This window comes from Chiloscyllium punctatum, chromosome 12 (assembly GCF_047496795.1).
Source record: "Chiloscyllium punctatum isolate Juve2018m chromosome 12, sChiPun1.3, whole genome shotgun sequence".
In the NCBI taxonomy this organism is placed as follows: Eukaryota; Metazoa; Chordata; class Chondrichthyes; order Orectolobiformes; family Hemiscylliidae; genus Chiloscyllium; species Chiloscyllium punctatum.
In genome coordinates, this window is record NC_092750.1 from 88,026,462 (window position 1) to 88,170,640 (window position 144,179).

Consider the following 144,179-nt stretch of genomic DNA (forward strand, 5'->3'; position numbering starts at 1 on the left):
GGAGCTTACGATCTATATGTTCCTGTGAGTGTGAATGGAAAGTTTACAGGAATGAGGTACCCTGAATTACAAGAGATGTTTAGGCTTTTACCAAATGATATGTGGAGGCGTGGCTCAGGTAGAGGCAGCTGGGATCAAGCGAATCCCTGAAGGTGTACAGGGGATACAGGAGTTTACTGAAGAAGGAAATCAGAAGGGAGACAAGGGGGTATGAGATAACTTTGCCTGAGAAGATCAGGGTGAATCCAAAGAGATGCTTTAAGTATATTAAAGGAAAAGCAGTAGCTAGAGAGAGAATAGGACCCCTCAATGGATATGTATGTTGGGAACCATAAGAGATGAGCGATGTCCTCAACAAATATTTCTCAGAGCAGGGGCTAGAGAAGAACTTACGGGGGCCCTGGCTGATAATTTTGATCATCAGTTACCACAAGTGAGATCCCAGAAGACTGGAGGAAAGAAAGAAGGACTGAAAAATAATGTCTGGGAAATATAGACCAGTAAGCTTAATACCTGTGTTAGGTAAATTAATTGAGAAGATTCTGAGGGATAAAATGTATATGCATTGGGAAAACAGGGTTTCATTAGTAATAGTAAGAATGGCTTTGTCAGTGGAAGTTCATGCCTGTTCTTTGATGATGTGACCAGGAAGGTTGAGTAGGGCGGGCCGGTTGACATCTAAACGTGTGGTGGTGGAAAAGCACTGCAGGTCAGGTAGCATTCGAGGGGCCAGAGAATCGACGTTTTGGGCACAACTCTATCATCAGGAATGTTCAAGACATCGATATTCCTGCTTCTCGGATGCTGGCTGACCAGCTGAGCTTTTCCAGCGCCACACTTCTCAATTCTGATCACCGGCATCTGCAGTGATGACTTTCTCCAAGGGTGGTCGATCTGGTGTATATGGATTTCAGTTCCACCAGAACAGGATGTGGCTTCTCAGCCCCTGGACCATGATATACATTTACAGGAAGAGACCAATCAGCCCCTCCAATCTATAGAACTAGACCCAGTTTAGATCATGCAGCAACAATGTCAACCTGTTCAGCTACTTGAAGTACCACAGGATATGGAAGAGGCAATAAAGTGACTGGGCTATAGGGTTTATTGTAATAATACCAGGCTATATAGCCCGTCAAGCCTGTCCTTCCTTCAGTAAGGTCAGGGCTGATCTCTCTTGGCCGCAATTTCTCTTTCATGCCCAATTCTTTGTAGCCTTAACTCCCTGATGTGTCAACGTTCATTAACACCACCCTGCTCCCTCAAACATTCAGAGCTGTAGTTGTCTGGGATAGAGAGGTCCCAACAGTCACTACCCTCTGAGAGAAGGAAACAGTCCCCACACATTTACCTTGGCCGTTGACATGAACAAAAGCTATGAAGTTAAAAATCTCACAACACCAGGTTATAGTCCAACAGGGTTAATTGGAAGCACACTAGCTTTCGGAGCATCGCTCCTTCATTAGTTGATGGTGGAGGGCTCAATCGTAACACACAGAATGTAGAGCAAAACTTTAGTGTGATGTAAATGAAATTATAACATTGAAAAATTGATAGTCTGTTGAGTCTTTCATCTGTTTGAATACCATGATATTTAATTTTGTACACCCCAGTCCAACACCCATCTCCAAATCAAAAGATATGAACACAGCGTCAGAATGACTGGCCCTGAAAGGACATGACTGAACAAGATGTCAAGGAGGCTGAATAAAATTGCACCTAATTGGAATCAGTTGTAAATATCCCAATCTGTTGGGCCATTTGGAGCACCATGTGGCTGATGGAGATCAATCCTCTCAGTCCCTGGATATCTCTGTTGGCGGTCCTCAGGGTAGCTTCCTCGGCACAAACATCTTCAGCTGCTTAAGCAACGTCTTACTCTCCGTCATTCGATCAAAAGTGAGGATGCTCAGAAAAGATCGCATAAAACAGCAAAACCTGGACAACATTCAAGCTCATGCTGTTACTGTGTAGGCAACATTCATGTAACAGCACTGCTGGACCCTGAACATTTCCACAGGACTCAAAATGAGGAGCTCATTCAGCATCTCAAGCTGGTTTCACAGAAATATGAGAATGCCATTCAGCCCATAGAAGCTATTGGATAAGTAGAGGCACAGCGCATTCACTCTCTCTTACCTATTACACAAGAAGAGATTTTTTAAAAAAAAACTACAAATGTTGGAATTCAGGTAACTGGAAGACCACAACAAGCCAGGCAGCATCAGGAGAAAAAGTAAACATCTTGGGTATAACCTTCCTTCATGTCTGGGGGTGGGGGCAAGGGTGTGTACTGATAATGAGGCGAGGTGGGGAAATAGGAGGAGACGGCGTGTTGTGGTGGCGAACACAGGTAAAGGGTACCACCAGGTTGGCCAATGGGAAGAATGAATCCAGTTGACAGTTGGAAGATGGGTTGATCAGAGGAATGGAAAGGGGAGGGGCTAAGCAGGAGATCTTGGGATTGGAAGGGAGGTTACTAGAAATTGGAGAACTCAGTGTTGAGACCCCCGGCTGTAGGCTACACAGGTGGAATATGAAGCGTTGTTCCTCCAATTTATGCTTTGGTTCTTTGTGGCAATGGATGAGGTCAATGATGTCATGTCGGAATGGGATTGGTAGGTGTAATTGAAATAGGCAATGACTGGGAGGTCAGGTCAGCCCTTACAGGACCAGCTGAGATGCTCAGCAAACCATTCCCCTTAGTTTGCATTTGGTCTCCCCGATATAGAGAAGACCACATCAGGAATGGCAGACACAGTAAACTAGTTTGGATCCCATTACCTGGCACATCTTCCACAAGGACTGATCCCTTCACTAAATTTGTTTCGTGCCATACTCCCCACCAAACCTGTCAATCCCCATGGGCAACTGACACTTGCAGATGAAAAATAAAATACATCACCTGCTGGCACACACCTCCCTCACCTCTATCCAGCGCCCCAAACAGTCCTTCCAGGGGAAACAGAGGTTCACCTGCCTCTCCTTCAATGTAGTTTACTGCAGTAAGTTCTCCTGATGTGGTCTTGTCTACATCGGGGAGAGCAACGTAAACTAAGTGCACATTTCACCGAGCATCACAGCCCGGTCCAAAGGGGCTGGCCTGAGCTCCCAGTCACCACCCATTTCAATTCCCCTTCCCAATTCCTTTCCAACATGACCTCCTTGGCTTCCTCTGTTGCCACAGTGAGTCAGACCTCAAATTGGACGAACAACATCTTACCTTCTGCATGGTTAGCCTACAGCCTGGAGGACTCCACATTGAGTTCTCCAATTTTAAATAACCATTCCAGCCCCGCCTCCTCCCTTCCATTCCACCAAATGACCCCACCTTCTAGTTCCCAACTATATTCATCCCTCCCATCGACCAACCACGTTGCACCCACCACTTGTGTCCACCTATCCCCTACCTCACCATCCTGCTGCTGCTCTCCACACCCCAACCACTCCTTTCCCTCTTTATCTGCAGTTCCCCCTACCCCCACCTGCAATCCTGAAGAATGGGTATACTTGAAATGTTGACTTCTTCACCTCCTGATGCTACCTGACTTGCTGTTTCTTCCAATCTCCTGTTTGTCTAATGTTACACAGGAATATAAGGAATCTAGTCAGCACAGCACGCAGGTAAGCAGCTACCACGGGTCACCCAATAATAAGCCTCTTCCCTGGAACGAGGAAGAGGACATTCAGCCACCCGAGACACTGACACACGAACAGAAGAGGCCATTCAGCCCCTCCAAACTGTTACACTTAAATAGGAGGTTGTCATCGATGCTGTAACCTTACAAACCAATGAAGCAGAGAATGCACAAACAGACTGTTCCATGCTGTGCCTTCTGGCTCCATTGCTAATGTTTCATGCGTGTTGCATTAACGTGGTTTGCTGATGGTAAGGAGGCACAGCGGATGATTTGTGCCATGTCTCAAGGAGGCATCTTCCATCTCTGAGAAGACAGGGCTAGTCTTCTGCATGGAGGTCAGAAGCTTTTGAGATAGGGGATTAAAAAGAGAGGAGAAGGTTCTCAGCTGAGCAAAGGGAGAGTGAATTTAAACTTGATAAGTTGTGATTTAGTAAGCAAAGTCAAGTGAACAGGCTGGAGAGTAAAAGGGACATTAGTGATGTATACAACTATGTCAAAATTCTGCCACATTTTGATGAGAAAGATGTTGAAGCCTTCTTTATTTCTTTTTTAAAAATGGCTAGGCAGGTAGAGTGGTGAGAGGATGTATGGGTAATGGTAGTTCAGGCTAAGCTGGTCGGCACAGTTAGTGAGGTATTTGCTGCCCTGCCAGTTGAGGGGTCAAGAGATTATGAAGACGTGAAACAAGGTATTTTATGTGCTTACGAATTGGTACTGGAAGCATACAGATAGCAATTCAGAAACATAAATAAGGAACAAGATCAGCCTTATGTTGAGATCCGGGTTCAATTCCCGCCTCAGGCGACTAACTGTGTGGAGTTTGCACGTTCTCCCCGTGTCTGCGTGGGTTTTCTCTGGGTGCTCCGGTTTCCTCCCACAGTCCAAAAATGTGCAGGTCAGGTGAATTGGCCATGCTAAATTGCCCGTAGTGTTAGATAAGGGGTAAATGTAGGGGTATGGGTGGGTTGCGCTTCGGCGGGGCGGTGTGGACTTGTTGGGCCGAAGGGCCTGTTTCCACACTGTAAGTAATCTAATCTAATCTAAAAATAAGACCTATGAAGCTCTAAGGGAGATTATTCTGCTGGAGGAGTTTAAAACCTCACTTCCAGAGATGATAATAATTCATGTGGAGGAAAAGAAAGTTCAGAAATTGAGAAGGGCAGGAGAATTAATAGATGAATACATGCTGCTGCATAAGACAAGCTTCCAGCCAGAATTGTGTCCTGTGAGGGATAGAGTTTGGGAGAAGGGGAGATGCTACACTATAAAAGAAAGAGTAGAACATATGAGTTTACCACAGGTTAAAGAAGCTGCCCAAGAGAGTGAAAAGGAGGTGAAAGGCCTCAGGTGTTTTCACTGTAATGGAGGGGAACACAGAAAATTACAGTGCCGGTGGTTTCCGAAGGGCATTGGGAAAAGGTGTTTTCACCAACATAAGGAGGTTAATGTATGGTCACAGTGCTGATTGTTAAGAAAAGGACTGTGGGAAAAGATGTGGTAAAAGAAGCTAAGCCAGTGGCATTAGTGAAAGATTTAAAGGAAACCCCAACAAGACCGAAGAGCTGCAGGAAAGTGCACAGCCAAGGCAGGGGCTGGGTATGGAGTTGGTACCTGATCTCTATAAAGAATTTGCGTCTGTGAGTAAAGTTTACTCAGAACTAACGGGGGTAGAAGAGCAAGAAGTTACCATTTTGAGAGATACATGATATGACCAGACGATAATAGGAAGAGATGAATGAATTTGCAGTCTTTCTGATCTGTTACCCGGGAATACATTAATTTATGGGAAGGATGGACAGAAATTTAGCATTTCCCAATGTAAGATCAGGTTGGAGTGCCTAATCAAGACTGGGGAAGTTATAGCGGGAAAGTTTGACAGACTGTCACATCCAGGAATGCAGTTTGTTCTTGGGAACGGTTTAGCAGGGTCCAAGTTGGGAGTGACATCGCTTGTTGTGGAGAAGCCCAAGGAAGACAAAGAAACGGAAGTGTTAAATCGGAAATATCCTGGTATTTTCCCAGGCTGTGCAGTAACCATATTCCACTATTATAAGTCACAGCACGAAGGTCAAACTATAGACAAAGATGAAGGAGTTGAGATTCAGTTAATGGACACCCTGTTTGCCGTAATGGTGCAGGGAAAACCTGAACAGGCAGTGGGTCAGACAGAGGTGTTTTGTCCTGAAAGGCTAAAGGACTTGAAACAGACAGACAAGACGATAAAAGATATATATGTGGATGTGTACTCTGAAAAGGAGGCAGAGGATATTCATGAGGGTTATTATCTGAAAGATAGACCTTAAGACAGAAATAGAGACCACATCAGGTTAGTGCAGAGGAGAAATGTGCTGAGGTGCACCAGATTGTGTTGCTGATAGCATAGAGACAGGAGGTTTTACAGGTAGGATATGAACTACTTGAAGGAGGTCACTGAGGGGTACGAAAGACTCGGGCTAAGGGACAAAAATATTTTATTGACCTGAAATGCACAAAGATGTGGTTAACGTTTGGCATACATGTCATTCATGCCAGATGGTAGGTAGGACACGGACAGTAATGAAACTAGCACCTCTGTTGCCAATTCCCACATTTGAAGACCACTTCATGTGACTTATAAATGAGTGTGCAGGTCCCCTCCTGAAAAGTAGAGGAGAGAAAGAATTGGAGAAACAGGTGTTATTTACTCCCCCACAGAGTGAAGAATCAATTCCAAATGTCGTGGATTTTGATGTGCCTCAAAATATGTCAAAAACGTAGAAGTCCTTGAGCAGTGGGGTAGATTAGTAAACTATCTGTCTCAGGAGCATAGAACACAGTTGAAAGGTTTGTTATTGCAATGAGGACATATGTTAGAATCATATGGTGGGCACTATTGTATATGAAGTTGTTGTAGAGAGTACTGTTCCGATAAAACAATCCATATCGGCTTTATCCCTCAAAGCCAGGCAGGTCCAGAAGGAGGTGGAGGTTATGCTCAATGAGGACATCATTGAACCAAGCCCGAGCGAGTGGAGCTCGCCGATCATCTTAGTTCCAAAACCGGATGGGACTCAATGATTTTGCTTGGATTATTGGAAGATCAAGACTGTTACAAAATCAGACTTACATCCAATACCGACATTGGAGGACTGTATCGAGAAAGTTGGACAAGTCAGTTACATCACGAAGTTGGATTTAATGCGTGGTTTCTGGCAGGTACCTTTATCAGAGACAGTGAAATAAATTTCTGAATTGTAACAGCAAATGGTCTGTATCAATTCAAAGTGATGCCCTTTGGAATGACAAACACACCCAACACATTCCAAAGACTCATGAACAGAGTTGTAGCCTGATTAATAAACTGTGCAGTCCGTTTAGGCGATGTCGTGATCTTCACTAAGTCCTGGAAAGATCACTTGGTACAGTTGGCAGAGCTTTTTGAACGAATACGAGAAACAAAACTGCTGATAAAATTAAACAAAACACAATTTGTGAAAGCAGACATGATGTTCTAGGGACAAAATATCTGTCATGGAAGGTTGATACCATGGAACGCAAAGACAAAAGCAACCGAGGAATTTCCACGGCCAACCTCGAAGAAAAAAGGTGCTTCGCTCCTTCGGAGTCAGCGGATTCTATCGGAAGTTTGTTCCAAATGTCAGCAGTGTAGTAGCACCGTTTACAGACTTGCTGAAGAAAAACACAAAGTATTGGATGACAGAACAATGCCAGGAGACATTCGACCATTAAAAAGAAATATTGAGCACCAAATCAGTTTCAGCTACACCAAATGCTTGAAAACATTTCAAAGTTGCCGTCGATGTGAGTGGCATAGGAGTTGGAGCTGCACTGTGATGAGATGGGATCGTCCTTTTCAAAGAAGCTCAACATTCACCAGAGAAAATATTCCACGATTGAGAAAGAACTGTTGAGTTTGGTATTACAGTTATAACATTTTAATGTGTACTCACAAACAGAGTGTTGGAGATGGTTGTGTACACGGACCCCAATCTGCTGACATTTTTTGAACGCTTTAAAGGCTATTTCATTGGAGTCTTATGTTACAGACTTTTAATTTAAAAATCGTACACGTAGCGTGTCGTAAGTATGTAATCTCAGATGCGTTCTCACAGATTTAACTGATAAAGATTAGACGAGATTTGAAATTATCCAATGTTACATATAGGATAAGGGGAAGAAGTTAAGGTGAACTTAGATTAAGGTTATCGGTGTGTTATGGTAATGTGTTGAAAGAATAGAAAAACAAATGAGACCGTGTTTTCATTATGATTGTTCTTTTTTGAGAGAGAAGGGGTTATGAATGTGTAAAGGGTATTGTACCTTTAAGAGAGTTGAAGGATTTCCAAGCACAGTGAGTTCTTGAAAATTTACAATGTAACATGTGGTCCAGCAGCTTGCAGTACCTGGGTTACTATGAGACAGTAATAAAATCAAATTTGATCAATTCATTTAAATTATGTCCCAAGAAGCTAAACTACAATCGAGTTTACATTTGGCATTTGGCAATATTATAAAAAAATGGAAATTACCCGATGATTTGGGATAGAAAGCTGAAAAGGAATTTGACCAGTCGGGGAGAACTGCCACGGCACCAACATCGGCAGACTGACCGGAGAATAGGTCACCAAAATGTACCTTTATTTATCAATGACCTGTGAAACAGAAGCTCTAAGGAGAAGAAGCGAAGACAGAGGACGATACAAAGAGAAGATTCGACAGCTGGCTGCTTCTGAAATTTGAATGTTTTGGTATATCTTAATTGGGGGAGGGGTGGGGTGGGGGGATTATCGGACCAGTATTATCGAAGAGTAAGTAAAAGATTGGTCAGAGAAAGGAGTTGCAAAAAGTTGTTAGGTAATTATTCCCTGTTAGACATTTTTAAAAAAAATGTTAATTCTTGCTTTACATAGTGACCTTTAGGATGGTTATTGGCCTTCCGAATTTTTACAAATTACAGCATGGGTTAAATCTTTTCTGTGTTGCAAGTTTAAATTAGCGTGGGGTGGTGGAGATGGTGGGAGGGGGGGAAGGTTTCCCCCGTGTTGTAACATATTAAATCGGATTTCTCTGCACAGATGCTGCCAGACCTGCAGGGCTTTTCCAGCACATTTCTGTCTTAGTTTCTGGTTTCCGAAATCTGAAGTTCTCTTGACTTTCTTATGTGTATCATTGACAGCCACGGTTGAGGTCCTGGAGGACAGGAAGACAGCTAATGTTGTTACATTATTTGTAATTTGGCTGCAAAGAAAACCCAGGGAACTACAGACCAGTGAGTTTGATGTCAAGGGTGAATAAGTGTTTGTAGGAGATTCTGGGAGGCAGGATTTACATGCATTTGGAAAGGCAAGGACTGATTAGGGATATTCAGCACGTCTTTTTGTCTGGGAATCCATGTCTCACAAACGAGATTGGAGTTTTTGAAGAAGTGATCAGGAAGATAGATGAAGGTAAAGCAACATACGTTGTCTATGTGGACCTTATTAAGGCCCAACAAGGTTCCACATGGTAGTTTGTTTAATAAGGTTAGATCGCAGGAGATCAGGGAGAGCGATCCACTTAGATACAAACAGACTTGACTGTAGTAGACAGAGGGTGCTGGGAGAGATCTGCTGTTCCAATTGGAGGCCTGTGTCCAGCGTTGTGCCACAAGGACCAGGCTGCTGTTGTTCATGGTTTTTGTAAATGGTTTGGATGAGCATATTGGAACCGTGGATAGGAATTTGGAGGTGAAACCCCCAAAATTGGAGTTATGGTGGACAGTGAAGAAGGCTGTCTTAGAGAACAAAGATCTTGATCTACTTGACAAGTGGGCTGAGGATTGGCTGATGGATCTTCATGCAGATAAATGCGAGATTTTGCATTTTGTTAGACAAAAGTGTGTAGGATTTATTCAGAAAATGGTAGCGCGCTGGGGGGAGTGTTGCCAAACAGGGAAACCTCGGGTCCAGGTACATAGTTCCGTGAAAGTTGAGTCGCAGATTGACAGGACAGTGAATAAGGCGTAAGGCAAGCTGACTTCCAATGGTCAGAGGATTGATTATAGGAATTGGCACATCATGTTGTGGCTCTACAAGAGAATGGTAAGGCCACATTTGAAGCAATTCTTGTTGTCCTGTTATTGGAAGAATGTTATAAACTGAGAAGGGGACAAAAGTATTTAAAATTATGTGACAGAGACGGGAAGTTTTAAGATATAAGGATAGGCTGGGATTTTGTTCCTTTTGCGTTGGAGGCTTAGAGGTGACCTTTATTATATCATGAGATGCATGGATAGGATAAATAGACAAGATCATTTCCTCCAGGTGGGTGTGTCCAGAACCAGACAGGATAGGTTTAAGGTGAGAGTGAAGACATTTAAAAGAGATCTAAGGGACAGTTGTTTCTCACAGAGGGTGGCGTGTATATGTAGTGAGCTTTCAGAGGAAGTAGCATTGGGGAGTACAGTTACAACATTTGAAAGACAATTGGATGTGTACATGAATACCAAAGGTTTGGAGGGGTGTGCGTCTAAAGAAGAAAAATAGTAATCATTCAGTTTAGGAAACCAGGTGAGTATGGACGAGTTGAGCCAAAATGTCTGTTTGAATATTGTATTATTCTAAGAGTCTATGACTTTTTCACGCCTCCTTCATCACTAATCTTTAATTGCATTCAATTCATTTCCAGGTCAAAGCTCATCTGTAGATATTTTAAATGATCTAACTCTCCAAACCTTCTGAAATAGAGAATTCCTGATATTGATGTGGTTCTGCAGACCACAGCAGCAGCAGAAACAGAATTAAATTCTGTTTAAATTAACGTTTTTCCTGGGATAATCCCTCAGTCTACCATGCCAACCAAGTTGATCTATGGTTCAGTGATGTATAGGTGAACGTGCCAGTGTCCCAATCGTGTGTACCTAAACCTGATGACAACCCGTTAAAGCTACCATAACTAACTGTCTGCATTCCAAACTGCAGCAATAACATGTGATAGAGAGGGTGTAATGATCACAACACCAACAAACCAACAGTACTGTCACATCCAGCCATAAATGGTGATGGACGGTTCAACAATTTCATGGAGGAGAGGGCTCACTATTATCCCCATCCTAAATAATGGAACAGTCCTGTACATCAGTGTAAAAGATAATGATGTATTTTTGGCAAGATACTCCGCCAGACGTGTTGAGTGGATGATCCACCTCACCCTCGCCATGATGCCCACAGAATCACAGATGCCCGTCTTCAATCAATTCGATTTGCTTCAAGTGAAATGAAGAAACAGCTGAACAGAGTAGATACGACAAGGGCAAAGGGCCCTGACACGATTCCTGCAACAGGACTGAAGTCTTGTGCTGCACAACAACCGTGTCCCTGGGAGAAGCTGTTTCATTCCAGCTCCAACTCTGACATCTTCTTGGCAATGTGGAAAATTACTCAACTATGTCCAGTCCGCGAAGCGGAGAATAATTACAATCTGACCATTTGCCACCCCCTCAGTCCCATCACGATAGTTAAACTGGTAGAAATTCTTTTGGACAGATCTGTCAATCCGCACAGAAATAACCAGCTCAGTGTGGTTTCCAATAGGTCCCTACGTGGAGATGGTGCTGTTGTGGAAATATCACTGGGTTACTAATCCGGTCCAGGCTAATGCCCTGGATAGCTGATGGAATTGAAAAGCAATTAACAACATATCGAGATCTAAAATCTGGTATCAGTAATGATGATGCTGAAATCAATGCCGATTGTAAACTCCAATTTGCTTCATCAATGTACATTCAGGAAGTGAATACTGGCCTGGTGAATTCCATACATTTCTGGTCTGGCCTAAACGATACTCTGTACACACATGCATGTGATAAACTTTTCAATGGTCTCGAAAACGGCAAAGTAGGAAACAAAATTGTATCAAACTGCTCTGAAGTTTGTAAGGATAAAACTGACAGAATTCCCGGCACCAGCCTCAGTATCGGAAAAGGGAATGGGAAACACATTTCTGTTGACCCTGCAGAGGCCTCCTTCCTAACGTCTGAGAGCTTGTGACCACCATACTCCAGATGCCTCCCGCTCCCTTTCGTGTCGAGAAATCCTTACTCATATTCAGTGCCTTGTGTTCCACTGCTTATGTGGCAGAGAAATTCCCAGAGTCACCAGTCACTGAGTGCAGACATTTATTCTCATCTCAATGCAGAGTGGCCTGTCTGTACCTAATACGGTGGCCTCTTGTTCTAGACGTCCCAGGCCGGGGAATTATCATCTTCCAATATGTCTCACACTGTTATAGTTTTATATGTTTCACTGAGATCTCCACTCATTTTCCTGAAGCCCATTGAACACAGGCCTAAACGCCCCAAACTCTGCTCTCACAACAAGCCTGTCATTCCAGAGATCAGTCTGGTCATCCTTCACTGCACTCCCTCAATGTCAGGTTTGTCACTTATTAGGTAAGGAGACCAGTACTGCACACCATACTGCACAATGTTCGAGATGGGCTCTCACCGAGGCCCTGTACAGCTGCAGTAAGACACCCTTACTTCTGTCAGTCAATCCCCTAGAAATTAAGGTCAACACACCATTTATCTTCCTGCCTGCTTTCTGCTCTTGCAATATTGCTTTCAGTGACTGGTGTACAAGGAAATACAGATCCTTTAAAATGTTACAGCTCCCCACTTGGTGGGTTTATGTACACTGGTCAGCGTGTCAATACCATTGCCAGTATTGACTTCTGGGTTCAGAACTCACTGCCCTGCACTGACCTCGGAGGGCTGCGCAACAGGAAAAAAAAGAAAGAACATAAATCCCTTCAAAGACCAACATGTTTCATACAATCCCTTTTGAAATGATAGTTTGCTGTTCTATTGTACCTATCAAAGTACACACCATCACATCCACCCCCATTGATCTTCATCTGCCACATATTTGCCCATTCACTCCACTTGTCTCAATCACTTTGGAGCTTTTTTTTAAAAATCCTCCTCACCCACAAACAATCCGACATCATTTAGTGCTGTCAGCAGACTGAGAAATATTGCATTTGATTCCCTCATCTAAATGATGGTAAGCATTGAGAATAGCTGTGTCACAATCACTAATCCCTACGACAGGCCATGATCCTTCAACTTCAAAACAGATTGTTTTATTCCTGTTCACTGTTTCGTGTCAGTTGTCCTATTCTAAAATCATGTTCATATTTTAGTCCCAATGCCGTAACATTTGAATTTGCACACTCAGCCATAGTCTTTATCAAGATCTTTCTGAAAATCTAAATGCATTGCATCCATTTCTTTTCTGTATGCATCGACCAGTCAGTTTGTCAAATATAATTCCCATTTCATGTTGACCCATTACATAAGAACGTACAAACTAGGAGCAGGAGTAGGCCATCGGGCCCTTCAAGCCTGCGCCACCATTCAATAAGATAATGGCTGATCATTTCATAGCCTCAGCTCCACTTACCCGCCCACTCACCATAATCCATCATTCCTTTAATCTTCAAACAATTATCTATAAGAGTTCAAACACATTCAATGACAAATCCTCAAGAATTCTTCAGGTTCACAAGCTTCTTGATCAAGACGTTCCTTCTCAATTCAATCCTAAATCTGCTCCATATAGTTTTGAGGCTTTGCCCTGTTATCTAATTTCCCATGCTTCTGGAATCATCCTTTATATTTCTATCGTACCTACTCCCTTCACAATTATAAATGTTTCTATTCCTTCCTCCCTCAATCTTTCAAATTCCAATCAATGTATAATTCCAATGTATTCAGTCTCTCCTCATAACCAAACCCCTCACCTCTGTAACCAACCTAACGAGCCTCCTCTGCATACATTGTAGTGCGAGTATTTCCTTTCTCAGACGGGGAGACCAAAACTGCACGTACTACAGGTGTGGTCTCCTCAGCACCCTTTAAATCTGCAACATAGCTCCCTACTTTTACACTCAATCCCTTTCGCAATGAAGGACAAAATTCAATTTGCCTTGTTAATTACCTGTTGCCCCTACAGACCAGCTTCTGTGATTCATGCACAAGGACACCCAGGTCCCTCTGCACAAGAGCATGCTGCATTTTTAAACAATTCAAATAAGAGTCCTCTTTAGTATTTTTCCTACCAAAATGGATGATTTTACATTTATTATAATTGCACTCCATCTGCCAGACCTTGACCCACTCACTTCAACTCTTTATGTCCCTTTGTAAAGTTTAACCATCCTCTTCACATTTTACTCTGCCAGTCATGTTAGTATCGTCTGCAACCTTTGAGACACTACACGTGCTCCCCTACTCCAAATTATCTATGTAAGCTGTGAATAATTGCAGTCCCAGCACCGATCCCTGAGGCACTCCACTAGTCACTGATCAGCAACCAGAAAAACAATCATGTATTCCCACTCGTTGCTTCATGTTAGTTAACCAATCCTCTCTCCATGCTAATACATTGCCCGTAATGCCACACCTGACACAGCAGCCTTTTTGGCGTCATTATATTGAATGTCTTTTGGAAATCTCAGTACACCACACCTACTGGGCTCCTGTAGATTAGATTAGATTAGATTACTTACAGTGTGGAAACAGGCCCTTCGGCCCAACAAGTCCACACCGCCCCGCCGAAGCGTAACCCACCCATACCCCTACATCTACATCTACCCCTTACCTAACACTACGGGTAATTTAGCATAGCCAATTCACCTGGCCTGCACATCTTTGGACTGTGGGAGGAAACCGGAGCACCCGGAGGAAACCCATGCAGACACGGGGAGAACGTGCAAACTCCACACAGTCAGTCGCCTGAGGCGGGAATTGAACCCGGGTCTCAGGCGCTGTGAGGCAGCAGTGCTAACCATTGTGCCACCGTGTAATGTCTTCATAGAATTCCAGTAGGTTAGTTACACGTGGCCTGCCTTTCATTAACCAACACTGTGTCTCCCCAACGGGACAATTTCTATCAAGATGCATTGCCATTTATTCCTTGATTATAGATTGAAATATTTTCTCCTACAGATGTTCGGCTAACCAGTCTATAATTCCCGTCATGTTGTCTATCTCCCTTTTTAAACAGTGGTGTCTGTACTCCTGTTTTCCAATTTGCTGGAATTGTGTCAGAGTCCAGTGAAATCAGAAAAAATTCCAAAAGTGCATTTGTTATTTCTCTCATCACCTCTGTTAGTACCTTGGGATACATTCCATCAGGGCCAGGAGACTTATCTACCTTTGGCTCCATGAGCTTGCCCAACAATATCTCTCTCTTGGGAATGGTTGTTTCCAGGTACTCACTTATCTTCCTGTCTTTGACAATTACTGACATGTTATTAGTGTCCTTCATTGTGTAGACCAACTAAATAACTCTTCAATTCCTTGTCCATTTCCTCATATCTCATTACTGGATCCCACTTCTCACATTCTAAAGGACAATTGCTTACCTTAGCCATTCATTTCGTTTTGTATATTTATAGAATATTTTGCTATCTGTCTTTATATTCTGAGGTAGTTTACTCTTGTAACCTATCGGATGTGACTTGATAACTTTTTTGTTGCTTTATTTTGACATTTAAAGGTTTTGACATGATTTCGACATTTAAAGTTTTCCCAATCTTTTACTTCCCCACTGGTCTTTGCCATTATTTATGCCATTTATTTTAATTTGATAGCCTCCCTTATTTCCTGAGACATTCATGGCAGATTACCCTTTTCCTATAGTCCTTCCTTTTCACCATTATATGCTGTTGCTGAGAACGTTGAAAAATTGTTTTGAAAGCCTTCCACTGTTCATCAACGGTTCCACCATAAAGTCTTCACTTCCAGCCATCTTTATCCAAGATCAAAGGGTTGTACAAGTCATGCACATGAATTGTACACACCTAAGATGGCTCTTAAGTACTTAATCAGTCAGAATGGAGAGGCGGGTTTGATTGATTAAAATGCAAATCACAGAATTTATTTCAAGTCACTGCCTGGAGACACCTTCAGGTACTATCGATGTAAATGAAGTAACAGTTGCGGTCAGATAATGTATTCTAAGCTTGAGGCCTTGTTTGGACTCTGTCTGTGTCTTGCCCTGGAGTCAGACTGGTTTTATTTACAAAGTAGGAGTAGCGCGCATGTGTATGTGTGAGAGAGAGGGCGTGTCTGCGTGAAGGGGAGTGAGAGACACCCATTCTGTATGTGAGAGAGAGTGAGGCGGATTGTGCGTGTGTGCGGGGGAGGGAGAGAGAGAGCGGGTCTGTGTTCATCCGTGTGTGTGACAGAGTGGAGTGCATGTGTGGATCGTGAGAGAGGGGCAGTGTGAATGTGTGTGAGGGGCAGATAGGGAGAGTGTGCATCAGTGTATGTAACGGGGAGAGTGAGAATGTGTACTTGTCCAGATTAAGGCACAGACAAATACGGCATGTCCCTTTCCCCACATACACTCAGTCTGTGGTTTCAGAGCTTCCCCTCTCTGTAGCCTCTGCTCCATTTGTTGTTCATGTTGCAGACCCAGATGCTGTAACTACAGTCCCCATGTTCCATTCAGAGTTGCGTCACCAAATCATCAGGTTTTCCGGGATATCTGAGGCAGCTCACAGCACAACCTTCTGCAAACCATCCCCAGCAGCTCGACTAAGTGGAGGTGAGAGAGAGGGGCGAGAGAGAAAGGAAGAGACATGAGAGAGAGAGAGAGAGAGGGGATGGGCAAGAGAGAGAGAGGTGGGTGGTTGAGAGAGAGAGAGGGAGCAGCGAGAGCGAGAGGGAGGGCGGGCGACAGAGAGGGGGGAGCAAGAGAGAGAAGGAGGAGGTAAGAGAGAGGGAGGGGAGCGAGGTAGAGAGGGACGTGCGAGAGAGAAAGGGAGAAGGGTGAGAGAGAGAGGCGGCGGGCATGAGAGACAGGTGGGTGGGTGAGAGAGAGAGAGGGAGGGGCGAGAGAGAGGGGGGGTGCGGGACGAGAGAGGGTGGGGTGATATAGAGAGAGGCAGGGGGCGAGAGAGAGAGGTGGGCGGGAGAGGGAGAGAGAGGGAGGGTGATAGGGGGGTGAGAGAGAGGGAGAGGGTGTGAGAGAGAGGGATGGGGTGAGAGAGAGGGAGGGGGCGAGAGAGAGAGAGGGAGGTGACGAGAGAGAGAGGGAGGGGGACGAGTGAGAGAGGGAGGGGGACGAGAGAGAGAGGGAGGGGGACGAGAGAGTGAAGGGGCGAGAGAGAGAGTGGGTGAGAGAGAGAGGGAGGGGGCGGGAGAGAGAGGGGGGCGGGAACGAGAGAGGGAGGGGGCGGGAGAGAGAGAGGGAGGGGGCGGAAGAGAGAGAGGGAGGTGACGAGTGAGAGAGGGAGGGGGACGAGAGAGAGAGGGAGGGGAACGAGAGAGTGAAGGGGGCGAGAGAGAGAGTGGGTGAGAGAGAGAGGGAGGGGGCGGGAGAGAGAGGGGGGCGGGAATGAGAGAGGGAGGGGGCGGGAGAGAGAGAGAGGGAGGGGGCGGAAGAGAGAGAGGGAGGTGACGAGTGAGAGAGGGAGGGGGACGAGTGAGAGAGGGAGGGGGACGAGAGAGAGAGGGAGGGGGACGAGAGAGTGAAGGGGGCGAGAGAGAGAGTGGGTGAGAGAGAGAGGGAGGGGTGAAAGAGAGGGATAGGGAGGTGAGAGAGAGAGAGAGGGCGGCTTACAGATGCTGTAACGAAGTAGAGTGCCCGATATCCATTCCCTCACTGTCTACCTCGACATATGGGGAGGATCCTTCAAAAAGCCAGAGAGGACCAGGACACCTTGTGTGGAGATTGTGAAACATCGACGTCCCACCAACCAAGTAAGTATCAATGTTCAGTAAAGAGCAATTCTCAATTGAAACTCGCTGGCAGTTCCAATCTAATCTCTCTCACTTTTCAGGCTTAGTTAACAGCATTAATGAAAGACTAAAAATAAAAATAATGTTTCTTCTCTTCAGTAAAAATGTTAAAAAGAAAAAAAGTAAATGATATAAGTTCATTCCGAAAAATCTAAAACATGACGTTCATTCAAAATTATGGGCAATCCTCGTAAATATTCGACATCATTTCTCTCACTAAATCTTCTTACCAGTGTTTGTATTCTAGCATCTGCTTCTTTAATTTCAACGGACTATCGTGCCCTGCTATCAAATGCTCATAGTAAATGTCCCTTCCTCTCTGAACTTTTGGTAAACTGTCAATATATTTCCAAATAACTGGATGTTCCACATCATGTTCGCATTGTCATCTCCTGTGGGCAGCTTCTGCATTATTGTCTGTTTTGTCGTCATTGTTTAAAGTTCTTTCATATAAATTCCACATTCCAACTGGAAAAAGCGGTGAACGCCGACCATTTCCACTGCGTAATCTTCTACCTCCATAGTTATCCTCGAACCAGTCCAGCAGCGGTTGCAGTTCATCTGGAAGCGTATCAGTCAAATGTTCAATAGCTTCATGAATGTTTTCAATGTGAATAAATGCAAGACCGATTATCATTTTAGCTCTGAAATAAAACTCTGAGTCAATGTTATACTTACTCAGGTGTCTTTTTAACATTTTTACTAAAGGCAATAAACATTATTTTTATTTTTATTGCTTTGATTAATGCTTTTACCTAAGCCTGAAAAGGAATAAATATGAGCTGCGCTGAAATAGTTCTGTGCCTAAATGCGTCTGCGGCAAAATGGGCTGCACCAAACAGACCCCACCAAACAGAATGAAGTATTCAGTAAATTACCGCACAGGGAGACGCCCTATAACCATCCCAGGCTGTTATGCAGAAGAGGGTGAGCCCTAGGTAGCTGTCAGGAAATGCAGAGTATAGATCATTACTCATTTTGTGTTTGGAAAGCTGTAACGAGTGGAATTCTTCAGGGATCTGTATGAGGTCATCAACAAATTACAATCTATTCTAATGAACCGGATGAAGGAGATGGAGCTCAATTTGCTCATGCACCAGGCTAGTCATTCAATAAGATGTCAAATGGAGACAGAGCGTCTGCAATGGGATACAGACAGGGGGAGGGTAGAGCGTCTGCAAGGGAATGCAGACAGTGGAAGGACAGATCACCTGCAATTGGAGACAGACGGGGAGAGGGCAGAGCGTCTGCAATGGGATACAGACAGTGGAGGGAAGACTGTCTGCAATGGGATACAGACAGCAGAGGGCAGAGCGAGGGCAGTGCGTCTACAATGGGATACAGACAGTGGAGGGAAGACTGTCTGCAATGGGATACAGACAGCGGAGGGCAGAGTGAGGGCAGTGCGTCTACAATGGGATACAGACAAGGAAGGGCAGTGTGTCTGCAATGGGAGACGGACTGGGGGAGATATGCACCTCTGCAATGGGATACAGACAGGGGGAGGGAAGAGCGTGTGCGATGGGAGACAGACAGGGGAAGGGTAGAGCGTCTGCAATGGGATACAGACAGGGGAAGGGAGAGCGTCTGCAATGGGATACAGACAGTGGAGGGAAGACTGTCTGCAGTGGGATACAGAGAGGGGAAGGGAGAGCGTCTGCAATGGGATACAGACAGGGGAGGTCGGACCGTCTGCAATGGGATACAGACAGGGGAAGGGCAGAGTGTCTGCGATGGGAGACAGACAGGGGAAGGGAGAGCGTCTGCAATGGGATACAGACAGGGGAGGTCGGACCGTCTGCAATGGGATACAGACAGGGGAAGGGAAGAGCGTCTGCAATGGGATACAGACAGGGGGAGGGGAGAGCGTCTGCAATGGGATACAGACAGGGGAAGGGTAGAGTGTCTGCAATGGGATACAGACAGGGGGAGGGGAGAGCGTCTGCAATGGGATACAGACAGGGGGAGGGGTGAGCGTCTGCAATGGGATATAGACAGGGGAGGTCGGACCGTCTGCAATGGGATAGAGACAGGGCAGGGGCAGAGCGTCTGAAATGGGATACAGTCGGGGGAGGGAAGAGCGTCTGCAATGGGATACAGACAGGGGGAGGGAAGAATGCCTGTAATGGGATACTGATGGGTGAGGTCAGAGCTTCTGCAGTGGGATATAGGCAGGGGTGGCATAACGTCTGCAGTGGGATACAGATGGGGTGGGCAGAGCACCTGCATTGGGATCCAGACAGGGGAAGAGCAGAGCGTCTGCAATGGGATACAGACAGGGGGAGAGAAGAGCGTCTGCAATGGGATCCAGACAGGGGAGGGGAGAGCATCTACAATGCGATACAGACAGCTGAAGGCAGTGCGTCTGTAATGGGATACAGACGGGGAAGGTTAGAGCGTCTGCAATGGGATACCGACAGGGGAGGGCAGAGCATCTGCAATGTGATACTGACAGAGGGAGGGCCGAGCGTCTGCAATGGGATACAGACGGGGGGAGGCAGAGCATCAGCAATGGGACACAGACGCGGGGAGGCAGAGCATTAGCAATGTGATACGACAGGGGGAGGGCCGAGCATCTGCAATGGGATACAGACAGGGGAGGGCAGAGCATCAGCAATGGGATACAGACGGGGGGAGGCAGAGCATCTGCAATGGGATACAGACAGTGGGAGGGCAGAGCATCTGCAATGGGATACAGACAGGGGAGGGCAGAGCATCAGCAATGGGATACAGACAGTGGAGGGCAGAGCATCAGCAATGGGATACAGACAGGGGGAGGGCCGAGCATCTGCAATGGGATACGGACAGGGGAAGGCAGAATAAGCAATGGCATAAAGACAGAGGATGGCTGTGATCAAAGCTTCAGCAGAAAACAAAAACAGTACAATATATATGTGATGGAAATTTTCTGTTTTGTGGAAAAGACGAAACAGCAGAAATTTATTTAACTGCAAGGAGAATGCAGAACTCAGTGTTACAGAGAGATTTGTGGGTCGTAGTACATGAATCATATCAAATTAACCTGAAGATGTAGCAAGTGATTTGGAAGGTAAATGTCATGATCCTGTTTCGTGCAAGGGGTGTTGGGTATGATCTTAGTGATGTTTTTTGCATCAGTACAGGGCATTGCTGAGATTACATCTGTTGTATAATGTGTAGTTATAACTGCCTAAACTGAAAAAAAAATTGCTTTCGAAATGTCTCAAAGATGTTTCTCTTTATGCATTCTTGGGATGAAGACATTACGTTCTGAAGAATTAACAGTTAGGCCTGAGAATGAGGGATGGTTTATTGACCATATAAGATCTGGAGAAGAGTGTAGTTGGTGAATACTGGATGGATATTTCTTATGGTGTGGGAGAATAAAACTGGGGAAATAATTTAAGAATAAGTCAGTTTCAAAGGAAAGGTCATTGGACAGTAAAATTGAACTGTGAATTCTCTTCCCACATATTCTGACGGACAAGCTGAGCTTTTCCAGCAATTACTGTACATGTTTAAGAATATTCATTTTAACACAGACTTTGTGAAGACATGAAACGCTTATTTTTACATTATACAAGCACATAGTAATACATCTTCAAAACAAGTAGGACCATTTATTGTGAATGAATTGATTCTGCAATAACACACTGACCTGGAGTCGAGAATGTTATGGAGTCATATAGTTCGGACAATGTTCAAGAAGAGCTCACAGAGTCCAGTGTGGGACTGGAAACGTTACTGATTTAACTTACAGATGGAAAATATAGCCTATCTGTGGAGAAACAATCTATTGCTCCCTTTCTGCTTCCCAATCGCTCATCACAGCAATGTGTGGGAGTGAAAAAAAGCCCAGTCGTCTTTCCCACTAATGGAGGATTCCTGATGAGGATTCATTGGAATCTCCCCATTACCTGAAGCAAAACAATTCAGCCAAATTCAACTGTTTCATGAAGAAATTCCATTGTCAGAAGGCTGTGCAAGTAGAATAACAACAGAAGTAATTATTCGACTCGATAGTGAACAGACAGGAGATTCTGTGGCAGCAAATGGGAATCTGGAATGGTGTGTAGCCTCCCACATGCCCAGGGTCCAGGATGTCTCAGAGTGGCTGCAGAACGTTCTCACCGGGAGTAGGGGGAGGGTGGTGGTAGCGGGAAGCAGCCAGAAGTCATTGTGCACATTGGTACAAAGGACAGAATGACACAGGTAGAAATAGTGATGACATCCTACAGAGTGATTGTGGAGAGCTACGGAAAAGGATAAAATGCACGGTAATATCCAGTTTACTTCCAGTTCTCCGTGCTAGTGAGGGTAAGAATAGGAGGATATGGCAGATGAAGGGGTGGCTAAAGAATTGGTGCAGGGGGCAGAGATTTTTGGATTACTGGGATGTTTTGTGGGGCAAGGTGGCGTGTTCAGGAAGGACAAGTTGTACCTGAGCTGGAAGGGGACCAGTATCCTGGCAGGCAGGTTTGCAACTGCTGCAAGGGAGGGTTTCAACGAGATTGGCTGGGGTTGGGGAGTGGTGAGATCCTCAACAGCAGGAAGGCAAGTGCGAGGCTGGAAGGAGATACAGTAATCAGAAACAGTAAAATGAAGAGACAGGTCAGGCTAGACAACGACAGGGAGCAAGGAATGTCTGTTGGATTAAATCGCAACTGTTTCAATGCAAGATGGCTGACAGGTAAGGCTGATGAACTGTGGACATGGATCGCTGCGTGAGACTGGGACATTATAGCCATTACTGATACATGGCTAAGGGAGGGACAGCACCGGCAGCTTAAAGTACCAGGGGACAGGTGCTTTATACGGGACAGAGATGGTGGAAAGAGGGGACAGAGAGTTTCATTTTTGATTCAGGCGAGTAACACAGCAGTAATCAGAGATAAAATAACTGATGAATCATCCTGTGAGGATTTGTCTGGGGAGCTAATAATTAAGAAGGGAATGGTGATAGGATTTAGATTGTACTATAGGCCCCCAAATAATAAACGAGGAATTAGTGGAACAAAAATATGTAGACAGACTGGGGAGACGCACAGGGCCAATAGGATTGCATTAGTAGGAGATTTTGATTTTCCTAACATAGACTGGGAATGACATAGAATTAAGGACTAAGATGGGGTGAATTTATTAAGTGTGTTCAGAATAGTTTCCTCAAGCAGTAAGTAGAGAGTGCAAATCGGGAAGGGACGAAGCGTGACCTACTCTAAGATCTAGGGCAGGACAGGTGTCTGAGGTGATAGTGGGGGAGCCCTCTGGGACCCGCGAAAATAGTTCAATTAATTTTTAAATAGTTATGCAGAAGGATAAAATTGGTCCACATGTTCAAGTTCAAACTTGGGGCAAGGCGAATTTTGATGGAATGAGACAGGAGCTTGTAGGGGTTGGTTGGAGGAGTTTCTTTGCAGGCGAAGGGACCTCCTGCAAGTGGGAGGACTTTAAAAGTGAAATGTCGACAGTTCAAGGTCTATGTGTTACTGTGAGGGTAAAAGGCAAGGTTGGTAGGTAGAGGGAATCTCGGATGTCAGGAGATATTGAGGCTTTGACCAGCAAAAAGGAGGCGTGGCTCAGGTCCAGGCAGCTGGGATCGAGGGAATACCTGGAGGTGTACACGGGGTACAGTAGTTTACTGAAAAAGGAAATCAGGAGGGTGAAAAGGGGGCACAAAATAGCTTTGGCTGATAAGATTAGTGTGAATCCAAAGAGGTTCATTAAGTATATTAAAGTCAAAAGAATAGCTAAATGAGAATATGACCCCTCAAAGTCCAAAATGGACGTGCTTGTCCTGAAGATTTGCGAGATTCTCAATGAATATTTCTCCTCTGTCTTTACCGTGGAGTAATACATGAACCTTGGGAGGCTGACAAAAGTCGTAGTGTTATCTTGGGGTGAGTCAATATCACAGGAGAAGGTGTGTTGGATGCGTTAGACTGTATGAAGGTGGATAAATCTCCTGGTTGTAAACAGATGCATCCAAGAACACTGCAAGAGGCTACAGAAGAAACTACGGGGACCCTGGTTGATATTTTTGCATCATCGTTAGCAACAGGTTAGGTTCCAGAATATTGGAGATTAGCAAATGTTGTGCCATTATTCAGAAAGGGAAGCAAAGAAAAATCTGGGATCGATAGACCAGGAAGTCTAATATCTGTGGTACGAAGGTTGCTTGAGAAGACTCTGAGGTGTGTGATATGCATGCATTTGGAAATATAAGGTTTGTTTAGAAATAGTTTTTTTGACAGATTCCCTACAGTATGGAAACAGACCGTCTGGCACAACAAGACCACACTAACCCTCCAAACAGTCACCCACCCAGTTCCATTTCTCTACCCTATATTTACCCCTGACGAATGCACATAACACGATAGGTAACTTAGCATGGCCAATTCACCTGACCTATAGATCTTTGGATTGTGTAAGGAAAATGGAGCACCCAGAGGAAACACACACAAACACAGTGAGAATGTGCAAACTCCATACAGAGCGTCACCCGAAGCTGGAACCAAACCCGGATCCATGACATTATGAGGCAGCAGTACTAGCCACTGAACTACCATGTCACCCTTGCTTTTTTTCAACACAGTTCAATGACACAGGTACAAAATCTATTCTGCCCTTCACCCATGATGCACGTTCCAATATCACATACCATGGTTAATTTATTCTCCACTGAAAGTGTCATCTTATTATTAGTTTGATATTAGTTTTATATCTTATTAGTTTGATATTATTAATTTTAATAATTATTATTAATAGTTGTTTTTATACTGGAAAGATCACATGGCTTTGTGAGTGGGAGATCATGCCTCTCAAATTTGTTTGAGTTCATTGATGAAGTGACCAGGAATGTTGATGAGGGTAGGGCGATAGAGTGTGTGGTTTTCAGTAAGGCCTTTTACAAGGTTGCCATTGATAGGCTGGTCTGGAAGGTTAGAATCGCATGGAATCCAGAGGGACCTGGCATATTAGATATACAATTGGCTTCATGGTAGTAAGCAGAGGGTAATAGTGGAAGGGTTCTCTCGGACTGGAGGCCTGTGACACATGAAGTGCCTCAGGGGTCGCTGCTGGGCCCGTTGCTATTTGTTATCTGTATCAATGATATTCTTGCGAATGTGCAAGGCATGGCTAGGAAACTTGAAGATGACACTAAGATAGGTGGTATCGTGGACAATGAGGAAGTATATCAGAAATTGCAGCAGGACGTTGATCAAACTGGAGAAGTGGGCCGAGGAATATTTTGGCAACGTTAGATCAAGGTAGGAGTTTCATGTTGATTGGTAGGACCTTAAGGAGTGTAGTTGAGCAGAGGGACCATGGAGTTTAGGTCCACCGTTCTCTGAAAGTGGGGTCATAGTTAGATATGGTAGTGAAGTAGGCTTTTGCCACACTAGCAAGCATCGGTCAGGACATGGAGGAGAGCAGTTGGGAAGTTATGTTATAGTCATACAGGATGTTGGTGAGGCTGCACTTGTAGTGTTGTGTTCAGTTTTAGTCACATTGCGATCGGAAGGATGTTTTTAATTTGGAATGGGTGCAGACGGAATTTATAAAAATGTTGCCAGGACTCAACACTATGAATTAATGGGAGAGGTTGGACAAGCGAGGACTTTTTTTCTTTAGAGCACAGGAGAGGGGCCTATAGAAGTTTACATGGATAGGGTGAATGGACCCAACAAATTTTTTCTCGAGTTGGGGAATCAAGGAGGGGAGAGCATCAGTTTAAGGTCAGAGGGGAAAGAATAAAAGGGAAACTGATGGAAACTGTTTTACACAGAGAGTGGCACACAAAGGGAATGAGCTGTCAACAGAAGTGGTTGATGCATTTATATTAAGGATACGTAAATGGCATTTGGGCAAGTACATGGACAGGAAAGGACGAGAATGCTATTGGCCAAGTGCTGGGAAATGAGGTTAGTGTGGTTGGATATTTGGGTCAGCATGGACGAGTTTGAGCCAAAGGGCCTCTCTGCCTCTCTCCATGATCTAGGACTTGATGACTCTACACATAGAACAGTATTTGGGTCAAACTCTCATTTTTCCTTAGGTCATAAGTTCGAATCATATTTGGACAATGTTCTTTCAAGTTAACTTTGCAGATATTTTGCTTTTCAGTTTGTTATCGACAATACGTGTGTGTGTGTGTGTGTGTGTGTGTGTGTGTGTGTGTGTGTGTGTATGTGTGTGTGTGTGTGTGTCTGTCTGTCTGTGTGTGCGTGTGTGTCTGTGTGTGTGTCTTTGTGTGTGTGTGTGTGTGTGTGTGTGTGTGTTTCTCAGTATTTTTCAAAGGGAAATATCACTGTACATATTTGCAATATCCTCTCGTCATTCCACTTTCCATCATAGTTTGTTTTGGTCATAGACATGTTATTTTAGTAGATTAAAGAAATCTGCCTGACTTGTTCCGAACACTGACCCTGACACACTCTGAGAACTATATCTTTGGCCATATCACCAACATAGTTATAATTATTTTTTGTGGGCAGTGGAGGAGTGGGGCCAGAAAAGGGAGAAGTGAGCCAAAACAACACAGGGAATTATCGACTCAATCAGCCAAGGTCAGAGACGAGGAGTTCCTTGGAGGGGATTCTGAGGGATGGAATTTGCATTTATTTAGAAAGACAAGGAATGATTAGGGATAGTCAATATGGATTTGTGAAATCATGTCTAATTAATGTGATTGAGTATTATGAAGAGATGACAAAGAAGATTGAAGAATACACTGTGGTGTACAATTTTTACATAAATTTCAGCAAGGCATATAATAAGGTTCCCCATCGTAGACAGATTACTAAAATTAGATTATATGTAATCTAGTAAAAGCTAACCAATTGGATACAAAATTGGATTGAAGGTAATGGATTGTTTTCCAAACTGAAGTCCTGTGGCCAGCGGTGTGCTGAAAGAATCAGTGCTGAGCTCACTGCTTTTCATCACGGATATAAACAACTTTGATGTGATTATCGGAGGCATGGTTAGTAAGTTTACAGATAACATCACCGAATTGGTTCAGTGGACAGTGAAGAAGATTATCTCAGATTATAACGGGATCCTTGACCAACAATGAGCCAAGGACTGGCAGATGGAGTTTAATTTAGATATTGGTGAGGTTTGACATTTCGGTAAGTTAAAGCGGGGTAGTGCCCTGGGAAATGTTGCTTAACAAAGAGAACTATGGGTGAAGATTCATAGTTCCTTGAAAGTGGAGTTTAGGTCGGTAGAGTAGTGAGGAACGTGGTTGACATGCTTGTCTTAACCGGTCAGAACATTGAGAATTGGAGTCGGGGTAGCGTGAGGGGCTTGGACAGGACGGAGGTGAGGCCACTTTAATAAAACTGCGTACATATCAGTTGACTCTTTTAAAGGATGGATGTTGTTAAGCTTGAAAGGGTGCAGAAAAGATTTACAAAGATTATCTGGAACCTGAGGGTTTGAGCTACAGGGAGTTGATGAACAGGATGAGGCTGTTACCCCTGGACTGTCAGAGGCTGAATGGTGACATGACAGAGGTTTAATAAAGTCCTGAGGGGCATGGATAGTCTGATTGGACAAGATCTTTTTCCCAGAGTAGGGGCGTCCAGAACTAGACGGCATAGGGTGAAGGTGACAGGGCAAAGACTTAGAAGGGACCTGAGGGGAAACCTTTTCATACAGAGGCTGGTGGGTGTACTGCCAGAGAAAGTAGTGAAAGCGGGTACAATTACACGTTTAAAATGTAACTGGATAGTTACATAAATGGGAATGGATCATGTGATGTGGGCCAAATGCTGCCAAGTGGGACGAGATCTGATTAAGATGCCTGATCGGCATGGACAAATTGGACAAAAGGATCTTTTTCCATGCTGTATGATTCTCTTATTCTCACAGCGGGATGAGGAAGAATTCTAAAAGGGTCATTCGAATGGGAATTCTCTTCCCCGGAAGTTTGTGGTGCCTCTCTGATTAGAAGTATTCACAGCTGAGTTAGCAAAAGATTTGACAGAAAAGTGAGTCACAGATAATGGGACACAGACAGGACGATGAGGCTGAGACCACAATCTGATCAGCCACAATCTTAATGCCTGGTGGAGAAGGCTCAAATTCTCTAATGACCCACTCCTGCTCCTCAGTCCCATGTTTCTGTGTTCCATTCAACCCCTCTAACCTTTTAGACAGGAGCAGTTAGAGTCCACTTATTGTTATAGCATGGTGCACAGAAATAGAGGAGTCAGTTCGGTCCCTGGAGACTGTCCCACTCGGTTTGGGAGGTTTCGAAAATGTAATTGGAAGATCCAGGCTGGATATGGAAGAGGTTGCTCATTTCTCTTTACAAAACTTCCCCTCTCTGTATCTTGTGCTTCATTTGTTGATCATGTTGTAGACCCAGATTCACTGTGAATACAGCCCCCAAATCTCACCCAGTGATGGCTCACAAAGTCTACGGGTCTCCCTGATTGCAACATTCCATAAAAGACCTTCCAGGAAAATAACACATACGAACTTTCCAATAACAGAAGGGGAGAGCATCAGGAACAGGGGCAAGGCATTCACATCCCAAGCCCGCCTTGCCCTTCACTAAGATCAAGGCTGACCTGCTCCAAGTCTCAAATCTTCTTAATGTCCAAGTATTATTGAGCACTTCCATAGAACACAGAACAAAGAACAGTACTGATTTGGAGATGTCGGTGTGCGACTGGGGTGTACAAAGTTAGAAATCACATAGCACCAGGTTATAGTCCAACGGGTTTAATTGGAAGCACACTAGCTTTTGGAGCATCGCTCCTTCATCAGGTGATAGTGGAGGGCTCGATCATAACACAGAATTTAGAGCAAAAATTTACAGTATGATGTAACTGAAATTATACATGGAAAAATTGATTCTCTGTTAAGCCTTTCATCTGTTAGAATACCATGATAGTTTCACTTCTTTCATGTGTAAATCCCAAAACCTTTTTTGAAAAAAAAGTTGCATTCTCAGGTGAGCTGTGAACAATGGTGATAGCAAAACAAAATGTTGAAAGTGTTGGCCCCCTGTGTTCTCTGACTATGCCATGATGTTTAGATTGATTCTAAGCTAAAAATTGAGATAACGGAGTTTTACATGAATTCATGCAGATTTTCAGCTCCTGGGGAAAAACCTTGTCTATTGACCCGATCGATGATCATCATGATTTTAAACACCTTTATCTATTAACTTCTCTGCTTCCCATATTCAAGTGAAAACAGCCCCAGCTTATTCAGCATTTCCCTAACGCGCAAACCCTCCAATCCTGGCAACATCCTTGTTCATTTTTTCTGAACCCTTTCATGTTTCACGACATCCTTCCTGTGGCATTGAGAACAGAATTGCACACAGTATTCGAATAGTAGTCGGGCCAAACACTGTTTAGTTCCCTGAGCGCCCCAGTCTTTATCCAAAGTAAGTTCCAAAATGAAATATTTGTTTTGGATCTTGTAGTTTCACACATCGTTGCCTTCATTGATCATTAAGGAGACCGGATTTGTCCCGAGCTCTTCTTTTGCCCTTAATACCCTTGTAGAGTCTCTTTTGATTCTCTGCCAAAGCTATCTCGTGTCCCCTTTTTACATTCCTGATTTCCATCCTAAGTGTATTCCAACAGACCGGATGCTCCTGAAGGGATTCCCTTGAGTCAGCCAGTTATATCTGACATGTGACCCCTTTTTTCTTGACCACAGCCTCGAAACTCAGCCAGTGTTTCCTAATTCAGTCAGCATTGAGCTGCACAATAACAGGAACACGCTGGCGCTGAACGCTCCTTTTATCTCGGTTTTAAGATATTCCTACTTGCCAGACTTCCCTTTACCTGTAAATATCCTCCCCAGATCTACTTTAAAAAGTCCTGTCTAATACTATCTTGCTCCATTGAATAACTTGAACTTGTGGACCAGGCCTGTCCCTTTCCATCGCTATTTTCAAACTAATACAATTGTGGTAACTTTCCAAAGTGCTCCCCCACTAACACCTCAGTCCCGTTCCCGACCTTGTTCACTCCAGCTGTAACCGTCTGTCAGAGAATGTCACATTCATTCAGAAAGGGTCACAGTCTGTCTCAGAGAGGGACAGAGATTGTCACAATGTGCCTCGGAGAGTCAGAGATAGTCAGAGAATGTCACAGTGTGTCATAATGTGTCTCAGAGAGTGTCACAGTGTGTCTCATAGAGTGTTATAGTGTGTCTCAGAGAGTGTCACAGTGTGTTTCAGAGAGTGTCACACAGTGTCACAGTCCGTCAGAAATGGTTACATGTATTTCAGAGTTTGTCAGAGAGAATCAGAGAGTGTCACAGTGAGTCGTACTTTGTCTCAGAGAGTGTCAGAGAGGGTCAGCATTTGTCTCAGAGAGGGTCACAGTCTGTGAGAGAGTGTCATGGTGTGTTTCAGAGAAAGACAGAATAACTCAGAAAGAGTCACAATGTGTCTCAGAGAGGGTCAGAGAGAGTCAGAGAGTATCACAGTGTGCCTAAGAGCATGTCAGAGAGTGTCATGCTGTTCCTCAGAGAGTATCAGAGAGAGAGAGAGAGAGAGAGAGAGGCACAGTCGGTCTCAGAGAGGGTCAGAGAGTGTCACTGTGTGTCTCAGAGAGTGTCACAGTGTCTCAGAGAGTCAGAGAGAGTCGGAAAGTGTAACAGTGTGTCTCAGAAAGTGTCATAGAGTGACACAGTGTGTCACAGTCTGTCAGAGCGAGTCACAGTGTGCCTCAGAGTGGGTCAGAGTGTGTAACAGTCTGTTAGAGAGTGTCACAGTGTGTTTCAGAGAGTCAGATAGGATCAGAGAGTGTCACGGTGTGTTTCAGAGAGAGTCAGAGTGAGTCAGAGAGTGTCACAGTGTCTTTCAGAGAGAATCAGAGAGTGTCACAATGTGTTTCAGAGAGTGTCAGCTAGGATCAGAGAGTGTCACAGTGCGTCTCACAGTGTCAGAGAGAGTCAGAGAGTGTCACAGTGTGTCTCAGAGAGGGTCAGAGAGAATCAGAGAGTATCACAGTGTGCCTAAGAGCGTGTCAGAGAAAGTCAGCGAGTGTCACAGTGTGTCCTGCTGTGCCTCAGAGAGTGTCAGAGAGAGAGTGAGAGAGAGAGACACACAGTCGGTCTCAGAGAGGGTCAGAGAGTGTCACTGTGTGTCCCAGAGAGTCAGAGAGAGTCAGAAAGTGTAACAGTGTGTCTCAGAAAGTGTCAGAGAGTGACACAGTGTGTCAGAGTCTGTCAGAGCGAGTCACAGTGTGTTTCAGAGAGAGTCAGATCGAGTCACAGGGTGTCTCAGAGTGCGTCAGGGAGTGTCACACTGTGTTTCAGAGAGAGTCAGAGAGTGTCACCATGTGTTTCAGAGAGTTCCAGATAGGACCAGAGAGTGTCACAATGTATCTCAAAGTGTCAGAGAGAGTCAGCGAGTGTCACAGTGTGTCTAAGAGAGTCTCAGTGAGAGTCATAGAGTCACAGTCTGTCAGAGAGTGTCACAGTGAGTCTCAGTGAGTCTCAGTGAGTGTCACAGTGTGTCTCAGAGAGTCAGAGAGAGTCACAGTCTGTTTTTGAGAGTGTCACTGTGTGCCACAGAGAGTATCAGAGAGTGTCACAGTGTGTTCAAGAGTGTCAGAGAGAGTCACAGTGTGTCTAAGAGAGAGTCTCAGCGTGTTTCAGAGAGTCAGAGAGAGTCGGAACGTGTCACAGTCTGTCTCTGAGAGTGTCACAGTGTGTCACAATCTGTCAGAGAAGGTGTCAGTATATTTCGGAGTGAGTCAGAGAGAGTCAGAGAGTGTCACAGTTTGTCAAAATCTGTCAGAGAGGGTCACAGATGTCATGCTGTGCCTCAGAGAGTGTCAGGGAGAGTCAGAGAGTGTCACAGTCAGTGTCAGAGAGGGTCAGAGTGTGTCACAGTGTTTCACAGTCTGTCAGAGTGTGTCACATTGTGCTGCAGAGTGTGTCAGAGAGTTTCAGTCTGTTAGAGAGTGTCACAGTGGGTTTCAGAGAGTGTCTCGGTGTGTCTCAGAGAGTGTCAGATAAGATCAGAGAGTGTCACAGTGAGTTTTTTTAATGTTATCAGCCTTTCGGTGACAATAAGAAGTATAAATGGATGGAAGGTTGCCTTCCGTGATGGTCTGTGCTGTGCACACAACCGTCTGTAGTTTCTTATGGTCCTGGGTAGAGCAATTACCATGTCACATGAATAGAATGCTTTCGGTTGCCAGTATACAGAATAACAATAAGAGAGACAGCTCATTCTAAGCTGGAAGAGACAATGGGTTGAGTTTCCGCAACCTTTGCTTTAATAATTCTGTGATATGTATTTAAAGCCTATGGAGGGGGGGTGAGACAAGCTTGTTCAATAAAGGACACAGACTGTTCCATCAACAAAAATCGATTCGTATTGTGTCATGAAGTTCAGTTGCAATGAAAAGTTTTTTAAAACAAAGTGGTTTTCTGAGATTTCCAGGATATTCAGAAACGTTTTTTTTTCTCTTTGAATCTTATAAAAGAAACAGATTTCGGCCTTAATACACGTGTCACAGACACACCATCTGTAATTGGACCACAGTGTCCACATATAACCAAGGTCAGCAAATGGACCAGTCAAGAAACATGAGACAGAATGATATGCAAACATGAGATACAAACTGAAAATGGTGGAGAAACGAAATAAAAACATGAAGAAGTATCTGCAGATAGAAACAGAGTTAACATATTGATTATGATGTGACATTTCTGAAAAGTCAAAGGTTAATGCTATGCAACTCTGCTCAAATTCTGCCAGATTTGTTGAGTTTTGCTCCAGCTCTTTCAATTTCTTTTTCTTTCTGAACTGTGACAAATTGTCTGATCTGAACGATAACAGCAAAGCCCCTGTCTCACTTGGATCTCGAGTAATTCGTTATTGATATTAAATGAGAAATTACAAAGTTCCTATGTTTGACAAGGCTCTAAATATTGATGACGTATTAGATTGTGAAAACGTGCCATGAAAATGTTGAAACAAAAACTGAAGTTGGTTTTAAAGCTCAGTAGGTCTGGCAGAATCTGTGAAGAGAAATCACAGTTAACGTTTCGGGTTCAGTGACCCTTCATCAGAAATGATGGTAGCTAGGAAAATGTTGGTTGATATGAAGAAGGGGATGGACAGCTGTTAATGGAGATTGTTAGTGGCTAAACATAGAGGGTGTGTAATGGAAGGCGATGTGAGAACTAGGCCTGGTGTATTATTGGTCGGGGGCGAGGACATTGTGGAGTTCAGGGCCGAAAATTATTGAACTTGATTTTGAGTCTGAAGGGCTGTAGGATCCTCACACGGTAAATGAGGTGTTGTCGTGTCAGTTTGCATAGACTTTTCCTGGAACACTGCAGCAAGCCTGACATAGAGATATTGGTCAGGGAACAGGATGCGGTATTAAACTGGCAGGGAACTGGAAGCTCAGGACCATTTGTATAGATACACTTTGGATGTTCAGAGAAGCGGTCACCCAGGCTACCGTTAGTTTCCCCAATGTAGAGAAGACCACATTGTGAGAAGTGAATCGAGTAGACTAATTGTGGAAAATGTTGGTAAGGTGCTGCTTCATCGGTACGGTGTGGTTGGGCCCTTGGATAGTGAGAAAGGAGGACAGAAGTGCGAACATGTTACACTTTCGGCAGGGGCAAGTGAAGTGGACCTGTGGTGGGGGTGAGGGCGGGGTAATGGGCGTGAATAAAGAGTGAACCAGGGTGTCCTGGTCCCTCCAGAAGGTGGACAATTTTGAGGAGGAAAATATGTGTCTGGTGATGGCATCTTGCTGGAGGTGGGGGAAATGGCGGCTGATAATCCACTTCATGTGAATGCAGGTGGGATGGTCGGCCAGGACAAGAGGAATTCTCTCGCTGTTGCAGGAAGGTAGAGAGACGGTGAAAATAGAAATGCAAGAGGTGGGTCAGACCTGGTTGAGGGCCCTCTCGAAAACAGTGCTGGGATATTCTCAGTTGAGGAAGAAGATGGACATTTTGGAAATTGACATCATTAGAAGCAATGCGGTGGAGACAGAAAAATTGGTGGAATGGAATGGAGTATTAGCAAGAAACAGGTTGTGAGGGTGTATACTCCAGGTAGCAGTGGCAGTCGGTTGGTTAATACTGGATATTAGTGGCCTGTCGATCCCCAGAAATGGAAACAGAGATACCGAGGAAAGGAAGTGATGAGTCAGAGAAAGACGAGGTGAAAGTGAGGGAGGAGGGGTGACTTGATAGAGGTGTACAAGATGATTAGGGGGTTAGATAGGGTTGACAGTGAGAACCTTTTTCCACGTATGGAGTCAGCTATTACAAGGGGGCATAGCTTTAAATTAAGGGGTGGTAGATATAGGACTGATGTTAGGGGTAGGTTCTTCACTCAGCGAGTCGTAAGCTCATGGAATGCCCTGCCAGTAGCAGTAGTGGACTCTCCCTCTTTATGGGTATTTAAGCGGGCATTGGATAGGTATATGAAGGATAGTGGGTTAGTGTAGGTAAGTTCCGACAGCAACATGGTGCCAGAGAGATAAATGGGAGGGGCTGGTGCTGGGAGGAAGGTCGCTTGGAAGGTGACAGCTAGATGAAGGTGGGTGGTGATAGTGATAGTTCAGAGTGGAAGGTGGAGTGGCTAGATGGGAAGGAAGATGGACAGCTAGGACAGTTCAAGAGGGCGGTTCTGAGTTGGAGGGTTTGATCTGGGATAAGGTGGAGGGGAGATGAGGAAACTGGTAAGATTGTCCTTGATACCGTGTGTTGGAAGGGTCCCAAGGCAGAAGATGATGCGTTCTTCCTTCAGACGTCAGGTGGCTAGAATTTGACAGTGGATGAGGCCACAAACCTGCAAAACCTTGGCGGAATCGGAGGGGGAGTTGAAGTATTTAGCCACAGGTCAGGGGGGTTGTTGGGTGTGTGTGTCTGAGAGTGTTCCCTGAACTGTTCTGCAAGTTGACGTCTTGTCTCGCCAATGTAGTGGAGACCAGGAGCAATGGACACACTAGAAGAGGTATTTGGATGCACAGGATGCTATCTGGCTGATGTGGAAGGATCCTTTGGGGCCTTGGGTGGAGGTGTGGAGGGAGGTGTTGGCACAGGTTTCATACCTGTTGTAGTGGCAAGGGAAAGTGCTGGGAGTGGAAGGTGGCTTGTTGGGGTTGCGTGGACCTGATGAGGGAGCTGTGAGGGAATGGTCTCAGCAGTATGATGATAGGGGTAGGGAGGGAAGTATATCTCTGGTGGTGGGGTCTGACTGTTGGTGGCAGAAATGGCGGAGGATGATGCGTTGTATACTGAGGTTGGTGGGATGGAAGGCATGCACCAGAGAGGTTCTAACTTGTTGTAGTTGGAAGGGTGAAGCTCAAGGCCGGAGTTTTGGGCAGTTGAGGAGATGCGTCAGAGCACCCTCCTGCAGCCAAACCACCTCTTCAATGCTACCTGTCCCTATATCTATCTTTGCACAGTTTGAAAGCTTAACCCAAATGCCCTCAGTTCTGTCATATAGATAATGAATGCACAAAGTGAAAAGTTGTGGTCCCAAAACTGAGTCTTGTGGAACACCACTTGTCACTGGCTGCCATCCTGAGAAGGACACTTTAATCCACACTCTCTGCTTTCTGTCAGACAGCCAAACTTCAACTTCCACCTTGCCTCTAACACCATGGACGCATATCTTTCTCAATAGCCTCATGCATGACACCTTTTCAAAGGATTCTTGAGGTGCAGATGGATAACATCTATTGGTTCTCCTTCATCAAATCTGCACATTACTCCCTCAATGTATTCTAGCAGGTTTGTCAGGCATGACCTCCCCTTGATGAAACCATGCTGACTCTGTCCTATTTTACCAAAGACCTCCAAGTATTCAGAAATCCCATTCTTCACGATTAATTCCATGATGTTACCCACAACCAAGTCTGCAAATCAGTCTGCAGTTTTCCATCTTCTGCCTAACTCCCTTATTAAACCGGGTGTCATGTTAGCAATTATACAGCCACTTGGCCCTTTCCTGATTTTAGTCATTCCTGAAAGATTACCACTTTCGCTTGTACTAACTCTTCAGCGATCTCCCTTACAAGGCTGGGGTGTAGTCCATCTGGTCCAGGTGAGTTATCCACATTCAGGCCATTCCGTTTTCTAACATGTTCTTCTTGGTGATGGCCACTGTATTTAGGACTGCCCTCTCACTCTCTTCAATTCTTGGGTAATTACTCATGTATTCCACCGTGAAGACTGATGCAAAATTCCTCAGCCATGCCTTTGCTTCCCACTACTGTCTCTCCAGCATCATTTCCCAGTGGTCCATATTCACATTTATGTCTCTTTTGCATTTTATATATCTAAAGAATCTCTTGAAGTTTCCTTTATATTACTGGTTAGCTTAGCCCCATACTTAATGTTCTCCCTCCTTATTTATTTTTTCTTGTCTTCTGTTGGCCTCAATTCTCCAGTTCCCCACTGCCCTTCACTCTGCTTGCTCTTTTGCTTATATGCAATCCCTGACTTCCCTTGTCAGCCCTGGTTGCCTCATCCTCCCTGTACCATACCTCTATTACTCAGCACGCATCTCTGCAGTGTCTTTTAAATTATCATGGAATCTCCAGCCATTGCTGTTACCCTGTCTTTCCGGCTAGACGCCTGTCCAGGTCAATTCTACCCAGCTTCTCCCTTATGCCTCTCCAGTTGCCTTTATTCAGCTGAAATACTGTTATCTCTGATTCTATCTTCTCTCTCAAATTTCAGAATAAATTCAACCATGTTCTGATCACTGCTTCTGAAGTTTTCCTTCACCTTAAGCTCCCTTGTCTAGCCTGCGTCATTAAATCCAGTGTCATCTGTTCCTGAGTGGGCTCCACCACATGATGCTCCAAAAAGCCATCCCGTAGATATTCCTCAAATTCCTTTTCTTGCGATTCACTACCAACTTGGTTTCCCATTCCACTTGCATATTGAAATCCCCCATGATCCCTGTAACGATGTCTTTCCTACAGATCTTTTCTATCTCCTGGTGTATCTTGTGCCCCAGCTCCTGACTACTCTTTGGAGGCCTGTGCAAGTCTCCAACTGTGGTTGTCTTACCTTTGTGGTTCCTCAATTCTACCATGCAGATTCCACACTATCTGACCTTACTTTCTTTCTTATTGTTGATTAAATTTCTTTTCTTATTAATAATGTAAATCCACTGTCTCGATCTTTTCGATACGATATATGTCCTTGAATATCCTGATCCCCTTGCAGCCACTTCTCTGTAATGCTCATTGCGTCATACCTACCAATTTCAATCTATGCCACAAGCTCGTATGCCCTATTCCTTATACTGCTCGCATTCAGATATAACCCTTCAACTTTGTGTTAACGTTCCCTCTTCTATTGCCATTTGTTTGTTCAGTGTGATTGAAGTTTGATTGCTTACACTCCCATACACTCTGTTCTATTTGCGTCTATGCTGAAGATTTTAATAACCTCTCTTGAGCTCTGTGCTCTTACCTCCTCTTTTCTTATTAAACCCTTTCAGGAAACCCCTAACCCGCGCACGCCCACACACACTCCTAATCAGTTTAAAGCTCTGTCGACATCCTTGGTTAGGATTCACTTGGACTCTGGTCCCAGCACGGTTCATACGAAGACTGTCCCATCAGAACAGGTTATTTCTTCCTCAGTAATAAAATGTGTTTAAAGTTTGTGAGAAGATTTGTAGCTCGGGTGCTCATTGTTGTATTTCTGTTCGCCGAGCTGGGAATTTGTGTTGCAGACGTTTCATCGCCTCTCCAGGTGACATTCTCAGTGCTTTGGAGCCTCCTGTGAAGCGCTTCTGTGATGTTTCCTTCGGCATTTATAGTGGTTTGAATCTGTCGCTTCCGGTTGTCAGTTCCAGCTGTCCATTGCAGTGGTCGGTATATTGGGTCCAGGTCGATGTGCTTATTGATTGAATCTGTGGATGAGTGCCATGCCTCTTGGAATTCCCTGGCTGCTCTCTGTTTGGTTTGTCCTATAATAGTAGTGTTGTCCCAGTCGAATTCATGTTGCTTGTCATCTGTGTGTGTGGCTACTCAGGACAGCTGGTCGTGTCGTTTCATGGCTAGTTGGTGTTCATGGATGCGGATCGTTAGCTGTCTTCCTCTTTGTCCTACGTAGTGTTTTGTGCAGTCTTTGCATGGGGTTTTGTACACTACATTGGTTTTGCTCATGCTGGCTATCGGGTCCTTCGTTCTGGTGAGTTGTTGTCTGAGAGTGGCTGTTGGTTTGTGTGCTGTTATGAGTCCGAGTGTTCGCAGTAGTCTGGCTGTCAGTTCGGAAATGCTCTTGATGTATGGTAGTGTGGCTAGTCCTTTGGGTCGTGACATGTCGTCATTCCATTGTCTTTCCCTTAGACATCTGTTGATGAAATTGCGGGGGCATCCGTTTTTGGCGAATACCTTGTATAAGTGTTCCTCTTCCTCTTTTTGCAGTTCTGGTGTACTGCAGTGTGTTCTGGCCCTTTTGAATAGTGTCTTGATGCAACTTATTTTGTGTGTGTTGGGGTGGTTGCTTTCGTAGTTCAGGACTTGGTCTGTGTGTGTGTCTTTCCTGTAAACCTTTGTGGTGAATTCTCCGTTTGGTGTTCTCTGTACCATCACGTCTAGGAATGGGAGTTGGTTGCCCTTTTCTTCCTCTCTAGTGAATCGGATTCCTGAGAGTGTGGCGTTAATGATCCAGTGCAATTTCAACAACAGATGCCTAGGGGAAAGACAACGGAACGAGGACATTCCGCAACCCAAAGGACTAGCCACACTACCATACATAAAAAAACATTTCTGAACTGACAGCCAGACTACTGCGACCACTAGGACTCATAACAGCACACAAACCAACAGCCACTCTCAGACAACTCACCAGGACGAAGGACCCGATACCCAGCATGAGCAAAACCAATGTAGTGTACAAAACCCCATGGAAAGACTGCACAAAACACTACATAGGACAAACAGGAAGACAGCTAACGATCCGCATCCATGAACACCAACTCGCCACGAAACGACACGACCAGCTATCCTTAGTGGCCACACACGCAGATAACAAGCAACATGAATTCGACTGGGAGAACACGACTATTATAGGTCAAGCCAAACAGAGAACAGCCAGCGAATTCCTCGAGGAATGGCACTCATCCACAGATTCAAACAATAAGCACATCGACCTGGACCCAATATACCGACCACTGCAATGGACAGCTGGAACTGACAACCGGAAGCGGCAGATTCAAACCACTATAAATGCCAGAGGAAAGATCACAGACGCGCTTCACAGGATGCTCCCAAGCACTGAGGATATCACTGAGACAGGGGACAAAACGTCTGCAACATAAATTCCCAGCTTGGCGAACAGAACCACAACAATAAAATGTGTTTATTCAACACAAAATACTGGGACAAAAAACAAGCGTTTCAGCACATACCAAAACATGAAAAATACAAAGAGACAAGTCTGTTAAAATTCACTTACGATGTGGAGCTATATGAATTGAAATGTGAATTACAAAACCACGGACGAGGTATTCAAGCTTTATTGGTCATTATCTGACCCACAGCTGAGGTACTGATTTCCCCCCAGTCAGTGATCCACCTCACTGAGACTCTCTCGTCCTGTCTCACACATTGTCTCGTTGGCCCAGAATTTTTAAATTAATTCACCTTCTCCCTGGAACCAATCTATTGTTATTTTGGAACTTGTTCAGCGTCAGCAACCCGGCTCTGTGAAATTATTGGCGATAAATGATCTGGGATGACAGCATAGTGCTCACAGGGTACGGCACCAGACAAAGGGCTTGCAGTCTGTGGGAATTTCTAAATAAAATTTCTGTATGTTTGTCCTCATGCTGTCTTCTGATCTAACTTCATACTCGTCTGACACCCCTTGCTCTCACTCACACTGTCGCTCCATTTTCCCTCCATTCCTTTTATCTCTCTTCACTTCCTTTTTCTCTGTTAATTTTTTTCTCTCTCACGCACACACACACACAGTTCACTCTGTTTTCAAATTGTGATGTTGGAGAGCTCATCGTTGTACAATTGGCTAAACGGCTTCGTTCAGTGCTCTACTAATTCTGAAGCTCTCTGAACCACTATGAAGACTTCAGCACAATGAAGACATCAGGTGCCTGGAGAGACAAGCTGGTTCTGCGAAGGACACAGTGCAGAATCATCCTTTATCTCTTCCTGTTGCCTGTTGTGCAGTGGCCTTGAAATATCTGTTCAAACAAAATAGATTGAAATTCGTGCAGGCGGGAGGACGATCACCAGATGATTATGCTGTCAGGATTTAACAAGCAGATCCCACATACAAAATTTTGATTTCCCCATAAAAAAAACAAAATGTGGATTTGCCTGATAGCAGCTCCTCCCAATTGAGACGGCCTAGCTCTGCCTGATGCTCACGTAATTTGCCTTCCGCCAATTCAGTAGCTTCACACAATGTCCTGACTTATCCATGTTCGTAACTATCTTAAATCTGAAGGAGCTGTTACCACTGTTTCTAATATTATGTCCCACTGAAAGGTCAGTCACCTGGCCAGGCTCATTAGCCGATACGAGATCCAGTATGGCGCTTCCTCTGGTTGGACAATCCACAAACTGTTGCAGTTAATAAATTCTGCCCCGTCGAAGCCTCTTGCTCCAAGGGGCTCCCAGTCATTATTGGAGATATTAAAGTCACTTACTATGACCACTCTGTTTTTAATACACCTTTCCTTAATCGACGTACATTTCTGTTCCTCAATCCCTCCGTGGCTGTTGGAGGGATTATAGTAACGCAGTGCTTGCAGCCATCTTATTTTTGAGCTTTAACCATATTGCTGCAGTGGATAGTCCCTCCTGTATGTCCTCTTCAAGTACAGATGTAGCATTCTCCCGATTATTAAAACACCTCGTCCACCTCTTTTACCTTCCTCTCCATCTCGCATAAAACAATGAAACCGTGGAATGTTAAATGGCCAGTTCTTTCCCTCTCTCAACCAAGTCTCTGTAAAGCTGCAACATTATAGTCCAATGCACGGATTCAGGCTGTCAGTTCATTGGTCTTAACCATAATAATTCTTCCATTGAAATAAAAACACTTCAGCCCAACTCCATCAGATCCTGACCTGATATTTGGTTTGTGTTTCCCTGATGTAAATTCTCGTTGTCTATTCTCTGGTATTAGGAGATTAGAAAAGACTGTCAGTAAAGCAGAAAATATTGCAAACAGACAATTTCTGTTTCTTCCATTGTCCCTTCTATATGAACATTTCATCACACACTGTCCAATTCCAATAAACTACTCGATAATTATTATGCTTCAAACAACAGTCTCCAACCTCTCAATGCACATTCTTCAACTCTCTCTTGACCCATTGGATTGACAGTTTTCTGTTCCCTCTCTCAACCAAATCTCTGTAATAGTTATATCATAGTTATATATACTCATTCAAACTCCAAACTCCAAGCTCATCTGTCTTGCCTGTCATACTGCTCATATTAAAATCAGCATACTTCCGACTGCCAGTCCCATTGTGTTCACTCCACACTGCCAGTTTGTTGCTGGTCTTAGCTGTACTGGGATTAGTCGCCACCTACTCTTCAGTCATGTGCTTGTGGACGTACTCCCCCCCACCACCACCCCACCCCACACTAGTTTAAACCCTCCTGAGTGACAATAACAAACCTGCCTGCCAGGAGATTGCTGCCAGTTCACGTCCATCCCGTCCTTCTTGTGTATTTCATACTGACCCAGGATCCCAATGACCCACATATCGGAGATTGCTGCCAGTTCAGATGCATCCAGTCCTTCCTGTCTATATCCTACTGACCCGGGAATCCCAATGATCCACATATTGCAAGTGCTGCCTACCCTACCAGCTCTTTGGCCATGTTTTTAACTATACTGCCTTCCTATTCCTAACTTCACTGGCACGTGGCATAATCTATTCTCTCCAACATTCAAAATTCCTTTCAGCATAACTCCGGCACGATCTTTACTTTGAAATGGATAGACTTGACAATAAAAACTTAGTGTGATCTCATTAACTATGAAAGTGGAGCCCAACGAATCAGTCGCAATGACCATAGGATCTGATATCTTACACCTTAACCAAACCTGTGTGACAAGGTATACATATGGAGTATCTATTTGTAGATGGACGTGGATAAACAGAAATTAGTCTAAAAGACCTGAAAATGTCATAACAGATGGCTGTCATTCAGCCTGTTTGCTTTGCTGTTCAATTGGATTTTAGCTATTCTGTTCCTTTTTTAATGGCTGGGGCTTTATCCCAGATCCCTAGCGTGTCAGAAAGTGCCCAGTGTCTTTGTGCGCCCCTTGCATAGGGAGCATCCAGTGCCAGGCGATGGGGTGTGGGGAACCCCGGAATGGCTCGGTGAAAGGATGCATGCAATAACGGATGGACTCAGGGCTCGAGAGAGACGGAGTAGGTAATCAGAGACATGCACTCACATCAGTAGCTGGGCAAGATTCCCATGTACTCGGGGAGCCCGAGCACCAGTGCCACTTTTACAATAAACCCGTCATATTTGCATCAATTCTCCATCAAATACAAGTAAATATACTGCAGATGGCAGAAACCTGAAACAAACATAGAAACATACTGTGGAGAGAGAAAAGAGTTAATTCTCCCAATGCAGACACGGGGAGATTGTAAATAAACTCCACAAAAACAGGGTCCAGAGATTGGAATTATTCTTATTTGAATGAAAATAGTCTTATCAGTGATAGGTAACATGGTTTTGTGCAGAGAAGGTCATGTCTTACCAAATCAATAGATTTCTTTGAGGAAGTGACAAAGTTGATTGACGAAGGAGGCAATGTAGATGTCATGTTGTGGTCTTCAGGAAGGCGTTTGGTATGTTTCCCCATGGTCGAGGTATGTCGAAAGTGAAGTCACATGATGCACGAGCTGGTGGATAAAGAACTGGCTGGGCAACAGGAGGCAGAGAATAGTAAGGGGAGGGAGTTTCTCAAAATGGAGATCTGTGACCAGTGGTTTATTTTAAGATGTTTCTGGAAAGAAACATGAATGGGTTGGGAACAAAGGGATAGAGATCCTTAGAAAATAGGCGACAGGTTTAGATAGAGGATTTGGATCGGCGCAGTCTCGGACCACCGAATGGCCTGTTTCTGTGCTGGAATGTTCTTTGTTATAAGATTAGCAATGACCCATCAGACCCCAGTAATGGTCTCCTCCAACCTCTTCCCTCAGACTAAAAGGTACAAAAGCTTGAAAACACTGAGCAGCTGGTTCAGGAACAGCTTCTTCCTGACTGTTATTAGACTGATGAGTGGACTCCCTAATCTCAGATAATGCTGATCTTGTTCCTGCTGATCTCGCCTCGCACACGCCCTGTGCATTGTAACCTGCATGGCTCTCAAACATATTTTATAGCCATTGTTCTGTACATCATTGTTTACTATGCTTTGTCTGCATTTCTTGGTAAAGGTCAAAGTAAATCCTCACCTCCCTTCCCCCAGTTACTACAGTGCTCACTTCCACCTGTCTCTGGTCCACAGCCCCAGAACCTCCCATTCCCCACCCCCAGCTCACTGTGACCCCATCCCCACTCCCTGTGTGCTTTGTATCTCACTATTTCTCTCACACTGTCTGTTTCCTTGTATTTTCCTTTTATCTGTCTTCTGTTTCTTTCCCATAACTTACTATCTCCCTTTCTCCCTGTTCTTGTGAATGTCTGTTTCTTATTTTGTTTCCTTTCTCTGTTTTACTGACTGTCCTTCTGTTTGCCTCGCTGTGTTCTCTCTCTCCTTCTACATGTCCATCTCTTTCTCTCTCGTTGTGATGGTGATGGCTTCTCTATTCTTTTGAAGCATGTGATGGCTCTTTGGTTGGATGTTGGCAATACAATAAATTCAATTATGTTTTGGTATCTTAAACATAATTTCAATTTATTGGTTAAATTTCAATTGTTGTCAAAACAGCAACCAGAATTTAGATATCCATTTAACAACCAATTGTTACATCTAAATATTTTGGAACTGCCTTCTCCCAGTGCTCTGCATACTGGCAACTGAAAGCATTCTATTCACGTGCATAATAGTGTGACGGTAACTGCTCTTCCCAGGACCATAAGAAACTAGAGACGGTTGTGTGCACAGCCCATACTATCATGGAGGACAACCTTCCATCCATTTATACTTCTCATTGTCAGCGAAAGTCTGGCAACATCAAATATCTCTCCCAAACTGGTAATGATCTCCCACAACCTCTTCCAAAAGGGAGGAGATACAGAGACTTGAAAACATGGACCAGTATGCTCAGGAACACCTTCTTCCCCACCCTAATTACACTGGCGAATTGACATCTCTAACTTTTCAAATAATATTAATCTTGCTAAATTCGATCTTGAATCGCACAGCTCCTGTGTTGCTGTCACCTTGTCCGCCTCACTCTGTGTAAGTGCCCTGTGAGGCTCAAGGTCTTCTCAAGGGCAATCAACAAAGTGAACTAATGCTGGCACAGCCAGCGATACCTATATCCCATTAATACATATAAGAACATGACGACACTCAGGGAACACAGACAGGTGGGATCAAATCGCTTTAAACATGATCTTAGATAGATAGAGATTGCCCTCGGTATCTGAAAGTAGAGTGTTCCGACAAAGCCTTTCATAAGCTGATATGGCATAAAGTGAGGTATCATTAATTTATGTGGGGAAAATTTACTTTTCTTGTTAAAAGTGAAAATCCTCTTCGGATTTCTTTTGATTAGTGAAAACAGGACGTAATGGAGGTTTTTCGGAAAGGGAAATGGCAAAATGCGAATTTTTTTAAAAGCGTGGGATACGTGTAGCAGCATGGGCGTGATATTCAGGAAGATGGGAAAAGTTAAAAATAAATGAGGGGGATCTCACATTTTATTTCCATCCCAGCTGATCATCATTCCCTTTGTTTGCTCTTTGTCTTCTATCTCTCTCTCTCTCTATCGATTCAACTCACTCCTCCTGCCCTTCAAAGCTGACTTCCCTGTCACCAGCATTGTTCACACTATTTTCCAGCTGCTTTCAGTTCAGAAAAGCTTCCCAGCACTTTCTGATCTTTTTCTTGCATTATTTATGCAATTTCAGATCTCCAGCATCTTTCAAATTTGTTTAACCTTCAAATTTGTTATTCCATGGGAAGTCGGCATCTCTGCCCAGGGCAACATTTGTTAAGCATCACGAATTGTCCTGACTCTGACGACATTCCACAAGCCAATATGAAGTCAAGCACATTGATATGGGTCTGAAGTCACACTTCACCCAGAACGGTTGGTAACATTAGATTTCTTTACCGAAGGTCATCAGTGAAACAGGAAAATGTTCAGACAAAATGTGGTTTTATAGTTGTTTTTCGTGAAATTCACTTTTATTCCAATTCTTATCATTTTTATTTAGTTCTGCCATCAGCTGTGGTAGGACTTGAAACAAATCGCTTGAAACAATGTCTTTCGTTTAATAAGCTTTGCTCCTGAATTACATCCAGCGACATTCCTACTCTGATACATTGTCCTAATCATGAAGTAATGTCCGAGACATGAACAATTTTGTGATTGAAATACTTGTAACTGGAAAAGTGGCCAGAAGAGAGCTTGAAACATAAAGTCTGAATTTTACCAACGAGCAGACAATGGTTTGTTCAGCCACAGCACTGACGCAGAGATGGAGACTGGGGATATTATGACCTGGTAGTGGACAGGGTTCGTGACAGAGAGAACAAGATACATAAATCAGATCAGGGCAATAAGAGATCTCGAGGTTGTGCACAGTTTTGTTCTCAGATGTTTGTAAGGGAGTGGTCTACAATTCAGATGAATGGAAACTGCAATTGAAATTGAAGATAAAAGTTTTTTTCATTGGCAAATATAGATAATAGAAATTGCAATGAAGTTCAAAATTGTTTATGGGCTGAATGAATGGACAGAGGTAGAGAACACCAATAATAGCGAGAATAGGTTATGATTTGGAGATGCCGCTGTTAGACCGGGGTGTACAAAGTTAAAAATCACACAACACCAGGTTATAGTCCAACAGGTTTAATTGGAAGCACACTAGATTTCAAGGCGTCGCTCCTCCACCAGGAGTAACACACTCTCCACTCCGCCCAATCAGCACCACTAATATCCGATAAGGTAGACATTTCCGACAGAGGGAAATGTTGAAAAGACCCAAGGAAAGCCTCCTCTCCATTTGTGTAATTATCCAGTCCATTATTCGCAGATTCAGATCTGTCCTCTCCACGTCTCTCCAGCTGCTGATCTCTGTTACTGTTGAAGCTGATGCATCTGCTCCTACACTGGGACAGCGCAGTGAGTGAAGCCCCTCACCAATAGGGCACAGTTACAATGCATGGAGACTGACATCAATCGCGGTCACTGAGCAAACAGGTCTAGCTTTCAATACAGCACATTCAGTTCACAATATAACTGGACTGGACTGGACTGGATTCTGACATTGCTGGCTATTGGTCACATCTCCCATCGCCAATTCCTCGAGTGAAGTCAGTTGTGAGGGAGAATGATGGAAGTTTTCTGATCGCAGGCTAGAATATCCTGCCTTGATGTACGTTTGCAATGCTGTCGTCATCATACCCGGAATCTCTGCCCCTCCACAAAATAAAGAAACACAGTCAGGATGTTGTTACTGTGCTGATCTCTCCTTCACGGGAACAAACCCCAGCCAACAGACTGTCACTGGGCACAATTGCCCTGAACATAGACAGGAAGTGTGGACTTCTCTGAATGGTCCTCTCACTGCTCTAATACAGAAACGTTGTACCTTCCATATAGAATATGCTTCAGTAATTAATTTATACAAATTGACAAACATCTTAATGCAGTTTTATTTGCTGTAAAGCAATAATTTTTCACCTTTTTTCCCCTCAGCCCAAAACCAAAAGTGAACTTATTCATTAAGACTTATGAATTAATAAGTCAGATTTACCTAGTAGATCGGGCGGAATGGGGATAGTGGCTGTAGAGACTGCATGGGGAGTACAATGATATTCCCCAGTCATCATCACTCTTAACGTCAGATAGAATTAAATATAGTTCACAACAAGGAACGAGCCAACGCTTGGGATATGTAATGCTCAATGACAATGTGAACTGAAACGGATAATTTTAAATGTGATAAAGTGAACTATATTTTATATACACACCATTTCATCATTGGGAATACAGATTGAGTAGTGTCACCGCATCTGAAGCATTAACTTTGATGTCTCTTCACAGATACGGCTAGACCTGCTGAGCTTTCCCTCCAACGTCTGTTTTTGTTTGAGATTGATCATGTTGTTCATATCTGGCAGGATGCTTACAATTAATAGCAGATGCTAATAACAAACTGTACAGGGGTGTGGTGACAATACAAGAGAATGACAGTAGAAATATCGCTCATTCCAAACTGGAAAAGACATCGGGCTGAGTTTTCACCACCTTTGCTGTAATAATTCTATGTTATGCATTGAAAGCTTTTGGAGATTGGGGAGACAAGCTTGTTCAATGAAGGACACAAGTGTTCCATCATCAAAAATCTATTGCTATTATTTCATGAAGTTCAGCTGCCTCTAAAATGTATTGTCAAATAAAATAGATTTCCTGAGATTTACAAGATGTTGAGATTTTCTTTTTACTTTCGATCTTAAAGAAGAGACAGATTTCGGCTGTAATTCAGGTATCACAGACACACCAACAGTAATAGAAACATGAAAGTACCACATTGTCCAAACATTACCAAGGTCAACATGTAGACCTGTCAAGAAACATGCAATAAAGTGATAATGGAAACATGAAATGCAAACAGAAAATGCTGGATAAACAAAAAACGTGAGGATGTGTCTGCAGAGAGCAGCAGAATTAACATACGTAATATGATGTGACACTGTTCTGAAAAGTCCTATTAGAATCAAAGGTTAATTTTTTGCATCTCTGTTCAGATGTTGCCAGATTTACTGAATTGGCCATGCTAAATTGACCGTAGTGTTAGGTTAGGGGTAGATGTAGATGTAGGGGTATGGGTGGGTTACGCTTCGGCGGGGCGGTGTGGACTTGTTGGGCCGAAGGGCCTGTTTCCACACTGTAAGTAATCTAATCTAAATGGGAATGTGTCATACCTCCGGCAGGGGAAAGTGAAGTGGACCTGTGGTGGGAGTGAATAAAGAGTAGACCAGTGTATCCTGAAGGGAATAATCCCTCTAGAAGGTGGACAAGGGAGGAGAGGTGAATTTGTGCAGGTCGGGCATCTCGCTGAAGGTGGGGAAAATGTGGGCTGATGATCCTCTGCATGTGAATGCGGCTGGGATAGTAGGCAAGTGCAAGGGAAACTCCGTTGCTAGAGGGAAGGGGAGGGGAAGGCTAGAAGTGCAGGAGATGGATCAGACTCAGTTGAGGACCCTGTTGACAACAGTGATGGGGAATCCCTTGATTGAGGAACAAGGTGGACATTTGAAAGGCTTCCTTATTGAATTTAGTATCAGCAGAAGCAATGCGGTGGAGGCGGAGGAACTGGGGGAATGGAATTGACTCTATGCAGGAAACCAGGTGTGAGGATGTATACTCCAGGAACCTGTGGGAGTCGGTGGGTTAATACTGGATATCAGTTGCCTGGCTATCCCCAGAAATGGAAGCAAAAATGTTGAGGAAAGGAAGTAAGGAGCCAGAGATCGACCAGGTGAAAGTGATGGAGAGTTTCAAATTCCAAGTGAAATCAGTGAACTTTTCCAATTCCGAACAAGAGAGAGATGCAGCAGCGATGATATCATCTGTGTATCGGACAAAGATTTGTGGATGGGTGCTGGAGTAGAACTGGAACAGGGAATGGTCGATGTCCCCCAAGAAGAAACAGGCATAACTGGGGCCCAAGTGTGTATCCGTGCACTTCCGCCGTGTGGCAGGAGCAGGCTGAAGCAATGGGTCTGCCTGGGCTGTTCTGTTTGTGAACTTTTGAGAGGAGATAGAAGCGAGCTCTGCTATCAGAGGATTATCAGCTCGGGGGCAGTTAGGGGCGTGGGGCGAGTGGGGCAGAAATCTCCAATGAAATGTGGTCAGTTATCATAGTTGATACAATTGCCTGATATGCCATGGTAGGGTCATGGTCTAGGGGGAGATTAGAGGAGGTACCTGAGAGTGGGCGTTCAACCTTTGCAATGTCGAGGTCAGTCCACCAGACTATAGCAGCACCACCCTTGTCAGCACAGGCTGACTAACACAGTCAGAGTTGGACCTAAGCACATGGAGTATAGGCTGTTCGGACATTGATAGTATGGATTTGGTGAGGCAAGTGCAGAGAAATTACGACAACCAATGTCAAGTTGAGATTTATCAACGAACCGATTTAGTTCTGATAAAGGCCAGAGGGAGGAGTCCAGGTGGAGGGAGAGTGTTGGAGCTGGGTAACGGCGTATGTGGAACAGGGAGAGGAATATTGCTGAAAGAAATGGGCACTGAGGCGAACGCAGCGGAAGAGCTCAACTAAATGTCATGCCTAAAATTCCTTAAAGTGGGGGCACAGAGAGGTAATGTTCAGATATTTGCTGAGTACAGAACATTCAGCATCAGAGAGTGGAAGTTAAGGAGGGACGGTGAATAAACGATAGGAGGTGGAGCTGGGGGAGGGCATGGAGTCAGTGGGCAGGTATGAGAGGGGAGGAAGGTTCCAGAGGGTCAAGGGCATCTCTCCCTTGTTGCAAATTGTGTGCCCAGTGCATCTGTTTAGCATGACGAATGAGCCAGTGAATAAATTAGAATTGTAGAGTGGTGCAGTCTTTAGACAATATAATGCGATTCTGCTGGACAGAGAAAACGTTGATCTCAGTGGTACTGATATCGCACGATCAGACCTCAGAAAGTAAATGATTGACTATAATTGGGAAGGTATACTTATTGTAACATCCTGATTTCAATGGAGTGACACTCAAGCAGCAAGGTCTTATTTTTTTCGGAGACTTTAGACCAAACTTTAAAATATAATAAGTCTTGATGTTATTAACAAGAAAAAATTATCAATGGTTTTGGAAGGCACTAGCAAGGGCAGAGTTTATTTGTCATTCCCAATAGCTCTGGGGAAAGTGTTATTGTTCAGTGAGGAAATTACCAGCGCAGAATTTCCTGCGATTCCCAGTGACCCACAGTTTACTCAGGATCTCTGATGTCACAGGAGTCAAATACTACTTTAATGCAATGCAAGTTACTCTGATCTCACCTCAACTGACATTGGAAGATCAGGAAAATGAATAAAGAATAAAAGGCCAGTACACAGCATGTTAGAACAATGTGCTCACTCTACTCACAATGTTTAAGGTAAAACTGATGCATGGATTTCTGACTGTGAGGAGAGGTTTGTCCTATTTGTGATGAGGCTGTTTGGTTAAGCGCTGTGACAGAGAGACAGAAAGACACTCAACTCTGTACCATGGGGAACAAAACCATCCTGTTCACGGTGCATCAGATATTGACAGAAACAACTATTGCCAGTTCCTATTGGACATTGATCATCTCAATCTCATCATTCACTGATGCTCAATAGCAGCCCAGAAGCCAGCGGCTCCCATCATCCCAGTTGGAAAGCGAAATGGGGAAGGAATGGCCAGAGAAAGTGGGAGTAACTGGGGAATTGGTGTATCTTACAGGTGAGTGGCAGAAGAAGAGTGTGAAGGGAGATCATCAGTGGAAGAGAATGTAGCAGCAGAAGGGGTAGTGCAAGGGAGGTAGGAGTGTAAGAAAAGAGTAGGATGGAGGAGGAAGAAAGGCAGATGAAGTTTTAGTAACAGGGAAAAGCTTGCTTTTGAGGAAATGAGATTGGATGAGAAAACATCACTGTACAACAAAATCGGGATCTGGATTCCATTCAAAATTAAGAAAGGATTTCTTGTACTTTCTCTTCTATCACTTGATTCTTGTTCAGGTTGTACATGTACTATATATTTCTATATCTCCATCAAGTACAGACGACATGTTTCTTTCTCCCCTACGGTGGTGTTTCAATATTTTTGATTTTTTTACAGTATATATTTGCTTCCAATGGATATGAGAATATAATTTGATCTTCTGCAGTTTGCCCATAATATAGAATTTATTGGAATATTTATCCTCATCACACTCGCTGATTAAAACAAACAATAAATGAGTGCATGTTCATCCTGCAGATGAAAAATTTCTTCAGCTCTGGCTATTGCAGGGAATGTTACAAAGAACAGTGCCACGCCAAATGCTAACGTTCTACCGCAAAATGCCAAATCCTAGTTTATCCTAAAGTATTTACAATGTTTATAAACAAAACATGCAGAGGGGCGGAGTGTAAAAGGTGAATTCAACTCTGTGTCGAAAATGTTAATTGTGGATCCCTCATAAAATGTGTGAACTACATCACTCATAAATTCACCAAAATAGGAAAAGCAAGAGACTGTAATTGTCCAATCATCATCTAAATAACATCTGGCGAACAGGAAGGAAATCACTGGTTGTTTGTGATATTCAGAAATGACGATTGTGAGAATGTGGAAGGTGGGGAGCAGTGGAATGATGACCAATGTTATAGATGACACAAAGATGGGCGGGGTGGATTACAGGCAGGAGGAAAGTGTTAGGCTACAGAAGGATAGAAACAGATTATTCAGATAGCCAGATCAATGGCCTGATGAAATTTAACACCGATAATTTGGGAAGATGCAAGTCAGAAGTAACAAGACAAGTGAGTACTTAAAAGTGAGTATGAAAGAAGAGGGCTAAATTTGCTCCTTTTTTCTTTGCAGCAGGGAAAGTTGAGGAGGGAATATGGTACAGGTGTACAAGAGCAAATGGGGTATGGAGGGGATGAACAGACAGCAGCTGTTTTCCTTCGTCAAAGGATCAAAAACAAAGAGACACACTTTTAAAGTGAATGTCAGGGGATTGAGAGAGGATTTGTGGAATGTGTTTAGAACTGAGTGGATGGTATGAATCTGGAATGCGTTGTCTAGGAGGGTGGTTGAGGCAGGTAACTTCACAAACGTTTAAAATGTCTTTGGATATGCACTTGCTGGCACAGACGTGATAGGCCTGTTTTTCATTGCATGATTCTTTGCAGTGGCAGCCATGAACACTCTGGCATATTCTGAAACAATTAACAATGGCAGTTGGTGCTTTGTTCCTTTGACTGTACTCATTAAGTGGCTATATTGCAAACCAGCATCATCTCATGCAACCTCAGCACTCACTCAACCAAAGGCAGCCCAGCCATCTCTGGGACCATCCAGTGAAATTCATATGCTCAGTGGATGCTGTCCAACAACAACACTGACACTATTCTAGCTGTATGCACCATTATTAAAGCTACAGCCATAATATGAAGACAGCTTTTCCTCCATTATAATACAGACCTCTAGCAATAAGGGTGTTCTTTATCTGAAGCATAATAAATTCTTTCCCAGGTATTCACTTTTACAAGCAGCAAGTTTTCCTGTGTTTTGCTGCCAGTTGTTTATCATGGAATTCCCCAGCCCAACCTCTTTCCCATTTAACATTTTCTTGTGCACTGTCTCCCTGATCCCACACACCTCACTCCCTCACATCCCCCACACTCTCCATCCTTACTTGTTAATCTCTGAAAAACCTGCGCCTCCTCTCTATAATTTATTCCAACTCCCAACTCACTGTTTTGATTCCTTCTCTCGGCATGGTCATTAGACTGGCCGTGCCTGATGTCCTATTCACCTAACCTTCTGCTCAGTTCCTGATCTTCTGCTTTGGTTCTCACTCTCCTGGTTTATTCAAATCCATCTGACTTGTACTAGACAACATCCCCACAAGGATGATGGTGCTTGTACAGTTAAGATACAATCTGTCTTTTTTGTACAGGTCCCCACCTGTCCTGGAAGAGATTCCAATGATACAACAATCTGGAACTCTCACCCCTGAACTAGATTTTTAACAACATGTTAAGGTTTAGTGTCTTCCTCATCTTTCTCTCTTTTCCACATGGCACGGGGAGTAATCCAGTGATTACAGAGGATTATTCTTTCTCTTTCTCGCTCGCTGTCTCTCTCTCTCTCTCATATACACACACACATTCAAACACACACAGAAAGACACTATATTACTTTGCAAAATAATGCAAATAACCTTAAAATAATCGAATGACAAGTGGAATGAAGTATTTAGTTAAAGGGAGGATGAGAGAAATTGTGCTTCTTCTGGATGTCAGTTTGCTCGCTGAGTTGGAGATTTCATTTTCAGATGGTTCATCACTGCACTAGGGAACATTATCAGTGAGCCTCTGGCGAAGTGCTGATATTATGTCCCACTTGCTATTTATGTGTTTAGGTTTCCTTGAGTCAGTGATATTATTTCCAGTATTGGTGATTTTATGTCGGGTTCTTTTTTTCAGAGAGTGTTCGATGGAATCAAAATCGATATGTTTGTTGATAGAGTTCAGGTTGGAATGCTATTTTTCTAGGAATTCTCGTGCGTGTCTCTGTTTGGCTTGTCCTAGATGGATATGCAGACCCAGTCTAAATCGTGTACTTCCTCATCTATAAGTAAGGATACTAGTGATAGTGGGTCATGTCTTTTTTTTCTGGCCAGTTGTTGTTCATGTATCCAGGTGGCTAGTTTTCTGACTGTTTTTCCGATGTAGTGCTTGTAACAGTTCTTGCAAGACTTATTCTTGCTTGAGCAGAACAGACAAATATGTGAACTAGTTGTGGTGCTCAAATGTATGAAAAAAAGTTGTCGAGTAAAACAGGAATACTCTGCTTCCGTTAGTTGGCATTACAGCATCAAGGAGTTCTTATTTCAAGCTTGTCAGCAAAAGAGCCAGGAATGAGATAAGGAAAAACTTCTTTATTGAGATAGTTGTTAGGATTTGGAATGGAACTGCCTGGGAGAGTTGTGGATGAACATTAAAAAATAGAACTGGATATGCATTTGGAAATATGAATTTAACAGGCTGCAGAGATAGGGTTGGCAAATTGGAGGGACTTGGGAGACATTCCTGGAGCTGATGCCCACACAGTGGCCAATGGCCTCCTCCTGTACTTTAAGGTTTTGCACTCTATCATGTGTCTGATGCGAATAAAATTCAGGATCCGATTATTTCCCATTGTAAATACTCACGAATATCTGATTACTTAGTGCAGCATAAGCATTTAAAATGCAACTACTGCAAGGTCAGCTTCATTAAATAATCTAATTATTGCTCAGAATATGAATATTTGAAATGTTGAATTCCAATTATGAAAACAAATCTGTCATTGCTTTGCCACAAATCTCTTCGAAAAGGTTTGACTTTTCACTTACACGATAATATGCTCATCGTTTTTGTTCACTGTCTGCATTTCAAATTAAATAACATTCTTTCTAAAAGTTAAACGTTTTCAAATTATTGTTCACTAAAATTTGATAGCACAAATCATTTAGTTAGTTTAATATTCAAAGAGCATGTTGAACTATAGCCATTTCTAATTCGCTGACAAATAGCTGTAGCTTGTACATTTCAGTGAGAAATTGAACTGATTGATTATATATAAATATATAAGAATGCTCATTCTATTTGATTATTCAATCGTTTGCTCACCCTGAACATGTAATCACTCAGAAGCCAACCACTTTCAAGATGTTGGAGTGACAATGCATAGTTTTGAATCCTGACATTGTTTGTGTAATTCTGATCGCCAAAAGAGTTACATCCATGTTGTTTGTTTGATACAAAATAAAATGTACATTCTTTATTTCTGTGTTAGAAAATCTTGACAGGAGTTTATATTTTTGTTCCATAAATATAGAATCAGCCTAATTCTTTTCAGAGATTATAGTTCAGTCGAATAATCATAGTTGACGTCTTATTTTTGCGCAATTCACGAAACATAGCAAATATCTGATTAATACATGGGTCACCCAACAGATTGTATCTGAAGAAAACAGCAGCAAATGATAAGTCAAGAATTACGCTAATAACTGAACTTGGCGGAGCCTTTCTGGTGTAGGACACGTCACATATTGCACTGGCATTCAGTTGAATGGAACAATGAACAACATAACTGGAAGTTTTGGGCGAACGCCCCTCCCCAGCTTCCTAATCTCACTCAGATCACTCCCTCACACATTCAACAATTGAAAAGAATCCAGAGGCTGGGTGAAACATAAAACACAGAACAGTACAGCTTAGTGCAAACCCTTCAAACCTTGACGTCCTGCCGAACCTTTATCCTACTCGAAGTTCAGACTAACTGACATACCCTTCATTGTACTATCATTCATGTGTCTATCCAATAGTCACTTAAATATCCGTAATGCAGCTGACTCCACTAACGCTGCTGGCAGTTCATTCCAAGCACCAACCACTCTCTGTTTAAAGAACCTACCTCTGACATCTCCTCAAACCTTCTTCTAATCATACTAAACTTATGCCCGCTCGAGATAGCCATTTCTAACGTGCGAAAAAGTCTCTGGCTACGAACTCTGCCTATATCTCTCATCATCTTATACACGTCTATGAAGTCAACTCCCATTCTTTATTGTTCCAAGGAGAAAAGCCCTAGCTCCCTCAACGCTTCTTTGTAAGACATGCCATCCAGTCTCAGAAGCATCCTGGTAAATCTCCCCGGCACCCTCTCCGAAGTCTCAACATCTTTGCAGTAATGAGGCGACTAGAACTGAATACAATACTCTAAGTGTAGTCATAAGAGAGATTTTTGGCGCTGCAGCGTAACCTTGCGGCTCTTAAACTCAATCCCTGGCTAATGAAAACACCATACATCTTAACAACCTTATCAGCTTGGGAAACAACATTGAGCATCCTATGATATGGACCACACGATCCCTAGGGTCCTCCAGTCTGCCAATAATCCTGCCTTTAAACCTGTATGCTGCATTCGAATTCGACCTTAAAAAATGAATTGCTTTACACTTATCCAAGTTGAACTCCATCTTCCATTTACCAGCCAATCCTGTCAATGTCCAATTACAACCTAAGACAGCCCTTAACACTATCCATAACTCTAACATCTTTATTACATTGTAAAACTTACTAAAGCACCCTTTCACTTTATCATCCGAGTCATTTGTAAAAATCACAAAGAAGAGCAGTCCCAGAACCGATTCCTGAAGAACGCTACTGGTCACCAATCTCCAGGATGAACCCTTTCCATGTTCTACCACCATCAGTCTTCTACAGGTCAGACAATTTGTATCCACAAACACAGATTTCCCTGTTTCCTTGTACCCCATGCCTGCTTACTTTCTGAATGAGCCGATCTTATGGTAACTTTATTAACCACCTTGCTAAACTCCATGTACATCACATCCACTGCTCTACCTTCATCAACGTGTTTGATCCCATCCTGAAAGAATTCAATAAGTTCTGTGAGGCATGATTGTCCATCAAAACGCCATGCTGACGATCTCTAATCAAACTATCTCTTTCCAAGTAATCATAAATTCTGTTTCTCAGAATCCTCTCCAATACTTTTCCCAATACAGAAGTAAGACTGACTGGCCAGTATTTCGCAGGATTATCCCTATTGCCTTTCCTGAACAAGGGAATAACTTTTGCCACCCTCCAATCATCAGGCAATACTTCAGTGGACAGTGGGGACGCAAAGATCATCTACAAAGGCGCAGCAATCTCTTCCCTCACTTCCTCTGGTAACCTCGGGTGCCTCCTGCCTGGTCCAGGGGACTTATCTATCCTTATGTTTGCACTTCAATCAGTCTGTACTCACCTTACTTTGTCTACCCCCTGTCCAAACAACTGACTGACTGCTTTCCATTTCAGGGCTATATACAGTGCTGCCCTCCTGAGCAAGTACAGTTCCAAATTTCCCATGGAATGGAAAAAATGTGAATGCACCAATGTCTTCCTGATGAAGGGACTCTGCTCAAAGTTTTCACTCTCCTGCTCCTCGGATGCTGCCTGACTCGCTGTGCTTTACCAGCACCATACTTTTCGACTCTGATCTCCAGCATCTGCAGTCCTCACTTTTTCCATTACTGAGGGCTGACCCCTCTGCACACTAAGCAAAGTAAGGTATTTGGAGCTGACTGTTCAGTTCTGGAACGTTGCATTTGATTAACACATTAATTAAAAAAGAAATTACAATTCAACAATTATTCATTCAGTCCCAGAGTTACAGTTTTAGTTCATGGAAAGGCAGTTTGATAACAAACAGTAAATGACTGAAGAACTGCGAGGTACAGAGTATTCCATGTGCTATTATCCAGGCTGGATGTCCTTTACCTTAATGTTGGGAATATTATCGGACCGACAGGTGTGATAAGGGAATGAGTTGACATTTTTGCAGTGTGACATTTTTGCCATCACAGAGATGTGTTTGAGGGTGGTCAGGGCTGACAACTCAATATTCTGTGCTACAAGAACTATGGGCAGCACAGGAGAAGGGTAAAAGAGAAGGTGGCATTGCCTTATTAATTATGGAGTCAATGACTGCAGTTAGCTAGCATCATATCTTGGAAGGGTATTCAAATGACACTTTGTGGGTTGACAGATGCACTGCTGGGGATATATTACCGACTGTCAGATAAAAGAAAATACAGCGGAAGGTATATAACCAATTCACTGAGGTGTGTAAAAACAATAACAGGATTATGATATTTAGACATTTCAATTCCAAATATTCATTAGGACAGTGATTTTTTTTAAAGAGGGGAAGAGGACTTGACATTTATTCCAGAGAGACTCTTATATCAACATGGAGCAGATACAACGATGGGCGGGGCAGTGCATAGGCGTGACTGTGGGGAGCGAAGCCAGTCAGGTGCCAGGCAGGTTTGGGAGAGCATTGCAGGACCAGTGACCGTGACTCAAGCATTTTTAGCTTCTTAAGGAAAAGACCAAAAGAAAAAGGCTTGAAAATTGAAAATAATTTGGATGATGGAGGCAGATCTTACCAAGAGAAAGACAGGATCTGGCCACAGTACAGTTACTTCTGGGTGAAACTGTAACAGCACAGCGTATAGGTGTGAGTGGGGGGGGGGGGGGGGATCACATGCTCACAATGGAATTGATGAGAGTGTCACCACAACATGTTACACCAAAGATGAAATGTAGGAAAACCAGCCCGGAGAGCCTGGGATATCTACACATATTCAGAATGGAATTAACAATGAAAGAAAAGCTTAAAACAGGCATAAAGGGAGCAGGTCAATGGAGGTCCCAGAAGAGGAGAGAACGTGAAGGTCTAAACTCAAGAAAGTAAGTAAAAGAGCAAAAATAGGGTAGGGGTGCAGCGGTGATAAAAATATTAGTGGGCAGTATTTTCAAGACTCCAAAGACATTTTATCGGTTTATTAAGGGTAAGAGGGATAACTAGAGAAAGAATAGGGAGCATTAGGATCCGAGGAGGCAACCTGTGCATCGAGCCAGAGAATATGTCAAAGACCTATTACATATTGGTCTTCAATTTGGAGGAGCAGTTACTGTATTCAATGTCTGTTCCAACAGTGTGACCTTGAGCAAATTTACACAGAAGCTGAGGAAGAATTGGAAGTTGGTGTATGATAAAATGTGGCCAAATCCCTTGATCCGGATGAACTGTATCTTAGACTGATGTGGAAGATGAGGGAGGAGATTACAGTTTCTTAACCGTTGTGTTTCTTTTTTTTTTAGTTTTGCCTCTGGCCATAAAGTTGGTATTATCGAACATGATAACATCTAATGTAGGTTTAACTTCCACACAGAGTGCTAGAAAAAAAGCCATGGGATTAAAGACCACCAAGTCTCACATCAGTGGGAGGGAAACAATTGTAGAAAATTGAGATAGCTGTTGAGGAATGATCACTAAATATGTTCAAGGCTGCGATGGACAGAGTTTTAAACAAGGGTTACAGGGAAAATGCTGGAAAATGGAATTGAAGGTTATCAGAATAAATGTACCCTAATTGAAAGGAAAAACAGGGTCAGCGAGCGGATGGGCATTATATCGCTCATATGTCTAATGGTGAACCTTTTCAAATAGCCTGTATTCACTGGAACACCAGCATCTCTCCCTCCAGAATGAGACACAGTTTGGAAAGCAATCAATAGATTCAAGGAATTCACAAATGCAGTATTAATAGACAGAAAAGATCAGAGGACTGCGACAACGTGGATTGGCTGTCAGGGTGAATATTTGCATCTGCGCAGTCACCACGACGAGAAGGAAAACCTCAGCAAGACACTCTCCAAGTCCAAGTATGGGTCTGGTGTCAAGGGGTGCTTAAGTCCCAAACAATGCATCACTGCAGTGTTTCCCTCCTGCCTTAACCAAAACTAAATGTGGAGTGGTCTATTGACGTGCTGTTAGTGGCAGAATAGGTCGTAATGCTTTGGTTCCAGAGGCTTTGGTGAGCAGAGGCTCAGCCAAAGGTACAGGTAAGCTCACATAAGGTCTTTTTAATGCTAGTTTGACAACAGTTGAGATGGCAGTTAGGGCAGTTGCACGTTCCACCTGCGGGATGTGGGAGCTCAGGGAGATTTCCACTGTCCCTGATGACTACACGTGTGGGCAGTGCAACCAGCTGCAGCTCCTGGGAGACAGTGTTCAGGATCTGGAGTTGGCTGTTCTCCGGATCATCCAGATACAGAGCACTTCAGAGGTAAGAGCTTTAGTGAGGTGGTCACACCCAAGTTCCTCACTTAGCCATGTTTCTTTGGTGACTGTCATATCCCAGTCGCATGTAAAGATCCACGTCCTGAGTTCATCAGCCGTGTTGCATTTAAATAAACGCAATTTAATCCAACAGGCGTTATTGCTTCCTGTCGTGTTCCAGGCAGAGAGTAGCTGGACGACAACCAAGAATGGTGAAGCGAGTAGGCAGAGAGTGCAGGAATCCCCTGTGGCATTCCTCTCGAAAACAAGTATACCATTTTTGATACTGACTTTGTGTTGTTGGGAAATGGGTGTCAGGAAATGACCGTTTAGGGGAAAGCAGCAGTAGCCAGCTTAGTTGCATTATGACTGGATCTGGGGAGCAATGGGAAAGGATAAAGGTAAACAGGGTCTTCGATATAAGAGATTCTGTGGCCTCAAACGGCAAACCAGAATGGTATGTTGCCTCTCAGTTGTCAGTGTCCAGGATGTCTCTGAGCGTCTGCTGGAGTTGGCGGGGTGGAGGGTGGGGGGAGGTGTGAACTGTTAGAAGTCATTGTGCACGTTGGCACAAATAACACAGGTAGACATAGGAATGTGGTCCTTCAGAGTGATTACTGAGATTTCGAAGTTAAAAAACAGGACCTTGACAGACACCTGATGACTTCCATTATCATGAGCTAGTGTAGGTAAGAACAGGAAGATATGGCGGATAAGTATGTGACTAAAGAATTGGTGCAGGGGGTGGGATTCATATTTTTAGATCATTGGGAGCTTTTCTGTGACAGAGCTGACCTGTTCAAGAGGAACTGGTGGCACATGCACTGTACAAGGGACCAATATCTTCGCAGCCAGTTTTGATCATGCTACAAGGGAGTGTTTAAACGAGATTGGCAGGAGGTGGTATCCTCAAGAGCAGGGAGGCAAATATGAGGCTGGAAGGAAATACAGTATTCAGAAATAGTACTTTGAAGAGACAGACCAGGCTGGAACATGATAGGGAGCAAGGAATTTCCTGTTGATTAAATTGCATTTGTTTCAATGTGAAAGGGCTGACAGGTAAGGCCAATGAATTCAGGGTGTGGATAGATAATCGGCACTGGATAGTCTCGCTATTACAGAAACATGGCTGAGGGATGCATAGGACTGACCTTGAATGTAAAAGGATAAATGCATTAGGAGGGACAGAGATGGTGGAAAGTGGGAGGGGAGTAGCATTTCTAATCAAGGGGAGTAGAAAGCACTGATCAGAGATAAAATAACTGATGAATCATCCAGTCAGGCTTTGTGGGTGGAACTAAGAAATAAGAAGCGGATGGTTACATTATTGGGGTGGTACTATAGACCCCCTAACAGTCAACAGGAATTACAGTAACAAAAATATCTAGAGAGTTTGGGGAGACTTGCAGGGAACATTCGGGTTGTCATAAGGTCCTAATCGGGAAGGGGCAATATTTAACCTACTCTTACAAAATATATCAGGATAGGTGAGTGAGGTGACAGTAGATGTGCACTTTGGGACCAGTGAGCATAGATCTATTAATTTTAAAATAGTTATGGAGAGGGAAGAAATTGGCCCACAGATTCAAGTTCTAAATCGGGGCAAGGTTAATTTTGATAGACTCAGACAGGCGTTTGCAGGAGTTGATCGGAGTAGTCTGTTTGCAAGCAAAAGGGACCTCCAGCAAGTGGGAGCTTAAGATCTATATGTTCCTGTGAGGATGAAAGGAACGTTGACAGGAATGAGGAACACTGGATAACAAGAAATGTTTAGGCTTTGATCAAACAAAATGTGGAGGCGTGGCTCAGGTAGAGGCAGCTTGGATCACGGAAATCCCTGGAGGTGTACAGGGGATATCGGAGTTTACTGAAGAAGGAAATCAGTAGGGCAAAAAGGGGGTATGAGATAAACTTGACTTCGAAAATCAGGGTGAATCCAAAGAGGCACTTTAAGTATATTAAAGTAAAATCATTAACTAAAGAGAGAATAAGACCCCTCAAAGACCAAAGTGGACATGCATGTGTAGTACCATAAGAGATAGGCGACGTCCTCAACAAATATTTCTCCTCTATATTTACAGTGGAGAAAGATATAAATATATGGGAATTTGGGGAAATTAGTGGTGATATCTTAGGGACAGTCTGTATCACAGTAGAGGAGGTAACTGATGTACTAGAAACTTTGAAGTTGGAGAAATCTCATGGTCCTTACCAGATATATCCAAGAACACTGAAAGGGGCTAGAGAAGAATTTGCGGGGTCTGTGGCTGATAATTTTGATCATCAGTTACCGCAGGTGAGATCCCAGAAGACTGAAGGAGAGCAAATGTGCACTTAATCAAGAAGGACTGAAAAAATAAAGCCTGGGAAATACAGACCAGTCAGCTTAACATCTGTGGTAGGTAAATTAAATGAAAATATTCTGAAGCATAAGTTTTACAGGCATTCGGAAAACAGGGTTTGATTAGGAATAGTAAGCATGGCTTTTTGAGTGGAAGTTCATACCTGAAGAATTTGTTAAATTTCTTTAATTATGTGACCAGGAAGGTTGACTAGGGCGGGCCAGTAGACGTCCAAATGTGTGGTGCTGGACAAGAACAGCGGGTCAGGCAGCATTGGAGGGGAAGGAAAATCAACGTTTTGGGCATAAGCCTATCATTAGGAATGTCCAAGATTTCGATACTCCTGCTTCTTGAATGCTGCCTGACCAGCTAGGCATTTCCAGTGCCACACTTTGCAACTCTGATCTCCAGCATCTGCAGTGTTCACTTTCTCCAAAGGTGGTAGATCTTGTCTATATGGATTTCAGTTACACCAGAACAGGATAAGGCTTGTCAGCCCCTGGAGTATGATATACAGTTACAGGAGGAGGCCAATCAGCCCTCAAGGCAATAGAACTAGACCCATTCTAGATCATGCAGCAACATGATCAGGCTATTCAGCTACTTGAAGTCAATAACACAGGAAATGGAAGAGGCAACAAAATGACTGGCCTATGGTGTACACTGGAATAACACCAGGCTATATAGCCTGTAAAGCCTGCTCTTCCCTTCAGTAAGGTCAGGGCTGATCTCTTCCGGCATTAATTTCTCTTCTCTGCCAATTCTTTGTAGCCCTCAACTCCCTGATGTGTCAAGATCCATTAACACCATTCTGCTCCCCCAAACAGTTTAGAGATGTAGCTGCCTGGGATAGAGAGGCCAGAATACTCACTACCATCCGAGAAGTAAACAGTTCCCACGGATTTACCTTGACCTTTGACATGAACAAAATATATGAGCATAGTATCAGAGTGACTGGCCCTGACATCACGGCAGGGCGTGACTGAGGAAGGTGTCAAGGAGACTGAATAACATTGAACCTAATGGGAATCAATTGGAAACTCCCAGGTGGTTGGGCCATTCAGGACACCATGTGGCTGGTGCAGATCAATCCTCTCAGTCCCTAGATATCTATGTTGGCGATCTTTAGGGTAGCTTCCTCGGCATAAACATCTTCAGCTGGTTCATCAACGTCTTACGCTCCGTCATTAGATCAGAAGTGAGGATGCTCAGAAAGTATCGCATAAAGCATCAAAACCTGGTCAACATTCAAGCTCATGCTGTTAACGTCTAGGTAACATTAATGTAACAGTACTACTGGACCCTGAAAATTTCCAAAGAACTAAAAAAGAGCAACTCATTCTGTATTCCAAGCTGGTGTCACAGAAATGTGAGAACGCCATTCAGCCCATTGAAGCTATTGGATAAGAAGAGGCACAGCCCATTTACGATCTCTTACCTATTGCACAAGAAGAGTTTTTAAAAAAAACTACAAATGTTGGAATGCAGGAGACTGGAAAAACACAACAGGCCAGGCAGCATCAGGAGAAGAAGTCCACTCCTTGGGCATAAGCTTTCTTCATGACTGTGGGTGGGGTAACGGTGTGTACAGATAAAGAGTCGAGTTGCAAGAGTAGGAGGAGGGGGTGTGGTGAGGTGGGGAACACAGGTAGAGGCTAACACCGGGTTGGTCAATGGGAGGAATGAATCCAGTTGACAGCTGGAAGATGGGTTGATTAGAGGAAAGGAAGGAGGAGAGGCTGGGAAGGGAGTCGGGGTATTGGAAGGGAGGTTACGAGAAATTGGAAAACTCAATGTTGAGTCTCCCGGGCTGTAGGCTGCACCTGTGGAATATTCAATGTTCCTCCAGATGTGCTTTGGTTCGTTGTGGCAATGGAGGAGGTCAAGGATGACCATGTCGGAAATGGAGTGGGAGGGGGAATTGAAATCGGACGTGATTGGGAGGTCAAATCAGCCCTTACAGGCCCAGCTGAGATGCTCAGCAAAGCATTCCATTTAGTTTACATTTGGTCTCCCTGATATAGAAAAGACCACATAAAGTGCACCAGATACAGTTAACGAGATTGGATCCCATCACCTGACACATCTTCCACAAGGACCAATCCCTTCGCTAATTTTGGTTCGTGCCACACTCCCCACCAAACCCGCCAAGCCCCACTGGCAACTGACCCTGCAGATGAAAAAAATGCATCACCTGCTGGCACACCACCTCCCTCATCTCATCCAAGGCCCCAAACAGTCCTTCCATGTGAAACAGAGGTCACCTGCCTCTCCTTCAACCTAGATTACTGCATCAGGTGCACCTGATGTGGTCTTCTCTACATCGGGGAGAGCAACGTAAACTAAGGGCTCATTTCGCCGAGCATCAAGTCCGGGCCCACAGCGGCCGACCTGAACTCCCAGTCACCACCCATTTCAATTCCCCTTCCCAATTCCTTTCCAACACTACCTCCTTGTCCTCCTCTGTTGCCACAGTGAGTCAGACCGCAAATTGGACGAACAACATCTTACCTTCTGATTGGTTAGCCTATAACCTGGAGGACTCAACATTGGGTTCTCCAATTTGGAATAACCTTCCCAGCCATGGACCTACTCCCTTTCCAGCCCCGACTCCTCCCTTCCATTCCACCAAATGACCCCACCGTCTAGCTCCCAACCGGATTCATCCCTCCCATCGACCAACCAGGTTGCACCCACCACTTGTGTCCACCTAACTCCTACCTCACCATCCTGCTGCTCTCCCCACCCCAACCAATCCATCCCCTCTTTATCTGCAGTTCCCCCTACCCCCACTCGCAGTCCTGAAGAACGGGTATACTTGAAATGTTGACTTCTCCACCTCCTGATTCTGCCTGACTTGCTGTTTCTTCCAGCCTCCTGTTTGTCTAATGTTACACAGGAAGATAAGGAATCTAGTCAGCACAACACGCAGGTAAGCAGCTACCACCGGTCACCCAATAATGAACCTCTTCCCTGGAACGAGGAAGAGGACATTCAGCCACCCGAGACATTGACAAATGAACAGAAGAGGCCATTCAGCCCGTCCAAACAGTTACACTGAAATAGGAGGATGTAATTGATGCTGCAACACTACAAACTAATGAAGCAGAGGCTGCATAGACAGATTGCTCCATGTTGTGCCTCCTGGCTCCTTTGCTAATGTTTCACACGTGTTACATTAACATGGTTTGCTGATGGTAAGGAGGCACACCGGATGGTATGTGGCACATCTCAAGGAGGCATCTTCCATCTCCGAGAAGACAGGGCTAGTCTTCTGTATGGATGTCAGAAGCTTTTGAGAGTGACCAACCCTGTCAGAATGTGGCTCATGGCAAGTTTGTGAACAACATGATGCTCAGTGCAGGGTCTCACTCCAACCGTGCATTGAGACGGAGAGAGTTTGGTCAGAGCCTGGAGCTGTCTCTCAACCAACATGGGGGCTCCACAGGCACATGTAAACTATCACAGAGTCATAGAGTTCAACAGGCCCTTTAGCCCAAACTGGTCCATTCAGACTAAAATGTCCATCCATGCTAACTCCATTTTCCTGCACTTGGCCCACGTACTTCTTAACATTCCCTATCATATATTTGTCCAATTGAGAAAACATAAATTGCGGGAAACACGTAATATTTAATGGTATCAATGCTTAGTTTTGAAAATAATGAATATTGCTCCATAACGCTCAAGTTTTATTGCAATCACTTTTTATTCTTTTTTCGCATTACAGATTAAGCACTCATTTCCTTCACACTCTCCTTGTGGTACCTTCAACACAGGGATTACTCTGGCGCATTGCCTGTATTCTGTCTCATTGTGGCAAGGAGATCATTCCTCATAAAGGAGAGAAAATCTGTTCACAGCGTCCCAAGTACTGTTTCAATATCACTTTACAAATTCAGTCAGGAGTCTTCATACTTATACTTCCATCATTTTACAATGAAGGACACTGTACATTACTGTGCTGATTACCTACTGCTCCGTATGAATTCTATCAGTGGCTCATGACCAAGGACACCCACCTCCTTTTCACCAAGAACACTTCCCATCATCTCACCTTCGCATAAATACAAACTGAGAAGGATGGTATGTTTTGCCAAATCATTTTGTTGCCTTGAAAAACGCCATGCTTTAAGCACAGCCACGCCAACAACAACACCACTATTGCCATTGGAGATGGTTGCAGATGCTGCGGAAGTGATGGCCTAGCTGATTTCTTCTCTGGAATAATAACCCAGAGATCCAGATGATAACCGAGACCCCGGTTTCGAATCCCACCACGGCAAATGTTGGAATTTGCATTCAATAAAATATCAGGAATTGAGAATCTAATGAAACCATTGTGTTTGTCCTACCTGGAACACCAATGCACTTCAGAGTAGGAAATGTACTGTCTTCACCCGGTCGGACTTACATGCAACTCCAGACCACAGCACTGTGGTTAACAAACAGCTGTAGTTTGAAATGGCCAAGCCAGCCGCTCCGTTATATCACTCACTAAAATTTTCAAAGAAATGAAACCGGGCGGACCTCAACACTGACTACTTACAGCCCACAGGCTGCAGTGGGTCAGGGAGGTGGCTCACCAACACCTTCTCAAGGACCATCAGGAAAGGAATTAATTACTGGCCCAACATCCCATTACTGAATAAAGGAAGATGATGACACTCAAGGAAGAGAGACAAAGGGACATAGCTCACTTCAAACTGGGACTTTGATGTACACCTCACATGGGCATGCATTTCAGTAATATGGGAACATGAGAAAAATAAATAAGATTAGTCTGGACTATTATTTCGACTCCAGCTAATCATCAACAGTCCCTCTGTTTGTTTCTTTCTCTCTACCTCTCTCTTTCTCTATCTATTCAACTCACTCCTTCTCCCTTTCACAACAGCCATCCCTGTCATCAACATCAAACACACTATTTCCCAGCTGCATTCAGTTCTGATATATGGTGATTGGACGCAAAACTTCACTTCTATTTTTCTCTCGACCTGAGGCTACCAAATCTGTTCAGTTTCTCTGGCATTTACTCGTTCCTTTTGTTTCTGATCTCTAGAGGCATTTTTTCCCCTACCTTTCATGGGATGTCTGCATCACTGACAGAGCAGCATTTGTGGACCTAACTAAATGCCTTTTACTGTGAGGCCATTCCTTAAGGTATTGGGTCTGACATCAGTCTTAATTCAGACCAGGCAATAATGTGAGATTTAATCACCAAAGGACAACAATGAAATAGATAAACTTATTGACAAAGTGCTGGTGGTATTTTACTAGTAAAATTCACTTTTATTTCCAGTTCCTGTCATTTGAATTTAAGTTCTGTCATCATCTGTGATAGGATTTGAAACAGTGTCAACAGTGTAGTTACCTGGGCCACTGAATTACGTGGCCAGCGACATTACTACTCTGACACCGTGTCCCTGTCATGAATTTACTTTACAGACAAGAACAAGATTTTGATGGAAACATTTGTAACGGAAAGAGTGATTAGAAGAGAACAGGAACCATAAAGTCTGACTTTTACCAAGGTATAGATAATGGTTTATTTAGCACTCACACTGACGTCAAGATAGGGTCTGGCACTACCATGGAGCTGGGAGTGAGTAGCTTTGGTGATGGAGAGAATACCAAGACATAAATCAATTCGGGGAAAATAGGTACTTTGTGATTGTGAACAGTCTTGTTTTCAGATGTTTGTGTGTGCGGGGGTGTGGGCGGTTCTGAAATTTGTGGGTAATGAATGCGTTTGCATTTGAAACTGAAGACAATAGTTTCAGTATTTACTAAATATAGATAACAGAAATAGCACTGAAGTTCACCATGGGATTAATAAATCGATAGTGATGGGGAGACTTACCAGGAACACCAACAATAGCGAGCATGGGATAGTAACCAGCCTGAATAATCAGCAGTACACCTAATATCCGAACTGGTAATATGTGCCAATACCGGGAAAGATACAAAAGACCCCAAGATAAACTCCTGTCCATTGTTGCAGGATTCCAGTCTATTTTCCTTATATTCTGAACCATTGATGCGTCATTCCAGTCGACTGTTCTCAGATTCTGATCCATTGTTGGCATATTCCAGTCTAATGCTGTCAGATTCTGATCCACTGTTGAAACATTCCATCTACTGTTCTCAGATTCTGGCCCATTGTTGGAACATTCCAGTCTATGGTTCTCAGATTCTGATCTCTCCTTTCCCTGTCGCTGCAACTGATGATCCTTGTCAGTGTTGCTGGTGATACATCTGCATCGATAATGGGATAAAGCATTGGAAGAAGCCCCGTACAAATAGAAGAGGAAAACTATCCAGTGACATAATTAGGATCCATGGAGAGTGACATCAATCACAGTCATTGAACAAACAGATCCAGATAACTCCTTTTGGAATATGACTTGCAGTTCAAAATAACAACTGGATTGTACTGAATGTTGACATCGCTGGCTAATGGTCACATCTCCCATTTCCATTTGCTCTCGTGAAGTTAATTGTGAGGGAGAATTATTGACGTTTTCTTATCGCGGGTTAGATGATTCTGCTGTGTTATTCATTTGCAATGCTGTAACCACCTGAACGCTCCACCATGACCATCCACAAAAAAAATATCACAATCTAGATGTGGTTTCCATGCTGGTCTCTCCTTGACTAGAACAGGCGCCAAGCAACAGATTCTCAGTGGATATATTTTCCCTGACCATACACAGGAAGTGAGGATATGTCTGGACATTCCACTCGTGACAATCAGGAGGACCTGTCCAGCTCCCGAGGTGGACAGGTTGGATCAGTTGAGTCAGGGTCACTGGACGCTCTCTGCCTCCTTCTGCCCTTCCGACATTATAACCTGTAAGCAGTTGTGTCAGTTTTATTCTTGGTGCTAAGGGGTTTTGTTTATTGGGATTGTTGCAAGTATATTGGAACAGCATCCTTAAATCGGGATAGCCTGTCAGGTTCGGATACGATACCTTATTCAGGTATTCTATTTTCGGTTCCTTATGTTTAATTTGGTAATTTGGCAAATAAATGTCATTTGTTTAAAACTCGGCAGTCTGACCAGCTAATTCACTCTGGGAATATCAGCTATCCACTAACCTTCAACAAATAGCAAATTTATCGTCCGGCTACCTGCTTAAAATGTTTTGAGGGTTCGGGTCTGGTCCATAACAGATTAGGGGCCTTCGCGGAATTTAGACAGCGAGTGGCAGGTGATATTGTCTCTTATTTCGTGTGTTGATTTGGTGAGTAAACAGACCTTCAGATAGCAATGGTTCCTGCAGGAACAAAGCTTGTTTTGGAGGTGGAGGAAGTGACCTTGGGGTTTTACAAAATGCACATAAGTCCAAGCCGCAGGAATTAGTAGACAAAGGGAGTGAAAGCTACCCTCTGATGTGAGGAAAGATGAGATGATTGCAGCAGTAGCTCGGCATTCCAATTTGCTGGAAACTCCATCAGGATCTGTGGAGATGAGTAAGCTTCAATCGCAAAAGAGGCAGCTTGAGTTGGAAGCAGAGGTGAAGCAGTTTGAGCTACGACTAAAATCAGAAGAGGAAGAAAGATAACGAATAGATTTAACGGAGGAAAGAGAAAAAAAAGCTTCAGCAGGAGAGAAAGAAAAAGAGGGAGCATTTGAGCTTCCGAGGTGGACACTTAGAATGGAAAGTCAGCTGAAAAGGATAAGGATGAAGGCTGAAGGTCAGCTTAGCGAGGTACAGACTGAAGATGGGTAAACCCATGGTGAGTCCAAAGCCTGGTGAGAAATGTGTTTCAGTATATTCACAGCTTGCCTAGATTAATGAGGAGGAAAGTGGCGAAAGAATTTCAGTGGGCAGTGACCATGTAGGTTTTGTTGACCCAAACAAAACTTGTAGGTGGAGCTAGTGAGGTATGCGCAACACTATCAGAGGAGGGATTTGGGGACTATGAGGAGAGGAAAATATACGTATGAGCACGTGCCAAAAGCCTACAGACAACGTGAGGAATTTAAGGAAGGATCCTGGTCGAACCCATATTGAGTTGGAAAGAATCAAACAAAGTAATTTTGATAGATGGATAAGAGCTTTAAAAAGAGAGCAAATCTACAATGCTCTGAGAGAGACAATTACTTTGGAGGAGTTTAAGCATTCACATAGTGCAAACTCATTTGGAAGATACTAGAGTAATAAAGGCAAGACTGATAGCTGAAGTGGCTGATGATTATGACTAGTGATTATTGTTATAAAACTTGTTTTGGCTTCCAGAGTCAATTTCAGTCCATGATGGATAAAAATTGGGGCAAAGAGAAATCCCCACGTAGAAAGGGAGACGTAGATCTCGGTGAAGGCAATACTTGAAGGAGGCAGAGAAGATTTTTTTTAAAACTCCGGTGTTTTCATTGCAACAAATTAGGGCACATGAAATCACTGTTTTGGTGGATTCAGAAAAAAAACACAGACGTAGGAAAAAGGAATAAATCTGGGAGTTTTTATGGAGCGGTAACAGAATGCACAGTGGAAACTAGAAAGCTGCATCAGAGTGTATAATCTGATTGGAGGTTTGTTACGGAGGGAGTACCAGATCTGCTTATAAAATATACCTGCAAAGGGAAAGTTTATTCACATAGGGCAGTTAAAGAGGATGCAATATTAAGAGACACAGGATCCTCTGTGAATAGAAAAGGAGATATGTCCTCCTGAAGGAATATTTCCAGACAAGGTACAGCGAAAGGCAATTCACCATGAGTTAAAAGGTGCAAAATCATGTAAAGTGAGCATAGCGTGTCCAGAAAAGTGTGGGGAAATTGCGGTAGAGGTATTGGACAAACTCTCAGCTCCAGGAATACAACTTGTCCTTGCGGAAAATATAGCTGATTCATTGGTAGGATTACTGCTACTCTCGTTGGAAAGCCAGTGGATATGCAGGCAACTGAATCAATGTAGGAGTCTTATCCTTGAAATTTTCCTGATTGTGGGTAACAAAGTCCCAATGTCACGAGTCGAAACAGAAAATACCAAAAATGTAAAGATAAGGAAGCTGAAGTGGCATGAACAGATACTTTGTTCCATCAGAAAGTTGAGACAAAACAGGAGCAAATAGGTGATCATGTAAATATTTTTTGCTCAGCTAAACTAACTGAGTCACAGCAGAAAGATAAAAGTTTAAAGCAGTTGTATCAAAAAGCACATATGTTAGGAATTTTGAATGTATCCCTGAGCTTTATTACCTTAAAAATGATGTCCAAATGAGGAAATGGAGACTATCATATATTCAAGGAGATGAGAAATGGGAAGAGATTCATCAAATCATATTGCCAATAGGTTACAGAAAGGAGGTGGTGCGAATGGTGCATCAGTTCGGAGTGATGAAAAAACAGACTGAATACAGAGACATTTTACTGGCCTGGACTGCAACAGGATGTAGTTGAATTTTTCCAGATGCATCATACATGTCAGGTAATTGGAAAAACACAAGCGATAATAAAACCTACACCTTTCTTAACTATTCCGGCATTTGAGGAACCTTTTACAAGAGTCTTAAATGATTGGCTAGGTCCCAGACCACAATCAAAAGATTGGGCATCAGTATTTTTTTAACAATAATGGATGCATCGACTAGATTTCCAGAGGCCATCCCAAGGTGCAGTATCACAGCTAAAAGAATTGTAAAGGAATGTCTTTTTTTAAAAAATAGATACGGACTACCAATGAAGATACAGTGAGATTAAGGTTCAAAGTTCACATCTAATTAATCACGATAATGTCTTAGGAATGAAGCAATTCAAATCTACTTCAAACCATCCACAATTGCAGGGAGCACTAAAAAGGTGACATTAAACATTAAATACCATGTTGAGGGCTTATAATCAGGATTATCCAGATGATTAGGGTGAGGGAATTCCATTTCCACTTTTTGTGATCAGGGATACCCCAAATTAACAGAGCAAATTCGTTCCATTGGAATTATTTTTGGGGCATTAAGTGAGGGGACCATTAAAATTGATTAAGGAGAAAATAGTAAATTAGAGTTCAAAGGCCACACATTTGGACTAGGTCTCAAAATTTAAGGAACGATTAATAGCGCTGGGGAGTTGGTTCGACAGCATTTAAAAGAAATGCAACATACAATAAAACAGGAAGTGGACAGGGAATAAAAAAATGCAATTTTGCGATCGGGGATAAGATATTACTGTTACTTCCAGTTGTAGGTGAACCTTGAAAAGCAAGGTTTAGTAGACCTTATCAAACACAACGGATATTGAGTGAGAGTAACTACATGATAGGGACTCCAGACAGAAAGAAATCTCACAGCGTATGTCATGTGAATATGCTCAAAATGTACTTTGACAGGTAAGGACAGCCAGAGAACTAGGTGGTAATGATTACGGCACAGAAGGAAAAAAACAACTTCAGAGGATTCTGATTCGGATATTCCTCAAATTAAAGTGGACAATGAGGTAGTTGTTTAAAAATATGTTGCTGGAAAAGCGCAGCAGGTCAGGCAGCATCAAAGGAGAAGAAGAATCAACGTTCCGGGCATAATCCCTTCTTCAGGAATGAGGAGGGTGTGCCAAGCAGGCTAAGATAAAAGGTAGGGAGGAGGGACTTGGGAGAGGGGCATTGGGAATGCGATAGGTGGAAGGAGGTTCAGGTGAGGGTGATAGGCCGGAGAGGGGGTGGGGGCGGAGAGGTCGAGAAGAAGATTGCAAGTCAAGAAAGCGGTGCTGAGTCTGAGGGTTTGGACTGAGAAAAGGTTGGTGGAGGGGAAATGAGGAAGCTGGAGAAATCTGCATTCATCCCTTGTGGTTGGAGGGTTCCTAGGCAGAAGGTGAGTCGCTCTTCCTCCAGGCGTCGTGTCGCTATGGCCTGGCAATGGAGGAAGCCAAGGACCTGCATGTCCTTGGCGGAGTGGGAGGGGGAGTTAAAGTGTTCAGCCACGGGCCAGTTCGGTTGGTTGGTGCTGGTGTCCCAGAGGTGTTGTCTGAAACGTTCTGCAAGTAGGCGGCCTGTCTCCCCAATGTATAGGAGGCCACATCGGGTGCAGTGGATGCACTAAATGATGTGTGTGGAGGTGCAGGTGAATTTCTGATGGATATTGAAGGATCCCTTGGGGCCTTGGAGGGAAGTGAGGGGGGAGGTGTGGGCGCAAGTTTTTCATTTTTTGCAGTTGCAGGGGAAGGTGCCGGGAGCGGAGGTTGCGTAGGTGGAGTGTGTGGATCTGACAAGGGAGTCACGGAAGGAGTGGTCTTTCCGAAACGCTGATAGGGGTGGGGAGGGAAATACATCCTTGGTGGTTGGGTCCGTTTGGAGGTGGCAGAAATGACGAAGGATGATCCGATGTTACTGGAGGTTGGTGGGGTGGCAGGTGAGGACTAGTGGGGTTCTGTCCTGGTGGCGATTGGAGGGGCGGGGTTCAAGGGCGGAGGAGCGGGAAGTGGAGGAGATGCGGTGCAGAGCATCGTCAATCACGTCTGAGGGGAAATTGCGGTGTTTGAAGAAGGAGGCCAGTGGATTGTTCGGTATTCGAATTGGTCCTCCTGGGAGTAGATGCGGTGAAGGCGAAGGAATTGGGAATATAATCCCACCTTTTCCTCCACTACATTGATGACTGTATCGGCGCTACCTCGTGCTCCCACGAGGAGATTGAACAGTTCATCCACTTCACGAACACCTTCCACCCAGACCTCAAATTTACCTGGACAGTCTCAGACTCCTCCCTCCCCTTCCGAGACCTCTCCATCTCTATCTCGGACGACCGACTCAACACGGACGTATACACTAAACCGACTGACTCCCACAGCGACCTAGATTACACCTCTTCCCACCCTGCCCCCTGTAAATACGCCATCCTACGTTTCATTCCAGCTCCAACTCTGACATGTCCCTGGCGATGAGGAAAATTACTCAACTATATCCAGTCCCTGCATAGGAGAATAATTACAATCTGACCAATTACCACACTCTCAGTCCCATCTCGACAGACAAATTGGTGGGAATACTTTTCGATAAAGCTGTCAAGTAGCACCGAAATAATCGGGTCAGTGTGGTTTCTGATAGGTCCCCATGTGGGGATGGTGCTGCAGTGGACATATCATTGGTTTACGAATCCAGTCCAGGCCAATGATCTGGCAGCTGTTGGAAGTTAAAAATAATTAATAAAATCTCAATACCTAAAATCTGGTGTCAGTAATAGTGTCCAATGTTGATTGTAAACGTCGGTCTCCTTCCCCAAGTGATCTCCCGTGCTTTCTTGGCCTAAAAGTGACTCCAGATACACAAACATGGTCTCTGAATCGGCCAAGTGAGACACTGAATAGTATCAAACTACTCTGAGGTCTTAAAGGATAAAACCTGACAGATCATCTAGCATCAGCCTCGTTATCAGAAAAGGGAGTGAGAAACACAGTTCTGTCGACCCTGCATAGACATCCTTCCTAACATCTGAGAGCTTATGACAACCTTTACAGAGCTTTCCAACAGACTGAACAGAAACATCGGGAGAGTAGGAGGTCATTCAGCACATTGAGCTTTCCGCATACTATTTCATGGCCGAACATCTCCTCAAAGCAGTTTTCCCCACACAATGTTCATATCCCAAAATATGTTTAAACATTATGAAATATAGTGCCTTTGGCCCATCAATATTTTGGGAGTTCTCTGATAACACGTGTTTATTAAGTATGATTTGACTGCAATGTGATTCACGAACCATTTTCTAGAAAATGAACTAACATCCCTGCTTCCAATCTGTCACATCCTGTCAGAGTTTATATATCTCACTGATATCTCCACTCATTTTCCTAAAGCCCATGGAATATAGGCCCAGTCACCCCAAACTCTGCTCCCACAACTAACTGTCATCCCAGAGATCAGTCTGTCATCCTTCACTGCACTCCCTCAATGTCAGATTTGCCCTTTACTAGCTAAGGACTGCACACAATACTCCACAATGTTCGAGATGGGATCCCACCAAGGCCCTGTATAGTTGCAGTAAAAGACCCTTACTCCTGTATTCTAAATCACCCTGAAATGAAGGTGAATAAACCATTTATCTTCCTACCTGCTTTCTGCTCCTGCAATATTGCTTTCAGTGACTAGTGTACAGGGAGATCCAGATTCTTTTCAATGTTGCAGCTCCCTACTTGCTGGGTCTACGTACACTGTATACAGCGCGCCAATGCCATTCCCAGTATTGACTTCCGTGTTCAGAACTCATTGCCCTACATGGACTTGGAATGCTGCACAGAAATAAACAAAAATGCAGCTTAAGTTCACTTATATATCAACAAATTTCAACCAATCCCTTTTCAAATGATAGGCTGCCATTCAATTGATCCCATCAATGTACACAACCTCTCATCTCTGCCATTGCTCTCCATCTGCCAGGTATTTGCCCAGTCACTCCACTTGTCTCAATCAATTTGGAGCCTTTTTGACATCCTCCTCATCCACTCACAAGCTGACATCGTTTAGAGCTGTCAGCAGTCTTGGAAATATTGCAATTGAGCCCCTCAACCAAAGATATGATGTGTATTTGGAATAGTTGGATGCCAAATCTCGATCCTTGTTATATCCTCCAAGCCTTCCATTCAAAAAACATGGTTTTATTCCTACTCACTGTTTCCTGCCAATTCTCCCATTCTAAAACCATGACCATATATTAGCCCCAGTCCCATAGGATTCGAATTTGCACAATAGGCTTGGGGCTTTATCAAAAAATCTTTCTGAAAATCCAATCGTATTGCGTTGATACCTTCTCCATAATTTTGCTAAAAGCCATTTTCCCAAACATGATTCCTATTTCATAAACCTCTGTTGACTTTGCCTATGCCCATTAATTTCAGTCCAATATTTTCTCTAAAATGTTTTAGTTACTAATTTCATTCTATTCCTTTTTTCTCTCCAGACTAAAGTTCCCGAGTATTGCGAGGAAATGTTATTTTTGTTTTTTCTTCTTCTGTGAAGACATAACCGAAGTATTTGCTCCATTGATCTGCTATTTACCTGTCCTCAATTATCTGTTATCAGACTGTAAGGAAGCTGCACCTTTTTCTCTTCATTTTGCCATTGGCGTATTTTCAGAAGATATTACAAGTTCACTCATATACACTGTGATAAGATATTCTAAAGAAAACCATCAATTCCTATCTTAAGCTGCTGAATGATTGACCTTCCACAGCCATATAATCACAGAAGCACAGACTCTGTACTATCAGAAATACAGCACGGTCTACATTAGCCCCACTTTCCAACACAAAACCCGTCGCCGTGAATCTTATGGCATTTCAAGTGCACAACCATGAATTTTCTAATGGTTTTGAGGTTACCATGACAATTCCCTCTCACAAGTGCATCCCAGACCCAAACACACTTTGCTTCAAAAACAGTCCTCAAATCCTCACTAAGCCTCAAACCCTTCACTTCAAAAGTGTGTCCCTTTGATTAAAAGGACCAGCTGCTGTCTATCCACCCCATCCATATCCCTCGTAATCTTATCCTCCTGATTCAGGTCCCCCTTAGCTTTCTCTGCACCAAAGTAAACAATTCGAGCTTATCCAGGCTCTATCCATAGCTGATACGCTCCATCCCAGGGAACATCCTGGTGAATCTCCTCTGCACCCCCTCCAGTACAATCACATCCTTCCTGTAATGTAGCTCCCAGAATTGCACACAATATTCCATCTTGGCTAATGAAAGTTCCACATAGCTCTTATAATCTATGCTTCGATATGTGAAGGCGATGTTTACGCTCCCATACGCTTTATCAAATTGTGTGTTACCCTGTCCAGCCACATTCAGAGATGTGTGGAGAAGCACCCTCTCAGCTTCCTTCTGTGTTGCCATTCATTGAGTCCTTGCCTGTCGGGTTCCTTCTTCCAAAGTGCATCACCTCATAGTTATCAGGGTTACATTCCATCTGCCATTGATCCACCCATCTGACCATTCCATCTGTATCTTCCTGCAACGCTAGGCCTTCCTCTTCACTGCCAACTACCCGGCCAATCTTTGTATCAAACACAAACTTACGTAAGACACTCCCCACCCCTCGTCCATATTCACAGCTGCATCCTTTATGATAAGGTTTAAAATCAGAAAACATCAGCTTGTAGTCCAACAGGTTTATTTGGAGGCACGAGCTTTCAAAACGCTGCTTCTTCATCAGGTGGTTGCACGCTTTGATGAAGCACTTCAAAAGCTAGTCCCACCGAATATACCTTTTGGAGTATAAACTGGTGTTATGCAATTTTTAGCTTTGTCCACCCCAATCCAACACCAACACGTCCGAATCACAAATATTAAGAGACACAGCACTTATCCCCGTGGTGCACCATTGGACACTAGCCTCCAATCACACAAACAGCCCTCTACCACCACCCTCGGTCTCCTAACACTTAGTTTAATTTGGTTGCAACTTGGCAAGTCACTAATGAGTCCTACCTGTTCCCTAGTTATTCTGTTCTGCTGGAGACACTTGTAGAATATCTGGTGATTCTCCCGAATCTTTCCTACCAGTAGGTTTCCATGCCCCTGTATTAGTCACTCCCATCCAAATGATGAATTTCCTCCTTATTGCAGTCTTAATTGGCCTGTCCCAGATCCTGCCATTATTTGCCTTGAATGTGGAATAGACAGCGAGGGAAACGTTCTGTTAATTTCCAACTTGTCAAATGTTTTGTGAATTATCCAAATTTCACTGTGACCCACCTCTCATTCTTTGAAACTCTCGAGAACACAGGCCGAGATTCCTCATCAGACAATCTCACCATCTGAGGGATTAATCTGGAGAATGCCCACTGCACTTCCTCTCAGGTCAGTATATTCTTTCTGTGATTCGGTCACCAAAACTGTGCACAATACTCCAGCTACAGTCCCACCAACATGCCGTGAAACTGTTTCAACATGTCTTTACATCAATGCTCTGGCTCCCTTAAAGGAAGGCGAACCAAACTTTAACTTTCCACTTACATATATTCCTCCAAACACCCTTCACATTCATTACATTTACGAACTCACTGAGATCTTATAGAAACCCTTCCGAAAATCCAGTATATGCCAATTCTACACTTTCCCCATTATCTATGCTATAAGAAACAACTTCAAGCAATTCCGAAGTTTACCAAGTATGATTTCTCTATCAGAAATACATGCTGATTCTCTCCATTGTTGCTGCTAATTTCTAAATAGGAAAAATGTCATCCTGTGTGATAGATTCCAACAGTTTCCCGACAAATGTCAAGTTACCTGGTCTACAGTTCTCCACACTATGTCTTTTTCCCTTTGTAGCTGTTTGGATCCCTTCCATTCATCTATATTTATCCACAATAGTTTCCGGTGACTGCAGAATGTATAGGAAAATAAAACACAGTCATCGACAGTGCAATTAATACTACTATTGGTATTTATTTCTGGCATTTTCATATGAAGTACATCTGTTTCAGCAGACTTAGCAATGCTCAATCCAGCTACATGTTCAAGTACTACCTTGTTACTGATATGAATTGAGTTTGTCTTTAGCTCCAGGAGTCCGATACGATAACTTGGCATTACTGGGTGATTTTCTGAATCTTTCTCCATGAAGACAGATGCAATGTAACTGGTTATTTTGTTGGCCATTTCCCTGTTCTGCACAAGGACCTCTCCTCTCCCGATTACAAATTTCCATATTTGACTTTGCTTTTATTTTGTTTCTTTTGAAATGTAGATCGCAGATTGATGTAGTCTTTGTGGTCCAGTTTGTTAGCAGGTATGTTCTCTTTTTGATTTCCTTTTCAGTTTCATGGACTTCCATTTTTGTATCGTTAATTTCTGAGTATTCTCAGGTTTTCACAATAGCTGGAATTCTTCTGAAGTCACTTCCTACGATTAATATATTTTCTAATTTGTTATGTTAACCATCACTGAGTCACTTTCTCACTCTTTGGTGTTTGCACCTGAAATAAATAGATGTATGTTTCAGACTTTGCAGTATTTCTAAAAACACCTGGTCCTGACCAGTTATATTCAGGAACACAGCAGGAGGATAGGGGGATAGAGAAAATATTGCGGGAGCACTGTTTGACTCTTTTCTATCATCACTGGCCAACGAGTGCCGTCCTGGACGACTGGAGTATAGCGAATACTGAGCCCGTATTCAAGAAATGCTACAAAGATAAACTTGGGAACTAAAGACCAGTAATCCTAAAATCTAGTGGGTAGGTTACTTTAGAAGATTTAGAGAGACTGGATATACATTCATTTGAAAGGCAGGGTATGGTTCGGAGTAAGACTAAAATGGTCCTGGAAAAGCAGAGCATGTCAGGCAACATCCGAGGAGCAAAATAATCGATGTTTCTGGCAAAAGCCCTTCATCAAATTCAGCACAGGAGTTTGTGCAAGAGAGATCGTGACTCACAATTTTGTTGGAGTTCTTTGATAAAGTGACCAGCAACGTTGAGGAGGTCTGGGTGGTATACGTAGTATAGGTTGATTCCAGTAAGGCCTTCAGTAAGTTTCCACATGGTACTTTGGAACCTTTGGAAGGTTAGATCGCATGGAATTGAGGGGGAGCTGGCAAATTAGGTACAAAATTGCCTTGATGGTAGGAAGGAGAGATTAATACTGGAAACATGCTGATCAGACTGGAGGCCTGTGAATAGTGGAATGCCTCAGGGGTTGATTCTGACACCACTCCATATTCCATATATTACATGAGACTGTACAGGCATGATTTGTAAGTTTGAAGACGGCACTAAAACAAGCGGCATCACGGAGAGTGAAGAAGGTTATCAGAATTTTCAAAAATTTCAACAGTGCTTTGATCAGCTGCAGAAGTGGGCTGATAAATGGCAAATGGATATTAATATAGATCAGTGTAAGTTCTTGTATTTTATAAAGTCAAATAAAGTTTCGAGTTTCATGGTGAATGGTTGGGTCCTAAGGAGTGTAGTGGAACAGAGGAACCTTGGAATTCAGATGCATGATTCTCTGGAAGTTGATTCAGATGTAGAGAGTGAAGAAAGCTTTTGGCACACTGGCTTTAATCGGTTTATATCACTGAGTATCGAAATTAGAGATTTATGATGCAGTTATACAGGATGCTAGTCAGGCCTTATTGGTAACGTTATGTTCAGTTTTGCTCACTTTGCTATAGAAAGGATGTTATTAAACTGGAAAGAGTGCAGAAACCATTTACAAGGATATTGCCAAGGTCTCAATGGTCCGAGTTACAGAAAGAGGTTCGACAGGCTAGGACTTTTTACTTTTGTATGCATGAGGCTGAGGGAGGATCATATTGAAGTTTATAAGATCATGTCAGGCATGGATAGAGTGAATGCACCCAGTCTTTTTTCCCAGGGTTGGGCAATCACAGATTAGAGAGCATCAGTTTAAGGTCAGAGGGGACAGAATTAAAGGGAACTTGAGGAACAACTTTTTAACACAGGGGCTGTTGCACATGGATTGAGAAGTGGTTGAGGCGGATACATTAACAATATTTAAAAAGCATTTGAACAAATACATGGATAGTAAAGGATTAGAAAGGTATGGGACAATGGCAGGGAAATAGGTTTAGCGTGGATGGGCATTTTGGTTGCAATGGACCAGTTTGGGCTGAAGGGCATGTCTCCGTGCTGTCTGCCTCTGTGACTCGAACAACCATTGCTTGTCTCCCACTGAATGTTATATTGTACTTTCCCAATTTACTGAAGATATCTTGACACTCTAGCCTCCAGTCTTCCATGATGTTTGACTGGAATATTTAAGCATTCTAAACTGTATGCAGACACCTTGTAAACTTTACCTTATAAATGGCATTATTCCTTAAATGCTGCTTCAGACCAAGGTTAATAATTCGTCCTTCTGACCACACAACATCAAATCCGAAATAACCTGCTCTCTAGTTTACTTCACAACATACTCTTCAACCCAAATCATATACACTTATGGAACGTATTTTTTCACAGCTTCAGCAGTCACTTAGTTAACGCTGTTAACCATTCAATAAGACTGCGGTATCCACAATACTTGCCTATCTCATTTCCAGAGCATGTGATGCTCCGATTTTCTGCGATTGTTTTGGGTTCGATATATAACACACCAATATTTGCTTCTTCTTGCTATCTGTAAATTCTACCTAAACTGATTCTGTGGAAGCTGAGGGACAGGTCTGTGTCGTTATTAGTGGTAGACCTGGGCAAGACATTCAGGGAGGCTCACCTCGACGCTGAGATGATCTGGAGAAATATCCCACAATACTGGACAAGCAACAATATCCTCCTCTCTCTGTTAGGATAAGACTTACCATATACTCTCTGCTCCCTCACACTCGCTGTATATCTGTTATAGCACCTAACCCAGAACAAGGTTCACGCTCTGTCTCCAAATAAGGCTCAGGCATTACCACTCTCAGTATTGAATTCAGCAACTAATAATACTATATGGATTCAAAACTGTAGACTGACTCATTCCAGACACCTCAAAACTCCCTCGACCTCTTCCAGCACAAACAGCATAGAACATAGAACATAGAACAACACAGCACAGAACAGGCCCTTCGGCCCACGATGTTGTGCCGAACTTCTAACCTAGATTAAGCACCCATCCATGTACCCATCCAAATGCCGCTTAAATGTCACCAATGATTCTGACTCGACAACTCCCACGGGCAGCGCATTCCATGCTCCCACCACTCTCTGGGTAAAGAACCCACCCCTGACATCTCCACTATACCTTCCACCCTTCACCTTAAATTTATGTCCCCTTGTAACACTCTGTTGTACCCGGGGAAAAAGTTTCTGACTGTCTACTCTATCTATTCCCCTGATTATCTTATAAACCTCTATCAAGTCACCCCTCATCCTTCGCCGTTCCAACAAGAAAAGGGCGAGAACTCTCAACCTATTCTCATACAACCTATTCTCCATTCCAGGCAACATCCTGGTAAATCTCCTCTGCACCCTCTCCAAAGCTTCCACATCCTTCCTAAAGTGAGGCGACCAGAACTACACACAGTACTCCAACTGTGGCCTCACCAAAGTCCTGTACAGCTGCAACATCACTTCACGACTCTTGAATTCAATCCCTCTGCTAATGAACGATAATACTCCATAGGCCTTCTTACAAACTCTATCCACCTGAGTGGCAACTTTCAAAGATCTATGTACATAGACCCCAAGATCCCTCTGTTCCTCCACCTGACTAAGAACCCTACCATTAACCCTGTATTCCGCATTCTTATTTGTTCTTCTAAAATGAAAAGGTTTGAATGAATAAATTGGGGAAAGTCCGTCTTTCCAGGGAATCAATAACTTTAGTTAGAGCTTGAAAACCATTAGTGAATGATTAAGAAAAGTTTGGAGAGAGTTCCTTCCACTCAATAGAGTTATTTAAATCGTGAACGACTTTCCAGAAATAAAACGTAGAAGCTGACTTCAAAGTGTTTTAAAAGATACACGAACAAACGTACAAGGAGGGAATTTACCATTGAGTGAAAGTCAGTGTGGTTGCGTAACAATTTCGAATTTGTTGACTTCAGACACAAAGACATTTCATGAACACGTACAACTGAATAAGACTGAGTATAGCAAGTTCATGGATTGGTAAGGTGTGGCGTATTATTCAAGGTGAATCTCTGTAAATGGAGCTGATGTCGTAAAATATCTGCAGACAGAAGTTATATCCTGATGAGTAGGAATTGAATCGTCACTTGGAGACGCAACACCTACTTTAAAGATTTGACCACATTCACATGATGTTATGTACATTTCGTACATTCTTAACTCCACCCAAGAAATCCACCAAGAAGACTCTGTCCTTTTGTATTGTTAAACCCCGGTACTTCTCTGCAGCACGTCATTGAAGATAAAATATGCTCAGACCAAAATTCAGTTCAATACAATAGTCAAACGGTCCTATGTGATTTTTTGTTTATTATTGCAATAACCTTTGTGAGTTTGCAACAAACCGTGCAACATGAAACCAGTTCAACATCTATTTTCCCGGAATTTAACGTAGTGCACATGGGAAACGTTATCCATCTGCTGGAAAATCACCTTCGGCTCTCTCTCCACATATGTCTCTTCACGTTTTAGATACTTGCAGTATGTTTGTTGATCAAAAAGTCATTACCCAGAAAAGATCGCTTCTCAATCCACAAACACGGGTATTTTCCCATAAACTTGGCTTTGCTCAATATCAACTTCTGTCTGTATCCCTCAACCCGACGATAAATTGAAGCTGCTCCATGTGAAGCTCAAACTGAAAACTTCGGCACAGCACACCCCACTATACTGAAACAGAGATACCGTGCACTGGTCACCTTCAGCACATGAGCAACACATTAATGCTTACCTCCACATTCCTGGTTTTACCTAAACGTTTGGGAAACCGAGTTTCTCTGATTCCATGGCTAGTTAAGGGGATTATATGATCATTTTCAGTGGTTCTGTCCCCGCGTGAGGAACGTGGTGAGGTACTCATTGTAATATGCATAGATTGATGAAATGTACAATTTCATCTTTTGCCTTCACTAACCCATGAGCTTTCTATTTTGTTTTGCATCTGTAGAAATCTTAAAATCTTCATCTTGAACAAACTCAATCACAGGTCTCCATTGTGTCTCTGGCATCAAACTTCAAAGTGTAAACCCCCTCTGAATTCTTCCACCGCAGTCCGCTGTTTGGGAAGTGTTCATGTTGTGGGAAATGCACTTCCGCGTGTGTCACCTGCTGCTCCCAGCATGCGCTCTGGCACTGCACTCATTTTCCTTCTGACACTTGCTCACTGTGTTGCTGAGATCATACAGTGACTTGGTGTTGCACGGCCCAGAAAAATGATACAGATCAAGGTTTTTGCATTGTTGACTTCAATTGTCAGTTTAGCCTTATTTTGAATTTTGAAATTGTCTGTTCTGTACACAAGTGCGTGTCAAAAACATCTGAGCGGAAGTTCGGTGCTCCGAATAATGACATTGAGCACAATGCACTCTCCTCCAGTCTGGAAAACAATTCCTCACAGGCAATTTAATAGACAATAGACAGCAGGTGCAGGAGTAGGCCATTCTGCCCTTCGAGCCAGCACCACCATTCATTATGATCATGGCTGAACATCCTCAATTTGTATCCTGTTCCTGCCTTATCCCCATGACCCTTGATTCCACTATCCTTAAGAGCTCTATCCAACTCTTTGTTGAAAGAAAACCTCCTGCTGTCTCGGGTTCTTCATTCCGTTGACTTCAAATCTTCACAGAATTCAACAGACCTTGTTACATATTCATTTTCTTATTTTTGCTCAGATCACTGTGTGCATAGTGTGACAGTGGGAGTCTACTTGCCCAACAACCTAGGGATCAGACCATAGTCTTGGAACCTTACTGTGTTATTTATCATTTCACCAACACCGGGGAGAAATCTCTGCTGCTCTGCATAATTTACGCAATTCAATTATTCATAAGGTCATAGCTTTTCCTGCATCTGTGACGAGGTGGCCGAGAGGTTAAGTCGATGGACTGCTAATCTGTTGTGCTCGAATCCCACTCTTGTTGCTGTCATCAACGGCATTTCAGTGGTGCTGTTTTCAGGTGTTCACAGCTGTCGTATTGAAATTGGAACTCCAATGGTCAGTTTATATGCATCGAAGCTGTTACAAACTTTCAAAGAATAGTTTGAGCCTGTTGACTAAACTGTATTGAAATGTCGGTTGCATTGGGATAATGAAAAGCAGCGTGGTTTTCTTTTTCAAGTCAAGTTGCTGTGACCGTTTTTTCGTATGAAAGACATCCAGGAAAATCAAAGAACAAGAGCTGCGAAGTGCATGTTTATGCAAAGGGAATCTTAATGAATGTTTTGTCAGATGAAATCTGGAGGAGGTTGAGTAGAAGTAATTCATCCTGGTGAGAAGAGCACAGCGAGACTGCACAAAATAATGGAGATATTTCAAAGGGGCAGGGCGTGGGTGTAGGGGCACTGAGAACTGGCTGTAAATGCACAGTGGAGAATTGCCGATGTGGGTGCCGTGCATGGGCACGGAGAGACTTGCAAATTGGTATCACCCTCGCCCCTTGCTCTCGCCATTGATGAATGCTGGACATAAGGCACAGATAAACGCAAGATGTGGGAAGCAAGCTCCCTCTCGTTATGCACACACTGGATGCATCACATTGAACTATGAACAACTGGAGAAATCAGCATGTTACCTATAGGGAGTGAAACTAAACAGTGGATCAATAACCGCAGATTCATGCAACATAAACATGAAAAATAATTTAAAATGTAGGGTGTCGGTTTGCTTGCTGAGCTGTAGGTTTGATATCCAGACGTTTCATTACCTGGCTAGGTAACATCATCATCAGTGGCGACCTCCAAGTGAAGCGAAGCTGTTGTCTCCTGCTTTCTATTTATATCTTTCTCCTCGATGGGGTTCCTGGGGTTTGTGGTGATGTCATTTCCTGTTCGTTTTCTGAGGGTTTGATAGATGGCATCTGGATCTATGTGTTTGTTTATGGCATTATGGTTGGAGTGCCAGGTCTCTAGGAATTCTCTGGCGTGTCTTTGCTTAGCCTGTCCCAGGATCAATGTGATGTCCCAGTCGAAATTGGTATTTTTAATCCGTGTGTCGGGCTACGAGGGAGAGAAGGTCGTGTCTTTTTCGGCTAGCTGGTGTTCGTATATCCTGGTTGCTAACTTTCTTTCTGTTGTCTTACTTAGTGTTTGTGGCAGTCCTTGCATGGAATTTTGTAGATGACGTTGGTTTTGTCTATGGGTTGTTCTGGGTCTTTTAAGTTTGTTAGTTTTTGTTTGAGAGTGTAGGTGGGTCTGCGTGCTTCTAGGATTCAGAGGGGTCTTAGTAGTCTGGCTGCCATGTCTGAAACTTCTTTGATATATGGTAAGGTGGTTATGTTTTCTGGCTGTGTTTGGTCTGCTTGTCGTGGTTTGTTCTTGAGGAATCTGTGGACTGTTTTTTTGAGTATCTGTTGTTCTCGAATACGTTGTATAGGTGGTTCTCCTCTGTTTTCCGAAGTTCGTCTGTGCTACAGTGTGTGGTGGCTCATTGGAATACTATTCTGACGCAGGTTTGTTTGTGTGTGTTGGGATTGTTGCTGGTGTAGTTAAGTATTTGGTCAGTGTTTGTCGGTTTTCTGTATGCACAGGTTTGTAGTCCTCCGTTGTCCTTTCTTTCTACTGTGACATTCAGGAATGCGAGTTTGTTGTCGGTTTCTTCCTCCTTGGTGAACCTTATGCCTGTGAGGGTGTTGTTGATGATGTTAAATGTCTTGACTATCTTGTTTCATTTTGTGATGACAAACGTGTTGTCTGCGTAGCGGACCCACATTTTGCTTTGATTGTTGGTAGGGCTGTTTGTTCTCGTCTTTGCATTGCCGCTTCTGCTATGAATCCTGATAGCGGAGATCCCATGGGTGGGCCGTTGGTTTGTTTGTAGACTATGTTGTTGAAAGTGAAGTGGGTGGTGAGGCACAGGTCCACTAGCTTCATTATGTTTTCGTTGGTAATGTGATTGATGGTGGTTGGTGTGTGTGATGGTCTCTTCTAAAAGTGTGGTAAGTGTTTCCTTTGCCAGGTCGATGTTGATGAAGGTGAACAGTGCTATTATGTCGAATGAGATCATTGCTTCCACTTCCTCTACTTTGGTGTTTTTGACGATTTTTAGGAATTCCTGGGTGGAGTGGATGGAGTGTTGTGACTCTTCTATGAGGTATTTCACTCTTGCGTGTCGTTCGTTGTCCAGTCTGTAAGTTGGTGTTCCGGGTAATGAGACTATGGGTCTGAGGGGGCTCCTGGTTTATGGATTTTTGGTCGTCCGGTTCGACTTGTCCAACACATTGATCCTGGGACAGTCTAAGCAAAGACATGCCAGAGAATTCTCAGAGTCCTGGCACTCCCGACCACAATGCCATATACAAACACATAGATCCAAATGCCATCTATCAACCCAGCAGAAAACAAAGCGGAAATGACATCACCACAATCCCCAGGAACCCCATCCAGGAGAAAGATCTAAATAGAAAGCAAGAGACAACAGCTTCGCTTCACTTGGAGGTCGCCACTGATGATGTTACCTAGCCAGGTAATGAAACGTCTGGATATCAAACCTTCAGCTCAGCGAGCAAACCTACACCATAAACCTCAACCTGAGCTACGAACCTTCACAAACTTTGCGATTTAAAGTGTCTTTATACGCATATCATTAATATACTTTTCATTATAATACCCGTCTGGTTGAAAGAAGAAGACACCACATTTCAAGATGGATGACAACGTTACCAATTTTGTTTTGAAATTGAGATCTATTTGATCATTTTACACAGTGAACAAGTTCATTTTAAATAATGCAAACCACATTCTCTCATCTGGAATAAAAGTGTGATTTCAATATAAACATTGTCCTTGCTAAGGAGCAGGTACTCAACATGAAAAATAGGATGTAATTTTTATTCAGCTTAGATCAATTAGCACCATTACCTTACTTCGGATTGACTGCAGTGTGCACATGCTAACTATGGTTTAAGAAAGAATGACTTTTGGAAACAATGATTCGGTGGTGACTAAAAATAATATTAGGTTCTCATGATGCAGATATTCCACCAATGGCTCCAATGGTGGAAATGTTCAGTGGGCAGTATTTCTATGATGGTAAAGACGTATGTGAGCTGCCAGGGATGGGAGCTTCCACCTCATCTGGAGCAGCGTCTTTTGACGTGGACCAGGGAGCATTATCGCATCAATCTGGGAGTTCCAACCACACCTGGAGAAGCTTCTATTGACATGGAGCAGCAGGAAGCACTGGCACATCCGAATGCAAGATCTAACATCATTTGGAGCAACTTCAGTTGGCATGGAGCAGGGAGCTTTGCGAGATCCATCTGGGAGCTCCACTCTCAGCTGGAGCAGCTTTTAATGACATGTAGCAGCAGGGAGCATTAGGACATCAGAGTGATAGATCCAACCTCAACTGGACCGCTTTTATTGACATGCAGTAGGGACTATTGGGACATCAGACTGGGAGCTCCAACTTCAAGTAGAGCTGCTTCTATTGACATGGAGCAGCAAGGAGCATTGGAACGTCAGCTTGGGAGAACCAACATCACCTGGAACAGCTTGTATTTAAATGGAAGAGGAGGGAGGATTGGGACATTAGTCTGGGGGAAAGGATATTAAACTCTTTTAATCAAAAGTAAAATATGTTTCAACACCTCAGATGTGAATTGATATATGAAGAATCTTTCCCGGGAAAAGAATTAATTCTTTAGATAGTAAAGACAAGTCCTGCAAATATTCAACTCAGGAAAACGCATTGGCCCAGAGAGAAATGGGAGTGATGTTTCATGTCTTTGTCTTTTCTTTTCTGGCCGACCCTGCACTGGATTACATCACCGGAAGGACGTTTTCACTTATTTCCTGCAAATACGGACAGATCACTAACGTAATCTTACGTTGAAAATTAATGGGAATATGTGATGTTAGGCTGGAGTTTACCTCAAATTATGGTGAAAACGCAGCAAAGTCAGTTGCAATTTCCAAGATCAGCAGTGACCTTATTGATTGGCTGATCAGATTGTGAATGGTCGTTTTTTTTAGGACAATTTGAAGTGAATCAATGATGGTGATTATCTTTGTTCTTTGTTCACCTTGTGACTGTTACTGTTATTGCTCATGTCCTTGTTAACACCACAGCTCTGCAGCGTGTAAAATCTCAGCTGTGCATCTGACCAATGGTACAACCATTCGTATAGCTGGCTACGGATCAGGTGGTTGTAGGTTCGACTTTTACTTTGCACAAGCGCATTATGGAGATTCATCACACATCCAACCTAATCATTTTTGTTATGCTGAGGTGGGAAATATTTGATATTTTCATCTCCACGAACGAAAATTCTTTCACTGTCTTCGACCAGTTAAACATTACCAAGAGCTATCTGAGTAAAAATGACACAGCACCAGATTGAATTGACCACACGTATTTGCAAGCCCCAGTGTTCCATGCACTGCTTCTTCATCAGGTGTTTGTCAACTGTTGGAATCTAAAATGGCTTTGTGTGATTTTTAAAATTTATCCACCCCAGTCCAACCCCAACACCTCCACGTCATGGGTACCATCGACACCACGAACGGTCGGTTAAAGTCCAGATGATCTTCCAAAAGATCGCGCATATTGACACACACACCAAGTTTCTGCAGAAAAACACCCACCAGATGAAGGAGCGTCTATCCGAAAGCTAGTGCTTCCAAATAAACCCGCTGGACTCTGTCCTGATATTGTGTAATTTTTAACTTTGTCTACTCAACTCAAACACTGGCACTTCCATATCATAGACAACATCAGTCATGTCCCACCGTTGTCAGAGAAGGCAATCCTGGAATAGCCGCACACATTGCTCATAGGTACGTTTCATTTTCAGAAACCAATGCACTCAACTGATACAGCTCCTATGTATGAAAAGCACAGAAAAGAAATTTTGAGACTCAGTTTTGACAATATTTTGAAACTCTTTGGAAAGTGGAATCAGAGGAGAATGAAAATTAACTGTCCGACTGTGCAGAGAGAGGGAAGTCACTTTTCCCTTCTTTGATGAGCTGGGGTATTGACTGATCTAAGGCATGAAACAGATTCCTGGTAGAGCTGCGCTCTCTGCATCAGGAACAAGAAGTCCTGATCTCCTGAACGGAAATGAAACCCAGGCCACTCAGTTAAAGCGCTGAATAATAACCACTAGACCACCAGGGATGAGGGCAGAAGCCGTTGCACCGTTTCTTCATAACACAGTTTTTGGAATTATGTCACTGCAGGTATGTTTCCCCTCAAAAATGATTGAATTATCGAGTGTTTACAGCGCAGAAATGGGTCCCATCCTCTCATTTCCCAGCACTTGGTCTGTAACCTTGTGAACTCTGACGTTTCATTTGAATGATAATTTCTCTGGAACGTTTTAATCTCGTAAAACACAATAAATGGGATTAAAGTTTGAGATGGGAACTGAATCCCATTTTTATCCATAGACTGAAGCACGCAGACACATTTCCCCAAGTGTGACACAGGCCTCGGGAGAAAACAAGCAGAAAGTAAGATTTCACCGACTTGTCTGATGTTGTCCCATTTCTGAGTTCAACACCAATGTCTGGTTACAGCAAAGAAAGGAAGCATTCAGCTCCTCCCGTCCCAGTGTTCCTTACCCATTGTTTCCCCTTTACTCTGTAGTTTATACTGCCTCACCTCGTTCTTGCTGCCAAACGTGATCACTGCTCACGCCCGCTATTTCCTGTCCTGTCTAACGTTTTGCCCCAAGTTCTTGGAATGAAAAACAGGAATGGCCTATTTCAAGCACTTTTCTAGCTTACAAGGACAGTGTTATCACCACTGAGCAAGCACATTGCCAGCTCAGAGAGAAGGTCTCATCCTTCAGAAACTGAAAGGCAAAGATGATTGGATATCTTCAGTGTTGTAAACCAAGCAACAAGACTGGAATAGGGCCGAGGGGTTCACGCACAGAAGGATGGGTGAATAGAATGGCGAATCTCATGGTGTCCTGGGTGATGTTGACAGAAATCATCCCTGGTAGTATAGTGATGAGGATTCAGTGATTTCACTGTCATGGCTTGTTAAAGGTTAACGTTTACAGGAATCAATATGAAATACGGCTTGATATTTCGAAACAGAATGATGTTGTGCAGCAGACAGACTCGTTTCCCTGCATGACCTATAAAGAGAGCTCAGAAGAGCCAGGAGGAGACATGAGAACCACGAGGAGATATTAGAAGTTGTTCGCGGATAGGGTCAGGGTTAACCCTCAGGCTTTCCATCGGTATGTCAAGAATAAAAGAATGACGAGAGTTAAATGAGGTCCAATCAAGAATAATGGTGGGAAGTTGTGTGTGGAGTCAGAGGAGACATGGGAAACACTAAATAAATATTTTTCGACAGTGTTCACTATATAAAATGAAAATGTTGGTGAGGAAGATACAGAGATACTTGCATCTAGACTCGAAAAGATTGAGGTTCACAAGGAAGAGGTATTAGAAATGGTGTAGAGTGTGAAAATAGAGAAGTCCTCTGGGCCGGATGGGATCTATCCTAGGATCCTCTGGGAAGCAAAGGAAGAGATCGCCGAGCCTGTGCCATTGATCTAGAAATCATCATTATCTACAGGAGCAGTGCCTGAGGACTGGAGGATTGCAAATGTGGATCCCTTGTTCAAGAAGGGTAGTAAAGACAACCCTGGTAATTACAGACCAGTGAGTCTCACTTCAGTTGTTGGTAAAGCGTTGGAAAAGGTGATAAGAGATAGGATTTATAATCATCTATAAAAGAATAATCTGATCAGGGACAGTCAGCACGGTTTTGTAACGGGTAGGTTGTGCCTAACGAAACTTATGATTTTTTTGACAAAGTGACCAAACAGGTGGATGAGAGGAAGCAGGTTGATGTGCTGTATATGGATTTCAGCAAGGTGTTCGATAAGGTTCCCCACGGTAGGCTGTTATACAAAATGCTTAGGAATGGGATTGTGGCAGACACAGCAGTTTGAATCAGTAATTGGCTCGCTGAAAGACAACCGAGGGTTGCAGTTGATGCAACATGTTCATCCTGGTGTCCAGTTACGAGCGGCATTCCGCAAGGGTCGATATTCGGTCCACTGCTATTCGTCATTTTTATAAATGACCTGGATGAGGGATTAGAAGGGTGGGTTAGTAAATTTGCGGACAGCACTACGGTCGGTGGAGTTGTGGATAGTGACGAAGGATGTAGTAGGTTGCAGAGAAACATAGTTAGGATGCAGAGCTGGGCTGAGAGGTGGCAAATAGAGTTTAATGTGGACAAGTGTGAGGTGATACACTTTGGATGGAGTAATCGGAATGCAAAGTACTGGGCTAACAGTAAGATTCTTGGGAGTGCAGACGAGCAGAGAGATCTCGGTGTCCATGTACACAGATCCCTGAAAGTTGCCACCCAGATTGACAGGGTTGTTAAGAAGGAAAACAGAGTTTTGGCCTTTATTAATAGAGGAATTGAGGTCTGGAATCAGAAGGTTATGCTGCAGCTGTACAAAGATCTGGTACGGCCACATTTGAAGTATTGTGAACAGTTCTGGTCACCGCATTTTCAGAAGGATGTTGACGCTTTGGAAAGGGTGCAGAGGGAATATTCTAGCACGTTGCCTGGTATGGAAGGAATGTATTACGAGGAAAGACTGAGGCCCTTCAGGCTGTTCTCGTTAGAGAGAAGAAGATTGAGAGGTGACTTAATTGAGATATACAAGATAATCAGAGGGTTAGATAGAGTGGACAGGGAGAGTAATTTTCCAAGAATGGGGACGGCAAACACGAGGGGTCATAACTTTAAAGTGAGGGGAGATAGCTATAAGACAGATGTCAGAGGTAGTTTCTTTACTCAGAAAGTAGTTCGGGCATGGAAAGCTTTGCCTGTAACGGTGGTAGATTCGCCAAGGTTAAGTGCATTTACATCGTCATTGGAGAGGCATATGGACGTACATGGAATAGTGTCGATGGGATGGGCGTCAGATTAGTATGACAGGGCGGCGCAACATCGAGGGCCGAAGGGCCTGTACTGCGCTGTAATATTCCATGTTCTATATGCTGCAGTTCCACATCAGCAATGTCATCGGCAATTGCCTGACGTTCAATCAGTTTAAAAAAGAACGGAGGGGGCGTCAGGAAAACGGAAGGAGAATAGTGGTTTGTGAGAGTCAACGACATGCCTCGTGGAGCCAGGTACAATGTAGATACTGAATATCGGTTTTCCTGTTTACTTTGGTATACTGATCACTACGGATCAATGACCCAATATTGTCTGCCCTTTGTGTGTTGTTCTTTGTACATTTCACCTCGGTTCAGTGCTCCGGGGGACCACGCTTTTTTAAATTTGGCCCATTTTACTGAGGTCGGTTTTGCAGCTTCATATTAAGGCCAACAATTTTAGGAACTCATAGTCACCATTCAGACCATCAAGTCTACTCCGCTATTGAATGGTTTCATATCTAATCTGATAACCTTGACCTGCACTGTCTTGCCTTTCGCCATAACGCTTGATATCTTGCTGTTTGAAGATCTGCCGATCTCAGCCTGATTACACCTAATGACACTTCCTCAACAGCCGTCTGCTACAAGAAAGTCCACTGATACGGAACTGTCTGAGAGAATAAATGCTTCTTCATCTCTATTTTAATTGTGAGATCCGCATTCTTGTACAAAGTTAAAAATCGCACAACACCAGGTCATAGTCCAAAAGGTTTAATGGAAACAATAGCATTTGGAGAGCTGCTCCTTCATCAGGTGGCTGTGGAGTACACAGCGGTAAGGTACAGAATTTATAGCGAAAGGTTACAGTGTAATGTCACTGAAATTATACATTGGAAAAATACCTTGATTGCTTGTTAAGTCTTCCATTTGTTAGAATGACTATGTTAGGTTCATTTCTTTCTTATGTAAATCGAAAAACTTTCTTTTGACAGTTACATTCTCAGGTGGACTTTACCAGTTAGTGTCAGCACAGATAATATGTTGAAGGTGTTAGTCCCTGTGTGCTGCGTCCATGCCATAATGTTTAGACTGACGCTAATCTAAAAAACAACATGCTGCAGGCAAGGATGCCTTAAGACATGGTACATTGGTGAAGCTGAGCAGAGGCGACAGCAATGGAATGGGCGCTGCACATCAATCAACAGACAGGTGTTCCCCTTCCCAGTTGCAGAACACTTCACTGATCCAGGACATTCGACCTCGGATCTTTGGGTGAAAATCCTCCAAGGCGGGCTTCGGAAAAGGCAGCAGCTAAAAGTGCCCCCGCAGAGACTGATAGCTAAATTCGGTACCCATGGTCATTGGGTTCATGTCACAGTACAGGTGATCCCATTGCCCTATCTACAAACAGAGACCCTCCTACACACGAGTGCGCACGCGCGCGTGCACGCACGCACGCACACACACACACACACACACACACACATACGTCTGTGGGGTGAATTTGTACTTGCAGAGTTACATTGTACTTTGCTCAAAAACTGCATGAATCCATGTAAGTCTCTGGTAACTCATTTTTATAAATTAGAATCATTCTAAACATTATGGAACAGACAGCAGCACATGGGGGCAGACACCAGTTGTTAAACTTCACCTGAGAATGAAACTTTAAAATAAAAAAGTTTTGCACTTTACATATGAAAGAAGTGAAGCTCACATGGTCATTCTAACAGATCGGAGACTTAGCAAACAATCAAGGTATTTTTCAATGTACAATTTCAGTTACGACACTATCCGAGTGAATCTCTCCTGCAACGTTCCCAGTGCGATCTCATCCCTGGACAATTCTAGCACTGAGCCGAATGAACATATTTCTATTCTGTAACAGCATCGGGGGTGGCTCTGCAGCACTTATTGCCTTCCGGTTTGGAGTCACGTGGACGCCAGACCAGATAAGGACGGTAGTTTCCTTCCCTCAAGGACGTCAGTGAAACACATGGGTTTTTCAGACAACGTATTCTTAATTCTAGGCATTTATTGCATTCACATACTATCATCATCGTGGTGTGGTGAGAATCCAACCCTTCTGCCCAGAATATTTCCTGGCTTTGCTGTGTTAACAATCCAGCGATAATACCACAAGGCTATCGCAGAAAGCCCTCATGGGGGATCTTTTCCAATAGAGTCTCTTTTCCCCAATTATTCCTTATGCCCTTTTATTGAGCCTCACACTCCAATAATCTCTTGTCCATGTCAGTAAAAGCTGCTAAAAGAGAATTGATCTCACAGCCAAGGTATCCAAACGGATCGAATGATTTGAAGGTGCCAATGAAGAGATTGGGGCAACAGTGAGAGAAACGGCACAGACTGGATGGTATCAACGTGAAATGGTATGTTAGATTGTGCAATGCCTCAGTCAAATGGGATGAGGGATGGAAAAGAGAGTTTGGGAGAGTGCGAGGGAGAGACATCTTCGAGAACTTTTGGGTTTAAATCCTGATACATGAAACGCAGAAATATCAGAGAGCAAAATTCGATGGAAAACAGATCATCACCTCGGAGAATATTGTCTTGTAAAAACGATTAATTTCTGACCGTGTTACACCAAAAGTAAAACTTTGAGAGAACTGACCGCCATGCTGTGGATTCGAGCTGAGGTCGCTGCAATCACAATGCAGAATGCGAACTACTAAACGGTTATAGCATTCCACAGACCACACTTATAAACTACAACCAGTATGGCAGCAGAGGAAATGTCAGGAAGAATGTACAATATCAGGATTTAGCGACAGGCATGTGGGAACGCAGAATGAACCGAATCTTTAACTTTCGCGTCCCCAGAGACTGTGGAGATTCCATGAATGAGAGTACAGGAGAATGGGATTAACGAAACTGTCCAACTCTTGGCAGAGTGCAGAATATTGTTGAAACGTGTGCTTCAATAGCATTATATTTGAATATCGGCTACTTCATCACTTTGCCCACACAAGGCAGGACCAATTGCTGCATGCAATCACACATCATTCCAGTTCCAGACCCGGAATCAGAGAAACTGTGTGAAGCATGCACGAAGATCCAATTGGAAACTGGGATGGAATGACAGGAGAGAGGCGCATGTATTTCCAAGGTTGGGACAGCTCCTGGTCAAAAGCGGGGCGGAAGGGAATACTTGCCCCCATTTATAATATTATGACCATAAACAGTACATGTTGCTGAGACAGCCGATTGGCGCATCTAAAGTGTGTGGAGAGTTTAACTTTGGGGTGGCAAGGTTTGAAATTTCATTTTAGTATTTGGATCATTGGTTTTGACATTGGCATCTGCTTTTGTTCGCATCAGCTCAGAATCAGCTTCTTGTTCCCAATAAATACTGCAACCCGGAGAAGGTGGTGTTGTGGTTATATAATAAACTAGGCATCCTTGGGGACTCAGACTCGGAACTGGTAATGTTAAAGTTCGATGAATAAAACCTGGATTGCAAGCCTGATCTCAGGAACAGAGAACATGCCTTTAATTTCCTGCAATCCCATTCATACATGTCGCTTATACAGGGGATGCTACCATCTTTACCCAATCCTGCCGACTTGTGTCTCCAGGACCTGAACAAAATAGCTGACCCTTAATCCGAGAATGAAAACCGTGTGGGAAAGCAGGCCATTCAGCCCTTGCAGTCGACACTATCCCTCTGAACCACATCCTATCAGACCCACACTCCATACCTATTCCATTCCCCTTCATTTCCCATGACTGATCCCAGTAACCTTCACACCTACAGACTGTGGGAGGAAACTCACGCAAGCAAAGAGAGAATGTGCAAACTGCACACAGTCACACGAGACTGGGATCGAATCCATGTCTCTCGAGCAGCGAGGCAGCAGCGAATCAGGATGAACAACAAAAGCTGTCCTGACCAGCGACATCCACACCCTGTGGGTGTATCAGGAAGAATAAAAACACATTCACAACATGGACAACGGGACTTACGTCTGCGTTGACATGATTTCAACCAATTGTTCATCCTGGGTAGATACAAAGACACCGATATCACAGAGAAACCAGGGCAATGCGGGATTCAATTACCTGCTGAAGTGGAAACTCATCTACTCAGTCAAACTGGGGACAGAATATTCAACAGTCCCGTGTATGGGAAGGGCTCAATGAGCAGAAGAACCTCCAGATTTACCAGCAAGATGACATATCCCAGAAGGAGATCAATTAAACTGTCAACGCTGCTGTTAATCCCAAACAGCTGCCAGTTTCATAGCGTCAAAGTCATAGACTCACACAGCATGAAAACAGGCCTTTCACTCCTACCAGCTCATACTGTACATAATGCCAAACTAAACGAGTCGCATTTGATGGCTCTTGTAACTGCTGAGGGTTAATAATGCCCTTGTGATATTATTACTGCATTGTTAATATGAATGTCCAGATATAATTCTGTGGACACGGGATCAAACCCTGGCATGACAGATGCTGAAATTTTATTTAAACAAATACCTAGAGTCTAATAATGATGTTAAATCAGTAGATCTGATTCACTAATGCCTGATAGGGAGGAAACTGCCTTACCTATCTGGTCTGGCTGGTATGTGATTCCAGATCCATAATATCGTGGTTGATTCTGAACTTCCCTCTGGGCAATAAATTATGTACTAGGCATGAATGAATAGCTTTTGTTAATCCCACTGATACTTTCCAACTCATTTATCGATCCAAATATCCTGTAAATATTGTAAATGTACTTTCATTCATCACTGCCTCAGGAAGTGAATTGCACACATAAACCATCCTCTGTTAAAAAAAAGCCTCTCATGTCTTATTTTAAATACCTCTTTTCACTTTAAACATTTGCCCTCTCGTCTTGAAGTGCCCCTCCTTGGAGAAAAGACAGTTACAGTTAACTCCAGCCGAACTCTCAATAATTTATAAATTTCTATCAGGTCGCCTTTCAAACTCCAGTGCTCGAGTGAAAGTAGTCTCAGCCTATCCAGCCTTTCGTTATAAGACAAACCTTCCCCACTCACCATACGCTGGCATACCTGTTCTAAACCTACTCCAGCTGAATAATTTCCTTGCTATTACTGGGCGACAAGAACTGGACACTGTTTTCCAGAAGACGCATCACCCAATGTCCTATTCAACTTCAACATAACGTATCAACTCCTTCCCTCAAAGGACTGAGCAACGAAGGCGAGATGACATTTTTTTAAACTATTCTGTCTATGTATGAAGCAAATTAAAATGAATTATGCACTTGCATTCCTGGCCTCCGGTTCCACAACACGATGCAATGCCGGTCATTAATTGTATAAGCACTACCAATATTTGATGTAGCAAAATGCAATATCTTCCATTTATCCAGATTGAACTTCATGTGACATTTTTCAGCCCAAAGATGCAATGGATTAAGATCCTTCTGGAACCTTAGATCACCTTCTTTACAGTCTCCAATTCTGCTGTCCTCTGCAAGCTTATGAACCATGGCTTCTATGAGTTCTATTGTTTTCTCATACAGGTCAACGATTTTTACTTATATGTCTTGGCCATCATTTAGCTGTTTGCGAATCAGGTAGCAATTATCATGTGGTTAACCATGAGGAAGAAAGCCATAGACTGCAGGGAGATTGGAAACAATTGGCAAGAAAATGTGCTGAAAGGAATTCAATCCAGTGAAGTGGGTGATAATGAATTTGGGGAGGAACAATGAGAAAAGTGTGAATACTGAGTGGTTTAAAGTAATAAAAGAGAAATTAGAGTAGACATTCACGAATGTTTGAAGGTGATTCGACAAGGGATCAAGTGGTCTCGATGTTCTTGACAGCAGGTGGGAATATAAGAGCAGGGAAATGATGCTGGAACTTGAGCAACGGTCTATTCAAGATCAATAGACAGGGGAATCAGATGGACGGAAGTGCGTACTGCAGGTGCTGGAAATCAGAATCAAGATTAGAGTGGTCCTGAAGAAGCACAGCAGGTCAGGCAGCATCTGAGTTGCAGGAAAAAATAACGTTTCGGGCAAACGCCCTTCATCAGGAAAAAAGGTGGGAGCCTCGTGGGTGGAGCGATAAACGGGAGGACTGGGTCTGGGAAGAATTTAGCTGAGAGTGCAAGAGGTGGATAGAGATGGGTTAAAGGAGATAGGTCAGAGAAGAGGGTGGAGCGGATGGGTGGAAAGGAAGATAGACAAGTGGGACAGGTCAGTAGGATGGTGCCAAGTTAGAAATTTGGAACTCGGATAAGGTGGCCGTGGGGAGATGAGAAAACTGGTGAAGACCACGTTGATACCCTGGGGTTGATGGTTCAGAGATGGAATATCTGGCGTCTGGTGGTGAGGGAATGGCGGTGGAGGAGACCCAGGAACTGCATGTCCTTGGGAGATTCGGGGACGTGGTAATTGATGTTTTTGGTCATGGGGCGTTGGAGTTGAATTTTGCGGGTTCCCTGGAAATGTTCTCTGAAGTGCTCTCCGAGAATGTGTCTGTTGGCCCCAATGTAGAGGAGACCGCATGGCGAGCAACAGATGCAATAAATGACATGTGTGGAAGTGCAAACGGATATTTCATGGATGTGGAAGGCTCACTGGAGCCTTGGAAGGATGTGAGAGGGAAGATGTGGGTGCAGGTTTTGCAATTCCTGTGGTGGCAGGGGAAGGTGCCGTGAGGGGAGGGTGGGTTTTTGGAGGGCGTGGTCTTGACTAGGTAGTCGTGGAGGAAAGAGTCTTTATGAAAAGTGGATAGGGGTGGGGAGGGAAATATAAATTTCCCTGTCACTGCAGGAATTGCAAAACCTGCACCCACATCTACCTCCTCACCTCTGTCCAAGGCTCGAATGGACGCTTCCATATCCATCAAAGTTTCTACTGCACTTCCACACATGCCATTTCTTGGATACGGACCTCCCGATGCGGTCTCCTCTAAGTTGGAGACAGGAGATGTGTTCTCACACAACACTTCAGAGAATATCTCCAGGATACCCGCAACAATCAACCCCAGTGCCCCATGGCCAAACATTTCAACTCCACCTCCCACTCTCCCGAGGACATGAAGGTCCTGGGCCTCCTGTATCGCCACTGCCTCACGACCCGATGCCTGGAGGAAGAAAGCCTCATCATCTGCCTCGGGACCCTTCAAAAACATGGTATCAATTTGGACTTCACCCGTTGCCTCATTTCCCATCCCCGTACCTTAATCCAGTTCCTACCTTCCAGCTCAACACCGTCCGCCTGACTTGTCCCACCTGTGAATATTCATTCCCACCTATCCACTCCACCTACTTCTCTGACATTTCATGTTCACCCCCCACCCGCATCCACTTACAGCACTCTCAGCTCCCTTGTCCCCAGCCCCACCCCCTTCCCATTTATCTCTCCATCCCATGTGCTCCCAGTCTCATTCCTGATGAAGGTATTTGACTGAAACGTCCATTTTTCCTGCTCCTCAAATGCTGCCGGACCTGCTGTGCTTCTCCAACACCACTCCAATCTTGAGGGGAGTCAGTTGATTGAGTGGATTTTGAGATATTTTCTATTGTTGACCACAGGCTGTGGATGATAGTTGAACTTTAGCAACCAACAGGTCAGGGAACAGGTGAAGGACTGAGCACAAGTCTGGTCACGGCATAAATCAACATTTTTCTTAAAATTGTAACATAAAAGATGGAAGGCTGAAGTATGCAACTTTGCCCATCAAGGCCATTTCACCAATGAGTTTCTCACTGATTCCTTTCCAAGTCAGGGTGCTATGGGCCTTGGAGGGGAACTTGAAAACGGTGGCGTTTTGTTGCATCTTCCAACCTTGTCCTTCTAGTCAGTACAGTTGTTGAGCTTTGAAGGTTGTCAAAAATGCCCGAATGACTTACTCCAGTGCATCTTATATTGGTGCACTCTGCTGCAATTGTGCCTTAGCGGTGAAGGGAGTGAATATTGCAGGTGTTGAAGAGGGTACATTCAAGTGACTGCATTGTGGAGGACGGTGTCCAGTTCCTTAAGTGTTATTGAAGTTACACCCATCTAGGCAAATGGAGAGAGTTATATTCCACGTCTCATTTGTGCCTTGCAAACGATGTAGGATTCACAGAACAATGAGTTGAGTTTATAATAAAAAAATGTCTCAAGAACATGTTATTGTTGTCAAAGTGTTTATGTAGTCAGTTTCTATAAGTTTTTTTCCCCCGAAATAATAGCTCTGTGGACGATTACACGGGGTAATTTGTTTACAGTAAAGTTATTGAATGTCAATGAGATATGATTAAATTCTCATTTGTCAGACTGATCATTACTCTATTTCGTCCTTGTGTGGACCAATCTGATTCCAGTCACTGTCTGATTTCAAGATCCAATTGCCGTCTGTGCTTGAAATTTCAACCGTTTCTTCGCATAAATGTCTCCACCTGCTGTAATAATATGTAAGGATTCTACAGGGGACAGCAGAGATTAATGAACATGTTGTCAACACTGGAGAAAATGGAGCTTCGTGGAATGATTGGTTAGGCTGGGATTATTCTCCTTGAAACAAAGGAGCCGGAGGGGAACTCTATAATCACATAGTAACATTTATTAACGTTCAATATTCATGGGATCTTGACAGGGTAGATACGGGCAGGTGGTTCACCCTCTGGTATGAGGAGAGCACCAGAGGACATGAACTCAGAATTAGATATTGCCTATTTAATTCAGAAATGAGGAGTAATTTCTTTGCTCAGGGGCCACTGGATCGGTGGAACTCCTTGCCGAAATTGTTGAGGCTGAGTTGTTGTGTATTTTCAAACTGTGCCAGACAGATATTTAACCAGAAAGATGATGAAGCTTTGTCGTGGCAATGCCGGAGAATGGAGTTGAGGATTATCAGATCAGCCATGAGTTCGTTGAATGGTGGAGCAGACTCGATGGGCTGAATGGCCGACTTCCATTCCTACATCATTTGGTCGAACGCCCTATTTGATTGATACCTTTAGAATTCTGAGGGGATGGAATGAAGTAATAGAAAAGGTTTCTCAAACTGTTCAGACAGATCAGGAACTAAGCTCATAATTTCATGACCAGGAAATGTGCTGTGACCTGGATACAACAAATGGCACTGGGCACGCCGAGGATGGGTATGTGCAGATGTTGTGATTGCTAAAGAAAATTGGTGGGTCTAATATTGTTGCCAACTTGGTGATCACGCTGGATGATTAATCGCGGTATGATTCACACAGCAAAAGGTTGTGAAATAATGAAAAATTCGTTTCATTGGAAAAGTTTTCTGCGGTTCCAATTCAATTGACTGTTAAGAATACTGATCAGAACTTTGTGTGGAGTGTTACATTAAAATTCACAATCCCACTGGATAAACTATTGCACCTGATCTCTCCTTATTTGTACCCCTTTTATTCGATGTAAATTCATAGAACGTCAAGATGGAATGAAAGGAGAAAAGAAACGTTTGCACTCCTTTTCATTATCCCAATGTAACTTACAACAGAATCAAATTGCCTTATTTCGACTTTGATGAGGTATCGATTTATCACAAATCTCCGGTGCAATGAAGGGCAAGAGCAAGATTCTCCACGTTAAATGTTGCAATCAATTTTGCTCCGAATTTATTTCAGCTTAAAGAAAATACTGATGAGAAAAACAGAAGGTTGAACTGAAAAACAAGATGGCAGTTTTGATGCTCAGTTACTTTGGCAGATTTCAATGGGTATCAAATGAACCCAACATCATGGCGATCGTCCTCCCATCTTTAAGGCATGGGATTAAAGCAGGAAATCGATCTCCAAGAGACGGGTCACTTCCTATTCATTATGGAATAGCTGTCCGAGATAATAGACAAAATCTGCTCAGTTTCATTTATAATGCTTCATGTGAAAAATTAATAGAAATCTTTCAAAACTATGAGTTTTTTTTTGCTGAATCTTACTCAGCTGCAGACGTTTCCGATATTCCTTTGCACCTGAAGTCGTCCAATTTAGATATTGTTTCCTCGCACCTTCTACTCCCTACACCCTCCTTTACATTTTTACCTGGCCACAGGCTCTCTCTCACCTGGTGAAACTCACTGCTTCTGTGTCTCTAAATGTGCCTTTCCAAATATTTTGGAAACGGATTGTCTGAGTGACAGAAAGTCTGCTCCCATTATGTCTTTGTCCTACATCGATGGTTTTGAAATCTTGACTTTCAGAAATTTATGAACTTGAAAGAGTGAATTTGTCACATATTTACTCTCTCCAAACCTCAAATACTCTGGAAAACTTCCATTCGGTTTTCCTTGGTTTAGTTTCAAATTTTCCAAAACACAAATAAATAAAATTCCATCCCCACTAAATACCGTCAGCATCGTCTCCAATGTCTTAGCAGCCCAGTAAATGCTGGCAGTGTCCTCTCTGATAGAATCACAGATTCCCCCTACAATGCAGAAAGTACAGTTCAGCAAATCGAGTCTATAGGGAGACTCTGAACAGCATCTCGACCAGACCTAGCTCCCGTCTCTATCCCCGCAGCCCTCTGGCTTGTGATTTCAAATAAACCTGCTGGAATAAAACCTGGCATCGTGTGACTGCTGACCTTATCACCGCGTTACCCATGGCTAATTCACTTAACTTACTGAATTCACTCCCTGGACACATCAGTGCAATATAACATGGCCAATCCACCTAACCTATAGACTTAAGAGCAGTGTGAACCACTGAGCAAATGTACCATCACATTGACCACGATCTGTATCATGTGTAACGGCTTTACACACTGGGAACTCCGCCTAGTGAAAGCAAGTTTCGCCCACCAACCCGAATTCAATGCATCTAAACGCGGTTCTACGCTGTACAACCTCAGTAGTTCTGCTGGAAATGTTTCTGCACTCAGATCTGAATGGGTTTACTCTGTTTTCTTCCTCAGATTCCTGCTTTAATTAAACGCATCAGTCAGGAACAACTCTATATAATGGTTTTCATTGCAACACAAACACAATGTGCAGTTGGCTGAAGTTACGTGTTTGCACTTTCACTGACACTCTCTCTCCCCAGGAGCTGCAGTCCTTCCCCAGCTGATTCAGACAGCACTGTCCTTCCTGTGACATGTCCCATCGAGAATGGAAGGCCAAGCATTAATAACCTTCATTGGTGAACAGAGCGACAGGTTTCAAACCTTTACGATGCCCCCAGCGGAGAATTGAGCACAATGACAGGCGGGGACACTAACGACGATACTGTGGAGGACAACAACATCGAAGGAGACCCTTCAGCCTGTTATGGCCACACTTGTCCAACACAACTGCTTAACGACCTGAATCAAGTTTTTCATGATTTAGCACATGTTTTACCATCACAAATTCACATCTCTTTTTTTTCAGGTTAGAAGGATTTCCGCCTCTCTGACCCTTTCCGAAAATCTACTCAAACTTTTCTGCCTTTTCCCGAAATCTCTTGGCCCCAGTGTTCGATCCCTCCATCAATAAGAAACGCTTCTTTCAGTCTATCCTATCCATATCCCTCATTATTTTGTACATCTCAGTCATGTCTTCTCCAATCTCCTCTGCTCGGCGACAAACAACCCCAGTTTGTCCAATCTCTCCTCACAACTGAAACTCTTCAGCCCAGACAATATCCCAGTAAATCACTCCTGCATTATTCCCAGTGTGATCACATCCATGCTCTTCTGTGAGTTGCAGGACTGCACACAGTAAGCTAGCTGGAACCGAATGAACATTTTTTTTAACGATTCTGTTACAGTATGAGGGCGTCGCTGGCTCGGCAGTATTTATTACTTTCCCTAATTGCACAGCGGGTAGTTGAGATTCAACCATATTGTAGTAAGTCTGGAGTCACATGGAGGCCCGAACAGGTAAGAATGGCTGTTTCATTCCTTAAATGACGTCAGACGGTTTTGTTTTTTTCAACAGTTGGCTATAGATTTACAGGAGTTATTAGATTCGTGTTTCCAGATATTTACTGAATCCAAATTCTACCACCTAGCATGGTCAGAGTCAAACCCGAGTCCGTGGTGTCTGAATACACAGTACAGTGGCCAGTGGTAATAGCGCTCGGCCATTGTCGAAAAGCAGTGAAACTGATCTTATCCAGTGAAGTCGCTTTTCCCCAATACTGTCCTGTGCCATTTTCCTGAGCTTGACCGCACCCCGAACACACCCCACCCCACCCCACAATAATATCTGGTCCATATCAGTAAAAGCTGCTACATGAGTATTGATCTCACAACAGTGGTAACCAAATGGATTAAATGGTCTGTAGGTCCCGGTGGTGGGTTGTGGCACGTTCACCCAGCAACAGTGACTGCAGCCACACAGACTGATCAGTATCAACGTGAGAGTCAGTGTTAGAATCTGCAGTGCCTTAATGAAATAGGAAATGACTCCACAAACACATGATAAAAGAGCAGAACTCCGAAAACTAGTGCTTCAATTAAACCTGTAAGATCTTAACCTGGTATTGGGTGATTTTTAACTTTGTACTCCATAGTCCAACACTGGCATCCCTAAATTAATGAAATGAGGGTTTGGGATGGAAAGTTTGGTTCGTGATCGTAGGAGGGAAGAAACCTCTGAGAACGGGTGGATTTGAATTCAGATGCACAGAAATGTGAGCGAGCAGAACTTGAAGGAAAACAGTCATCACTTTGGAGAGAATTACCATGTTAAAGTAACTGATTCCTTTGTGTTTCACAAAAGACTGGAACAAATAGAGCAATTTCTGCTGTGACTCGGATTCGAACTCAGGTCGCTGCTGCCACAACGCAGAATACTAACCACTATACGATCATTGCACCCCACAGATGAGCACGCCACGTAGTAGTAATAAGTACAGTAGCATAGGAAATGTTAGGCAGAGCACCAAATGCACAATATCAATGCTTAGCGAACAGTGGCAGATATGCGGGAACTCAGAATGAGCTGACCGTTTAACTTCAGTGCCCCAAGTGGCTGTGGTGATTCCATCATTAATATGCTGAAGGCTGAGATAAATTGATTTCTCTAAAACATCAAAGACTCCGGAGACAGTGTAGCTTTTGTTGGAATGTACGCTGCAATAGCAATGCAGTTTAACATCGGCTCTTTCACCAGCTTCCCACAGAAGTCAGTAACCACTGCTACCACAGAGTCCCAATTCCCAGCCCTAGAATAAGAGGAGCTGAGTGGCGCAGTCACGAAGATCCAATTTGAAATCGGGATGGGAATGAGGTCGCATAGATACTCAATGGCTCAAGTAACACAACCGGTGAATGCATGGCATTTCTATGACGGTTGAGAGGCGCAAGCAATTCAGAGGTTGGGAGTGCTCCTGGTCAAAGGCGGGGCAGAAGGCAAAATTTGTTTCCTTTTATAATAACATAGCAATCGACAGTGCATCTTGCTGAGATAACTGAGTGCCACAACTGGAGCGAGGGCGGCTGGTTTGAAATTTGATTTTACTTCACTTTCACCCACTTCCCTGGAATAAATTGCTTTCACCATTTTTTATTTCCAATTGTTTGATATCTTCCTGCAGTCTGCGACTTTCTTCCTCATGGTTAATTGCATGATTAACTGTTGCATGATCTGCACACTGCTAAATAACGGCCAGTACAAGTAAATATGAATCATTGATCTATATGAGAAAACAGTGGAACTCACTGCAGGCATGCTGCGTAGGTTTACAGGCGACATCAGTATTGTCGACAATGAGGAAGATTATCTAAGATTCAAAAGGATCTTCATCCAATGAGTCGTTGGACTGAAAAAAAATGTGACATGGAGTTCAATCTGGATAAGTGGAAGGTATTCCATTTTGGTACAGCAAAAAGAGTAGGGCTTTACGTCGTGTTGGAGAACACGGAAGCTAGTGATGCAGGTACATAATTCCATGTAGTTTGCATCACATACAGACAGGATGGTTCAAAGACATTTAACTTACTTCCCTTCATTGCTTAGTCTTTTGTATACACTAGTTGGGACGTGGTTTAAGTTTTTCAGGACATTGATGAGGCCTCTTCTGGAATATTATGTCCAGTTCTGGTAGCCCAGTTGTAGGAATGATATTATTCAGCTGGTGCAGGTTCAGAAAAGGTATACACGCATATTGCCGTGTATGGAATGTTTGAGTTCTAATGAAAAGCTGGATAGGCTGAGACTATTTTAAGATTTGATATCGGGGTGCTGGAAAACCACAACAGGTAAGGCAGCATCTGAGGAGCAGGAGAATCAACTTTTCGCGCAAGTGTCACTCATCAGGCTCTTGCCCGAAACATCGATTCTCAAGCTCCTCAAATGCTGCCTGACCTGCTGTGCTTTCCCAGCACAACAATCTCGATTCTGATCTCTTATCTGCAGTTCTCACGTTCTCCTCGTTGCGACTGTTTTCACTCCAGGTTCGGGGTTTGAGCGGCGACCTGACAGAAGTTTATGAGAGGGAAGTTAGAGTTGACGATAGCGGCCTTTTCCCAGGAGGGGAATTTCAAGACGAGAGGGCATATGTTCAAGATGGAGAGAGATTTTAAAAAAAAGACATGTGAGGCATTTTTCTAGAGAAGGTGTTTTACATGCGCAATTAACTTGCTGAGGAAGTGATGGATTTCTGTGGTTGTAATCCTTTCAAATTGTGTCCACACAGGTACAAATTCCGTTTTCCATGTTGTGAATGTGTTTTCATTATTTCTCATTCACCCACAGGGTGTGAGTATGACTGGTCTGGACAACATTTATTCTTCGCCCCTCGTTCGTTGCTGTCTGGCTGCACCACAAACCCGGGTGGGATCTCAGCCTCGGGTGTCTGTCTGTGGGCAGTCTGCACATTCTCTGTGTGTTTGTGTTTTTATTTCTCCCTCTGACCAAAGATGTGCCAGTTACAGGGATCAACAATGGGAAATGCAGGCTTATGGAACAGGGAATAGCCGTGGGGTCTGGTGGGATGCGCTTCGGATGGACCATGTGGACTGGAAGGGCCGACTAGCCTGCTTCCCCACATGACGGGGATTTCTGAATTAAGGGTCAGCTCATGTTTTTTTCTGGTCCTGGAGTCTCTCGTAGGCAGGACTGGGTGAAGATTGTAGATGTCCTACATAAGGAACATGAATGAATGGGATTGCAGGAAATTAAAGTCATGATCTCTGTTCCTGTCGTCAGGCTTGCATTCCAGGTTTTATTCGTCGAACTTAAACATCACCCATTTCCGTGTCCCAACCCCCAAGGATGACTAGTTTAAGATATCACCCCAACACCACCTTCTCCAGTTTGAAGTCTTGACTGTGTGGAAGAAACTGATACTGAGCTGATGCAAGAAAATGCAGCTGCCACCGCCAGTGTCGGAAACACAGATCCAAATAGCAAAATCATCTTTTAAACCCACCACTGCAAAGTTAAGGGCTCAACACGCTCCAGTTCTGCCACTCAGCTGTCTTAGCAAGATGCACTGTAGATCCCTATGAGAATATAAACGGGGAAAAACCATTCCCTTGATCAGGAGCATTCTCAATCTAGGAATTTCTTCCATCTCTATACCATCATAAAAGGACTGCACGCTCACCTATTGCATCACTGGAGCGAGAGAGTAACTCCGTGACACATTCCCATCCCATTTCCGTTTGGATCTGGGCGGCTGTGCTGCAGTTTCTCTGATTCCGAGGCTGGGAACTGGGATTGTGTGTGATTATCTGCAACACTGATTACAACTTTAGGAAGCTGGTGAAGTCGCCGATGTTATGCTAAACTCCTATTGAAGCATACATTTCAACAATATCCTGTACTGTCCCCTGAGTCTTTGATGTTTTGTCAAAATCTATCAATCTCAGTTTTCAACATTCTCATTAAAGGGATCTCCACAGCCTCTGAGGACATCCAACTGAAAGATTCAGGCCATTTTCAGTTCCCACATGTCTGTCACTGTTCGCTGAGGACTGATATTGTACATTTGCTGTTCTTCCGAACATTTCCTCTGCTAGTATACATATTGCTGCTTGCAAGCATCCTGTTCTGTGGTTACTGTGATCGTGGTTGTCGGTATCTTGCATTGTGACCACAGCAACCTCGATTTGAAACCAAATCACGGCACTAAGTGTTCTCTCCGTTGTCCTTTTTGTGACACACGTTAATAAATTAATTGTTTTACCTTCAAGTTCCGCTCTCTCGCATCTCTGCGTTTCATATATCAGAATTCAAACACACCCGTTGTCAGAGATTCCGGTCCTTCCCACGATCATTAAACCTCCTTTCCGTCCGTCCCCCCATTTCTCTGAGGCAATGCCCAATCTATCACCCTCTTTCACATTCATACTGTTCTGTCTGTGCTGCTGCTGTGGTTACTGTTGTTGGGTGAACGTGCCCCAATACCACCATCGGGACCTCCAAACAAATCGATCCATTTGGATACCGTGGTTGTGAAATCAATCCCCATGTAGCAGCTTTTACTGACATAGGCCAGATACAATTGTAGCGTCAGGCTCATGGAAGATACCCAGGGCAGTTTTGGTGAAAAGACATTTCATTGGAAAAGATTAGCTTTTATGGCTTTCTGTGTTGGTCTTGTGGTAATTTCATAGGACTGATAATCCAGAGACCGAGGTAATAGTCTGGGTACTCGGGCTTGAATCCCACCATGTCATGATCGTCAAATTTGGATTCAAAAAATATCTGCAAGGAAGAATCTAATGACTACTATAGATCCATTGACAATTGTTGAAAACAAAATCTGTTTCACTGATGTCATTTCGGGATGGAATTTGCTATCCTTACTTGGTCTGGGCTGCATGTGACTTCAGACTCATAGCAATATGGTTGAGTCTCAACTGTCCTCTGGGCAATTCGGAATGGGTAATACATTCTGCTTAGCCAGAATCGCCCTCACACTAATCCAGAAATTTTGAAACAAATGCTCATTAGGATCAAGCAAGAGTGTTGTGTGCAGTTTTGCAAGTCACATTATAGTCGGGATGTGATCACACTGAGAGAATTGCAGGAGATATTTCCCGGGATATTGTTTGGGCTGAAGAGTTTCAGTTGTGAAGAATGACAGGACAGAGTGGAGTGTTTGTCGCAGTGTAAAGGAGATGTAGAGGAGACATGATTTGGTTAGGGTATGGACAGGGTTCACTGAACGAGTTTCCCACTGATAGAGGGATCGATCAGTCAGGGCCAGAGACTTAAGGAGAAAGACAGAAAACTTTGAGAAGATGTGCGAAAAAGCTTTATCAGCCAGTGGAAGGTTGGAATTTGGAATACACTGTCTGCATTTTTCAGAGTGGCAGAAACCCTTGCAACCTGAATAAATATTCAGATGTGAACTTTTGATGCCAAGACATATAAGGCTGTGAGGTAAACTTTCTACAATGGGATTCAGTTCATTAGGCAGTTGTTTTTGACAAGTGTGGCCACATTTGGTTGAAGGGCGTCCTTTGACACTCTTGTCCTCTGTAGTATAATGGTTAGTGTCCCCGCCTGTCACAGGGCTCAATTTTTCGCTGGGGACAGTGTAAACGTTTTAAAATTGTCACTCCATTCCCAAGGGCGGGTATGGATACCTGTCCTTCCATTCTCGATGGGGCATATCACACGAAGGACAGTGCTGCCTGAATAAAGGTGGGGAGGACTGCAGCTCTCAGGGAGGCAGAGTGTAAGTGAACGGCCAAACACGTGACTTCTGCAAACTACACCTTGTGACTGTGTTGGAATGAAAAGCACTTGACAGACTTGTCCTGGATTGAATTATTTACTAGAAGCAGGAAGCTGAGTAAGAAACAACATAAACGCATTCAAATATGAGTGCAGAAACATTTCCCGCAGCACGAATTAGATTGTAAAGGACAGAGTAGCATTTCGATACATTGAATTTGGGTTCTTTTGTTTTGATGAGGCTGTTACCAGGGTATAAAGCCATTTTAAAAAGATACAGCAGTTGTTCACTATGATGGAACGTTGTCTCAGTAATTTGCACTGCTGTTCAGTGGGACGGTTAGGTTGATTGACAAAGTTCAATTGTCGTCTCCTGTCCAGGGAGTGAATTAAGTAAGTTAGGTGAATTAGCCATGGGTAACGTGGGGACAGGTTCAGACGTCACTGGCCGACAGCTTATAGTCCAACAGGTTTATTTGAAATCACAAGGGGGAGGGCTCACTCTTCCTCAGGTGAAATATACGGGAATAGGTAGGGGAGCTTGGTCTGGGTGAGATGACCTTCAGAGAGTCGACACCGGCTCGATTGAGTGAAATGCCCTTTCTGCACTGTAGGATTCTGTGATTCTATCGGAGAGGATAATGTTGGTGTTTACTGGGGTGTAAAGCCATTAGAGAAGATGCTGACGGGGTGTACTGAGGATGAGATTTTATTGACTTGTCTTCTTGGAAAATTGAGAACAGTTATCGCTGAACCAAGGAAGACTTAGTGGGTTTTTTTCCAGTTATGAAATGCTTGGACAGAGTAAATGGGTGGAAAATTCCCTCTTACAAGTAATTAAACTTCTAGATGTCAGGCATTCAAATAATTTGAATAAAACCTTTGAAGGACAAAGAAATGATGAGAACAGAATCGCTGTCACACGGAGAATCTGTTTTTCAAAATATTTGAAATGGCACATTTGGTGACATACAAGGAATAAATTTCACAAGAAGAGAGACAGCGTGTGGCTCGGTAAAGATGCAGAGCTGGGGTGTAGTCGGTCGGAAGTTGCGGGAAACAATGTCTAAGTTGGTTGACTTTAAATGTAAAGACATTTCGTGAAGATGTGCAGCTGAATAAGATTCGATTCCAAAACTCTTAGTTTAGAAAGATTTGGCATAATATTCCACTTTAAGCATCGTAAATGGAACTGAGCGGATTTTTTTTATTGCGTTGGGAAGATATTGCATAATGAATAGGAAGTGACCAGTTGCTTGGAGATCGACTTTGTGCTTTAATCACATGCGTTCAAGATGTGAGGACAAACACCATGATGTTTGGTCCATTTAATACTCGGTGAAATCTGCCAAAGTAACGAGCAACAAAACTGCACTTTAACCCTTTGCTTTTCTAAGAAGTATTCTCCTTAAGCTGAAATAAAGTCGGAGCAAATTTGAATACAACATTAATCGTTCCAATGAGATAAATCTAATTCACTTCCGATATTACAATGAACATTATCAGGTTGCAGCAAAATAAAAATGAAACGAGCAAACAGCGTTTCTTGCGATTTAATCCAATTCAGGTTCGCCATATCAGAAAGGCCATTGAACCACAACATCGCCTTTATTTACCTCTCCATGGCTGCTTCTTCACGTGAGAGAGGAAGTCACTGAAGAAATTATGAGTCAAATGAAGGTGAGAATATGACGTAAAAGTCTTGTTCTCTGTTTGATTCTGACACAGTTCAGACTCAGAATGTATCAATGACAGCTATTCATTCTGACCAGCATGGCTATTTATTGGAATTTGCTGTCATTATAATTCTAGTGAAAGCAGAAACAGAATGGTGTGGATTCGATTCCGCTCTGGAAATTTCTCATCCATGACGTTCACTGCATGTAACCTGATGAGGTCACATGTCACTGCTTTACAAAATGTGCTGAGGAGACCGAGCGAGTATGGTGGTGGGTTATTATACTGTTGTGCTCCACATTCACGGATTCGAGTCACACTCTCGTTGCTAACTTCACAAACCGCTCCAGCAGTTTTCCTTTGCACGTCACACTGGGTCAAGAATCTTGTTCTTGCCCTTCGCTGCACGGGAGATTGACGAGCAATCGGTACCACATTAAAGTCGAAATGAAGAGCGAGAGCAGTCATTCTATTCAATTGTGCATTAAATTGTTGTAATAAGAAAGAACGCATTTTTCTTTCTGCCCCACATTCCATCTTGTCTTTCTGTGAAGTTACATCGAAAGAAAGAGAAACAGATAACAAGAGATTGGGAGCACAAGTTCATCCAGTGGGGTTGTTCATGAGTATTTTAACCTAACACTTCACACAATGTTTTGATCAGTATTTCAAACAGTCACTCGGAATCGGAACTGCAGAAAGCTTCTCCAATGGAATGAACCTTTCATTCTTCCACAACTTTCTGCTGTGTGTGAATCATACAACGATCCATCATCCAGCGTGATCACTGAGTTGCCAACTGTATAAGGTCCACCAACTTTCTTCAGCAATCACAGCTTCTGGACACAGCCACCTGTGCTGTCCGAGTGTCATTTGTTGCACCCCGGCCTCAGCACATTTCTTCTTCCTGAGTTTATGAGCCTTGTTCCTGATCTGTCTGATCTGTTTCATAAATATTTCCTATCACTTCAGCTCATCCCCTCACAATTCTGAGCTTATGAATAAAATAAGGCATTAGTCCAAATGTTAACCAAAGTGGAAGTATGCCACTCAGCCCATCGAGTCTGCCCCAACATTCAATAAACTCATGGTTGATCTGATAATCTTCAACTCGATTCTGCTCACTTACCTCGACAAAGTTCCATCATCTTTCTGATTAACTATCTGGCACAGTTTGAAAATACCCAACAACTCAACCTCAACAGTGGGTGCCACAAAAATGCCACAGACTTTCTGGCCCCTGAGCAAAGAAATTATTCATCATTTCTGAAATAAATAGGCAATACCTAATTCTGTGTTCATTTCGATTGGTGCTCTCCTCACACCATAGGGCAAGCCACCTGCCTACAACTACCCTGTCAAGATCCAGTAAATATTGAACGTTTATAATTGTTATTATGTGATTATAGAGCTCTCCTCCACCGCCTTTGTTTCAAGGAGAATAATCCCAGCCTAACCAATCATTCCACGAAGCTCCATTTTATACAGAGTTAGCAACATTTTGTAAATCTCTGCTGGCTCTTACAGCGTCCTTACGAAGTTATATGACAGGTGGAGAAATTTCGGTGAGGAAACGGGTTGAAAGTTCAGGAGCAGATGGGAATTGGAACTTGAAATCAGAAAGCGATTGAAATCGGATTGATCCACAAAAGGACCAAATGCAGCAATGATAACTCTGACAAATGAGAATCTAATCATATTCGATTGAAATTCAATGGCTTCATTGTAACTTAATTCCTCCGTGTAATCGTCCTGGGAGGGAGTATTTAGGAGAAATGGAACCTAACCGCCCATATGAAGAAGTTGACAACAATAACATGTCCGTCGGTGGATTTTGTTTGATTATTAACTCAATTCTCATCTCCGTGAAGCCTACGTTGTCCGCAACGCACAAATTAGATTTTTAACAGAACTCTCTCATTTCCCTTGGTGGCTGCTGCTTCGATACCACTGAAGGAACTGGACACCATCCACGACAATGCAGTAACTTAACTGCACATTCTTCAATACCTGAATATTTATTCCCTTAATTGCTAAGGCACAATTGCAGCATAGTGCACCACCTCGAAGATTCACTGCAGTATGTCATCCAGGTTTTGTTGACAGAAGCTTCAATGTTCAAAAACTTTACCGACTATAATACAAGGTTGAAGATGCACTGAAATGTCACCGTTTGCAAATTACCCTCCAAGGAACATATCAGCATGACTTGGAGAGGAGTCAGTGGTAAATTCATTGAGTGATGAAGCGGCCTTGATGGTCAAAGAGTTATACTTCAGCCCTCCACCTTTTATCATACAATTTTTAAAAAATTGACTATTGCATTGACCAGACTTGTGCTCATTCCTTTGGTTGTTTCCTAAACTGGCGCTTGCTAAAGATCGAATATCATCCTCAGCCTGTGGTCAACAATAGAAAATATCCAAAAACCTTCTCAATCAATTGATCTCCCTGTCCAACAATCTTCAGAGATCTGTGAATGTCCACTCCAACATCTCTTTGTTCCGGTACACCACTCAGAATCCCCACTGTTATTGTTTCAACTCCCCAAATTCATTCCCACTTATTGGTCTGGATTCAGTTACATTCGCCATTTTTCCTTTCTACCTGATTGTTACATCCCTGCGGTCCCTGAAATTATTCATCATAGTCAACTATACAACCAATTGTTGTATCTCCTGTAAACTTCTAAACCTTGACTCCTACAACTAAGTTTGAATTATCGATCTACATCAGGAAACAGTGGTACTCCACTGGAAACAGGCATCCAAACATGGTTCATTTTTGGATGGGATAAATACCTGAAATAACATCAGAATCGCGCCCTTGCTGTCATTTGTAAACCTGATGGTGACTCTGCAGGTTGATCACCTGACTGATTCCTTCTCACATGTGGGAGTGATGAATAACCTGTCCAAGTCGTGACTGAGCAAGTGAGTTTACACTTCAGCGGGTAATTGAATTCCTTCCTGAAGACCCTGCCCACATGGACCTGACTTCATTGCGGCGTGGGTAACCTTGTGTCTGTTTAGTTTAGATAAGCAGTTGAATTTTAGTCCAAGCTGAGATGACTCCCAATTATCCCCGTCATCCATGTATCTTTTTTATCCTTCCTTATTCTCCCACGGAGTGTGACCATCATAATCTGAACAGCACTTGTTTTTCACCCTTAACTCTCCTTGACCTGAGGCAGAGGGAATTTATGGATGAACCATACTATTGTGTGGTTGGAGTCATATATTGGCAGGTCTCGTTCAGGACGGCAGATTTCACTTTTGAAGGGAAATGAATGAATGGGTTGTCAACAAAGTAAACCTTTTTGTCACTGTTCCTCTGAGCGGGTTTATATTCCAGATTTTATTCATCAAATCTAATTACTACCAGCTGCCATGCTCCATTCTCCAAGGGTTGCTGGCCCAAATATCGCCATTACATTTGCACATGAAACGAAGATTGGTGGAGTAGCAGATATCATAGGGGAGTGTCAAAGAATGAAGGAGAATATAGATAGACAGGAGAGTTGAGCGGATAATTGGCAGATGGAGTTGAATCCAAGCAAATCTGAGGTGATGCATTTTGGGAAGTCTAATTCTCAGGCCAAATATACTGTAAACGGAAGAGCAGAGCGATTGGGAGTTCAGATACTTTGTACCCTGAATGTAGCTGCACAGGTGGATTGAGTGGATAAGAAGGCACATGGAGTGCTTGCCTTCACTGGACGGGGCATTTAGTATAAGAGCTGGCTTGCTAAAATTGGACAAGATTTTGTTTCAACCGCATTTAGAATGCTGTGTACTGTTCTGGTCACCAAATTACCAAAACGATGTGCACGTTTATGAAAGAGTGCAGAGAAAGTTTCTGAGGATATTGCCTGGGATGGAAGGTGTTAGTTCTGAACAGAGGTTGAATAGATAATGTTTGTTTTCATTAACGAAAACGAGATTGAGGGGGACCTGATTGACATTTACAAAATCATGAAGGGTATAGCCAGGGTAGAGAGAGAGAAGCTTTTTCCCAAGGTGAGGGATTCAATAATGGGATGTCACACGTTCAAGATGAGAGGTGAAAAGTTTAAGAGGGTGGTAGGTACTTGGGTAGTGTTGCCAGCAGAGGTAGAAGAGGAAAACATGGTAAATCCATTTCAGGTGCATCTGGACAGATGCATGAGTAGATGGGGTGCAGAAGGAATTGATTTGGAATTTAGTGATAGGTTTCGACAGTGGATCAGCTCAGGCTTCGACGTCCAAAGGGTCTGTTCTTGGCCTGTAAATTCACTATCACAGAGGGAATTCGAATATGATATGCGGCTGTGTCGGAATGAAAGTGATGTATGCTGGATTGGAATGTTTACTAGGAGCAAAAGGCTGATTTGGAGACGATGTGATCAAAAACAGTTCTTACTGTCAAAGTAACAAAACAGCGCATTGTTAAGGAAAATTTCAGAGAATGCTTTCAATTAATCGAACTCTTGCTTAAGACTCCAGCACGCTTCAGCTGAGCCAATCTGCAGTGCGGGTTAATGCTGCTGTTGTATCTTAATAATCTAATAAACGGAGAAAAATATGCCCTTCCTCCCCGCGTTTGACCAGGAACACTCCCAGCTTTGGCATTTCATGTGCCTCTGTACCATCATATAAGAACCATGTCCCCACTTTCAAACCAATCAATCCATTTCAATACCGTGTTTGTGAGATCATTTCTAATGTCGCAGCTTTTACAACAAGGACCATAGATTATTGGAACATCAGGCTCAGCAAAAGGACACAGGGTAGCAGTGAGGAAAAGAAAATTTATTTGGAAGTACCTCTTTCTATGGACTTCTACATCATTTATTTCACTTGCTCATTTGGCTCTATCTAGTCTATTGTGTGCAATTCTGCAATTCGCATGATACCACGGATATGATAGCACTGGAAATGATGCAGGAGCGATTTACCAGGATATTGTCTGGGCAGAAGAGTTTCAATTATAAAGAGAAATTGGATAGTCTGGAGATGTTTTTCTTAAAGCAGAGGAAGTAGAGAGGAGACATGATTGAGATGTACAAAATAATCAGGAATGTGGATGGTGTAGACTGAAATCAACGTTTCTCTTTGATGGTGAGATCGATCACGGGGGGAAGGGAAGGTGGCATAGACTTAAGTATACAAGAGGAAAGATTTGAGTGAATGCGCAGACAAATGCTTTGAAACAGCAATTGGTTGAAATATGGAACACAGTGCATACAAAGGTTGGAGATGCAGAAATCCTCATAACTTTCAGAAGTATTCAGATATGAATTCTAAGATGCCAAGACAGACGAGGCTATAGGCCAAGTGATTTTATGAAGTGTTCGGATAGTTAAGCGAATGTTAATATCCAGTAATACCAAATAGGCTTCTTTTCGCATAAAATTTCTGAATAGTACCACTGCATGTCGCTGCGTGAGATCCGGTTCAATTCGCTTCCAGGATGAATGCTTGCATATTGGGAGGGATCAGTGGGTAGAATTGCACATTTCCACGCCAGAAACCCGCATTCGATTCCAGAATTGATTGACTGACTGTGTGGAATTCGCACTCTCATGCTCTCTCTCTCGTGTAAGTTTCCTCTGGCTGCTCTGATTCCTTCCCACAATGCAAAGGTGTGCAATTCAGGTCAATGGCAAAGGAAATCTAAATGGACTGTAAGTGTAAATCAGAGTCAAAAGTCAGAATTGCAGCTGGAGGAAAACAGAATGACCGTTTCAGGTCAACAGACCCTTCCTCGGAACTGTTTTTAATTCGCAATGTTAACTGTAACTTCTCTCCACTGAGCTCCCTGACTCGCTGAGCTTTTGGAACAATTTCCATTTTTATAGGTGGATCATAATTGCGGATTTAGAAATATAGAGTGGGGGAGTGTGAATCTCTTCCATGGCACAGTGCAGACTCAACTGGCCAAATGGTTTCTGTATGCACTGTGTCTAATTCCATTAACTTTGTATCTGTAAGTCTTTGTCCTGTTTTTAGCCTTTGTTATTCACATCTATCCTGTCATGTGAATTGCAGAACAGGACAATCGACATTTTGGGCATAAGACACCACCAAATCGTTACCACCTGACGCCTGGAAGATGAACGCCTCATATTCTGCCTTAAGACCCTGCAACCACATGGGACAAATGTGGATTTCAATGGCTTCCACATTACCCCTCGCTACACATTATTACAGTCTGTAGCATCAAACTCAGCACCGCCCTCCGGACCCACACCTCTTTCCCCCTCTGACATATCACCTCTTCCCCTGCCTCGAACCACCATTCGCTTTCCCAGCTACCTTGCACCCAACTCCAACCCCCTCCCATTTATCTCCCAGCCCACACCCACAACACTCAGTCCTGTTGAAAGACTTATGCCAGAAACGTCGATTCTCCCGCTCCTCGGATGCTGCCTGACCTGCTTTACCTTTCCAGCACGACATTATCACCTTGCCGAAGATAGACGAGCTCTGCTCAGGCTCTTTCTCTGGGAGCGAAGAAGGCTGAGTGAGGAAGTGATTAAGGTGCACATTAAGGGGATCGGTATGTGTGATAGGGATAAACTTCTTATGGGAAGAGTTAACAACCAGGGATCTCCGTTAAACACAAGGGAGAGGGTGCTCAGACGAGATTTCGGAAGAGCGTTTACACTCTTAGAGTGTTGTTTATTTGGAATTCACTGTTTGAACGTTCGTAAAGGTATGAGTCAGCAAAACATTTCAGGAGTATTTAGCTGAATACTTGAGAAGCTAGAGCACACATGGATAAGGATCATGTACTGGAAAGTGGGGTAAAGCTAAACAGATGTCTGATGAAAGAACCGAACACTGTACAGAAAATACAGAGCATGAAAGCATGGAAAGGGTAAAGGCACAGAAACTACTGGCGATCTATTACAAGGGGTCTGCGGAAAGTTACACTCGTCAAAAGGTTACTGGGGCAGGATGGAGCCAGTGTGACAGGATGGAATAAGAATAGTGGGATGTTCTTACACCAATAAGCAGAGTCAGACTGGGCTGACAGGTTACAATGGCAGGCTGAGATAATAACAATCAGTAAAGTCAGCCTCGCCTACTCAATATCATCATGGCAGTTTGGGACAAGTCGTGGCAATACATACTAAGGACATGACTTTAAATAATTAATTGATAGTTAAGTCAGCCTGCTTGATACGCTTGTAGATGGAAAGATATGACATTAAATATCTAATCAGTATTTCGTAGAGTCAGCTTGGAACAGGGAAACATTGTGATAGATAGAGTAGATAAGTACCTAATCATGACAGGTTAGTCTGGGATGGAAGTTCATTGTAGCACAGGTGGCTGTAGAATACGTAATAGTGACCGTCGAATAATATTAAGTAGAATTATGAAAAACCATAGTGGCAGAAGTAGAACGATAATGGGAACTAACATTATTGGTTTATTGTATAGCTGGAGTGAGGTAATTCTGACTAACACAGTTGGGCATTTTGATAAGCTAAAAAACATGATTAAAGAAAGGCTAAGAAGTGATGGAATTAAAATAGTGCGTGGCATGGTGGCACAGTGGTCAGCACTGCTGCCTCACAGCGCCAGAGTTCTGGGTTCAATTCCCACCTCAGGCGACTGACTGTGTGGAGTTTGCACGTTCTCCCCATGTCCGTGTGGGTTTCCTCCGGGTGCTCTGGTTTCCTCCCACAGTCCAAAGATGTGCAGGCCAGGTGAATTGGCCATGCTAAATTGTCAGTAGTGCTAGGTAAGGGGTAAATGTAGGGAGTATGGGTGGGTTCTGCTTCGGTGGGGCGGTGTGGGCTTGTTGGGCCGAAGGGCCTCTTTCCACACTATAAGTAATCTAATCTAAAATCACATACATGCGAGGTGCTGCACTTTGGGAAAGCGGCACTGATACACATAATGGTAAGGTCCGAGGGTGTGTTGCTGAACAAAGAGACCTTGGAGTACAGGTTCGTAGTAGGTAGATAAGATAGTGAAGAAGACGTTTGGTATGCTTTCCTTTTTTGGTCAGTGTGTTGAGTACAGGAGTTGGGAGGTCATGTTGCGGCTGTACAGGACATTGGTTAGACCACTGTTGGAATATTGCAAGCAATTCTGGTCTCCTTCCTGTCGGAAAGATGTTATGAAACTTGGAAGGGTTCAGAAAGATTTACAAGAATGTTTCCAGGGTTGGACTTTGAGGTATAGGAAGAGGCTGAACAGGCTGGGGCTGTTATCCCTTAAGCATCGAAGGCTGAGGGGGTGACCTTATTGCGGTTTACAAAATTATGAGGAGCATGGACATTATAAATAGACAAAGTCTTTTCCCTGGATCGGGGAGTTCTGGACGAGAGGGCATAGTTTTAGTTTGAGAGGGGAATGATTAAAAAAGAGACCCAAGGGACAACTTTTTCACACAGTGGGTGGTACGTGAATGGAATGATGATGTGGTGGAGGCTGGTACAATTGCAACATTTAAGAGGCATGTGAATAGGAAGGGTTTGGAGGAATATGGGCCAGTTGCTGGTAGGTGGGACTAGATTGGGTTGGGATATCTGCTCGGCATGGACAAGTTAGACAGCAGGTTCTGTTTCCATGCTGCATATATCGATGACTGTATGATTCTATGCCATGGACCCTGAGGTTCGGGGCGATTCAAGCATTTGTATTCTGAATGTCACTGTTTTTGTTTGCAAATAAAAGGTTTACTCCTTGAAAAATTCCCCGCATCTCCTGGTGATTGTTGACATTTTCTCCAACAACCACAACTTTGGGTGCAGTAAAATTGTGGCGACTGCAGCTCTGTGGCGCAATAAAAAGCGTGTCAGATTGCTACAAATTTGGTACCTTTGCTATTCAAAGTTTGTGGGTTGAACCTCACCAGAATTGGAGGTTAGTTCAGTTTTCAGCTGAATCATTGATTGTTGTGCTGATTCATCGCCAATTCCTGTCGTCTGGATTTCTCGTCCCTGCTACTGACTAGAGGAAATTCCTTGCCTTCTTGGTTGTGAGTTTTTACGGAGTCATGATCGGACCGAAATCAGATGCTCACCCGCAAAACCTGCAAACTTCGTTAAGAAACCCACTGTCTGTAAACACATTTCCCTCTCAAAGTTGCACAGAAATTGTCGATTGCTTAAATGTCTTTATCCCATTGTGTGACAGGTTGTTGTGGATGAGCTGGGTAAAGACATTGACGTGTTTGGTCAGCCATGATGATATCAAACGGATAGTAGGACACGTGTTTGGACAAGCCTCCTACTGTTCCTCTCTTTCTGTGCTGTTTCTTACAGAGGGTTTTCAAAATTAACATGATGAGGGCAATGTGAATCGACACTACGGAATATCAAGGTGCTCCCCTTTACCCCACCGCTCTCACAGCCAGAACAGACAGCTGCTATTGTTGCTTTAGATCAGACAGTGAAGGATTCTCTCAGGCGCTCTGTCAGACTGCATGCTCCTCCACACAGGTTTCCAACTGGGTACATGGAGCAAGCAAACGTGTGGATATTGGGATTCAGGGACAGATTTCCACTCTGCTAGGCTGCAGTTCTGGTCACATGAATTTCTGACATGCTGAGTCTTTCTGTGCATTCTACCTACTTTACGATTTAAACTGTAATTGAATTTTTGTTATTGCATAACATTCTAACATCTTCAATGTTCATGCAAACTGTGCAACGTGTTCTTGGATGTAGGAATGGTGAAGATTTAAATGAATGCAATATGTTTCATGTTACCTGTATGAACTTTCAGAAGGAAGTTGGTGATGTTTCGTTGATTCGAATTCTGTGCCGATTGAAGCTGATCGAATGAAAAGCCCTGCGACAGCGGCAATGTAACATTGTTTGTAAACAACGCAGGAACCAGTGGAAACCCATTTTTCGATGTAGTCTATTTTTCACATTTTTTGTGTCCCTTTTGTATCCTTTTCGTGAACCTGATGCTTCAATAATCACAGATTCATGTCAGTTTCACCTTGTCTGCCTTAGGTTTAATTTCAGAACAAGACGGTTCAGGGAAATGAAGCAGGGTGAGTGACTGAGGTACCAGTGGGCAGCACATCACCACCAAAGCTCCCACAGTGTTGTGGTTCAGTGGTTAGTACTGCAGCCTCAACAGGGTCCAAATTTCAATTCCAGCCTCGGTGGACTGTTTGTGTCGAGTTTGCACATTCTCCCCGTGTCTGCATGGGTTTTCTCCGGGTGTTCCAGTTTCCTCCCACAGTCCAAAGATTGTGCAGGTCAGGTGAGTTGGTGCATTTGTCAGAGGGGAAATGGTTCTGGTTGCGTTACTCTTCGGAGGGTTGATGTGGACTTTTGGGTCCGAAGGGTCTGTTTCCATACTGTAGGGAATCTAATCATCACAGCAGAACTAGAGCAGTTGAGTTAAACTTCTCCAGGTACGTGTAGGTCACGTGACAGTTTCGCTGTCTGCGGCAACAGTCGCGCAATTGGTCAGAGCCGAATACTTAAAGGTGCATAACATGCCAAGGTTTTATGTTCAATGCTTATCTAAAGATGCTGTTACTGACATTGACCAGGGATTATTGAAACATCAGACTGAAGCGCAGTTGAAAACAATGTTGAGTAAAGTAGCACTTATTTGAAAAGTCCAGTTTCTGACGAGGGGAAAAGATTTGCCTTTGTTAAACATGCCAATTATTAACAGAATATCTGCAAATATTCCCCCAGTGAATATCCATCTGTTGATAGAGAAACAGAGGATAAGTTTCAGCTTAATAACTTTCCTCAAATTGCTGACCCAGCACTGGAATACATCCTGGGAAAGTCTGTATAAATCGTTTCATATCATTCAATTTCCTGCAAGCTGCACAGCTCATTCAATCAATCGAAAGTATTAGATTTATCTCTTTGTTGAGTTTGCCTGTTGTCAGTAAACTTGGTAAAGGATCTGGGCAAGTAGTTTTGCTGTAGGGAGGAACAAAGGGTCCATCTGGAATAAGGTTGAGTCTTGACACAGGATTTTTCAAGCGGAGACTCACTCCCCTTTCGGTTGATTATGACCAAATGTTCAAGCCAACAGATGGCAACGATAATGATGTTTTACATCGACAGGCCAAATGTTGCTCACTAGAGGCACCACAGTATTACAGATCAGGTGAGTGGGGGAGATGATGATCCTTGTGGAAACTTGAGAAAGTGCGAAAATTTATCCCACGCTGTTGATCTCACTTTTCTCATAAACCAGTTAGTCAGTGGACTGAGCTAACCGACTTCCATTTAATGTAGAGCTAAACCAAACAGCTCAGTGCATTTACAGTATATAATATTTCATGTTGAATGAGTTGCTGCACCTTCCAACTCCACCAGCTCTTCTCATCCTTAACATTTTCAGTTGCAGATGTTATGCAATTTCTTTCCTATGAATGTTAACCAATTCGATAATGTTTCCATTTGTCATCCCCATCCAGGCAGCCCAGAATCACTGCCACTGTTTAATTCTCCCTGTGTCTGCGTGGGTTTCCTCTGGATGCTCCGGTATCCTCCCACAGTCCAAAAATGTGCCGGTTAGGTGAATTCGCTGTGTTAAATTGCCCGTAGTGTTAGGAGCAGGGGTGCATGTAGCGGAATGGGTCTGGGTGGATTGTGCTTCGGCAGGTCAGTGTGGACTTGTTGGGCCGAAGGACCTGTTTCCAAACTGCAAGTAATCTAATTTAATTTATCTAATTCACTTCTTGTCTGCCTGCACACGCTTTTCAAATATTCTTGAATAAGCTCCTAAAATGATTCTATTTCCGAAAATTCATCTCCGAATTCAATAACTGTCAGAATAAAAAATGCCTACTCTAAATTTCTTGATTGTGCCCCGATGGGTTTGAAGTTCTAACCTCTAGTTTCCACTCACCTAAACGAGGAAATTTCCCTCGTATTTACTCTTAACAACTTCATATCAGCTGGATAACCTCTTTTCGGATACAATTAAGTCTTTCCTGATTTCTCCCGCATTATTCCTTATCTATGCCACCATCCCATTAAACCACTTCTTTTCGTTTCTAGTGGCTTTATCTCCAAGTAAACCTCATTTCCATCGTTTCTAATGACATGGCATCATGGCCGCATCATTCCGAACATCTTTAAAGTCCATTAAACACTGCCCGTGTCTTTCATCAAGTCTTTATATCGCTGTATATTTCAACGTGAGAAAGGATGCTGGGTCTAATTCAATGCATGAAAACTCACCACTAAGCTATGCAATCTTGTTGCCGACACAGGAAAGGTGGAAGCAATTTCAATTACAGCTGAATCGATTGGTTGCAACAGAATCGGGTCAAATCCCAGTCCCATACATGACTGTTGTCCTTATGATAATTTGTTCTCTCCGTGTGCTGAAGTTACACAGTGAGGGATCAATTGCTATTGCCAGACATACATAAGGGGGTGAGTATGAAATGCTGAAGTTGTGAGATCAGAGTAGTTTTTATTGACATAGACCATTCACTGTTCGATTCTCAGTCTTAGGAATTAGACAGAGCGCGATTTTGAGCAAAATTTGAGCAGGGAAGTTCCCCCCATGATGTAACACCAAATTATGTGGTTACTTTGTTGTTTACCTCATTTGTGTGTTTTGCCTCATTGAGGATTTTGAAGTTATCCCCTCTACACAAAAGTTCCATGCTTTTGCACCATTATACAAAAGATGTAGTACAATAACACCCAAAGCTGTTTCAGTCTACTTGTACAGATATTGACCCCTGGAAACAGCACTAAGAACTCTCCTCGAGTCTGGAAAATAAGTTGCTGCATTCCCATTCTTATGGCTCTTTTCATTACATCGGCTTCTGTTCTTCACGGAATCCGATTCAGCAGATCTTGTGACTGAGTCATTACTTGGTATGTGTTCAGATCATGTGAGCAGAATATCACAGTCCATAACCCAGAAGTCAGACCATACTCAGGGAACCGTACTCTGCTCTAGATCATTTCATGAACACCAGGAAGAAATATCTATGACCTTCAAAATTTACTCACCTGTTTTTCAGAAGCAAGATAAACAATTCCAGGTTTCGGCTTTTGTTATCACACAGACCATGGGTGTAAAGGTTGGAACCAGTTGAGTCTGTCCGCTCGCCCACATCCATTTTCTCCCCAGAAAGTTAGTGGGACAGTCCAAAGATGTGCAGATCAGGTGAATTGGCCATGCTAAATTGCCCACAGTGTTAGTTAAGGGTTAGATGGAGGTGTATGGGTGGGTTGCGCTTCGGCGGGGCGGTGTGGACTTGTTGGGCCGAAGGGCCTGTTTCCACACGGTAAGTAATCTAATCTAATCTTTAAAAAAAGTGTTAAAGATGATGGTCTGAATCAGAGTCTTCGAAAAAGAAGAATCTCTTTATCCATTGATTTCTGGTTTATGGGCCCGCTGGGCCTCTGTGTTAGCGCTGATCACAGTGTTCAGCTTTTTTGTAGCAAGTACCTTCGAGGATGTCATCACAGGATATTCTCTGTAACTGTATGATACTCTACCAATAGAGACAGCTCGATCAATGGAGGCAGCTCAGTCTGCTGGGATGGGATAATTTCTGCAGTGCGTCCTGCGGATCAGATACAGTGCATTTTATCATTCAGATCATACAGAGTGTGAGCGCTTGAAAAGGTCAAGCGAGGTTTCCCCACAGGAGTATATTGTAGGTGGAACAATACCAGCGGCACCACCCTAACCCAGGAAAGACCTGTATCAGAAGTCCATTTGGCAAGTTTACTTTTCAGACTCTGGTCACCATGCTCCACGAACCCTGCAGCTTGTGGGAAATAAGCACAAAACAGTTGGTGGTGGATCCCAAAATGAGAGCATAATTCCTCATTTATATCTCCAATAAAATGGGGGTGGGGGGCATTGTCAGAAGGTAGACAAAATCCAATACCAAAGCAGGTAATAATCTCCTTGAGTAAAATATTTGCAACAGTTTTAGCACTAAAATTGGAAGTGGGGTAAGCTTCAACCCATCAAGGAAAAGAAATCGACAATGACCAAAACATACTTATAGTGCTGACACCTTTGCAACTCAATGACGTCTTTAAACATCTTTTACAGTTGGCATTAAGTAGTCAGAGATCGACTCACCCTTGTCAAAGAACATAGAACATAGAAGGTACAGCACAGAACAAACCCTTTCACCCACGATGTTGTGCGGAGATTCAATCCTAATGTAAATATAGTAACAACCTACACACCCCTCAACTCACTGCTATCCATGTGCAAGTCGAGAAGTCGCTTAAATGTCCTCGATAACTCTGCTTCTACCACAACCACTGGTCACGCATTCCATGCATTCACAGCACTCTGTATATTTAAAAAAAACTACTTCTGACATCTCCTTTACACCTTCCTCCTAATATCTTCAAACTATGTGTGTGTTTTTCTGTATATATCTGCTTAATGACAGGAGACAGACTGGTGGTGGTCGAAAGTTGTGTGTGTGTGTATTTCTGTGTATATCTGTTTAATGCCAGGATAACAGGGTGGTGGTGGAGTGTTGTCTGTGTGTGTTTTTCTTTTCTGTGTCTGTCTGTTTAATACTGGTGTTAAGGTGGTGGTACAGGGATGTGTATGTTTTTTCTGTAAGTATCTGCTTAATGACAGGAGACAGACTAGTGGTGGTGGAGGGTTGTGTGTGTGTGTTTCTCTGTATATCTGATTAATTGCAGGAAACAGGGTGGCGGTGGAGCGTTCTGTATGTATGTGTGTTTCTGTGTATATCTGTTTAAGGGCAGGAGTCAGGGTGATGGTAGAGGGATGTGTGCGTGTTTGTGTGTATATCTGTTTTAAGGGCTGGAGAGAGTGTGGTGGTGGAGGGTTGTGTGTGTGTGTTTCTGTGTATATCTGATAATCAGCAGGAAACGGGGTGGTGATCGAGGGATGTGTGTGCGTATGTGTTTGTGTATATAACTGCTTAAAGGCAGGAGACAGATGGTGGTGGAGAGTATAGTGTCTGTATTCCTGTATCGATGCGCTTACTGGCAGGAGACAAGGTGGTGGTGGAGGGTTGTGTATGCATGTGCGTTATTGCGTATATCCGTTTAAGGTCAGTAAGCAGGGTGCTCATAGAACATAGAACATAGATCATTACAGCGCAGTACAGGCCCTTCGGCCCTCAATGTTGCGTTGACCTGTCATACCAATCTGAAGCTCATCTAACCTACACGATTCCATGTACGTCCATCTGCTTGTCCAATGACGACTTAAATGTACTTAAAGTTAGCGAATCAACTACTGTTGCAGGCAAAGCATTCCATACCCTTACTACTCTCTGAGTAAAGAAACTACGTCTGATATCTGTCCTATATCTGTCACGTCTCAATTTAAAGCTATGCCCCTCATGTTCGACGTCACCGTACTTGGAAAAAGGCTCTCCCTGTCCACCCTATCTAACCCTCTGATTATCTTATATGTCTCTATTGAGTCACATGTCAAACTTCTTCTCTCCAACGAAAACAGCCTCAAGTCCCTCAGACTTTCCTCGGAAGACCTTGTCTCCATACCAGGCAAGACCCTAGTAAATCTCTTCTGCACCCTTTCCAAAGCTTTCACATACTTCTTATAATGCGGTGACCAGAACTGTACACAATTCTCCAAGTGCGACCACACCAGAGTTTTGTACAGATGTAGCATAACCTCATGGTTCCAGAACTCGATCCCTATATTAATGTCTTCTTAACAACACAGTCAACCTGGGTGGCAACTTTCAAGGATCTGTGTACCTTGACACCGAGATCTCTTTGCTCATCTACACTACCAAGAATCTTATCATAAGGCCAGTACTTTGAATTCCTGTTCCTCTGATCAAAGTGCATCACCTCACACTTGTCCACATTAAACTCCATTTGCCACCTCTCAGCGCAGCTCTGCATCTTATCTATATCTCTCTGTAACATACAACATCTTTCGTCACTATCCACAACTCCACCGACCTTAGTGTTGTCTGCGAATTTACTAACCCACCCTTCTACTCACTCATCCAGGTCGTTTATAAAAATGATGAACAGCAGTGGACCTAACACCGACCCTTGCGGCACATCACTACTAACTGGACTCCAGGATGAACATTTCCCATCAACCACCACCCTCTGTCTTCTTTCAGCAAGACAATTACTGATCCAAAATGCTATATCTCCCACAATCCCATTCCTCCAAATTTTGGACAATAGCCGACTGTGGGGAACCTTATCAAATCCGTTGCTGATATCCATATACACCACATCAACCGGTTTACTCTCATCTACCTGTTTGGTCACCTTCTCAAAGAACTCAATATGGTTTGTGAGGCACGACATAACCTTCACAAGACCGTGCTGACTATCCATTATCAAATTATTATTTTCTAGATGATTGTAAATCCTATCTCTTATAACCTTTTCCAACACTTTACCAACAACTGAAGTAAGGCTCACTGGTCTATAATTACCAGAGTTGTCTCTACACCCCTGCTTGAACAGGGGAATCACATTTGCTATCCTCCAGTCTTCTGGCACTATTCCTGTAGACAATGAAGATTGAAAGATCAATGCCAAAGGCTCGGCAACCTCCTCCCTGGATTCCCAGAGGATCCCAAGCTAAATCCCATCTGGCCCAGTGGACTTATCTATTTTCAAACTCTGCAGGATTTCTAATACCTCTTCCTTGTGAACCTCAATCCAACCTAGTCTAGTAGCCTGTATCTCAGTATTCTCCTCGACAACATTGTCATTTTCTAGAGTGAATACTGTCGAAAAATATTCATTTGGTGCTTCCTCTAACTCCTCCGACTCCTCAAACAACTTCCCATTAATATCCTTGATTGTCCCTAATCTTACTCTTGTCATTCTTTTATTCTTTAAATACTTATAGAAAGCCTTATTGTTTACCCTGATCCTATCAGCCAACAACTTCTCATGTCTCCTCCTGGCTCTTCTGAGCTCTCTCTTTAGGTCTTTCCTGGCTACCTTGTAACCCGCAAGTGCCCTAACTGAGCCTTCACATCCCATCCTAACATAAGCCTCCCTCTTCCTCTTGACCAGAGATTCCACTTCCTTTGTAAACCACGGCTCCCACGCTCTGCAGCTTCCTCCCTGCCTGACAGGTACATAATTATGTAGGACACTCAGGAGCTTTTCCTTGAATAAGCTTCACATTTCTAATGTGCCCATCCCCTGCCGGTTCCTTCACCATCCTATACTTCCTAAATTTTGCCTAATCGCATCGTAACTGCCGCTCCCTCAGCTATAAATTTCGTGGAAGGTTTTGTGTGTGTGTATATCTCCATGTATATCTGTTTGATGACAGGAGACAGGGTGGTCAAGGAGATTTGAGTGAGTGTGTGTGTGTGTGTGTGTGTGTGCGCATGTGTGTGTGTTTGTCTGTGTGTGTGTGTGTGTGTAATGTTTCCGTGTATATGTGCTTACTGGCACGAGACAGTTTGATGTGTGTGTGTGTCTTTGTGTATATCTGTCCAATGGCAGGAAGCAGGGTGTTCATGGAGGTGTGTGTGTGTGTGTGTGTGTGTGTGTGTATGTGAGTTTATGCATATATCTTTTTCATGGCAGGAGACAGGGTGGGTGTAGAGGGTAGGTTGTCTGTGATTCTGTGTCTATGTGCTTACTGGTAGGAGACAGGGTGGTGATGGAGGGGTGTGTGTGTGTGTTTCTGTGTATATCTGTTTAATGTCAGGAGACAGAGTATTGGTGGGGGGGATGTTTTTCCATGTGTGTTTTATTTCCTGTGTATGTATGGTTAATGGTAGGTGTTAGGAGGTGGTGCAGAGTTGTGTGTGTTTTTCTGTATATATCTGCTTCATTACAGGAGACAGGCTGGTGGTGGTGGAAGATTATGCATGTGTTTCTGTGTAAAATCGATTAATTGCAGGAAACATTGCGGTGTTGGAGGGTTGTGTGTGTGTTTCCGTGTATATTTATTTAATGGTAGGAGGCAGGGTGGTCGTGGAGGTTGTGTGTGTACGTGTTTCTGTGTGTATCTGATTAACGGCAGGAAACAGGGTAGTGGTTGAGGGATGTGTGTGCGTTTCTGTGTATATCTGTTTAAGGGCTGTGCGTGTGTGTTTCTGTGTATATCTGATTAACGGCAGGAAGCAGGGGAGTGGTTGAGGGATGTGTGTGCGTTTCTGTGTATATCTGTTTAAGGGCTGTGCGTGTGTGTTTCTGTGTATATCTGATTAACGGCAGGAAGCAGGGGAGTGGTTGAGGGATGTATGTGTGTTTGTGTGTATATCTGCTTAAAGGCAGGAGACAGGGTGGTGGTGCAGGGTTGTGCGTTGGTTTCGGTGTCTACCTGTTTAATGTCAGGAGGCAGGGTAGTCATATTGGGTTGTGTGCGTGTGTGTTAATGTGTATATCTATTTAAGGGCTAGGGACAGGGTGGTGGTGGAGGGTGCTGTGTGTGTTTCTGTGTATAACTGTTTAATGGCAGGTGGCATGTTGGTGGTGGAGGGTTGTGTGCGTGTGTTTCTGCGTATATGTGCTTAATGGCAGGAGACATGATGGTGTGTGTGTTTCTCTGTATACCTGTTCAATGGCAGGAGACAGGATGGTCATGGAGGGTTGTGTGTGTTTCTGCGTATCTCTATTCAATGGCAGGAGACACGGTGGTGTTGGAGGGTAGAGTGTCTATGTTTCTGTGTCTGTGTGCTTAGTGGCAGGTGACAGATGGTGGTGGAGGGTTGTGTATGTTTCTGTGTCTATCAGTTTAAGGTCAGTCGACAGGGTGTTCGTAGAAGATTGTATGTTTGTTTCTGTGTACATCTGTTTGATGGCAGGTGACAGGGTGGTGGTGGAGGGTTGTATGCGTTTGTTTCTGAGTATATCTGTTTCATGGTAGGCGATGTGGTGCTTGAGGGTTGTGCGTGTGTTTCTGCTTAATGGCAGGCAACAACATGCTGGTCGGGGGTTTTGTGTGTGTTTGTGTGTGTGTGTTTCTGAGAATATCTGTTTAATGGCATAAAACAATGTGGTGGTCAACAGTTGTGTATTTGTGCATTTCTACGTATATCTGTTTAGTTACAGGGGATAGTGTTGTGGTGGAGGGGTGTGTGTGTGTGTGTGTGTGTGTGTGTGTGTGTGTATAAATATTTAATTGCGTGGGTTTGAATCTCACCACTGCCATTTCTGCTGATCGACTCCAACGCGGCAGCATTGTTAAAGTGTTGTTTTGGTCCCCACAGCATGTTGATGTTGAAAACAAAAGGAAAATGGACTTGCTTTAGAGAATTAACTGTGGTGTGGGATAGAGCCAAATACTTCAAAGAATCTCTGCTGTCAGGATCGTGTTCGCCAGCCACGCGGAAAATCGCAAACACCTCTGCTGTTCCAGGCAAGTTGAGCTTTTACTGGAACCGAATGGAGACTGTTATTTCATTGCTGTTGTGAAACAAAGTCCTGCAGTGACTTGACTCGTCGTTATTTGGTTTTCTGGCCAATGAGAAAATCGTTCCAATGAATTTCGATGTGATATGTTATTGAATTTCTCCCATTTCCTTCATTTCCGTCCTGGAGACATCGGAATGCAAAGGTAATCTAATCGAGACTGTGATTGGTGAAATTCACTTTTTATGGCCCATTCTTATTATGTTCTTTCTTTCTCTCTTTACAGCATTGTCTGGGAAGTGGTGGTGCACTAAGGCTGCAGTATGTTTGGAAGAGTAGTTTGGAATTGCCCTGTTGTTAGTTGTGAGATTAGTTTATAAATCATGCCCTCAGACTGTCTCACATTTTGCATTCATGCATCTCTGTGTCTGAAAATGCATTAGGTTTGCCAGCTTTGTTTGTGTTCCGTGTTAAATGCTTTCTGTTTTGAGATTCGCTCATTACATTACGAATTAACAGGGTTTCTGAGGTAACTTCCAGCTGAAAAAATCCTTAACTGTTGATCTGGGAAAATTTCAGAGTATGGTCAGTCGGAGCAAAAGTAAGGAAGTCGTTCCTTTCTGCAGTGTTTCGCAATACTACCTTTCCCGTGAGCAGTCGAACACACTAAAGGATTGTGCCACAGACTGCGATGGCAAGCTCCACTAAAAAGTAATCCTTTAAAGCCGGTGTAAGCAACACAACGTTATTGGGGTACACCGCTTGGAAACAAATACTTCGGTGTATCTCGAGCATGCTCACCACATAGCCAAATTTAAACAAGTCCAGTTCCCCAGTATTTGGCCCCAAACCCTCGAAACCCATCCTATCCAGAAAATGATCCGATTACCTTTGCAATTTTCTGAGCCTCCTCCACTTCCTCTGGTAGCTCATTCCATACACGCACAACCTTCTGTGTGGGAAATGTGCCTCAGGTCCTTTGTCAATTTCAGCCCACTCACCTTAAACCTATACTCTCGAGTTTTCAACTCACCCCAACTTGGGTAAAACACGTAAATACTCAGTTTACAACCCTTCCATTAGATCATGTCGCAGCCGTTACGCTGCAGGGAAAGTCGTCCCAGCCTATTCCACCTCGCCCTACGGTCCAAACACTGACGACATCCTTGTCTATATTTTGTCATCAATTTCACGTGTCTTTTTTTTACGTTTTCAAGATGTCAATTACGCTGGGAAACAACGAGCTATTGGAAACGAATAATGGCTTCAACTTTCAGTGCTGGATGCCACAAAGCTGCAGCAGGAACGGCAGAGGCTTGTTTCTGTAGTGTAGTGATCATCACGTTCGCCACACACGCGAAAGGTCCCCAGTACGAAACTGGGCAGAAACTGCTTTGTTCTTCAACTGCAGCCTAGACAAGAACAGAGCTTTCTTGCTTGATTTCCCATCTGCAAACCTGCCTTCGAAGTTGCTTGAACAAATCTGCTCTCGTAGTGAAGTGCAATGTAATTCCATTAACTTACAGTGCAAAGCATTGTAAAGTTTTTCTCCAACCTGGTTCTGATCATATGACATTCTGTTTGAGAGTGTATTTACCGCCTTCTGATCCTTCCACGAAAAGCATTACCGCATTTGCATTCCTTGCACAGGCGGCCCGGTTCAAAGACAGGGAAGAAGCTGATGCGCTGGTGTCACAGTGCACTATGGATTCCTCAACTAGCCTGTCTGTCAAATGCATCGCAAAGTCGTCTCTGAAAAACCTCATTTGGAAGCTGTCTGTCGTTATTCAACGTGCGAGAATTGGCACCAGAGGTCCTAAATCATGTTTTGGAGCAGTTCGCACGTTCGTGGCTCATTCAATCAGCAACAGCAATGAAAGAAATTACACTCTCAGAGGAACCTCTGGACCTGTGCTTTCATAGCGTCGCTAGTATCAAGGTGCGCCCCGAGATCTAAGCCACGTTGGAACTGAAACGGAGGAATCGGCAGAGAGGCTACAGAATGACATCGCATCCATTTGGTTTTCTTTAAATCACTGACGAGCAGGAAAATGGAAACGGGAGGGCGACTGGGGAAGTGTGGCAGTTGCAGCTCTGGAGAAAGTCCTTCTTTGTGACTCACTCAGCAACCAGACACGTGAAGGCGACTCAGAGGCGTGAGAGCTCTTCACATCGAGAACAAACAGCAATCAAGGGCAGTTAGCACCTCTTCCGGAGTGGGGGTGGGGTGAGGTAATTACCTTTTGACTTCTGTTACTATGTTCAGAAACTGCCTTTTGGATTGAGGTGAACAGAAACTGCATTTCTAAAAAGCACCATGGAACTTGTTAAACTTTATTGAGTCGCTTTTTCTCATCGATTCCCACTCAGGTTTCCAACTCAGTTGGTATCCATGTGGCTCGTGTCCAGGAGTGAACATCTCTGCAGCAAATTGCACGGTTAGGGTAAAAGGCAAGGAAAGTGGCATCTCGAACTGGCTCCGAGGTCAGACCTTCCTCACAATGTAATCTGTCGTTCTCGGATTTTTTTTTATATTTCAAAAATATACTTTATTCATAAAATGATTTGATGGTCTGTACATTGGATCATGCCATACATATGTCCATATTTACAAACACAGATTCGACTTTATTCTTGTCCTTTACAATCCTGTGCATTTTTCAATCTTGTACATATACATATATTTGGCTGAGGCATCAGCAGAGCCCAAAAAACGTCTGCATGGGCCCCCTGTTCTTCTTTCGGCAGGCCGATCTTACACGGTGGTCTTTCCCCACCGCGCCTTGGCGGCAGCTGCCCCAAGCTTCAGCGTGTCCCTCAACACGTAGTCTTGGACCTTGGACTGTGCCAGTCTGCAACACTCGGTCGGGGTCAACTCCTTCAGCTGGAAGATCAACAGGTTTCGGACCGCCCAGAGAGCGTCCTTCACCGAGTTGATGATCCTCCAGGTGCAGTTAATGTTCGTCTCGGTGTGAGTCCCGGGGAACAGGCCGTAGAGCACGGAGTCCCGCGTCACGGCGCTGCTCGGGACGAACCTCGACAAGCACCACTGCATTCCTCTCCAGACTTCCTCTGCATAGGCACATTCCAGAAGGAGGTGTGTGACAGTCTCGTCCCCCCCGCAGCCACTTCGAGGGCAGCGTGCGGTGCGGCAGAGAGTCCGGGCGTGCATAAAGGATCTCACAGGCAGAGCCCTTCTCACCACCAGCCAAGCCACGTCTTGGTGCTTGTTGGAAAGTTCTGGCGATGAGGCATTCTGCCAAATGGCTTTGACAGTCTGCTCAGGGAACGGCTCGACAGGATCCGCCCTCTCCTTTTCCCGAAGGGTCTCAAGGACGCTACGTGCTGACCACTTCCTGATGGACTTGTGGTCAAAGGTGTTTTTCCTTATAAATTTCTCCACGAAGGACAGGTGATACGGAACGGTCCAACTACTCGGAGCGTTCCACGGCAGCGAGGCCAGGCCCATCCTTCGCAACACCGGGGACAGGTAGAACCTCAGTAAGTAGTGACACTTGGTGTTTGCGTACCGGGGATCCACGCACAGCTTGATGCAGCCACACACAAAGGTGGCCATCAGGGTGAGGGTGGCATTGGGTGTGTTTTTTCCCCCATTGCACCGGTCTTTGTACATAGAGTCTCTTCGGACCCGTTCCATCTTTGATCTCCAAATGAATTGGAAGATGGCCCGGGTGACTGCGGCGGCACAGGTCCTGGGGATAGGCCAGACCTGTGCCACATATAGCAATACTGAGAGGACCTCACACCTGATGACCAGGTTTTTTCCCGCGATGGAGAGCGACCGTTGCCCCCATCTGCCTAGTTTCTGTCTCATCTTCCTGATCCGCTCCTCCCAAGTCTTGGCGCACGCCCCAGCCCCCCCGAACCAAATACCCAGCACCTTCAGGTGGTCAGTCCTGACGGTGAAGGGGATAGAGGATTGGTCGGCCCAGTTCCCGAAGAGCATGGCCTCGCTCTTGCCTCGGTTTACCTTGGCCCCCGAGGCCCGTTCGAACTGGTCACAGATGCACACGAGTCTGTGCACGGACAGCGGATCCGAGCAGAAAACAGCGACGTCATCCATGTACAGGGAGGCCTTAACCTGCAGGCCCCCGCTGCCAGGAATAGTCACCCCTCTCAGGCTCGCATCCTTCCTGATGGATTCGGCAAATGGCTCTATGCAACACACAAACAAGGCGGGTGAGAGAGGGCATCCCTGCCTGACTCCAGATCTTACAGGGAAGCTATCTGATTCCCACCCATTGATTGAGACTGCGCTGACAATGTTGGTGTAGAGCAGTCTGATCCAATTTCCGATTCCCTCCCCAAAGCCCATTTTGGAGAGGACATCCCTCATATATGTATGCGATATCCTGTCAAAGGCTTTCTCCTGGTCCAGGCTGATGAGGCAGCTGTTCACCCCCCTGTCCTGCACGTAGGCGATCGTATCCCTGAGGAGTGCGAGACTCTCAGAGATCTTCCTGCCCGTTACAGCACAGGTTTGGTCCGGGTGGATCACCGATCCCAGAGCAGACCTGACCCGGTTGGCGATGACCTTTGACAAGATTTTGTAGTCTGCATTTAACAGTGAGATCGGTCTCCAATTTCTAATTTCCTCCCTCTCCCCCTTCTGCTTGTAGATGAGGGTGATGATGCCTTTCCTCATGGATTCACTCATGGTACCTGCCCGAAGCATACTGACATACACCTCCAGCAGGTCCTGGCCGATCAAGTCCCAAAGAGCGGAATAAACCTCGACCGGTAAGCCGTAGCTTCCGGGAGTTTTATTCTTTCCAAAGGACTCGAGGGCCTTGGTCAGTTCATCCAGAGATAGCGGCTGGTCCAGCCTCTCTCGTGTTCCGTCATCTCGGACCTCCGTGATAGAGGACAGGAACGACTGGGAGGCTGCGCTGTCGGTTGGCTTCGAGTCATACAGGCTGGCGTAGAAGGATTTGCTGATCCTCATGACGTCAGCCTGAGATGACGTTACCGAGCCATCTTCTTTCTTCAGGCTGCTGAGCACGGAGCTCTCTTTGTGCACCTTCTGGAAGAAGAAACGTGAGGACGTCTCGTCCTGCTCCACCGAGCAGACCCTGGACCGGAAGATTATCCTGGAGGCCTCCGAGGCAAAGAGCGAGGCTTGCTGGCCCTTCACCTCCTTGAGGTCCTCCGTGACATCGACCCCCATCGTCTGCAGCAGGAGCAGGTTCTGCATACTTTCCTGGAGCTGGGACAGTTTTCCCCGCCTCTCTCTCGCCTCCTGGACACCTTTGAGGATAAAGAACCTCTTGATGTTCCCTTTTACCGTTTCCCACCAGTCCGCTGGAGACTCAAAGAGAGGCTTCACGGTTCTCCAACCTGCGTAATCCCTCTTGAGCTCTTCGATGTTTCCCGGGGTCAACAGCTTAGTGTTCAGTTTCCACGTTCCCTTGCCCGCCTGCTGTTCGTCCTGTAGGTGACAGTCGGCCAGCAGGAGGCAGTGGTCAGAGAAGAACACCGGCTTGACGTCGGTGGATCTGACCGAGAGCGTTCTCGGATTGTAATGCTACCTCCGGTTTTAGGGTGGATCATTCTTTGGGAACCTTATTCTGCAAAACAGACACAGTGACTGAAACTATGCTACACGGTACGATTTGGGACACGGCCTGCTCAGCTTCGTGCGTTTTTTCTGTAGTCCGGTGTGTTTCGTGTTCCGTGTAAACGTGAAAGTTGTCCTGTTTTGAGCAATGGGTGAAATCATTTAGCAAAGCAAGAATTGAAATTGCAGTAATGTCAAGTAGCTCATGGTAATTTGACCCAATCATAACCGATCATATATTTGCACGCACTCACAGATACATTTGTAGCTGAATCCAGTCTGAGAAGATAGACTCAGCTTACCAGTGATTTTTGTCTGGATTGATGGGCTATCGTTATCTGCTGAGAAATTGATATTGTAGACGGGCACATCCCCGCAACTGTGCGAGTCGGAGAGGGATCATGGAACCGTTTTCACGTCAGTTTGCAGCTGTTGCTATGCAGGAGCACAATTGGAAGTGCAAGAAAATGGCGCGCTGGGCGTGTTGGTAGCGTGGCCGCGCGGTCTAAATCGCTGAATTAAGGCTGTAGTCTCGACAGAGGCATGGGTTCAAATTCCACCACTGCTGTTTCGGCTGAACCAGTCCAACGGCGCTGACCGTTTGGAAGCTGTCTGTCATTATTCAACGTGCGAGAATTGGCACCAGAGGTCCTAAATCATGTTTTGGAGCAGTTCGTTACCAGAGCTGCAACTGCCTCACTTCCCACTCGCCCTCCCCGTTTGCATTTTCCTGCTCGTCAGTGATTTAAAGAAAACCAAATGGATGCGATGTCTTTCTGTAGCCTCTCTGTAGATTCCTCCATTTCACTTCCAACATGGGTTAGATCTCGGGGCGCACCATAATACTAGCAACGCCACGAAAGCACCCCTGTCACCTCAGTGTAATAACAGGCCAATTGTTTGAAAGATCTAAAGATTAACCCACCCAAAAACTTTTCCCGATCATATTTCTTCACATTTATTGCTTACTAATACACATATCCCTGTACACAGTGTGCGATTTAGCGTGCCAGCTCACCTAACCTGCACATCTTTGGATTGTGGGAGGACACCACAGCAAAGTCACATAGACTTCGGGAGAACGTGCAAAGTGCCCACTGTCACCCGAGGAGTGAATAAAACGAATGTCCCTGGCGCTGTGAGGCAGCATTGCTAACCGGGTACCATGTAATCTTATGCAATAAGTAAAATCAGTGAACGATACGAAAAAAAAAGTTTCAAATGAACACTCTCCGACATTGTCAAGGCATGTCAATCTTACATTCAATATGAATAGGTGTATGGAAAACAATAAAAAACAAAATCCCGGCAATTCATGAATAAACTATAATTAAAAATTTAATTTGATCAAAGGTCATAACAATATTTAGACGAATTGCAATTTTTCATGACAAATGTAGGTAATTAGCTGACTAATGAATAATTGGAAGTGGCATATATTTACTGAATGCCGAAGAAAGCGACTTGTTTATCCCCTTGTCACACAGCAGAATAACTGTGTGTGTGTGTGTGTGTGTGTGTTCGAAATGTTTGAATCCAGCTCTTTCTATCAAAATAAATGATGACTTACGATCACTTCGCCTTGTCACCTTTAAAACCATAACATTCTCAAATATTTTCCAGGCATTTACAACCAGAAGAACTAGTTAATTTCTTTTCATAGGAACCCAAAGAGAATAAGTAGCGGACACAGTGAATTAGTGAGTCAATGCAAGAATTCAACTGAAGACAACATCCCTTCTTTCCAAAATGTTCAAAATTTAAAAAATCAAAATTTATTGCCATTGTTGAATGAAAGAATAGAGATACTAATTCTTTTTCATTTGATTTTGTTGCATGAAACATCCGTAAGTCGTATTATGATTACAAACACAATAAATGTGAGCATTGAAGTCAAATATAATTAATTGAATTCAACTATGTTTCAACAGGTAAAATAAAAATTGATATTTACAATGATTGAGAGATTGTGCACTGCAATATCTTTACAGTGGTTCATGTACTGTGCCGTAAATCCACATTTGCGCAATCTACTAGATTGAATAATCATTATTTTTTATTAAATAAATCAGCAACACTTGAATTATCAAAGTCTGTCAATGCATTCAAGAATAATGAAAAATCTCTTTTTGCAAGTGATTGAGCAATGTCTGGAAATGAACTAGAATTAATTTAGTGAAAAGTAATTACATTTTCCTGAATTTTAAGGCTGACATTACCGTGATGATTCAAATAAGCAATCATCAGATATTTGCAATGACTTTGGATGGGAATTCATTGGTTCCTTTGTGGGGTAGGTGACCTGAAAAATAAAGGCATTTTCATACTGTACTATTAGTACTCAGACATAATGGATTAAATGTAAATGTGATTCTCATTATACTTGTTCAAAAGACTTTTTTATAAATAATTGTGCCATTATTATCATGGCAATGACTTGATAATGAATGCTCTTTTGAAGAATTAAAATAATTCAATATTACAAAAGCACTTTGCTGTGATGTTGATTGGATATTTATTAAGATCAGTAAACTGAGGAATAAAACATAGTACCTAGCTTTATGGATTGAAGAAAAATGAGCCATTCTGTGATTATTGAGCGAAATTCTTCTTTTTTTAAGTAAAAAATGTACGTAATACAAGAATTGTGAATTTCCATACACCGGATTCCTTGTAGAGATATGTTTCATCAATTTATATGATCAATATTATGATCAATGTTTAAAGATTTGTGTCAGAATTAGGAAGAAAATTCATAAGTCATGAAAGTGAGCTTGAAACTGAACAATGGAGTAAATGACATGTGGCATATATGCGATTTTAATAATATTGTCATTTTTGGACAATGATGAAAAATATTGGAATAGAAATGCCATAAAACAACATGGTCAAAGCAGTTCTTTTCTTACAATGAAATGAAAACAATAATCATTTTGTAGCACGCATGATTTGAAATAGCAGATTTTTAACATGACATATATAGTGAAGACTAACCCTTTTGAAAAATGTCGGAACTTCACAAATTTAAAATGCAGTATTTGTTCAATTTGTAATAAAAATGGTTATAATTTGAATTGTCTCTTGTACACACACAATAAAAAAGGAGCTTAAAGATTGTTAGATTGACAAAAATTTGCTTCCCAACGTTATTGCCGTATAGTCAATATCTGTGATAAAGTAGAATTATTGGTTTAAACAATATAAATCAACATTAACGACTGAACTGAAATATAACACATCAATTGCATTAACTGCATAGAATAGTAAATAAATGCTTACTGTTGTCATTTGTCCCAGGAACAATAAGATACTTACTCAGGTTATTCCACTGAATAGTAATCAGCTGAATATCTTTGTGTCGCTTTATGTGCACTGTTTTGTGTGAACATTGATTTCAATAAACTTAGATATTTACATGAATTCAGAACAGACTGATAACTGGGTGTGAAAGATCTTATTTAAGATTAGACAATTTTTATGATTCACTAGGTTTGCTGAACAAAACACAGTTAAGTCATCATGCAATAAACTGGATTAGAGAGAAATATGCAAATTCAATTTCAAATGGATGGACTCGGATATTTTCACAACATTTCAATCTTACATTCAATATAAATAGATGAATGGAAAACAAAAAACAAATTTCAGACAACTCATAAACAGATCAATAACTAAAAATTGATATATAGTAGGAAGTTGCATTTGTTTATTTAACTGAAGAAGAACTTGATTTTTTCCTCATATTTATACCTTTGAAGCATCAAGTTCTATGTGCAGTCTGAACTCAGCTCTTCAGAACAAACGAAAATCAAGGAATATCTGTACTTTGCATATTTCATCTTTGTGAGTGCAACATTATCAAATATTTTGCAAAGAACATTGATTGAGTGGAATTAGATACATTCTGCTATTCGCAGAATGAAGAAAATATATAGCAGATACTGTGATTATTGGAATGAACAACAAATGAAAACATATCTAATGTTGAATTGAAAGGCAATTCATTCGATTCTTAGATATTTTCTTATCAACATTCAGAGCTGCTCTGGCACAGCTCTGTGCAAGGTGGGAATTGAAATTGTACCCTCGGGTCTGGTAACAGAGACACGACCAGAGTTGCACGAGATTCCTTCATAACATTCCCAAACAGGCTGGGCAGGGCTGAAAAGTAATCAGATGTTTATTGTGATAATTGGATTGGAATTAAATGGTTGGATACTGTGTGTAATCTACTGAAAATTCAGTAGTAATTTACAATAATGATGGGAGTTAACAAATGTCTTAAATAAACATGATTTTATGATCACTTGTGGAACGATAGCTTGACAGGATTATGTGATTAGTGTGCATTATATACAAAAAATCAATTTAATTATTCTATATGGTCAGAAGTTTCTCATTTTCTGAAATGCAAATTAAAATGTTTTTGATCTACACGTAAATTGGAACAAAATGATGAATTGGGCAATCAATGTGCCTAATCATCTGAAGACAACTTTCATTCTTTCTGAAAATGTATGATTTCTAACAAGTCACCATTTCCTGTGATTGTTTAATGAAATAAGATAGATGCCAACCCTTTTTTGTATGCATCAAAAAATTCATGGGGATTTGAATGATTTTGCACATGAAAAATATTCAATTGTTATTGTGAATAAAAACACAATAAATATTAACATTGCAGTGATTTCCAATCAAATCAATTCAAAAGTGTTTCCAAGTTTAAAATGAAAAGCAATATTCAGAGTGATTGAGAGATTGTACATTGCAATGTCCTTGCATTAGTTATTATATGGAAACATAGTTTCCCAATTACACCCCTTACCGAATTGAACAATTATTAGGTATTGGCAACAAATCGATTTGAAAACTTTTATTAATGAATTTAAGAATGATGAGGTATCTCCTCTTCCTATTCCACTGAGTAATGTTCAGAAACGAAGAGAAATATTGCAGTGTAAATTAACTGGTGTTCTCTCAATTCCAATTGCTGAAAAGACTGTGATCTTTCAAATAAGCAAAAGTCAGATATTTACAAATGATGTTGCAATGGCAATTATTGGTCTTTTGTGGGTATATTGGCCTGATCGAACAGGTTTTAATATTGTAGCACTCACACTAAGAAATATGAAAGATATTAAAAGCAAATTGTTCTTGTTATCAAGCCTAAGTTAAAGTATTGCGTAATTATTGTATTTGATCATTGTTTCTAAAATCCTGATAGATAAATTGATTTAATATTTTGAATACACTTTGCACTGATGACGATTGTATATTCATTAAGATTAATAAACTGAAAATTAAAATATAAAACGTGACTTTAATAATTTAAAAAAACTCAGCAACGATTGAACACAGTTCAATTATTTTTGGTCGGTTCTTGTCTATTTTATTAATGTAACCTTTATCATGATAAATGTTTAGACAAATGTCAGAACTAGGAAGAAAATTATTAGGCCGGGAATGTGAGCATTATTATGAACAACACATCGGGTTAATGATATTTGGTACAGGAAGTCATTTTGTCGCAAATGACTAATAATTGTGTGATTATTGTTCACTGACAACTAATGTTGGAAGAAAATGAAACTATCTCAAAATGAAATTAAAATAAATATCATTTTGGTGGTCACATGATTTGAAAAATGTCTTTACTTTAACTTAATGTGACATTTGAGCTGGTAAATCGTTCTTCCCCCCCTCCCCCCACACACCCAGTGTAGTCTTTTCAATAATTTAAAATTTAGTATTAGTTGAAGTAAATAACAAATAGATGTACCTACATTGTTTTTTTGCACACGAAAAAAGTAAAACAATTTTAACATGAAAATGATATCGCTCTGCAAGTAATAATTTCACAGATAATAAGTGTTTGTATTGAATTTAAATGTCACCATAGCTGTAGGAGTGACTTCCCCTGACAGGGAATGAAGACTCAGGAGATCGGCAGTACTCAGGCAAGTGGAAAATGTTTACACATGCTGAAATCAGTTAATGAAGGGATCATCCCCCGAGGCCAAGTTCGGCAGGGAGGTCCATGACACACTGTAACGTTTACAGTAAAAAACAGTATTTTTACACACTTTCTGTATTACAATGGCCACATGCAACGTGGTTACAGTCCTTCCCTCCTTATACTGACACCCGATCCTGTAGAAAACCTAATCTTAGATGGACATCGCTATGGATAGCCCCAGCTTCCTCTTGTTTCATGGTGTTTACAGGTGCTATAATCGCCTGCCTTGGGATCTCTCTGTGCATTTTATTTCCGCAGATTACAAAATTAATTGATGCAGTCCTATGGGTTTATCACTCTGCCTTATTCACTATTCTCAAGAGTATGTAATTAGAAATTTCTTAAATGTTCTGAGCAACTTTAAAATAGTAACTATTTCTGACAATCAAACTCTGTCTGCTTCCCTGATAGCAGCTGTGGAAGTTAGCTGGGCTCTATCCTACAACTGGTGTTTATTCATTCACTGGGGCAATCATTCTTTCATTAATGAAGTCAGGGTTGGTCATTTTTCTGTATGCTGACATTCTCTTATCACTACCTGGAATATGACTGTCTGGAATGGCATACTTATGGAATTGGAGTAGGATTGTGCAAAATGTTCTTTTTTTTCATTAAGACTGTAAAAGACTGTTAGTCTTGTTAATCTACTCTCCACTATTTGTGTTTTAATTCCAAGGCAGGCTGCTCAGGGCATCCCTACAGCAGCAAATCAACAAGGATTTCAGCATTAAAATAAAAATCAACATTCGCTACCATTAGGAAACAGTACCATGCTATATGCTTAGGTCACTGAGACTTATTTCCAGACTTAAAGCCGATTATATTGGATTTGATCAACGATTAAATATTAGATATAAGTAACAATTAGTGTTAAAACTGGTCACTGCAAACAAAAAAATGATTAGAAATGTCATATTGCTATCTGTTACATGTAGAATTGAACATTAATTATTGGAGTCTAAAACAATCAGGCGTATCTTCATTTGTAAGACCGAATAATAATCCAAAGATTTCTGTGAGCATTCACATTAGAAGATATCAGATATTTCCTGTCAGTGTTGGATGATGAATCATTGCTTGGTTTGTGGTTGTGTTGACCTGGAATAAAAGAGCCATTTTTCTTTGTAAAATTGGCACTACAAAATAGTGACTTAAATTGAAATATGATTCTCACGATATTTGTTACAATACCTAAACTGAATTACTGTGTGATTGTTGAACTAATAATGAATTGGTAATCTATTTTAGAACACTGACACATTAAGGTGATTCAATATTTCCAAGCGGGTTTGCTGTGATATGGATTACATAATAATTAGTATCAGTGAACTGAGCATTAGAATGCTGGCATGATGTTTTGGAAAATACATTCGATATGCAGTCATTATTAATCATTCAACATTCTCAGATACTCCTGCAATCTGTACTTGCTGACTCAGCTTTTCTTCTGTAGAAATACAATATATAATCCATGCAAATTTTCTTGTCATCAATATTCACACATTTGTGTAAGCATTACAAAGAAAATAATTAGACAAGGAACACGGGAATTATAGCAAAAAACAGCAGCATTTACAGAGGAAATTTTTAAACATTGTCTCTGACTAAATACATGAAAAAGTTTAATGGGGATTTGTTACAATGTGCTGAGCCGCAATTACATTTTTATCATGATGACTGAGGAACCCTATCAGAAAACTCGCCTATATTTAGGAATTCCTTTACCTCAAAACATGCTACTTTCAGCATCCTTCATCGTAAACAATGAAGTGTGATTATTGGGGTGGCGAAGATGTAGTGTGTAAATTATAAGAAGGTATCTTGTACATATTTGAGATGTTGTGAAAGCGTGATGTTTGCTGTGGCTATTCATCTTGAGAACAATACAATATTGACAAAAGATTTTGCACTGAACAGTAGTGAGGTGGCCTTGAATACCATCATGTGGCTTTATGTGCAGTGATTACTTTTATTTCAAGAGCTTTGAGATATTTTCCATGATTTGTAAAATGATTAATAATTTTGTGACAAACGTCCACATGTGGTTATGAGCTGGATTTAAAGAATCCAATGTGTTGGTGTGAAAACCCTTCATTGTTGACATTTCCAAGCGAGATGTATAATGCTCAGGCACTGGCTGGAAGTCAAGGTGGAAGAAAATCTGATTCAACCTGGAGCTGATTGATTCTAGCTGCTGTTTGACTGAGTTTAACTAATTTTGTATTTGTCCCGATTTCGCTGCCTGTCGGTGAATTTAGAACGTCCAATTTCAGTCCAAGGGTCACTTCACATCACTGGAGA